Source organism: Schistocerca cancellata, chromosome 2 (genome assembly GCF_023864275.1).
Source record: "Schistocerca cancellata isolate TAMUIC-IGC-003103 chromosome 2, iqSchCanc2.1, whole genome shotgun sequence".
NCBI classification, from domain to species: Eukaryota; Metazoa; Arthropoda; class Insecta; order Orthoptera; family Acrididae; genus Schistocerca; species Schistocerca cancellata.
The window spans coordinates 886,399,903-886,544,081 of record NC_064627.1 but is presented as its reverse complement, the minus strand read 5'-3'; positions in this window follow the sequence as shown (position 1 = coordinate 886,544,081).

Below are 144,179 nucleotides of genomic sequence, written 5' to 3'. Positions count from 1 at the left end.
GTTATGAAGTTTGTAGAAAGTTATAAGTCGAATTTTGTTAAGCGTTTAATGTCTTTGTATTAAGTGCTACAGTTGATGTTTAGTAGCACCTTAACTAGATTTTCTTACAGATGGAAACGAGAGATTATTCGTGTAGCACTTGGTTTTCACAATGGTCTTGGCTGCTAATGACTCCGCAGACTTCATTCAGCGGTATAGCTGCATTACCAAGCAGTATTTTATGGCTGTCTTTTGCCTTATGTACAACTGAATCAGTGTTTTCGTTCAGTATCTTATTACCAAGCATTATACTCCCAGTAAATTATATCAAGTAACAGACCATAATTATGGCTCATTAACCCTGTAGTCTGAAGCTACTTAACTCCTACGTTTAATACAGTGTGAAACGATGCATACAGGTAGTTTCAAAAATACGTATACAGACTTTGAGGAGAAGCTCCTTACACCACAACCATAAAAAATATTAGTAAACATGGGGTCTAAACTTTATACCTTAAGAATTATGAGAACTTTTATCTTCGTTACTACGAAACAAGTCTGTTCTACTGTAAGCGCTTTGGTTTCCATACTTTGAGAGGAGGAAATATGGACGAAAACAAGAAAAAATCTGTCCAGTAAACATGGGCTCTGAAATGCATACCTTAAGTGCTATGAACACTTCTTCAGTACAAGACATGTGTTTTACAGGAGGGAAGATGAGCAAGTGCTCAGAGCTCTTAAGGCATGCTTTATGGATCCTTGTTTGTTGGACATCCTTTTTTCTTCTACCATTTCCCAAAATACGGAACTCAAAGAGCTTGCAGTATAAGAGATGTGTTTCACAGTATCGAACAAGACCATTAGCTGATGGCTCTTAAGGCATGCAATTGAAGGCCATGTTTAGTAGTCCCTTTATTCTTGTTTTTGTGTAAGAAACTGATCCTCATAGTGTGTAAACGTATTTGTGAGGCACCCTATACTTGCTATAGTACTTATTTATAGTAAAACAGAAAACTGGAGCAAAAGAATAAACTAATAATCATTATAAATACAATAATGCTTGAATCCAATTGTTTCCCCGATGCGACATGTGTACAAGCGCTGACATACCAGTATTACAGTATTACAACAAGTTCAAGTCAAACACTCCATTTATACCATTGCTTCCCTGTTGGTACGTCTCTACCAGCTAGCTGACTGCATTACTTTCATTGGTGTGAAGCTACAGATGACCTTGAAGCTACGACTCACAGCTCAAGTTTCGGGTCGCTCTGGCATTATTCGGACAGCCAAGTTACAGCATAAATACGAGTTACTGTATTCCAGTGATCAGTAAATTCAACTAGTATGTGTAGATTTTGAACCGACTGCTATTACACACATATTCAAATGATGAAATTGCTGACATCTAGTTCGTGTATGGGTGTGCTAAAGGCGATGCAGTAAAGGAAGCACAATATTACCATAAAGCCCATCCTAAGAAAAGACAGCTAGACAGCCGAGTGTTCACAAAATGTATGAGCGCCTGCGCGAGACCGATACGTTTCAGGACAATATTCTACGTCGAGGTAGACCAAGAACTGAGCCGACATCACAAATTATAGTCCAAGAACAGGGTCGACACTACGAATTATGGGTGCATTATAACAAGTGTCTTCCCCCCATGAACAATGGACCTTGCCGTTGGTGGGGAGGCTTGCGTGCCTCAACGATACAGATAGCCGTACCGTACCGAACGTACAGAAATTTTAAGAAAATGTACCATGTATGCATCTGAACAACACATCCACAGGCTAGGTAATTAATTGTTATCATCAAAATGACTGAAACTTATAGCACAAAAAGTCATTAAATATGTTGGGGAGAAGCAAGTGTAGGTGCAACTACAACGGAGGGGTATATGTTGAGAGGTCAGACAAACGTGTGGTTCCTGAAGAGGGACAGCAGCCTTTTCAGTAGTTGCAGGGGCAACAGTCTGGATGATTGACTGATCTGGCCTTGTAACACTAAGCAAAACGGCCTTGCTGTGCTGGTACTGTGAACGGCTGAAAGCAAGGGGAAACTACAGTCGTAATTTTTCCCGAGGGCATGCAGCTTTACTGTATGGTGAAATCATGATGGCGTCCTCTTGGATAAAATATTCCGGAGGTAAAATAGTCCCCCATTCGGATCTCCGGGCGGGAACTACTCAAGACGTCGTTATCAGGAGAAAGAAAACTGAGGTTCTACGGATTGGAGCGTGGAATGTCAGATTCCTTATTCGGGCAGGTAGGTTAGAAAATTTAAAAAGGGAAATGGGTAGGTTAAAGTTAGATATAGTGGTAATTAGTGAAGTTCGGTGGCAGGAGGAACAAGACTTCTGGTCAGGTGACTACAGGGTTATAAATATAAAATCAAATAGGGGCAAAGCAGGAGTAGGTTTAATAATGAATAAAAAATAGGAGTGCGAGTAAGCTCCTACAAACAGCATAGTGAACGTATTATAGTGGCCAAGATAGACACGACGCCCACGCCTACTACAGTAGTACAAGTTTATATGGCAACTAGCTCTGCAGATGACGAAGAAATTGATGAAATGTATGATGAAATAAAAGAAATTATTCAGGTAGTGAAGGGAGACGAAAATTTAATAGTCATGGATGACTGGAATTCGAGAGTAGGAAAAGGGAGAGAAGGAGACGTAGTAGGTGAATATGGATTGGGGATAAGAAATGAAAGAGGAAGCCGCCTTGTAGAGTTTTGCACAGAGCATAACTTAATCATAGCTAACACTTGGTTCAATAATCATAAAAGAAGGTTGTATACGTGGAAGAATCCTGGAGATACTGAAACGTATCAGATAGATTACATAATGGTAAGACAGAGATTTGGGAACCAGGTTTTAAATTGTAAGACATTTCCAGGGGCAGATGTGGACTCTGACCACAATCTATTGGTTATGAACTGTAGATTAAAACTGAAGAAATTGCAAAAAGGTGGGAATTTTAGGAGATGCGACATGGATAAACTGACCAAACCAGAGGTAGTACTGAGTTTCAGGGGGAGCATAAGGGAGCAATTGACAGGAATTGGGGAAACAAATACAGTAGAAGACGATTGGGTAGCTCTGAAGGATGAAGTAGTGAAGGCAGCAGAGGATCAAGTAGGTAAGAAGACGAGGGCTAGAAAACATCCTTGGGTAACAGAAGAAATATTGAATTTAATTGATGAAAGGAGGAAATATAAAAATGCAGTAAATGCTGCAGGCAAAAGGGAATACAAACGTCTCAAAAATGAGATCGACAGGAAGTGCAAATGGCTAAGCAGGAATGGCTAGAGGATAAATCTAAGGATGTAGAGGCTTATCTCACTAGGGGTAAGATAGATACAGCCTACAGGAAAATTAAAGAGACCTTTGGAGAAAAGAGAGCCACTTGTATGAATATGAAGAGCTCAGATGGAAACCCAGTTCTAAGCAAAGAAGGAAAAGCAGAAAGGTGGAAGAAGTATATAGAGGGTCTGAGGGTCTATACAAGGGCGATGTACTTGAGGACAATTTTATGGAAATGGAGAGGATGTAGATGAAGATGAAATGGGAGATAGGATACAGCGTGAAGAGTTAGGCAGAGCACTGAAAGACCTGAGTCGAAACAAGGTCCCTGGAGTAGACAACATTCCATTAGAACTACTGACGGCCTTGGAAGAGCCAGTCCTGACAAAACTCTACCATCTGGTGAGTAAGATGTATGAGACAGGCGAAATACCATCAGACTTCAAGAAGAATATAATAATTCCAATCCCAAAGAAAGCAGGTGTTGACAGATTGAAAATTACCGAACTATCAGTTTAATAAGTCACAGCTGCAAAATATTAACGCGAATTATTTGCAGACGAATGGAAAAACTGGTAGAAGCCGACCTCGGGGAAGATCAGTTTGGTTTCCGTAGAAATGTTGGAACACGTGAGGCAATACTGACCCTACGACTTATCTTAGAAGCTAGATTAAGGAAAGGCAAACCTACGTTTCTAGCATTTGTAGACTTAGAGGAAGCTTTTGACACCGTTGACTGGAATGCTCTCTTTCAAATTCTAGAGGTGGCAGGGGTAAAATACAGGGATCGAAAGGCTATTTACAATTTATACAGAAACCAGATGGCAGTTATAAGAGTCGAGGGGCACGAAAAGGGAAGCAGTGGTTGGGAATGGAGTGAGACAGGGTTGTAGCCTCTCCCCGATGTTATTCAATCTGTATATTGAGCAAGCAGTAAAGGAAACAAAAGAAAAATTTGGAGTAGGTATTAAAATCCAGGGAGAAGAAATAAAAATTTTGAGATTTGCCGATAACATTGTAATTCTGTCAGAGACAGCAAAGGAAGAGCAGTTGAACGGAATGGATAGTATCCTGAAAGGAGGATATAAGATGAACATCAACAAAATCAAAACAAGGATAATGGATTGTAGACGAATTAAGTCGGGTGATGCTGAGGGAATTAGATTAGGAAATGAGACACTTGAAGTAGTAAAGGAGTTTTGCTATTTGAGGAGCAAAATAATTGATGGTGGTAGAAGTAGAGACGATATATAATGCAGACTGGCAATGGCATGGAAAGCGTTTCTGAAGAAGAGAAATTTGTTAACATCGAGTATAGATTTAAGTGTCAGAAAGTCGTTTCTGAAAGTATTTGTATGGAGTGTAGCCATGTATGGAAGTGAAACATGGACAATAAATAGTTTATACAAGAAGAGAATAGAAGCTTTCGAAATGTGGTGCTACAGAAGAATGCTGAAGATTTGATTGGTAGATCACATAACTAATGAGGAAGTATTGAATAGGATTGGGGAGAAGAGAAGTTTGTGGCACAACTTGACTAGAAGAAGGGATCGGCTGGTAGGACATGTCCTGAGGCATCAAGGGATCACAAATTTAGCATTGGAGGGCAGCGTGGAGGGTAAGAATCGTAGAGGGAGTCCAAGAGATGAATACACTAAGCATATTCAGAAGGATGTAGGTTGCAGTAGGTACTGGGAGATGAAGGAGCTTGCACAGGGTAGAGTAGCATGGAGAGCTGCATCAAACCAGTCTCAGGACTGAAGACCACAACAACAACAACATAACATGTGTGCTCAAACCCGCGCGCAAGTGCGTGGAGCGTTACTGCAGCTGAATGTGTTTTTTCTTCCACAACTTCGCAGATATAATATGAGGAACAGTTGTACCCATATTGTGTGTAAAGGGTGTGGGACATGGCCGTAAGTTTTCCAGCCCGTGTTCCTTTCTCCCAATGTACACTATGTAATCAAAAGTATCCGGACACCTGGCTGAAAATGACTTAAGGTTCGAGGAGCTCTCCATTGGTATTGCTGGAATTCAATATGGTGTTGGCCCACCCTTAGTCTTGATGACAGCTTCCCCTCTCGAGAGCATACGTTCAACCAGATGCTGGAAGGTTTCTTGGGGAATGGCAGCGCATTCTTCACTGAGTGCTGCACTGAGAAGAGGTATCGATGTCGGTCGGTAAGGTCTGGCACTACGTCGGCGTTCCAAAACATCCCGGAGATGTTCTATAGGATTCAGATCAGGACTCTGTGCAGAAGAGTTCATCACAGGGATGTTACTGTCGTGTAACCACTCCGCCAAAGGCCGTGCATTATCAACAGGTGCCCGATCGTGTTGAAAGATATAATCGCCATCCCCGAATGGCTATTAAGTAGTGGGTAGAAAGGAGGTGCTTAAAACATCACTGTGGGACAGTGCCGTGGTAGAGCCACGCGAAGCAACAAGGGGTGCAAGCCCCCTCCATGAAAAACACGACCACACCATAATACCACCACCTCCGAATTTTATTGTTCGAATTATGCACGCTGACAGATGACTTTCGCAGGGCATTCGCCATACCCCACACCCTGCCATCGGATCGCCACGTTGTGTACCTTGAATCGTCACTCCACACAACGTTTTTCCACTGTTGAATCGTCCAGTGTTTACGCTCCATACACCAAGCGAGGCGTCGTTTGGCATTTAGCGGCGTGATGTGTGGTTTATTAGCAGCCGCTCGACCATGCTGCCGAAGTTTTCTCACCTCCCGCTTAATTGTCACAGTACCTGCAGTGTATCCTGATGCAGTTTGGAGTTCCTGTGCGATGGTCTGGATAGATGTCTGTCTATTACGTTTTACGACCCTCTTCAACTGTGGGCGGTCTCTGTCAGTCAACAGACGAGGTTCGCCTATAAGCTTTCGTGCTGTACGTGTCTCTTTACGTTTCCACTTCACTATCACATCGGAAACAATGGGCGTAGGGATATTTAGGAGTGTGGAAATCTCGCGTACATACGTATGACCCAACTGACACACAATCGCCTGACCACGTTCGAAGTCCGTGAGTTCCGCGGAGTGCCCCATTCTGCTCTCTCGCGATGTCTAATGACTACTGAGGTCACTGATATGGAGTAACTGGCAGTAGGTGGCAGCACAACGCACCTAATATGAAAACTGTTTTTGGGGATTTCCAGATCCTTTTGATCACATAGCGTTTCATTACACAGTGAGGGGAACAATCCACAGATCCCCCTGCATGTGTTGTCTGCAGACTAAGCGTATTTTACCCGAGGTGTGATTATGAACTTACACTTTGAGCTTACGAGAACTCAGACGCTACCATTGCAATAGCAAGTCAGCGGAGGAATTATGTTAACGTTTCACAATGTGTAATTACTGATCGGTTAATAGGGCCACATTTTCTGTGTAGCAGGCTTATTCGCCGTGTTGTGTGTGTCATCATTTCCTGCCACGCAAGCTAACCAACTATTTGGAGGATGTTCGTCATTATGACAGGATACGTCTGTGGCAAATGTATGACGGTGCACCGGTAAACTTTCTTGTAGCTGTTCCGAAATATATCGCACGAATCTTAGACAACAGGTGCATCGATTGCAGTTCGACAATACCATGGTCTTCCAACAGATTTTTTTGGATGGGGATATTTGAAACCTGCGGTGTATTTTAGAGCTGTTAACAGCGTTGAGAAATCCGCGAGAGCTTTGCGGATTGTTGTCAGTACATTCGGAACGCTTATGGTGTTTTTGAGTGTGTTTGGGCATTGATGAGGAAGCGTGCTGAAGTTTGCCTACACGTGAACACACGTCGTGTGGAAAACTTTTGCGTTTGCGCTCAAGCGCATGGTTGCAGATTGGATCCTCTGGGAAACTTTTAAAAAGGTATTCATGTACTCAGCTGTAATCCGTCGTTTCGAGGAACTTAATCGTCTCCTTAGGTACATTTATTAGAATTATTTTCTTCTTTCACTGTCCTCTATCATTTCCTTTTCATTTGTTGCTGTAATAGTGAAACACTTTTATCTACATTTGGAACTATATTTCGTAACACAATTAAAAAATCATTTCCTCCAAACGCCGTAATTCTCTCCTGTAGATAAGTAGAAGTTTTGCAATTCAGTTCGAAGATGCTTTACAACCATTTCTGTAATGACGCAAAAGTGTGGCTCACTACGTCACGTTCGTGCTCAACGACACTCCAAATATCGAGCAACACACGTGACAAAACGCCTGAGCTCAGAAGTACAGGTGAGCTGTTAGGTTGGTTAGTGATGACACGTTTGTCGCCAAAATTATGCCCAACGCCACTGTGGTTTGTCACGTGATGGGAAGGGAGTCGCAGCCTGTCTCCCTCACCCACAGTTCACCAGTTATTTTGACGCCACTGCGTTGAGGTCAGAACCACAACTCGCAGCGTTGAAACCACTCGATTTTCTTATGGGTGGCCGAGTAAAACATTGAAAACGAATCACCGCTCAGAATCGCCTCGAAAATGCCTTAGTGGGCGGCCTAAATTGTGTCAATGGAACCACCCCCTTGATTGCGGCGTTGTTTCCCACACATTTCGCGGTCGGAAACGACAGTTCTCAATGAGATGAGCCACAGGACGACGTTTTTGACAACCCTCCGACGATTCAACGCTACTCTGAGGACATCATGCCACAGCAACCTCACTGAGTGTGATCTCACCCGTTTAGAGTGCAGTGTGACCGCGGGTTTTGCTCTGGCGTGCATACTGGAACCACTAGGGGCGGCTCAAAACCATTCGACGAAATTTATACTCGAATCGAACGAGCAAATGGTACTTATGCTTTTTCAGCCCTCCTGCCTTGCACCACTCTGATGCATGATCACGAAGGGGTGCGACATTGACATATGCGTTGATAAAATGGCAAAGGTTCCCTCTAAGACACCACAACTCGGCAACACTCTCAGCGTGACGGGCACCCATTTAGACACCCTTAGTTGCGCTAAGTCGATGAACTACCGGGTTCTGCTCGCATGAGGAAACTATGGGGTGTCCCACTGTGTTACATGTTGACGCTGGCGTTAAGTAGAACTCCAGTGAAATGTTGTGCAAGTGTAACGTAATTAAACCACCTAACATCTCACATGAATTTATGAGCTGTGGCCTTTCTTTTTCATGTGTCGACACCTTGCCGTTTGCAGTGTCGCCGAGGCCGAGGGTGACGTCTGAGGGCGCCACCCTCTTGCTCCGTTACATCGGAATGTCGTATGCACCTTAGAGCCAAGTTTCTAACTTGTACGTCGCAGTGGCAGACAGCTACAGAATTTCGAAAAAGTGATCTTTTGATTGTGCTACGCAGTGTAGATGCGGGCGTTTACTTCATGCTGATGTTTTGTCCAGATCCAACTGGAAGTAAACGCTTGTCGTAAGTCTGATTATGGGCTTCCAAAACTGAATGGTAAACTTCGACGTACGTCTTTAGATTATGTCCGTAAAGGAGGAGTATACTGATACGACACTTACGAATGTAAGTTTTGCAAAAAGTTAAAAGAATTAATTTTTTACTGTGGGACTTACGTCTACACGGACACCTGATTCGCAGTCGTGGAGATAGTCCATAGACCTCGAAATTGCATTGTGCTGTCAGACATCTGAACCATGTTTAACAAAGTTTCTAGGTGGATTTGTAAAGTTGCAGCATTAATACTCCGTTCCAGCGGAATGTGTGTGTTTTAAAAGTTCCTGGCAGACTCAAACTGTGTGTAAAACCGAAGTTTCGGAAGCGTGGGAGAGGTAAAAGCGGAGGTAGAGCTGTGGTGGGCAGATATGACTCCGGCCTGGATAATTCACTCGGTAAGAGCATTTCTGACAAAAGCATGCTTCTGGAGTGGAGTCTTGGTCCGGCACACCATTTTAATTTGGCAGGAATTTTCAGTAACAGATCTTATCTATTTAAAAATGTACTATATACAGAAATATCTTTAGCTTATCAGTGGTGAGTGCTCTGCTCCTGGTAGATGATGTCAATGTGCTAACCATGAGGTGCTAGAAGTAAACCAGTAAAGTGGTTCATGAGTCATGCTCGGATATCTCGGTTGGTAGGTGCTTTAATATACTTCTTCATGAATCTTCCCCATTGTACCAGACTCTGTGTGTGTGTATGCTGTATATTTACATGTGTACGATTGCTGACGTTATGAACATGTGTTCCAGCCTGTTCTCTGTGGGTCGTGCCTAGGTAGATCAGTCTGAAAGTATTCTGGTCGGGGCCGAGGTCCGGTACACAGTTTCCGTACCTCTCTGCATCAAGCTAGAGATAAATAAAAATTGTAGATCCCTTCGCACAGTTCTGATCAAGATTTTAGGGAGATCCCTTGGTCATCAGGCAAACTCTGTACCTCGAAATCCCATTCTGTTCTATGCCAAGCCTATTGGAACACTTTCTGAGAAGAACGATGTTCTGTGGCACGGGCAAAATGATAGTGGCGAGATAATATTTCATTCACCTTAAGATAAGCAACCCAATATACATAAATTGCCGTAAGTCCTTAGATCTAAGTTGGGTTGCCTCTCTTAAGATGTATGAGATACTTTTCACACATGTATTACTTTGATGAAAGGATTTAGATGAATGTACATAGACAATGCTGCTAGTTTTATTGTTGATTTTTAGTTTGATCCGACGGCAGTCACGTTACTCTCCCATCTTCAATGGAGCCCTCATACGAATTCCACACATGTTATCTGGATATTCTACTTCTACATTTAATTACAGAACACCATGGACATAAAAAAAAAATTGCCGGCCGAAGTGGCCGTGCGGTTAAAGGCGCTGCAGTCTGGAACCGCAAGGCCGCTACGGTGGCAGGTTCGAATCCTGCCTCGGGCATGGATCTTTGTGATGTCCTTAGGTTAGTTAGGTTTAACTAGTTCTAAGTTCTAGGGGACTAATGACCTCAGCAGTTGAGTCCCATAGTGCTCAGAGCCATTTGAACCATTTTTGAACATAAAAAATTGGAACTAAAAATTTCGATTTTAGCCACCCCGAACAAATGTGACGAGTAGGGAATTAACGATGTAAATAAAGTGTGATATTGAGATTCATAATAGCACACAGTCCTCTACACAGTGGGTGATTCATGCTGGTATCTTACAATCGTTAACTACACAATGAAATGCACTGAGGTGATAAACGTGATGGGATACTTGCCCATATCATGTCCGACCTTCTGGCGTAGTGCAGAAAATCGACGATTCAAGAAGTCATAGAATGTTCCCTGCAGAATATTGAGCCATACTGCCTCTACGGTCATCCATAATTGCGAAAGTATTGCAAGCGCTAGAATTTGTGCCTATCCATCACGTACCACAAATGTTCCATGGCATTCGCGTCTGGCCATCTGGGCGGTAAGATCATTCGCACGAATTATCCAGAATCTTCTTCAAACCAGTCGCGAACAGTTGTGGCCCAGTGACATGGCGAAATGCCACCATCAAAATTCCATCGTTGTTTGGGAATATGAATTCCATGAAGGCTGCAAATGGCCTCCAAGTAGCCGAACATAATCCTTTCCAGTCAATGGTCAGTTCAGTTGGATCAGAGGACGCAGTCGATCCCATGTAACAATAACCCACACCATTATGGAGACACCTCCAGCTTACACAGTGCTTCGCTGAACTCTTGGGCGTGGGCCACGATTTCGTAGGATCTGCACCACGCTCGAACCAACTGAAATCGGGACTCATCTGACCAGGCCACGGTTTCACTGTTGCCTAGAGTCCAGCCGATATAATATGAGCTCAGGATATGGGTTGCAGGCGACGTCGTGCTCTAAGCAAAGCCACTCGCTTCTATCGTTTGCTGCCGTAGCATATTAACGCCAGATTTCACCGCTCTGTCGTAACGGATACGTTCGTCGTACATCCCACATTGATTTCTACAGTTATTTCAATCACAGTTGCTTGTCTGTTAGCACTGACAACTCCACGTAAACGCCGCTGCTCTCTGTCGTTAAAGTAAATGCCGTCGGCCTTGCGTTGTCCGTGGTGAGTGGTTGTGCGTGAAATCTGGTATTCTCGGCACAGACTATGGATCTCGGAATATTGAGTTCCGTAACGATTTTCGAAATGGAATATCCGATGCGTCTAGATCCAACTACCGTTCCGTGTTCAAAGTCGTAATTCCCGTCGTGCCGCCATAATCACTTTGGAAATCGCCTGAGTACAAATGACAGCTTCGGCATTCCACTGCTTTTGTTTACATTGGATACGCATTGCGACCGTCATCTGTATATGTGCATATCACTATCCCTGACTTTTGTCACCACACTGTACTCGCCTCCTTAGACGGAAACACTTGACGAAGAACCTTATTTTACTGTCATGTTTTGTAGGTAAAAGTTAGAGATGTCCCCTTTAGTGGTACACTTCTTATCTACAAGACATAGTACATAAACTGTATATCGGAGATTCTAAACTACAGTAGCAGACAGGTAGACAGTGCAGAGTGCGAAGCCACTTCGCCAACATGTGTTGTCTCGGAACGAGAACGGATTGGCCTAATGCATAGATGAGTAGCTACGCGCAACGGAAACTCAGTGGTTTCCCTGCAAGTCTGCGGCCACAACGGGTGGCGCTGTGCGAAACATGGACGGCGGCGCTGTACCGCGGGCAAAGTAGCTGTCCACTGCAAACAGTTGTCGCTAAGCGACATTTGAGCGCCGTTTGTGTTGGCGAATATCGCGGTAGCTTGCTGGACAGCGAGACATTCAAACACAGCTCCGACACGAACGCAGTGGACGCTTTGTCCTTGGAACTCGCCGTGGCTGGGGTGGAGTCGGGGTCCGGCACATATGGCGGCAATGGAAATTGCCTCCACAAAGCGGCAGTGTCAGAATGGGAAGCCGGAAATGTCAAGTTGCTTTACTGCTCTCCGTATACAGAGATGATGTGGCAAACATTACAGCTAAGAGGACTCCATTGCAGGTCCCCGTGTAATTAAGTAGGTTACTCAAAGTGAAACGTTATACGATACCTCGGTTTCTGGTCGTAATTTCTATTAAATTTTCAGGTAATTGAGCAGTTCCAAAATTAACTGGAACATAGTTCATGGGAAGATATTACCTTTCGAAAGAATTCCTTTGCTCTCGTCCATTGTCAGGATACATCTGTGAATTCGTTGTTCACGTACGTTCACAATTTTCTAGTTTGCCCTCCATCTCCTTCGGCAGACACCGTGATATCTGTATTTTCGATACAATATCTCCGAGATTCGTCTCATAATTGAAGACTCCTTCCAAATTGTATTTTGCTTTTTCCTCTATATTTACTTTCTTAAATTAGGACTTGTGTATTTAGTATTCTGTAAGTTGTTGATCCTGTACAATTTTCACTGCAATTTTGACAACCTGTACTCACGTGTTTTTATTATTTTAGTTACTTTTTAACCAACACTCATAACCAAATGTTTAAATGATAACATTTTCCCACAACGGATAATATTTCTGGAGTAAAATGCCTCTTCATTTACATTCTACGACGGTGCCTACTCTTGACAGCTTTCTCGAATCCTAACATACAAATTCAACAAATTTTACGAAACAACACTTACTTATAAACAAGCATTCGAAAATCGAATTGTTTTGAATCCAATTAGTAGTATACTCGTAGGAGATAACCCTAATAGGCAATAAATGTGACTACTGTCCGCAGCTCGTGGCCGTGCGGTAGCGTTCTCGCTTCCCGCGCCCGGGTTCCCGGGTTATATTCCCGGCGGGATCAGGGATTTTCTCTGCCTCGTGATGACTGGGTGTTGTGTGATGTCCTTAGGTTAGTTAGGTTTAAGTAGTTCTAAGTTCTAGGGGACTGATGACCATAGATGTCAAGTCCCATAGTGCTCAGAGCCATTTGAACCATTTTTGTTTACTTTCGCCGGCCGAAGTGGCCGTGCGGTTCTAGGCGCAGCAATCCAAAACCGCGAGACCGCTACGGTCGCAGGTTCGAATCCTGCCTCGGGTATGGATGTGTGTGATGTGCTTAGGTTAGTTAGGTTTAACTAGTTCTAAGTTCTAGGGGACTAATGACCTCAGAAGTTGAGTCCCATAGTGTTCAGTGCCATTGTTTTGTTTACTTTTATAAGGGTAAATAGAAAACATCAATAAGCAGTAGGCATACAATAGAGAAATTAATCACGTAATACTTTTTTCCTCTTGACATTATCGTGCCCAGTAGACCAACACATAAAACATATGTTCCTTGCAGTGAATATTACGACTGATTCCGCGGTGTAAAAATTCTTGAAAATATCAGGAAGTGCAACCAAGCAAAGATTCCAGCCCTTAATGTGATATGCCCTGAGCCTAAAAATTAAAAGGAGTGAAATCAATATTAGAGATTATTAATCTCTACATAGTACCACAGTAGGAGAGTAACTACTTTCTGGGCACAAATAGACTATCGACCTTCGGGTTGACAACTTAGAGGGGCATGGGCAGGGGTATAGGAAGACGTTGTAGGTCACACCCGTGGACTACTTAGATGCAGGGGCGATATATATTAGCGACAGGAAACTGATTCACAAGCTCGTCAGGAAAAATTCTGCCTCGCCGTCAAAAAATTTCATCTCATATGCGCGCACAAGGGATTTCCATTTCAAACATACGCAACTGAAAAAAAAAACACACACACACACACACACGGTCCGCCGCTCGTGGTCTCGCGGTAGCGTTCTCGCTTCCCGAGCACGGGGTCCCGGGTTCGATTCCCGGCGGGGTCAGGGATTTTCACCTGCCTCGAGATGACTGGGTGTTTGTGTTGTCCTCATCATTTCATCATCATCCAGGAAAGTGGCGAAATTGGACTGAGCAAAGATTGGGTAATTGTACGGGCGCTGATAACCACGCAGTTGAGCGCCCCACAAACCAAACATCATCATCACACACACACACGCACGCACGCACGCACTCGCGCCTTTCACCTCCGAATCACATATCAGTATTTTACTGGATATTAAAATAAAGCAGCCAGTTAGTGTGTAGTGTGACGATGCTGTGGTTTGTTGGCAGCACCATCGATAATTTTCCATTGCAGTGTGCATGGACAGTAACTTCCTACAAGTTTCGTAATGTTAATGAAAAGGAAAGGTTTAATAAATTTTGTATGACTATATGATGCAGTAAAAGTGTGTTATTACTTACGCTTCATGCTACGAACTTGAAATGTGGCAGTGGCACGAACACTCGTTCTGTCAAGACGCAGCCATCGTTATTGTGCAACACTAGCGTCAACTACTGTAAACGATTTGAAGCTGTGAGCGTAACTTTGCTGGTTTGCTTAGCGATTTCTGTTTACGTGTGTATACGAAATGTTGTATGGGGAGCTCATCTGTTACAATCTCCGAGTTAGTCTAGGATTATATGAATGTTTAATTAGATGGGCCATTGACTGGAGTGTTAAATTTGTCTTTGAACTGTTCTGCTCCGAATATGCTGGCGCTATTTAATGTGCACTGGTGTTTCTATTTCTTGTTCTCTAGCATTAACTCATTCGCCGTCTGTTGTAAGTTTTGAGCAACGTTGAATCAGCTTTTAAACTTTCAAATTAATGTTCCTTAAACATTGTTTTGGATGGGTTTTAATCTTGAGGGTATTCAGCGCCAGTCTTTTCTGTAAATATTAAGCCAAAATTACCTGCCACATGGATAAGCTCATATCTATTATTCTTTAGTTTCAAAAGAGCATTCAATGTCTGTTGGTTAATCTGCTATTCTTCATCACAAGTGCCTTATACACCTATATTAGCAATTTTAGTACAGTATTTGAAACTTCTGCTCATAATTAAAAGGTTATGGTCCTGTTCACTTAACTTAGAGTTAAGTAATTGCCTAGTAAACATTACGTTCCTTTAAGGGACTCGTTAAGCTTCGAAAGACCTGAAGGCCTTGTTGCCGGAGTTCTTGACTTTAGTGTCGTAATGAGTATGCTGTCTGTTAACAGCTTGGCTTTTGAGCTGTGACATTGTAATTGTGGCGTCATTTCAAAGGGAGTTTTCCACAGAAGACAACTGAAGCAAATCGTGCTACGCTGCGTTAACAGCCGGCCGGAGTGGCCGTGCGGTTCTAGGCGCTACAGTCTGGAACCGAGCGACCGCTGCGGTCGCCGGTTCGAATCCTGCCTCGGGCATGGATGTTTGTGATGTCTTTAGGTCAGTTATGTTTAATTAGTTCTAAGTTCTAGGCGACTAATGACGTCAGAAGTTAAGTCTCATAGTTCTCAGAGCCATTTGAACCAACCTGCGTTAACAGTGCTCCAAAAAGAAAGAAAACAGTACTTTGAATTGTAAGACTAAATGATGTGATCAGGACATATTCATCTTTGGCCACGGCTAGTTGGAAGCAATTGAAGTATTGCTTTGATGCTCGAAACGTGGCGATATTATCAGTATGTGTAAAAGTTATCCACATTCAAAAATTGAATAAAAATGTTCTGATGATTTCAATTCTAACGGAACCAAAGGGGATTCATGAATCATTGGCCAATGTGAATGTTGTTTTTTTCGGATCAGGTGAAGTTGTCTTAGCTGAAGTGACATTTAATATAAATTTCGCAATAGCTGATACGAATAGTAGCATCTCTGACTTATTGGAGTTACGCTACCAACTTCGAGGTGCTTTTATTTCACAATACGTGGGTAAACGTATCAAAAAGAGTGCTTTTCCGGGGATACACAAACTTTATTTGAATTCTGAACCGAAGAAAGGTGAAGTCACCTGTGAGAAAGAATTAAGTGACAGCTCCGAAGTAGAAACACAGAGATTATCTTTGCGAGAAAACTAATATCGTTGGACAAAAGATGTGATATTAACGCTGAGTATCGTCGTGCCTAAGAAAGGATTTAGGTAAAATAATATCTTCAAAGAATGATAAATTGTTATGATTGATTGTACAGGTTTTGTTGGGAATGTATGTCCTGAGATGTTTACGGGCAATTTCCAACTGTATATTGATGAACCACCCAAGAACCATGGACTTGCCGTTAGTGGGCAGCAATAAAGATACCGATAGCCGTACCATAGGTCCAACCACAACGGAGAGGTATCTGTTGAAAGGCCAGACAGACGTGCGGCTCCTGAAGAGGGGCAACAGCCTTTTCAGTAGTTTCAGAGCCAACAGTCAGGATGATTGATTGATAAGGCATGTAACGTCGATCAGAATGGCCTTGTTGTGCTGGTACTGCGAATGGCTGAAAGCAAGAGTAAAATTCAGTCGTAATTTTTTGCGAGGGCGTACAGCTCCACTGTATGGCTAAATTATGATGGCATCATCTTGAGTAAAATATCATGGAGGTAAAATAGTCCCCCTTTTCGGCTCTCCGGGCAGGGATTACGCAGGACGACGTTGTTATCAGAGGAATCAAAACGGGTGTTCTACGCAGTGGAGAACTGAATGTCAGATTTCTTAATCGAGAAGAAACGTTAGAAAATTTAAAATGGTAAGTGAATAGGTTAAACTTAGGTACAGTAGGTATTATTGAAGTTCTGTGACAGGAACACCAGGACCAGATGTGGACTCTGACCACAATTTATTGGCAATGAACTGTAGATCAAAACTGAAGAAACTGCAAAAAATCAGGAATTTAACGAGATGGGACCTGGATAAACTGAAATAACCAAAGGCAAAGGAACCACAGGTTGTAGAGACTTCCAGAGGGACATTAGGGAGCATTTGACTAGAACATGGGAAAGGAATAGAGTAGAAGTAAAAGCGATAGCTTTGAGAGACGAAATAGTGAACACAGCAAAGGATATAGTAGGTAAAAAGACGAGGGCTAGCAGAAATCCTTGGGTAACACAAGATATATTGAATTTAATCGATGAAAGGAGGAAATATAAAAATGCAATAAATGAAGCAGGCGAAATAAAAATGGTTCAAATGGCTCTAAGCACAATGGGACTTAACACAATCTTAACATCTGTGAGTTTCTATGGCAAAAAAAAAACAAGATGGTGTTAAGACAATCAGAATTTAGAAAACGGAACTGCTATTAATGCACAAAAGCTTAAGCCCTTGACGATCGAACACCAAAACAGAATCTGCAGCTTAACTATTTATCTTTGAAACTACACAGTGGTGTGCGCCTGTTGTATGAGTTGAACAGAACACCAGAAACATCTTGTAATCGAAAGACTAGCCCACCCTGATACAATGTATAAAGACCTGTTGGTCAATGTACGTGACACAGACATGACAGGACGCCATCAAGGGGCAGCAGCAGTAAAACGAGCAAGAAAGATCAAGAAACCAGTTTGAAGAGGGAAGGAGAGAATACAACAAAGAGAAATTATAATACTAATAGTATTGGGAAGTAAGAATGGACATCTAGCGCCTGTTTTACTGCCGAGAAGTGATATTTGTGCGTTGAATAAAGGGTGGTTTTTAATACTTAGACAACAGAAGCCTTATACGATATTCACTGTTGGTGGAATACACATTATTGATATCACTGGAAACAGGGGAAAACCAGTGAGAGGGGAACCGTGCGAACAATTCATGTAGAAGCTCATGCATTTACACATACTTCCTCAGTAATAACGAACATGACTGTGCAACTATTAGTAGGAGTAAACTGAATAAGTGAACAACAAGTCATATTACTTTTTGAAAATGGAAATTTGTGCTTACATGTCAGAGTAACTTAGCTGTGCTACTGTTTGTGAATCACAGTGTAGAGGAAAATTTTGTGAGTAAAAATTTAAAGAAATACATGAGTTTTAAGAAAAGCAGAATGTACAGTAGGAAATGGTAAAACGGCCTTCCAGGAAATGGTAAAGACGAAAAGTCTGTTGATCACTGAAAAAGTATATGCTAATAATGATGAAAAGGAGGAATTATCAAAATTATTAAATCAATACAATTCGATATTCTTTGATAAACCTGCACTTAGAAACGGTTATGAGTTTAAGGGACAAATAAAATCGATAAAACATTTTTCAGAAATCTGTCCCACCCTTTGGGAGATAACTAAAACGGTTAATCAAGGTGTAATTTAAGGATCAATAAGGGCAGACAATAGTCCTTCACTGATCAGTAGGGAACCATGTGGGAATGTTCTCTATGCATGCATCACAAATCAGGTAATGGAAACTGAGTGAGATAGGCCCGTATCTATTCAAGAGATACTGGTAAGACTAAGGAGGATTCTGTACATCAAATGTAGAGATTTAACCTGTCTACTGGCAAGTGCAGTTACGCCTTTGTTCCTCACCAGTCATGGTTTTCCTTTTTGAAGGACAGTCTTTTCAATTTAAGGTATTCCCTTTTAGTTTGAAATTTTCTGGGAATGTGTTTATGAGTGTGCTCGACCAAGCCTTGTGGACAGAATTGATCACAGATTAATGAAATGATTTTACTATGTTGCGACCTCTGTCAAACTCTAAAAGACGTAGTATGAAAATTTTATACTATCAAAATTATAGTCTCATTAATTAAGTCGACCTTTGAAACAAATGTAGTAAAATATTTAAGACACCAGATTAACACAGAATGAATACAAACCCAGTTCTAACAAATTAGAAGCCATCACCCAGTGCCCTAATCTGTTTTTTAGGAATGGTGGCTTTTATAGGAAGTACTTGAGCTGATTAAACATTGTACATCCGAAATTTTTGAATTTACTAAATGAAAACCAAAATGGCTGTGGTTAGAAAAGGAAACAAATGTATTTCAAGCTATAAAACAAGCACCTTAAATGCTAAACTGTTGAACCACCCAGAAATGGATGAAATACACCACATCCCCATGTGGAAAACCAGTTAAATTTTTTAGGCAAATTTTGAAGATACACATAGGAGGCATAGAAGTACAGCTTTTGCGTATTGCACGCTAAACTGAAATGAATTTAATTACTCTGTAGCAGAGAAGGATACTACAGCAGTTGTTCGAGGACATGGGTAGTGCAATACAGTGTATGAAGACCTACATGCGAATGTAATAGCCACCATCTCTGCAATTTTTGAAAGTATCTGAAGAATCGTAATTTTGTGCCATGTTCAGAATCGTTATAATTTAACAAAATACGTAATATTTTGCATTTACATGGTGAGGTATGGAAGACATTTGTTATAATTTTTTATGCATATCTATAACAGAAAAAAATGGAATGATTTGTTACAATTCTGTTGTAAAATGGCGAAGTTTGGGTAGAATTATTATGTAGTGTCCACTGTAGAATATCATAAGTTGTCATTACCAGTGGATGATGACAAATATTTTGCACTGAAATCTAAATTTAACACATGAGCAGGGGGTTGGTATTGTATCTGGATGCTAAACGTGAAAGCAGTGAATGTGGGTAACTGAATGCATAGCAATCCTCATTTCGTTCATATATCTACGTGTACTACTACTACTGTTCAGTATCCCGTTTCATGTCGTTTGCATTGTCTGACAATGTATGTCAGTCCTTGTCAAATGCAAATTAACCTGAAATTTAGATCAGTGGTTCCATGTGTGTTTTGTGCTGTTATAGAACAAATTCATTAAGTATATCAATAAATAATACAGACACTTTTCTTTATTTCTTTAAAAGTGATACAGTGAAGAAGTTATTATCCACTGCAGCTTTATCTATAACCACGGTCAGCAGTTAAGCCCAGTGTATTTTGATAAATATAAGGGGTCATCAAAAATCTTCCGTTCAAGGGCCATAGAGTAAAGAAAAGGTAAGCCAATCAGGCAAAATCTGTGCCAACATTGGGGCAATCACTGCACAGATGAACCAGGTTGAAGATATTCTTCCAGTGAAACACTGTGTCCCGCTGCATGGAGTAGTCCGTAACTGCCTGCTGCGCATCCTCATACAATAGGAATTACCAACCCTTCAGGGCCTTTTGTAAGGCGCCAAAGGCTTAATAATCCCAAGGAGATAGACGAAAATAAGGTAGGTGTCTCCCATTTCAATTGCTGTAACTTACGCGTGACGACATTTGCGACATGGCGAGGTGTGTTACATCAAGGAGCAGAATTCTTCAGCGGTGGTTTTTGATACATATGGTACCCTGCACACATGCTTCATTCTCTGTAGGGCATCTACCACCTTTTGTCATTCGGCAGCCAAGAAAATAATAACATCACGGTGATCCTAATTGGATGCATTTGGTAATAACGTCAGCATAGGTTAAATTTTCGCTTTTACCACACGTACATCGAACAAAAACGAATGCCACACTAATCCTTTGCTAATGTATTTGTGTTGTATACCAGCATAGGAGCCACGCTACATCGCACATAAGCTGTAGCAACACCAGTAAACGAATATTTTGTAATAGCCTCTTATAATACAGGCATGAGGCATGGAAAAATCTAATTTTAGCCAGCACTGGGCGCTGTACGAAGTTTGGTACAACGACTCAACAATGTCTATTGAAAAGTGCTGCCTAACAACAAAGCCTATTGACAAGTGCAGCCTAAGCTGTAAGTTAGATCAGTAGCATTGGTACGTGAAACACGTGAATCTTTTTGTACTGTTACAGAACAGTTAAGTTGTAACAATTATGTTATATGTGTTTTGCTCACGAAATCTTTGTTTTTGCATATATAATACAAACAATATCATTTAGGATCAGACTGAATTTTCTTTTACGATTAGAGACCATTAGTTATACTTACATATTACGATAAGCGGTTAGCTTGTCTTTAGTAATCGAAATCTGTTTGTATGTCATAAATAATTTTCTTTGGTAAAAAGATTTTATTTTCCTGCAATATAAATTTTCTCTATTTGTAGATGGTTGCCTCTCATTGTCTCAGACTGCTTTGTGTTTACGCTTCATATCTGGTGCAGTACAAAGTTATATTTGGTATTACGAAAATATGCTATACATGTGAGACAGCGCATTAAACACCACGTCAAATCGTACCATTTTTAGAATGGTTTATTGTGCTGAGGTGTTGGAAAATATAATGCTGGTGTGCAGTCATGCTGCCATAGTTGTGTCTTCGATACAAAGTAATAAAAATACCTGTACTTATTGAACAGTCACTAACATTGTTTATATATTCTTGATGTATAATTTTCTTCTAGCCTGAGATAACCCTTGGTCATTTCGTTTTGTAACATCAGCATTTAGCCAAAGATGAAGTGTAATCCATTACTAAAACGTGTTTTCTTAGCACATAACACGTGTTTTGTACTGCTACAGAGTAATTTATATGTGAAAAAGGCACATAAAGTGTAATCTATTACTGCAACGTGTTATTTTAGCAGAACACATGTGTGCTGCATTGTCATTCTGTAACATAGACGTGAAAAAAGCATTTTTGTACTTGAGAGTCTGTAATCTTCTTTTAGTGGGCAAATGTGAGCTGCAAAATAATAGTACTTATATATATATATATATATATATATATATATATATATATATATATAGTTTTAGCAATCACTACGCCTTGCACCATGTGTGGGGGAAGATTGAACTCTGTTATTTGAGGAGTTCAACTTAACCTAAAAATTATATCAGCAGTAGTATGACGAGTATTTGATAAACAATACAGACATTTTAGACATAGAAATATTTAACTGGTGCGTAGACGATGTATCATAAAAAAGATTGATCTATGTTTTGTTGACAACCGCAAATTAACCATTAATTTATGTCAACAGTAATTCGTTATGGCAAAGAACAAGTTTAGGTCTTACAATAGATGCACAAACTTCATAAATATTTTTCTGTACATGAGTATTTAATATTAAAATAGTGACACAGAGTTACCGTAAGTTACGCCCTTTACATACTTTTAATGAATAACCGAGTATTTTTGTACAAGATGAAGAATTCAGTAGGTCCACATAGTTTTAAAACTTGCTGAGATGGTGGCTATGTATGGATTCTAGGTTGCTCTCCTTCTTACCACCTATTGATCCAATATCGTATTCGTGTTAAAAACATCATTTCATAATCTTAAAATATTGTTAGACATTAGGATACAGCTTTGCGTGAAACGTTTCCATTAATATTAACATTAAAAAAATTTTTCTGCTCAAAAATAGCTTGTTATCATGAAATTCTACCTCACCATAAAAATGACCAATCATATCTTGCTTTGGAGGTACAATGACTTCTGCAGATGAACATTTTTAGTTCGTGGGTCATTTTTAGTCATTCCTGTTAAATTACGAAACAAAACGATCTCCATCTGTTTGTAAGCTATAATATGATTACTGTTACGCTGACTGTGAATCTCATATCGCTTATATTGTAAATTAGTGCAGAATTTCTCCTATGTAAATTATGTTGAAATGGCGCGATAATATATATATTCAGTGCATAATTTTTGTCACAGTTGTGGTGAATTAACATGTTCGTCACAGAAACACAACCTGTCATGTCCAGGACAAGTCGTTGGCCCCGCGTTCATGTTGCGATACTGTTTCAGTTATACTATGAGGATGGCTGCAAAAAATCAGCAATCACTTGCTTTTGCTGGCCGTGGGTTTCGTGCAACCCTATAACTCATACAGATAACTGCTATTTCTGCTTGTTCCTACCTATCAAGGCAAGATTTGCGATGAAGGGAAGAGGGACAGTTCAGCAACTGTATCTCCTTTCTCCCATTCGACCTACTTCAAACGAAGATAGTGTCAACTTCCTACTCCACCCCAAATCTGTGTTTCAAACATAAAATGAAGACAGTGCGGTAGAAGAGGGACACAAAGAGCCTTTCACGCTCCAGGAGTATTATTTCAACGAAAAAGATAATAATCCGCAAAGTGAAGGAGAATCGACATATCACATTCGAAATCTTAATTTGTCGAAGGATAAGTCAGAAATTCTAGTAACATGGAACATTTGAATGTGAATCGTGTTTCATCTTATTGGAAGCTATTCACAGAATCCTCGAAAATTAGTTTGTACGCAGAATTACTTTAAAACACATCCAATTTCTTTCTATTCCTAATGATCAATCAGGTCTTTTGAAGGAGACTTATGTCAAAATGTCTTCCTCTAAAGTTCTTACAGTCGGCGGCTCCATCTAGTACCATGGCAAATCACACTTAATTGTCTGGCACAGGGTTCATTGAACCATTGTCATAATAACTCTATATTATTCCAATCTAGAACAGCGAGCGGGAAAGACAGACACCTATACTTTTCCCGTTGTTTTATTACGACCACCGTTTGTCCCTATGTAGGTCGGTGTCAGCAAAATAGTTTCTCATTCTGAGGAGAAAGGTGGTCATTGAAATTTCGTGATAAGATTCTGCTGCAAGGAAAAAACGCTTTTGTTTTAACGATGTCCCCACGAAATCCTGTATCATGTCAGTGACACTCTCTTACCTATTTTTCTACAGTACAAAACATGCTGCTCTTCTTTAAACTTTCTTTATGAACTCCGTTAATCCTGTCTGGTAAGGATCCTACACGATGGAACAGTGCTCCAAAAGAGGATGGACAAGCGTAGTGTAGACAGTCTCTTTCTTACATCAGTAGCATCTTCTAAGTGTTCTCCGAATACACCGCAGTCTTTGGTTCGCCTTCCCTACAACATTTTCTACGTGTTTTTCTCAATTTATGTTGTTCGTAACAGTAATTTCTAGGTATTCAGTTGTATTTATGGCCTTTATATTTGACTGATTCATCGTGCAACCGAAGTTTGACAGATACCTTTTAGCACTCATGTGGATGACCTCACAATTTTCATTATTTAGGGTCATCTACCAATTTCGCTCTATACAGATATATTTTCTACATCGTTTTTAATTTGTTACGATCTTCTGATGACTTTACTGGACGATAAACGACAGCATCATCTGCAAACAGCCTAAGACGTCTGCTCCAATTATCTCCTAAATCGTTTACATAGATAAGGAACCACAGAAGGGCTATAACACTACCTTGTGGAACGCCAGAAATCATTACTGTTCCGTCAATTACTACGGATTGTGATCTCTCTGTCAGGAAACCACGAATAAAGTCACATAACTGAGACAATATTCCCTAAGCATGCAAATTGATTACAAACAGTTTGTGAGGTACAGTGTCAAAAGCCTTTTGTAAAATTACAAGTACAGAATCAATTTGAAATCCACTGTCAACAGCACTTAACACTTTTGCGAGAAAAGAACTAGTTGTGTTTCACAAGAACGATGTTTTCTAAATCCGCGTTAACTATGTCTCAATAGACCGTTCTCTTCGAGGTAATTCATAATATTCGAACACAATTTTTGTTCCAAAATGCTGCTGCAAATCGACATTAATGACATGGGCCTGTACTTTAGTGGATTACTTCTACTGCCTTTCTTGTATATTGATGTGGTCTGTGAAACTTTTTAGCCTTTGGGTACGGATCTTTCTTTGAGCGAGCGGTTGTACATGAGTGTTAAGTATGGAGCTGTTGCATCGGCATAGTCTGAAACGAACCTAATTAGTATGCAGTGTGGGCAGGAAGACTTGTTTTTATGAAGTGATTTAAGTTGCTTCACTACTCCCGGGATATCTAAGTTCTTCAAATTTGCAGCTGTTCTTGATTCGAATTCTGTAATATTTATTTCGTCTTCTTTGGTGAAAGAATTTCGGAAAACTGTGTTTAATAACTCTGCTTCTGCAGCACTGTCATAGATAGCATTTCCGTTGCTCTCGCTCAGAGGAGCAATTGACTACGTATTGCCGCTAGCATATTTTACTTACAACCAGAATCTCCTTGGATTTTTGAGTCTAAGTTTCGTTGTGCGAACAATTAAAAGCGTCTCACATTGCAGTGCTTGCTAAATTTGGAGCTTCTGTAAAATATCGCCAATCTCGAAAAGTTTGCGTTCGTTTAAATTTGATATGCTTTCTTCGTTGTTTCTGCAACTGTCCTCTGATCCATTTTGTGTACCAAGAAAGATCACCTCCGTTGGCTGTTAATTTATTTGGCATAAAATCTCCCAATTGCTGTAGATTATGTATTTTTTTAAATTCAAACGACATCTATTCTACACTTAGTGGTACATTGTTAATATGGAAGGAGTGGAGATTGTGTATCAGGAAGGCCTCAAGTGCTTTTTTATCTGCTTTTATGAATCTGTGTATTTTTAGAATAGACAAGACTAGCAGTCTCTAGCACTTCTGGCAGTCGTTCGAACCCAGAAAAAATCTCTTCTGATCCACAACGACACACATCATTGCTACCGACGTGAGCCACCACCTGCGGATGGCTGCACCATGTGCTCTTCATCGCATCTGGAAGGACCCATTCCACATCTGGAATGACTGCAACCGGTATGCACACGTAGAGCACATGGCCTTTCTTTCCCTTCTAGGCAGCTCGGATCTTGTAAGCTGAGAGGTTTCCTCTGAAACAGGACAAGGAACTGCATCTGACTGAAGGACAGTGTCAGCCACAGACAGCACCTGGAACCTGTTCGTCAAACCAACAACGAAGGCCTTATGTGCAGCCCTCTTGGAAGTCTTTCACCACCTCCCACGCCCTGAAGGGACCTCCCACGGGTGAGAGGCCTATCTTAGTGCGAGAAGTAACTGGACTGGCCGCCGGTGTCGAACAATGGCGGACTCAGACGTGCTGGACGTCCGTTGGATCCCGGCGGCCGGACCACGACAATGATGCTCAACCACTGGAGCTTCAATATGTTAACCGAAGACATCATAGCCTGGAGCTGAGAGCGAAGTTTCACCAACTCGGCTCGCATCCGCACACAGAAATCACAACCCCTACGCATACTAAACCCCATGAAGAACTACATTACACAGGCAAACGGAAGACTATGTACATGCGCTATTGGACTCTACTGTAGACACTGACGAAAACGCGAGAACTGTGTCTAATAAATTAGATTAATACGCAGACATTGAAAAACTGAACTACCAAATCTCTCAGGTGAGACTAAATAATTCACTCCTAATCAAAATATCCAGGGGTGTGCTGCCGGTCTATAGTGTCCAACGGGTACAATATTTCGGCAATCATACATGTCGCCATCATCAGGTGAACTGACGGACTGAACTCCTGTGAACGTGCCGGCACGGAGATCCGTACGCTGTGGCTGCTCAGAGAAAACTGGGTTCGGTCGCGGCGGCGGCCGATTTAAATACCCTCCGCCCGCGGCGCGCTCCCTCCGCCGTCCGCGCCCCGCGCCACGGTCAAGCGGTGGAACAGATTGCGACAGCGTCTGAGATGACGTCGGTGTGATGGCTCTGTCCGCCGTGGTCGTCACAACTATACGTTTGCTCGATTTACTCTTGATTAACCCAATCGCTGGTTCCCAAGCCTTGCTAAGATTATAGCCACAGTCACGGTTTATGAGGTCGTCATTGGTGCGAATTTCTATGGCCTCTCTAACAACGCTGTCCCAGTATCTCGACGTCTGTACCAGAATCCTCGTGCTGTCATACTCCATGGCGTGATTTTCCGACAAACAATGTTCAGCGACCGTCGACTTGCTCGGATACATCAGTCGAGTGTGCCTCTGGTGTTCACGGCATCGATCCTCGACAGTACGCATCGTCTGACCAATATACGACTTGCCACATTGACACGGAATCTGGTACACGCCGGCCTTCCTCAAACCGAGGTCATCTTTGGCGCTCCCCACCAGTGCACGAGTTTTATATGGAGGACAAAACACAGTTCCGACCTGGTGTTTCTTCAGAATGCGGGCGATTTTCCCCGAGAGTGCGCCTGTGTATGGAATAAATGCAGTGCCTACCTCCTCCCTCGTGACTTCATCCATCTCAACAGGTTGTGCTGCAGTGGTTGGGCGGAGAGCACGTTGAATCTGCCACTCTGAGTACCCATTTTTCGAAATACAGTTCTCAGGTGTTCCAATTCCTGGGGTAGACTCTCTGCGTCAGAGATAGTGCGAGCCCTATGTACTAGAGTTTTAAGTATTATTATCAAATACGCCGGGAGAAACTCAAGAATCACAATTCACTACTGATTAGGAATTTTGAATAAGTAACAAAACCGATTTACTTTTCTGAGTCTATTCAGTATTAAATTAACACGCAGAAACTCAAGAAACTAAACACCCAAGGCGCACAGATGAAGATTTGCAGTTCGTTCCCGGTTAGGGAGTCGTAAAATGTCACGAAATCGGTTACATTCCTGTTGTTGCTTGTGCATCAGCTGGCTGCTGCTGCCTGACTGGCTATCATCCTGTCCCATGTTCTTGCTAGTATTTTCTGTATAATCCTTTCATAGACGATTCTGCATAGAAAGTCGGCCTAATTTTCAACACTCTTTTATAGCACCACATCTCAGATTCTTCTATTCTCATCTGTTCCCGTTTTTCCACAGTCACCATTCCACTGTTACACGATGCTGTGCCCCTAACGTACATTCTCAGAAACTTCTTCCTCTAATTAAGGTCTATATTTGATTGTAGTATGTAAAACGAACGTGAATAAAACTGAAAACAGCTGTGATATAATGATTTCTACACGACCGGGTTTACGGCGTTAAAGCAGCATCTTCAGCTGCTTAGTACTGTCACAGAGATTAGCGCACGGAGACGCCTCCAGTACAGTGTTTGTGACACTACTAATCACCTGAATATGCTGCTTTGCCGTTGCGAAATCTGTCGTAAAATCATCACTTAACAGCTGTTTGTGGTTTAATTCAACCTCAGTTTGCCATGAATTTCGAAGGCTGTGGTTGCTTATACTACAAAGTTGTATGTGCTCCTGATAGATTTATCTTGGCCGGAGTGCCGTTTATGCCAGTGCTGGTCTGAGTCGTGAGTTAGTTTGCTGTCTAGGTAGCAGATTTCCTAAACATCATCTGGTTCGTGATCCCAGTTGTGATGTTAAAATTCTCGCTGTTCTCATTTCTACTGTTTCTAATTCCTTCCGCCTTTCTTCGATTTGCTCTCAGATCATATCGTGGACCATTAGACTGTTCATTCCATTCGGCAGATCCTGTAATACTTCTTCACTTTCACTGAGGGTAACACTGTTATCAGCGAATCTTATTACTGGTATTCATTTCACCTTGAATTTAAATCCGACTCTTGTACCTTAATTTTATTTCCTTCTTCGATGAATAGAATGAACAGTGGGGGTGAAGGAATATATCCCAGTCTTACACTTCTTTTAAAACGAGCACTTTGTTGGTGGTCTTCCACTCTTGCTGTTCCCTTTTGCTGTTGTATACGGAACATATCACCAGTCTTTTCCGTTGGTTACACCTATTTCTATCATATTCCAATATAAGACATTGCCGACGTTTTTCTCCAGGTCGACAAATCTTATGAACGAGTCTTGTAATTTTTTTCTTGCTTCCATTATCAAAGGCAAATTCATAACTGCCTTTCTGTTGCCTTTACTTTTCAATAGCCAAACTGATCGTCATCATTTTCTATTCTCCTGTTGTTAGTGTTGCTGGCAACTAGGATGCACTAGCTGACAATCTGATTGTGCAACAATTATCGCAGTTGTCGGCTTTTGCTGTCTTCGGAATTGTGTGTATGATGTTTTTATGAAAATCAGACAGTATATAGTCAGACTCATAGATTCCACATACCATCGCGAATAATTGCTTTGTTCCCAGTTCCCGCAGTTAATTTAGAAATTATGGTGAAATATTATATAACCTGTTCCCTCTCACTTGTTCTTGTGAATTCCCATGCCCTTAATTTCTCCGAAGGCTGTTTCGACTTTTCTATATGCTTACTCAGGCCATAGGACCATATTTATTTTTTATTTACTCACATTTTTCAGGCAAACATTGCGCCCTCAGGCCCCTTCCTATTTATTTAATTTCTATTTATTTCCGTGTTAACGAATGAATGTATGTTAATGAAGTGGTTTAGAAAATTCACTTGCACTTGGTCGGGAAACAACGACAATTTTTAACGTTGTTTTTTAATTGAGTGTGATACTAATGCACTACACTTACAAGAGAATGACAGTTTGAGTTACAAGACGATATTAGTTGTAACTGACGTTACCGTATCGATGACTGACAGTCGTTGAATTCAACACCAAACAAAACAGAAATTAAATACACTCCTGGAAATTGAAATAAGAACACCGTGAATTCATTGTCCCAGGAAGGGGAAACTTTATTGACACATTCCTGGGGTCAGATACATCACATGATCACACTGACAGAACCACAGGCACATAGACACAGGCAACAGAGCATGCACAATGTCAGCACTAGTACAGTGTATATCCACCTTTCGCAGCAACGCAGGCTGCTATTCTCCCATGGAGACGATCGTAGAGATGCTGGATGTAGTCCTGTGGAACGGCTTGCCATGCCATTTCCACCTGGCGCCTCTGTTGGACCAGCGTTCGTGCTGGACGTGCAGACCGCGTGAGACGACGCTTCATCCAGTCCCAAACATGCTCAATGGGGGACAGATCCGGAGATCTTGCTGGCCAGGGTAGTTGACTTACACCTTCTAGAGCACGTTGGGTGGCACGGGATACATGCGGACGTGCATTGTCCTGTTGGAACAGCAAGTTCCCTTGCCGGTCTAGGAATAGTAGAACGATGGGTTCGATGACGGTTCGGATGTACCGTGCACTATTCAGTGTCCCCTCGACGATCACCAGTGGTGTACGGCCAGTGTAGGAGATCGCTCCCCACACCATGATGCCGGGTGTTGGCCCTGTGTGCCTCGGTCGTATGCAGTCCTGATTGTGGCGCTCACCTGCACGGCGCCAAACACGCATACGACCATCATTGGCACCAAGGGAGAAGCGACTCTCATCGCTGAAGACGACACGTCTCCATTCGTCCCTCCATTCACGCCTGTCGCGACACCACTGGAGGCGGGCTGCACGATGTTGGGGCGTGAGCGGAAGACGGCCTAACGGTGTGCGGGACCGTAGCCCAGCTTCATGGAGACGGTTGCGAATGGTCCTCCCCGATACCCCAGGAGCAACAGTGTCCCTAATTTGCTGGGAAGTGGCGGTGCGGTCCCCTACGGCACTTCGTAGGAACCTACGGTCTTGGCGTGCATCCGTGCGTCGCTGCGGTCCGGTCCCAGGTCGACGGGCACGTGCACCTTCCGCCGACCACTGGCGACAACATCGATGTACTGTGGAGACCTCACGCCCCACGTGTTGAGCAATTCGGCGGTACGTCCACCCGGCCTCCCGCATGCCCACTATACGCCCTCGCTCAAAGTCCGTCAACTGCACATACGGTTCACATCCACGCTGTCGCGGCATGCTACCAGTGTTAAAGGCTGCGATGGAGCTCCGTATGCCACGGCAAACTGGCTGACACTGACGGCGGCGGTGCACAAATGCTGCGCAGCTAGCGCCATTCGACGGCCAACACCGCGGTTCCTGGTGTGTCCGCTGTGCCGTGCGTGTGATCATTGCTTGTACAGCCCTCTCGCAGTGTCCGGAGCAAGTATGGTGGGTCTGACACACCGGTGTCAATGTGTTCTTTTTTCCATTTCCAGGAGTGTAAGTCCAATATTCAAAACTTTAAAAGTCTTGTTTTTCCCACGCTCACTGATACGAAAGAAATGTAAAATTAATTATATCGCCTTTTTACGTAATGTAACTATAAAAAAGAATAGAGACTAGTCTAACGACCAAAGAATGGTCAATATATGATAAAGTAGCAGAGCAATGAATAAGCAGGTCAATCTACAAATACCCGAGAATCTCACTCATCGGAAAACGGATTGTATTTGTATCTCTATCTATGGCATAGCACAACGTAATACATCAAGTTTGAGTCCATTTAAAAAGATTCTTCTGTAAAAAACCTGGGAAGAAATTTCGAGCGTCAATTTCAGTTACTTAAATCCGAAATAACACATATTACTTAGAATCTTTCGCAACAAACACCAGAACAACATACAACAAGAAAACCCTCGTAAATAAATTCGTAGGTAATTAATAAAATGGCTATAATTATGAAACAGCTAAATAACGTCGCATTTGGAAATGAGAATGTCATAATATGACGCCTTATTGAATGTAAACACATTTTACTTGGTTGACATTTGTCAAAATCAAATCTTCCGGTGGTAGCGTTCCTTGTACCAAGCGTGAGCCAGCAGCTTTGCTATGATTGGTCGGCGCCCGAAGTCTAACGGCTGCCGGCGTAATTTACGCTGGATAACGTATACCATAACACACACGTAAATGCTCCACACATATCCTATGAAAACACGCCCTCCAAACGAACAGGTAAAAGCAAATGCAATAACAGCTACAGTAAAATAAAGGATAAAGACAGAGATAGGAAATAGCAATAATTACTGTACATGGTAATCAACAATGTCAAAACTAACTGAAATATGCTTCAATAAAATTACGTTTATTTCTAAGGAAAGCATGTATGAAGGAAAGTTGGTTTCCAAAAGAGAAAGTGATTACATTTAAAGCTTTGAGTCTTTACAGGGTGAGTGCGGGTGGCGTTGCAGTTTATATTTTTCTAACCGATGTGTCGATAGGTCTATGGCAGTTTGCTGTTGCTGACGGTGTAATTAATGCGGCTTCATCAGTCTTGGAATTGACACGGAAACATCATCCAGCTACGAATCCGTTTGTCCAGGCGGTTATTTAATTCTTCGTCGCATTTATTACCTTATAGGCCGGTAGGACGTAGTTGTTTATAACTCCACGTCGGTATGTGTGTGATTATAGTGTTCATTACACACACGTTTCTGTTTCTAATGTCCCGTACACAATTTCAGGACCGCATAAAATGCGATTCCACTGCATACTTTCAGATCGACTTTGCTGTCCAACTGCAACTATCGATATCCCTATCGCATCACAGTTCACACAAAAGTGCAACAAGATGTACACACAGACAAAATGAATCAGAAGAAAACAATTAAGAGAAAGAAAACAATATCTCCCGTAAGTAGCAATATCTTGCAAACCTGTTTGGAATATTTTGTTTCTTAACGTTTCAAAGTTCCGTTAGAAATCATACATCATTCAGCAAGGAGTTCTAAAACATGTAATTGAGAGTAGGTTGCCCTTTAGTCGAGCCACCGTTTCTCAAGTATATTTTCTCAACAACTGCAATCTAGGCCCTCTGAAACATGCTTATATTAATGTGACATTTGTCTCCCGCCACATTTTTTACGCTTCAAAATTGACTGTGTCTTAGGATGTGGCCAATCAATAGATACGCTCGTCTAATCAAGTTGTGTCACATACCGTTTACTCTCGAGTTCGTGTAAATACTGCATAAGTTAATCGATCTAATCGTCTGTTCCTGAGAATTCTCCTGTAGCATAATATTTCAAAAAACTCACAAGAAAATATCAAACGTAGATAACCTATTATTTCTTATTCATTTGATTATGAACTGCTACTTCTATGGTTGTTGGAATGCAGGGTGAGCATACTGGATTTTAATTATTTCCTATTCGAAACATCTTGCGGGAGGACATTTCAATACATTTCCAAAATATACCGTTGGGAGTAATATACAGACAAGATAATCATCTATTGTGCAGTAAAGAGAAGAACCCTCAAGGAAGTGATTATTTTTTGTGTAACACTGGTAGCTATAACGTAAAATTTATTATTCCTTGTGAGTGATGATGTTTTGACACACAATAATGAAAAGGTATGGTTAAAAATATTGTTCTAATGTATAATAAAGAAATAATTGGAGAATACCGAGAATCTCATTCATCGAACGACGAATTACATCTGTATCTCTATCCTTGCCATGCCACACACTCACATGCACCCTTCATAAAACATTAATTCATTTGTACGTGTTCTTCTTCTAGGTATATTACCGTACTTCCAGTAAACGAATCCATTTAAGTTAAGAGTCCAATGAGAATTCATAAGTTGGAAATTTCATGGACCACTTTACAGCTTGCAAATATGCTCGCTTCTTGTCATACAAAACACGAATCTCGACAAATGAAATAATTTTGACTGTAGACCTGTCACTATGTGAAAACGATACATTCTTTAGTACGTCGAAGGTAAAAAACAAGTTTAATCGCACACTTAGGTACTCCATTGACGAAGTACGTGGCAACGAATCGTTTATAATCTAGAAAAGTAGTGCTGCGGAACCGAGCTGGTCGTAAGAATTAGGAGTACAATACTTCTGAGAATGCTTTGATAGAAAAGATAGTGATTGCTTCACTGAAGCAATAGTGAAAACTCGCAAATACCGTACTCATCCACCTACATAGTAGGGTAAAATTTCAAAAAAGTGGTTCTTAACCAGAAAAGGAAAAAAAATTCCCGCTTCCTAGTTGTGTGATAACGCTACTTCACGGAATAACGTAAGGAGGTTTCGATTTTCACTTCCAGTATAATAGGGTTAGAGTTTTCGCAGAGATAGCAAACAGACAACTGCAGTATCGGTTCGGAAACGTACCCTGTACGAGGGCAGGAATTGATGCTTCTGAATCAGCATTCATGCCGGCAGAGAATGTTGGACCGTTATTTCCCCGCTGTCGGGCCATCACGAAGACTGCTATTGAAGGGCGAACTGAATTCCAAGTGCAAGCGGAATGTCAAGGGCCGAACTGAAGGAGAAGATGCAGTTTGTCTGTGGTGAGCATGGTCATCTTTTGTAACTTTTGTCACATTTGCAATTTATTAGATAGTTCTAGGGGAAAAATATTCAAGAGTCCTCGTATTGTCTCAATTTTATTTGTCAAGGCAGTCTACAGGGTGATTATTGTGAATGCCTAGAAAACCCCGAAGCGACGTAGATGAGGCTGAGACATGTAATTTTATATAAGATGCATGCGACCGGAAATGTCAAGAAATACCTCAAAAGCGGAAGACAAATGCTGAGCATTGTACGTCACCAGAGTACATACCTCGGCTCACGTGCAGCGGTTGAGCTTATCGGTCTGTCGCACCTAAGTGCAATACAACGAAAACCTACAGTATTGCGTCACAAGTAAATAAGTATAAGCTTCCATATTATTTCGTTACTAGTAAATGACCTATGTTTTCTGCACTACATAAAGTATGTAAACAAAAAAAAGAAGAGACAAAAGAAATACAAAATAAAAATGGCTATTGCTTGGTGACTGTATGGACAATAATTTTGTAACTTCGTTTACAACAAATTGCATTTGGAAAAATGTTCGAAATTTTCAACGTTTTCTTGAATGCAAGCATTACATAGACCTATGAGCCCTTAACCCACGCGCTCGTAAATATCCCCGTATTTTGGATTTCCGCTGCACGTGCGGCGACATATATTATTTGGTGACGTTGCGTGTTACATGTTCTACGTTTCTTATCCACTTTCCCATAAGAATCAGTCAGTATAATGATGGAGATGCTACCCCTTCACGGGTATATTCTTGATTAGTCTTTCCCAGTTCTTAATAATTGTTTGAGGTACAGTAAGAGGAGCATCAGTACACTGCACTCTTCTTTCTGTTTACGGCAGTGTTGAGGATGTGTTAGATGACTATCAGTTTGCTGTTAGGAAAGGTAAAGGTACGAGAGAGTCAATTTTGACGTTGCGGTTGATAATGGAAGGCAGACTAAAGAAAAATGAAGTCACGTTCATACGATATGTCCACCTGGGAGAAAAGTTCGACAGTGTAAAATGGTGCAAGATGTTCGAAATTGTAAGGAAAATAGTGTCAGCTATAGGGAGAGGCAGGCAATACACAATATGTGCACGGGCCAAGGGGGAATAATAAAAGTGGACGACCGAGAATGAAGTGCTCGGATTAGGAACGTTCAATCTCTACGTCCAAGAATGAATGATGGAAATAAAAGATAAGTTCAGGAATGGAATTAAAATTCAAGGTGGAAGGATATCAATGATACGATTCGCTGATGACATTTCTATCCTGTGGGAAAGGAGGAAGAATTACGTGGCCTGCTGAATGCTATGGTCTCATGACTACAGAATATAGACTGAGAGTAAAGCGAACAAAGACGAAAGCAATGAGAAGTAGCAGAAATGAGAACAGCGAGAAACTTTGCATCAGGACTGATGGTCACGAAGTCGATGGAATTCTGCTGCCTAGCCAGTAAAATAACCGATGACGAAGGGAGCATGGAGGACGTCAAAAGCACACTATCACTGGAAAAAAGGGCATCCTGGCCGAGAGAAGTCTACTAGCATCAAACATTGGCTTTAATTTGAGGAAGACGTTTCTGAGAATGTACGTTTGGAGCACCGCATTGTATGGTAGTGAAAGATGGACAATGGAAAAACCGAAACAGGACAGAATTTGAGCACATGAGATGTGGTGCTACAGACGAATGTTGAAAATTAGGTGAACTGATAAGGTTAGGAATGAGGAGGCTCTGCACAAAATCGGAGAGGAAAGTTATATTTGGAAAACACTGACAAGTAGAAGGGACAGGATGATAGGAAATCCGTTAAGACATCAGGGAATGACATCCATGGAAACAGAGAGAGCTGTCGACTAAGACAGAGATCGGAATACGTCCAGCAAATAATTTAGGACGTAGGATGCAAGTGGTACTTCGAGATGAAGAGGCTGGCGCAGGAGAGGAATTCGTGGCGGGCCGTATCAGACCACCCAGAAGACTGATGACACACAAAAAAACCGCAGTCAACTAATTCGCTATCTCCCGTATTTGCATTACACTTATTTTAAGTGAAAACGATCTTGTCTGAACCGCAGGTTGCTGGAATAAGTCTGAAAGGAAACTAACGTATGACAACGGCCTGCTACGTCGTAACTTAATAAAGAATGAGAGACATCAACAAGTCAATAAACACAATACTTAAACTGCTTCATACAGATAGCTGGTCAGAACTTCAGTGTAAGCAAATAAACTTTCGTCGATGATAAATTTGACTTGCCGATGAAGGGATGGGGAATCCCGATCAACCGGATGAACAACGTGTAAAAGTTATAAGTCACTGTCAAATACATATTGTTTATTGTCGCTACTGCTTTCGAATTTTCAGTTATTGATAATACTTTACAGTAAACGTAGGGATTTCAGAACGTAAATTACACTTATGTTACCATGCTAGGACCATTGTGCAACATGAGAGTAGCATTGTTAGAAGAGACTACATAATACATGTTGCTTTCAGACATGTTCTGCTGCGGTGCACACAACATGTGCATCACGGTGTACTACTGAAAGGCCGCGCCAACGGGAAACCTACTTCAAAGTCGAAGTACACAGGGCAGTTCGATTCTTGTGTCCAAGGCATCTAAGTTTCACATAGTTTCACCGTGAAATTCTGGTGGTATATGAACTAAATGCAACATTGCTTCCAGCCGTAGTGAAATGGTGCCAGTAATATAAACAAGCCCGTTTAGATGTGGTTGATGCTGATCGGGAAGTTCAGATCTGGTACCATGCGATTTCAGTCTTTTCGGTAAGCCGAAATTACATGTGGGAGTAAGGAGATCTTACGAAGATGAAGACGGTCACACAGGTTTATCGAGCGGCTCTGCGGCCAGAGAGCAAATTTCTATCGTTAAGGAATTGAACAACCTGTGAAGTGTTCCAGCCGTAGTTCACAGAGACTTACTGACTATGGTGAAAACTTGTGTCACGTATCTGTATCACTCTTAAGTGTAGTGAAGCAGTCAAAAGACGTTACTGTATGTGCCATAATAATGCGCTCTTTACTTATTGACGTATTCACTTACAAAGGCACACTTGTCAACACGGCACCAGCAAATTAATAAATCACCTAATTACACTTCGTAAGTTAAGTCATAGCATAATGCTTCTTGATCGATCGCTGCACCAGAATGCAGTGGGAGTGAGCATCTGCTGTAGGATCCTACAACAGAACTACATGGTGCTAACCAGAGAAAATCCTTATGTAGCAACACGGTTCTGCATGAGCTAATACAGTTTGATATCTAAGAGTCATTACAAAACCAAGCTGACGTAAAATAAAATACAAGTTGTCCCACTGAAACCTCCCTGATTTCAAAGACACAGGACAAAATCATACAGCAGGTACGGCAATGAAAAATGGGCGACATTGAAGAGCATGTCAAAGAATATATTTATTTATCATCAGTACACCTCTGCATATGAACCATGTGCATGTAACACGAAGAATATCGAGTCTATATTCATTTTCTTCCTGATTTCTTTGTAACAATTCCTCTGTTATCGTTGCAATCACAGTAGTGATACGATGTAGCAACGTAGGAATATCGTCCACTTTGGTCGCAAACACGCGGTCCTTCACGAATCCCCCACATGAAGAAATCAAGCGGCGTAATGTCGGATGAACGTGGCGGTCAGGCAATGGGTCCTCCGCGTCAGACCTACGTTTGGGAAATTTCCTATCCAGGAACTTGCGAACAGCCGTTGACTAATAAGGCGGAGCTCCATGTTGTGGAAAAATTATGTTGGATTGCAAGTCTTGTATCTGAGGGTACACAAATTGATCAAACATGTCCAGATACACTGACCCATTGACTACTTATTTCGCAAAGAAGAACTGTCGTGCATTAGCCCGCACCAGACGTTTAGTTTATGGCTACCACGAACATGTTCAATGGCAACGTCCGGATTTTACGAACCCCAAATCCGAACATTATGCCTATGACCCATTACAGATAGGCGAAATTTTGCCTCATCGGAGAATAAACATCTTTCCAGGAAGCTGGCATCCGTATCAATGCACTGCAGCACATACGCAGCAAATTGTAGTCGCCGTTGTTTGTCGTTCGGCGTCAGATGTAGGAGAATTTGCACTTTGTAAGCACACATACGATGATACTGTTGAACTACACGATGCAATGTTGATCGAGGTACACCAAGTTACCTAGATGCTTCACAATTGACTTACGTGTGGTTCTGAGAAACATTTGTCTCATGTCCTCAACTGTCTCTTCTGAAACTCCGTAACGTGCATCGCCAGAATATTTCAGAACACTTCCTGTTACCAGAAACTTCCTACACCATTCCTTAACTGTTTCCACATCAGGTGGATCACATTCATACACACGACGATAATTTATTTGTACAGTAATAGGAGATTTTCTTTCTGCTTACGCACGCTGCTGTGGAGTCGCCATTTTCACTTCATGCGACCATGCTGCGTTCTGGCGGCGATAATTGGCGCTTCTGATGCGGGAATATAAATTCTTTGAGATGCTCTACAATGTGGTGCATTTTTCATTGTCGTATCTACTGTGGTTTTTCTCTCCTGGGTACTTGAAATGAGAGAGGTTTCAGCGGGACACAATAATGTTTTCCACTCTTGGAGAGCTATCAAGACATATTACAAATGTTCTGAGATTTATTAAATAATTAAGTAAGGTCACTCAATGCATGGTGGTCTGAAGCCAATGGCGTGTAACCAGGTGACGTGGTTTCTAAGACTGTCAGGTTGTGGAAGAACGCAGCTATCAACAACCGATGTTTGCGTCGATTAATCCCAGCTGTCGATAGATTCATGGCGGCGCAGGTGCAACAGCGTTTCTAAAGCGTAGCACCGTCACCGGTGTCTTTTAATACTAGGGTTGTCCAGGTGGAAACCACAGGGAAAATCATATAAAGCTTTACTAGTACGCCCGTCGATCGTATCGCGTCGCTCTTTCCAGTTTTGAGTGAACAGTGAGCACGTCAAGACGCGTAGCGGATAGCGTCTCCTGCCAAGTATGAGGGCCTGGTTAGAGATTTCGCCTGTGTGATGCAGCCCACATAACACATCTGTCGAGGAGTTCCTTCTTCATGCCAGATCTCGGCCGCACACTGCAGGGGCAATGAAGACGCTCCTGCAGCGTTTCCAATGAGAAGTGTTTGATCACCCACAATACAGTCCTTAATTGGCTCCCCCTGAGTCTCATCTCTGCTCACAACAACCGCTGGCTATGAAGCCAAAATTATTTCACAGACAACGAGCTGCATACCAGTGCAGATAACAGGCCGAAAGCACAGGCGGCTGCTTTCTATGACGAGGATATCGGAAAGTTGATTCAACACTACGACAAAAGTCAAAGTCGGAGCGGCGACTATGTAGAGAAGTAGGTGGAAGGTATACCTAACTGTAGCAAATAAAACGTTTCTGATTTTCACTGTGGTTTCCATTTCACAACCGATGAGACCTTACTTTCTGGACAACCCTCGTATTATAGGGAAGGCAGCAGTGTTATCGTAGACTACGTTGGCGTGAGTTGCTACGCGACCACTTTTGCGTTGAGCTACAGGACGTTGCTGGGCAACGAGAATTTATGAAGTGTTGGCATGAAGAGAGGATAATATACAGGGTGACGCGGAAGACCGTAAGCATTTGAAAATAATATACAGGGTGATCTGGAAGACCGTAAACATTTGATAATGCGCTGTTTCGCGGAGGCAGAGGCGTAAAACTAGGCACGCATGCCTGAAATAAGATGAGATTTTACTGAAACCCAAACCCATGCAAAACCTGGTCAACAGATGGCACTGGACAGCAACACGTCACTGACGCCGCGTGAGAATCGTGTTTAAAATGCCAGCGTGATGGGTTCGAGGTACGCCGACACGTTGCGGAAATCGCGTCATCACTTGCCTGACTGATAAAGACGTGCTATAAGGCACGACTTCCATGCAGGTTAGCGTTCCCTCCCATGTTGCTACACGTCTGAAATATATCTTGCGCACATCGATTGATGAGGATCACGTGTTTGGCCGCCACTTCCGTGGTGAGAGTAGTCCCCGCTCCTCAGACCGGAACCCGTGTAGTTATTGACTGTGGGGTTACGAGAAGCAGCAAACCTTGCCGCGATCTTCAGACCTCAATAGGGATGCTAACATCCGACGCAGTTTCTGCCCATACCTACTGATATGTTGTATAGTGCTGCTCCAAACATCGTCTGTCGACTAAAGGTATTGTTGATGAATGACGGCTGACATATTGAGTATTTGTTACAGAGAACATCGTCCTCGTTGAACATCAATTGTTATGCTAGTTATTGCTTTTGTATCGTATGACGCGTCATCTGTTGGTCATTTTGTGCACTTCGTTTCGTTTTCAATAAAATCCCATGTTACTTCAAGCGCGTGTGTCAAATTTTAACTCTCTACGTACATTACTCAGTGTAAACAGACTTATGAGTCACTCTGTACATTAATAGTAATGAATATTACTCGTATACGATAATTATGCAATATGGTATTTATTGAAACAGATAAACAAGATCAAATACTAATATGATTTTCTCGTAGGCTATCAGCGTATGATCTGACGTTCACACTTGTATGTAAACTTTTTATGTTAATTAATTTTGTATAAGATCCCTCTACGTTGCCCTTGTTTTCCTTAGCCCCTGAAGACAGGATTTCCATCCTGAAACCCAAGTCGAGCGTATGATTTCGTCCAAATAAAGGAATTGTCAAGTACAACTGGAACGGATTTATTCGTCAAGAAAAATTAACAACGATCATTGGTTTGAAGTTTTTTACAAATAGATGGCGCTTGCTCATGTAAAAGTGAAACGTCCCCTTTGAAAAATTTATACACGACTGTGCTTAAACTGACACATAATATTTTTTTTTTAGCGCTACGCAATCTGACTTTCAAAAATCCCTACAAAAGAATGGCCTTGACTAACATTGATCTATACCTTTCACAAATCACTTACCTCACCAAAAATCTCCGTTACTCAAACTACTGCAATACAGCGAGAGCCACAACTGCCAGCTAAATAACAGATTCAAACTACGGAAGGCACTAACTACTGATAGGCATAGTTAGCAAATGAAAGATTTTAATAGAGAGCAAACAATGTATTTACCTTAATATTCATCAAAAGTCATAATATATACAGCAGCTCATGACATCCATTTTTACAAATTTCAAAACTCCGCCATCTCTCTCTCCACATCCACCACTGCTGGCGGCTCACCTCCAACTGCGCAACGCTACGCGCTGTTCACATCCAGCTGCCGCTGCCCAACACTACAATGGCAGACAACAATGCATACTAGCCACAGACTGCACACAGCACAGCCAGTGATTTTCATACAGAGCGCTACGTAACGTTGCCAATAAGAAAACATAAACAGCCTACTTACAAAAGTAGTAAGTCGCGAAAATCTTTACGTAAGTGTTGTTATGCTCCGCGACACACCACCTCCTTCTGCATAGGGCCCAGACACACTATAATTGTGTTGACGAAAGGAGATCCTTGACAACTGGCAGCACTGTTCCATACCTCAGTTTCGAAACACAAATGGCCTCTGGCGAAAGCAACAGTCGTCTTCAGAGCCATAACGAACACCGAAAGGCATACAAGATCTAGTTTCGGCATTTGTTGAGATGGACGCGTCCGGCAGCCACACCACACTCCCTGGAGTTGCGAAGTGTATTCTGTCTCCGACTTTATTGTAGCTGCATCTTCGAAATATAAAATTTTGCTTCTCCTTCTGTATTCTCCTGACATGGATCCCACGACCTTCTCTTTCTTTGGCTCAGTAAATCTCTTCCTGGAAAGCGTTTCTAGAATTAGGACGAGATGGGTTTCGAGATGAAACGTTATCTGAACCGCAAAAATGCAGAATTTTAAAACCAAGGGCATTGACAAATCGCTCGTTGTTGGCAAAAATGTGTCCCATTGCAGGTTGAAGTGATGTACAATATGTAAGGGTTAAATCATAAATTTTGGTGGTGATAATTACAATTTTAAAACTATACTTCATACGTGGAAATTAATACTCATTTGGATATTTGTTCTCCACACACATATCATTTCTGACTAAAATGAGCATCATACTTTTCGTTACATACATTACGTTAGTATGCCTGTATCATATAGATCAGAAAATACTGAAAAGTGAGAATTATCGCCACATCCACCTCATGGAAACGTATTTACGTACTTTCTAACAAATTCCTTGCAGCCAACTCTTAATCCTATCACGTGACAGTAGTACTATTGGCAACTATGGCAAGCGACTCTCTATTCACATAATATTTTCAATTTCGCAACTACTTTTCTCATACAAAATTAACAGTGTCCACTTTCTGGAAAATTATGAACCTGTATTTGTGTTTATCCAAACCTCATTTACCAAGGTTCTACAACCCTAAGTAGTGCTATATTCCTATATTTACCTTATTTCAATTTAAGGGTATAATTTCCGTAAATTTGCAGTTCATGCAGACTGCGATGTTGCTGCCGTTCATTTTTGTGCATGTTACCTGTCACCATTAAATAAATTAATATTTTGTGCTTATATATATTTCAGCCACAAATCTGTGATTAATGAAGCATGCCATTTGCAGCACCTGCCTTTGGTCTTAATAGCGTAATCGGAGAAATATGGCTATGTTTTAGAGTCTCGTAGAAAAGTACATTGAAACCTATACTCACTGTAGGTTTCTTGGTCCTGTTCAGAGCTTTGAGATGTTTTTTGGGCTTATTTCTGTGTCTTATTACTCCTTTTGTATTTTGGCGATATGTACTGGAACGAAGTGTCACCTAAAAACGTGTATGGTACAAAAAAAAACAAAGTATTTGTTTGTTGAATAATTGCTTAAACAAAATTTAAATGATGGTCTACAGTAAGCAGAATCATAAAATCAGGTTTTTTGTCCAGTTACACACGTAATACCTACTCCTTCCTGCCAGTGATGTAATGTTCTTTGATTCAGTGCCTTGTAGACATAAGAACTGAGCATAGCAATGTCTTTTTCGTCCATTCACGAGACACGCAAAAAGATACATCCAGTGTGAACTGATCACATACGCACCTTTCCTGTTGGAACCAGAATATACAGACAATACGCGAAGTATGACTGCTAGTCTTATTGGTATAGATATACCTTTTTACGATATCCGTAATATAATTACGGCATATGCATCCATTAGAGAGGAAAGAAAAAGAAATTCCTAAATTAGAATACCACGAAAGACATTTATAATATTTCGTTCAAAGAAATATAATCCCATTTCCCCTCCATCATTAATCTACTTTAAACGTCCCACAATTGTTACGAGTGTACTTTATTTGTGAAATATTTGCTGATGCACGAGAGATCTGTTGAAAATTAAATAACATGCTAATCTACATATTAAATTTCGGGGCAATGTCGGCCGTTACTATGCGAGCAATTAATATTTTAATGCATTTTACAACGTTTATTGAAGAGCTGTGGTTATTAAATCGTGAACCCAACATATCACGCGTGCTTGTGCAACACTGCGCGTGTTTACGCTCTTCTGTCCAATGTGTACGCTGCTGTCATGATCATTCGCTGGCCGCACAACCATAAATTAGACTTGACATTTCTGTTTTACCTACATAGGCTGAAATATGACAGCCCGCTGTTTCATAATTCGTTGGTGAACTCCAACGACCGACAACAAAGTTTTGTGTGGACCACCGGTAAATATTATATTGATCGCTGTTTTGGGAGACTGATGAAACTACAGCCTAAGTCTTTATATTTTAACTACTTATAAGTCATTTTTTGTAAATCCGTTATCAGTTCTAATTTTTTTGTGTTCAGCTACTTCTCAAACTAAGATTACAAACATTTCAACCAGTTGAGAGTTTGGGAAAGATATAACGAATATTTCAGAAGAATATCAGTCAATGTGAGCTTCACTAATTTAATAAGTTATTTATAGCCAAGTATGCCGGTTTATAGAACGTTAGCAGACCCGCTTTTATCATAGACCCGTACATGTATGGGCAATTGTCAATTTATTCTGAGCCACCAGTCATCTTTTGCTCTACGTTTTACTACCTAGACTGTAAGTAAAGACATCCTATCTCTGTTTACTTTTTATGTAATGTGTATTTCTTGTGAATATCATTCTGAAGGCAAAAAAGAGACAGTTTACTTAAGGCACCACTATGAAAGATGTGCCAATAACACTCACAGTCAAAAGATGTACTTTAACACTGTGTAACCTTTCCCTTCCTAATCGGCCTACCAAACTGCGAAATAACTGACCGCATATTCCTAATAAAATTTGACAGTGTGTCTGTCCATCGTCACCGAAGGAAAATAACACCGATTACTTGGAAGACTGTGTATGACACTCTTCTCAAGGAAGAATCTATTCAGAACCTAATCGAAATACTGATGATAATTTGGAAATTGGTGGAACATACTGCAATCGCTCATGATCCACAAAGGGGATAAAATGGTGCCACGTAATATTTACTACAAAAATTACGGATAATACAAAGAAAACACTAATTGGCTAAAAAGGGGATAATTAAAAGGTCGCTAGCCCGCTAGGACAATGTGTCACCAGAATCTAAAGGAAAATAACGGCGAAGAAATTCAAACAAATAATCGCTGGCGTGGCAACAGAAGGTTGTCACGCTTTTCCACAACACATCATTAACGAGAAGATAAATGAATCAGAAAGCAGTGAGTTTGTAGTTGCTTGTTCTGAGATGCTAAATTTTGAAAGTAATTTAAATGAAGTTACTGGTTAAATAAATGACTGGCTTAATTAAAACTTTGTTATGTAACAAAATGATTTTTACTAACCTTAGTGTAACGTAATGCAAAATTTAGTAACGAGCAACGAATTTACTTTTGATTATTGAAAGACTGTATAGAATTTACTTTAAGCAAATGAGCAACTGATATTACTTTTAAAATAACAATAAATACATACCAAGCCAGCAGAAAGAAGTCATTCGCTAAGTTAAATATAGAATAAATGAAATTGCGCACTCTTAATTTGTGCTGCAGCTTCAGTTATTAGTTTTGCCAGTGATATTTTACGTTAATTTAAGGGACTAAAGTTAATACACAAAGTTACAAATTAGTTAAGCCACTGTTATACACAACAAGAATGAACAGTTACTGAGGCAGAAAATTTAGACTGAAACTGGTCATTAGCAAACAAACATATTGGGCAGTAAATAGTTAATCAGTTTTCATATATATACGATACCAGTTGATTGCGTGGAAAGAAAAAGGAAGAAGTTGACAGTCTTAAATTACTGGGATGGCAACTTGATAATAAATTCAGTTGGAAGGCGCACACCACACAACTGCAGAAACGCCTTAACAAATCTGTATTTCCAATTCGAGTGTTAGCTGACATAGGCGACATAAAAATGAAAAAGCTTGCAGGCAGCCAGTCCAACATTACACGAAAGGATTTTGTCGAGTTGTAACACCGAAAATGCAGATACAATACCTTCTGCACTAACCAAAAATTTTCGCCTTTTAATATCCGTTGATAACTTGTACTGTACTTCTGATTCTGAATCTGTAAGCTTTGTTACAGAAGCTATATTTAATACGTAATCGATGTAACAGTGTATTTATTTCTGACTATGTATAATCGATTGCAATTGTAATGAAAATATAGTAAATTGCTGGGTAATAGCCAAGGGGCCTTCATTCAAACGTATCGATAGCAACGACGAAATTGCAGTAGCTGAGCGGTTGTTTATCTTCGCGCATGGAGAGTCAACGTCGCGTTGCGTGCAGAGAGGAAGCGGGGCCGCTTGAGTCATGAAAGAGTGCGGACGTGTTTGTTGGGTGCTCCCGCAGACCCTGGGGTGCAGCTATGATCGTGCCATCGTAGACGCGCCTAATTGGTTAACTCACGGGTATTGAGAACACGTAGGAGTGTACAGGCGCAGAAAGCTGCAGTTGTATCTATTGCCTGTCCCATAATTACATGTTTCGTTTCTGACCTCTACAGTTTTTCCAGTAATCATACCCTTAATTTTCGTTCGTTGTAATGTAAATGCTGGAAAAACAGTTAATTCCTGACATTTATTGAAAGATGCTTTGATGATAACCGGCGTAATAATAATTACATTTGACGAGGGCCTCCTGTCGGGTAGACTGCTCGCCTGGTGCAAGTTTTTCGATTTGACGTCACTCCGGCGACTTGCGCGTCGATGGGGATGAAATAATGATGATTAGGACAACACAACACCCAGTCCTTGAGCGGAGAAAATCTCCGACCCAACCAGGAATCGAACCCGGGCCTTTAGGATTCACAGTCTGTCACGCTGACCACTCAGCTACTGGGGCGGACGTAACCGGAGTAGTACTACCTGAGTCCAATACGCCTGATAAAGACACACGACCAACATAAACTAACGCTAGAGCATGAATTAAGATGTTCTGATTTTCCACCTCCTCTTATAACAAGGTATCATTAATATTATCAAACTGAACAAAATTTATTCGTCTATCCTTTAATCCACGTCAAAAAATGTTTTTCCTAAAAATGTGTCACTAAAATCCACTACCATATCATTAGATATGTTTTCTACTGCTTGTGGATGTACATCTGTTACACATTTAGTGTCACCATCTGACAAAGGCAAATAATTAGTTATCAACTCAAAAACACTGATTTCCCTTAACTCTAGTGCTTGGTCCTCAACAGTCTGTACGTTTACAGGACTGTGGCCGGTTACATCTAACGTTCCTTAATTCGATTACCAGTAGTCTCACGCTGTTCATTTTGTTCAATGGTGATTTCACAATGTATTTTTATAGTATTATTCGTTTGCCGCATGTGTCTTATTTATTACAAGTTTCAGCTCCTACTGTACATCTTGCCTAACCTGTTTAGATTTGTTATTTAAGTCTGCCCGAAGCTCTTCTCTAAATTTTTTATTAATCTGTTCCAGATTGCTGGCCAGTTTTCTGTCACATTCTTCTAATTTTCTATTCCATTTTCTGACACATTCTTCAAATTTTCTGATGCGTTATCTATTGCTGTTCATTACACTTTAATCTGTGATATAAGAATATTATTGTATTCTTTAATGGTTTTAACTCTGATAATAGTATGTGTAAAAGATAATTGTCCTCATCTTTGGCGCTAATGCCAGAAGGAGTAGAGACTAGCTCAGTTTGGTCGACAGTTGTGGACGCAAAACCTGATATCTAATTCCAAAATCTGATTGTTGTGTAAAATTGCATCTTACAGGCTCAGTTCCCAGAGCAGAATCCCAAGATGGACTTTCTTGTTCCATGTTTGATACCGGAAACTTACCCTGATCAACCCTGTCAGTCAGTGTCCTATCGGTCTCAGTTAAATCAATATTGTGAGAGGATCCCTGTTCAATTAATGAATTTATAGTAAAAAAACTAACAAAAAGGAAAACTCTCAAAGACATAAGGTCAGTACTACACAGGTAACTACTAAAAACCACTTCCTATAAATGCTAACGTAAACAGAAAAATATTTAATTTACCACACATCGAATTCACTCTTTAAAGCAAGCTCAATTTTTGATAGCATCACTGTACAGTAAATATCTGTACTTCAGTAGAGGACCAAATTAGCATGTACTACGAAAACACCGTGTGTTTGAGCATATATAAGTTCAAGGTTCAGTAGACAAGAGTACTTTTAACTGGGAGTATATCATTAGCAATAACAAAGATCAGTGACAAAATCATTTAATCTAGGAGCGAATATGAAACTATAAATGCGTAAAACGAAACAATATCCGTTACACTACGATCTGCAAAATACTTCTCACAAATCGATATTCAAAGTTGCAGAAAATATACAAAACTCTCCTTCTCCTCAAAGAACCTCCATAAAATTCTTATTGTTCACTGGCAAGAAATAAGCAATAGTAACCGCGTTGCTGGAGTGGTATACAGTGTGTCATCACCTCAATTATTACGTCACAAATCTTGAAAGTAACTGCAAAATCAAAGTCTATAATTAAATTTTAATATGTATATCGCTGAAAAAAATTTTATCTAACGGCACAAAATCAGCAGACTGGCATATCCTGGCAGAAAAGGCCGATAGGTTAAAGTTTAATGTTAAACTTGTGAACTCGTGTTTGTATGTGTCTGGTTGGTATCCGAAAAATGTATAAAACTTATTTTGATATTGAAATACGGTAATTTCACTGCAGGGTGACAGAAACGTGTTAAAATTAAACTTTGAACGGAGATATGTGAAGAATACGCTACACGATGTGAAACGATCACTAGCAGTTATATAAACAAAATTGCCTGTGAGAAAGCAATCGTTTTCAGTGGAACTTGCATACGCTATCTGAGTGCAAAACAAATAACTCATGTAAAAATCATGGCCCTCAAAATAGCTAATCTGTATGTTTAGTCTTGCTAACAATCACGGTATCAGAACTGTTTTCTAACAACACAGCAAACGAACATAAAATTTAACGCATCGGACTTTTTGATAATACTGCTTGAAAACACATAAGACAGCACTTTACTGAAAGCGTTTACTGACATTAAGCTTTTGAACAGATGCTTCCATTTTCACAAATACGTTCTGACAATCACTGTGCCTTACAATGGACATGAAACTTGGTGGAAATTAAAATCAATGGCTTTATTTACTCAATCGTGTCTTAGCTACATCTGTAATTAATTAATTGGCTATATATACTAGGTTATGGATAAAAATAAATAATAGTTATACATTCATATATAAGTCGTCGTTACTGTGTATAGCGAGACTTATATCTCTCTGCAGTGTTCGGCACACTTCACTGTAGCGTCATTGATCAACCTCAGGTCTTGGAAAGTGCATGGGGCCGGATGGACAGGGCAGCAGGTGTGTGATCGTTTGTTTTCCTCCACATAGGGAGGGCTCTTTTTCGGCATATCCCTATTTGAACATATTACGCTTTGGTCACTCCATCGGCTTACCTGTGCGCAAGGAATCCTAGTCTGTTCTGCAGTCTGTTACTATTACGTTACTATTACGATTATGATGAAACTACCAAAAATTTAATTTCATCTACCGTACCTGCGCTGTGCAGTGCAAGACCATATTTTATAACTTACATAAAAATACTTCTGCAGCACACAGCTCGTGATGTGCAATGCGAGTATACAAACACATTCTGTAGAGGTAATGAATAAAAAATGAGGACCTAAACTTAACGAGCGATAAATGAGAATGAAAGCTCCAAGTATAACTATGATTCATTAAGTCACAACAACAATACACCCTTTAACAATGTTTTCACAAATAGACAAATCAGCAAAATATTTCTTAATAATTTTCCTGTGTACAATCACTTTATTTGACACTTGTATGATTTACAAGACAAAACCATATGTTTCATTATAACGTTTCTACTTCAAACTTCAGTCATACGCAATGTTCTAACAAGAAACTGCAGAGTTACAAATATTAAAAAAAAAACTGGGTTACCTTAACACTTTAGTTCATAATTCTTTCTTTAATATTTGCTCAACAACTTCAGTATTCCTCAAAAACATATTATTACATAATCCCTTTTAAAGAATGCTGCCTCCACTACACGGCGGGCCACCTTCCATACTTTTCAAATCGAGAGCACTGCCAGACTGATTAACACAAACTGCCTGCTACTCTCTGACTTATCTTTGGTCTCAAAACACAGACTTACAAAGAATACGATTATATCGATGCTACAGGTGTTGAGAGCATTTATCAGATTCGCCAATTCATTCACAATTATGGCCAAAACTTCTTGAAAGCCGACACGGCAAATAGGACACTCCCCTTTCATATTCAGCCTGAATGCCGTATCAAATTAATCGCAGTACTTCTTCGTCACTCTGTTCAATGGGCGAGGCAGTATTAATACTGAAATATACACTAAAGTTGACGATTTTCAAGCACCACATAATTCTCAAGGTCGTCTGCGGCTTATGGCAACAGCAGAAACCGTCTTATTTATGTTGGCTGCTCTGCGCCAGGTGACACGTCTGTTTTTCTGCGCTCTGGTAAGGGTAAGTTCTTTAGATTGTAATGACAGTTACATACAAATTCTCGATACATATGTGTACTAGTTCGTCTTTTAAGCTTACTGTTAAAGCTGTCACCTTCATTTACACATTAGTCCAGAGAACGTGAAAAAATCGTAAGGTGCGGTAGTAGTTGCATATTTGATTACGGTTTGGTGCAATTAACTGAGAGAACCAAGCTTCATTGTTCTGTTTCTCCTTCCAAAAGTCTTATTTGAGCTTGTTCAGTTATTATTAACTTCATATTTCTAGAATGTAGCTAAAATTTTAATTTGTTCGATTTAGAGTCTTTCACACTAGTCGGTAGTTCACGTTCTGTTTACGTAATTAAAGTTCCATTCTGGTGTGATTAAGATAATCAGCGGGTACTGCAACTGAGGGAGTGCAAAGTCCTCGTTGTAGACAGCACTAAATAGCTTTCTACGTTACGTCATACACCTAAAACGCCAACCTGTATGCATCATTTTGCTGCGCAGAAGTAACGAAAGTTCTGTACTGTAAAGCGCGTTAACTGATTACATTCCATTTTTAAGCGTGTAATCTTAGTCGCAAGGCGTGATAAGTGTGGCTGACGCTGTACGATAGTCAGAGAGGGAGTGGTATGTGTAGAATTCCACTGGGAGGCAGGATTCGTACCTGCGATCGTATAGTCGCACGGTTCCGGACTGTAGCGCCTAGAACCGCTCGGCCACCGAAGCCGGCGGCTGGGCTTCTCGCAGATAATACACAGGGCATACCATCACACATGAAGATGTAATAAATAGGCCAGGATTTCTTGAATATAAACCACTAACCCTCACAATAGGAACTGCACATAAGTTAAAATGGTTCAAATGGCTCTGAGGACTGTGGGACTTAACTACTGTGGTCATCAGTCCCCTAGAACTTAGAACTACTTAAACCGAACTAACCTAAGGACATCACACACATCCGTGCCCGAGGCAGGATTCGAACCTGCGACCGTAGCGGTGACGCGGGTCCAGACTGAAGCGCCTAGAACCGCACGGCCACACCGGCCGGCTGCACGTAAGTACTTTCGCCACCCGAGCTATGATATGCAGTTCTGAAGAAAAGGAGATTGTTACAACGGCACTCCATTCCACGCAGCAAGAAAACACTCGCCATGGGATACCTAGCGGACACAATGAGACACCCGCAACCACTGCGTATGACACCGGCAAAAGTACTCCTTGCCCAATTTAAACGATGACCTTTTGGAAAGCCTTACTACGGGAACACGGCGGGAGATCCCAGATAAAAGGTCCGGAGAAACCCAAATCAAAACATTGGTACCTCATTATAGCCATCTGTGTTAAGAATCGCATGAGTTAAAAAGCTATTTAACTCTGTAATACGCAGCAGAAGTTAAACCCTTCGCTACAAAAGAAACGAGGTGTGTGGTGGACCACAAAAAATCTAGTGTGTGGAGTTATAACAAGTACAAACGCCCTGATTGCGCGTGGCCACCAGCTTTGATACAGGCAAATTGCATATGGAGTATTTGGCTCTTCTCCAGCTGAAAATCATTGAGTGTTTGTGTTAGGGGACTCGCGCTGTGCTGGGGCAATTGCGAGACGCATTATGTGAAAACTTTTTCACAAGCTCACCTTAACTCGTGAGGAGTTAAACTTCAAAGTCTCATAGTACAGAGAATCGCATCCAACACTGACAGTTAAAGCTTGCGAGCAATTTCAGGGTAACGATGTACGCGCTATTCCAGCAAAATTGCGTGTTCTATGCCATTTAACTTAGCTGGGGAATAACTAGCAATCTCGGCTTCTCCGAAGACGTACGAAATGTATCCGACTCTGGTTTAACACTAGAGAGAGATTTAGAATAGTTCACAGCTTGCGCGAAGAGCTTCCAGTGCCGCCTTCTACGCAAGGTAAACAAACGCGCGGTCGCCCTACGCCAGCAAGTGATGTTCATTTGACACTCAGAACTAAGTCGTCTCTGCCTCTCCTACTTTTTTGTACATTTAACCATGACATGTAGTTAAACATATTCACAGTTGTTGGGCCTAAATGAAGCAGAAACACGAGATGTCAGATCTAACAAAAAGGACTGATCAGCAACTGTAGAGTTATGAATTGTTTTAATTGTGTAGTTCTTTTTGATTGCTCTTTACCACCCCCATTCAATTTTGGGTATTTTCATTGTGCATTTTTGCGTAATCGATATCTCTGGCCCAAATTGTATTTAATTTGTTTGTATTTTTATCGACCCCCAGACATGGCCATCAACCATCTTACCATTAAAGAACCTTATAATAGGAGTTTCGCTGCACAGTTGTGAAAAGTTATTATCAGTATTTTACTATCCTGTATATAATTTTGCTAACATTGCTATGTTATGAAGTCATACTTACGGTGTAAATAAACCTTAATAACGAAGATATATGATTTTCATGTTTTTGCTAACATATAGTTCCGCATGAACCCGTGCACTAATTTCTGGTAGCTACAACGTTACCTTTACCGTCCCGCTCTTTTGAAGTATGCATGTGTGACATGCTATTTTCCTACCTTGCCGGCCATTGGTTCAACACCTAATTCCTAAAACACTCACAGAGCGTCCTTGCGCAACTGTGGTAGGAAGATAGATCAGAAGCAGTTTCACACATGTTACAACCGCTAACAGTATAAACTTGAAGTTTGGGGACGGTGTGGATCTCATACTATAGACATCGTTTACGACAGGATGGTTCGAAATTACACTCCTAAGGAGATGAAAAAGAAGATGAAAGGCTTTTTGAAAGTATGTCGCTGTTTGGGAATTTTAAAGCTAGAACTACAAAACCTCGTATTTGGTTTCTCAGTCAGGAGATAAAAAAGTGGTTCATCATTTTTGAAAATTCAACATCTAATGGGGTAAAATAGTAGGTGAAAGTTTTTTGTAATTAATAATTACTAAGAAAATACTACAGTGTTATTAAAGCAACATCTATAACAAATGATATTTGACTTCTCAGTTAGAAATTAAAAAATACGTGTTTCAGTGTTTCTGGAAATTCAACCCCTAAGGGAGTGACATTGGGGACGAAAAGTCTTTAAAATATTTCGTTAGATTAAAAAACTTTAAAGATGAACTTATGAATGGCAGTATTTCACTTTTGGGTTAGAGATAAAGAAGTATGTGTTCCATAACAACACAAAAGACATGATTAACAAAAACCTTGGACTCCAGCTACCAGAAGCGCCTTGAGGTCAAAAAAGACGATTGTTTAAATAGCGTGAAAAGCTTATATGTTGCAGTTTGTGATCAACATAAAAATTCAATTAAATAAAAGCAAAAGCCGGCCGGATTGGCCGAGCGGTTAAAGGCGCTACAGTCTGGAACCGCACGACCGCTACGGTCGCAGGTTCGAATCCTGCCTCGGGCATGGATGTGTGTGATGTCCTTAGGTTGGTTAGGTTTAAGTAGTTCTAAGATCTAGGGGACTTATGACCACAGCAGTTGTGTCCCATAGTGCTCAGAGCCAAATAAAAGCAAAACAAAACAGTCTCTGCGGGCCACGCAGTCTACGCGAACGAAGCAGTGGGCTCTAAGCCAGTTAATTAACAATTATGCTGTGACCGGCACCTCACCGTTTAATTTGCCCTATGTTGAGCACAGCACAGATCAATCTGAATTTCCTGGTAATGTAGACGAGAGTGGCCACTGGTCGATATACAGCGTGTCAGTTTCAATTTGAGGCCACGAAATATCTCGTAAAAGGCGCCCCATACTAAAAAACATGTTCCAGTTTGGAAAGTTAATATGTGAAGGGGACATCTGTCTGTGCTGCAGCTGGCTACCTCCTAACAACCCCGCCTGCGTTGGCGGTGTCAACTTTATATTTACAAATGGCAGCCTTCCATTTTTATTGCATGCACTGAGTCAACGCCACAAAAAATACGTACAGTTTGCTAGATGCCGCTGTAATCGACAAAAATCGAGTGTGCCTATTTTCGCAACTAAGAACTGAAGCATTTTATTGTACATTCCATTCACAGTATAAATGTGAACCTTCATATTCTGACTGTTCACACTGATTTTCATTACGTCAGTGTTGCAAAAGTGATTGTGTCGCATCTATAATGTGGCAAATAAAGAACTTGTACGGTAGCGTATATTTCTGTTACTCACAGTTTTAATTTTGATGAGTCCCCAAACCGTTGGAAAGTTTGGTTTAGTTGGCCGGCCTGGAGACCCGCCATCAGGGTGACTGATTTAGATGCGTGTTTCCACCCAACCGTCTTAAGTCCCTTGCTGGCCGCTACGTGGCTCATGGCGAAATGCAAACCACAACCATTGTAATAAAACGTGAATGTAGTGTTAGTGACACTCGTATCTGCGGCCGATAGTATCTAAATCAGGCATTTCAATGGTGAGGAGCAAGGGACCATACTGAAACCAAGCACCGCAGTGGTCAGAGTCAAGAGGACTCACACATATCAGGCATCCGAATGGTGAGAGACAAGGGAACTCACTGTAATCAGCCACCCCAATGGCGAGATACAAGGGGATTCTCTGAAATCAAGTACCCAGTTGTGAGAAAGGCAAGGGGACTCACCGAAATCAAGCACCCGAGAGGTGCAAGGGAAGAGGACTCACCGAAATTAAGCACCCCAGTGCTACAAGGCAAGGGAACTCACTGAATCACGCTACACGCAGGGGTGACCAGAGCGGAATTGACTAATGGAGCAGAATGGTTTCGGTGGTAAAATTACGCTAGAGAACCTAGATTGCGGCAAGACCGAAAAGTGCTTACCAAACTAATGTCTGCTATAAGGTTGCAACTATCGTCACTCGCCAGTATTGTAGTCTGCTAACAAAAGTGAGGAATTTAGTTTTGGATTACATCTTACCGGACGGTTTCCAACAAACGTAAGTTTGTCATAGTGTTTCCTCCACAATCAATATTTAATCCACCTAAATCAAAATGTTCTCAACTATCTTTTCGTACAACTCAGTCGGATAAGAAATTAATTACTGTGGCTAATGAATATCTTTTCAATAAATATTAGTTTGGGGCGGAGTGGTCTTCTGATACAGTGCGTTCCGCATCTGCCTATTATTCCTCATTTGACCAATTCTACCGCACATTTTATTTTCCTCGTCTGCAGATGGAAAGTCATTATGTGAAACGGAGAGAGTAAACTGGTTCACGAAGAACATGGAACAAGCTGTTGAATCGATAATTAGTAAAACGATGACTCACGAAGAACCATCGAAACAATTTTTTCTGTCATTGACAACTTTCGAAAGATACGTAAAGCAGGGAAAAAGTCTAACTCTTTCGACAACAGAGAAAACTATCGGAATATGTGAATACGTTTTCAATAAAGTGGAAGAACGAGATATTATTAAATATATTAAGGATCTGCAAAAGCGACATTTTGCTATGACAATGAAAGGACAGACCAGAGTATTGTGTCAGCTCTCAGAACAAACAGATGCCCGCATAAATGTGTGTACCAGCAGCCGCCGAGCCGAAAGTACGCGCAGCAGAGCAGCAGCAGCACTTGTGTGATAAATTGTAAATTAATTTTGTCTTTGTTTTTTGTTAACGTGTTTCTGCAAAGAAGTGAACTGTACGTGTGTGTTTTACTGTGGTTATGGAATTAATCGTAATTTCAGTTTTTGCGTAAGGCTCGTGAATATCCTTGTGTAGGGCGGCTTCCTAGTGTAAATTTTCCGTGTAGAGAAATTTATTTCTGTTTAATAGTTTGCTGTCTCTGAGTTCAGTGAAAAATCTGCACACCAACTTTTAGTGTTATTTCATTCTCCCATGGTATATTTTCCAACTCAGTAACGCCTTTTGAGACCTTATATCTATATTATACGCAGTACCATGTGGGCAGGTAATGTGCTTGTTGTGAGCAGACGCAAGGAGAGTTGGCTGCTGTCCGTAAACAGCTGGAAGCTGCGTTGGCTACCGTCGAGAAGCTTCTAGCTAATGCTCGAAGTTGAGGTGATGTCGAGGCGCCAGTGACGACACCTGCGACACCCTTGATGTCACAGGAATCCCATGGTGGCCCGGACGTCACTGCGGCTTCGGATACGCAACATCTGACCGGTTTGTCCTCACTCCAGAGTGCGTGGCAGATAGTGGTGGGTTCACGTGTCACTGGGCGGAAGGAGAAAGAGAGAGCAGGTCGTGCGGATGGTTCCCTAGGTACTAGCAACAGGTACGAGGTGCTTTCCAGTGTTGAAGATAACTCTGAGCCAGCGCGGGATGCCTCTCCTGTTGGACCACTGGTCGATTTCCCTGCCCAATCAGGACAAGTACGGAGGGTGGGTATGCTAGTCATTGGAAGCTCCAATGCTATGCGTGTGATGGAGCCCCTAAGGGAGGTAGCCGGCAAGGCAAGAAAGAATTGCAGTGTGCATTCAGTATGTTTGCTGGGGGGTCTCATCCGTGATGTGGAGGAGGCCCTGCCGGCCGCTATCGAGCGCACTGGGTGCAACCAGCTACATGTAGTGGCAGATGTCGGTACGAATGACGCCTGCCGCTTGGATTCTGAGGCCATCCTTGGCTCATTTCGGCGACTAGCTGATTTGTTGAAAGCAACTAGTATCGTACCTATAGTCGATCGCGGTCCTCTGGTTTGGAGCAGAGTGGAAGGTCTAAACCAGAGGCTCAGACAGCTCTGCGACGTTATCGGGTGCGAATTTCTCAACCTTCTCTATCGCGTGCAGAATTATAGGGTTCCCCTTAGTAGGGCAGGCGTGCACTACACGCAGGAAACGGCTACTAGGGTAGCGGAGTAAGTGTGGCGTGCACATGGAGCATTTTTAGGTTAGAAGGCCCCTCCCTTGGGATCAAACATGATTTGACTGTTAAATGGGCCTCAGCGACCTCAGAGAAGCTTGGTCGTCGTAGATTAGAGATAGAAAAGATTAATATGATTCTAGTAAATTGCAGGAGCATCCAAGGAAAGATCCCACAATTAGTATCGCTTATTGAAGGTTATAATGCACAGATAGTATTGCGAACAGAAAGCTAGTGGATGTTGTCAATGACAACGCAATCCTAAGTTGAGACTGGAATATTTATCGTAAGGATATGTTGTATTGTATTGTACTGTATGTTAACCGGGGACCTTGAAACGACGGAGAGGCTCCGTCCCCGCCGCAGCCGCAGTGGTCCACAACCCCACGTCGACTACCGCAGTCCACTTCACCCCTCCGTCGCCCCACACCGAACCCAGGGTTATTTTGCCGTTCGGCCCTGAGTGGACTCCCCAGGGAACGTCTCACACCAGACTAGTGTAACCCCTATGTTTGCCTGGTAGAGTAATGATGGAGTACGCGTACGTGGAGAACTCGTTTGCGCAGCAATCGCCGGCATAGTGTAACTAAGGCGGAATAAGGGGAACCAGCCCGCACCGGCGAGGCAGATGGAAAGCCGCCTAAAAACCATCCACAGGCTGGCCGGTTCACCGGACCTCGACACAAATCCGCCGGACGGATTCGTGCCGGGGACCAGGCGCTCCTTCCCTCCCGGAAAGCCGTGCGTTGGACCGCACGGCCAACCGGGCGGGCTAAGGATAGGTTAGTCGTCAATGGTGGCGGCGTGTTTATTGCAGTAAAAATTCGACAAAATCTAGCAATGTTATCACGGATTCCGGATGTGAATTAATCTGGGCGAAACTGAGTATCAGAGAACGGCTAAAAATGACGATCGGATGCTTTTACAGGCCACCTGGGTCAGGATCTGTGGTTATAGAGCGCTTCAGACAGGGCTCGCAGAATATCATTAGTAATTTTCCTTATCATGCCGTTGTAATATGGGGCGACTTCAACTTTCCAGGTATAGATTGGGATTGTTATGCCATCAAATCTGGTACCAGAGATGGGGAAACGTGTAGCATTGTTATGGATGTCTTGTCCGAAAATTACCTTGAGCATATAGACCTGAACTTATCGAATCAGTAGAGGAAGGTATCTTGATCATAAGGCTGTGACAGCATCTATGACGTCGGGTCCTACAAGGAATGTTAAGAAACGTATGAGGATATATTTGCTCAGCGAAGGTGACTGGATACAAATTACAGAATATCTCGGCAGTCAGCATCAAATATTCGGTGATGTGGACGAAGATGTGGAGAACAAATGGAAAAAATTCAAAGGCGTCTTTCAATATGCCCTAGACAAGTATGTTCCGAATAAGGGTTTAAGAGATGGGAAAGATCCACCATGGTTTAATACTCATGTTAGAAAACGCTATGTAAACAAAGAGCAATTCATCTCACATTCAAGAGAAGTAAATGTCTAGCTGACAAACAAAAGATGAACGAAGCGAAAATGAGCGTAATTGGAGCAATGAGAGAAACGTTCAATGAGTTTGAAAGGTGAGTATAAACACTAAGAGATTTTGGTCGTATGTAAAATCAGTAAGTGAGTCAAAATTTTACATTCATTCTCTAGGCGAACACATAGGCAACAAAACGGAAGATAACAGAGACAAGGCCAAAATACTCATTTCAACCTTCCGAAGTTGTTTAACTACGGAAGATCGTTAACACTGTCCCTCCTTTCAATCGTCGCGCGAAAGTCTAAATGGCAGATATTGAGATAACCGATCGAGGAATTGAAAACCAGCTACAGTCGCTTAGTGGTGGAAAGGCTTAAGTACCAGATGAGATACCTACAAGATTCTATAAAGATTATGCGAAAGAACCTGTTCCCCTTCTAGCAGTAATTTATCGTAGATCACTTGAGTAACGAAAGGTACCTAACGACTGGAAAAATGCGCAGGTCATTTCCGTTTTTAACAAAGGCCGTAAGACAAATCCACACAATTATAGAACTATATACACTCCTGGAAATGGAAAAAAGAACACATTGACACCGGTGTGTCAGACCCACCATACTTGCTCCGGACACTGCGAGAGGGCTGTACAAGCAATGATCACACGCACGGCACAGCGGACACACCAGGAACCGCGGTGTTGGCCGTCGAATGGCGCTAGCTGCGCAGCATTTGTGCACCGCCGCCGTCAGTGTCAGCCAGTTTGCTGTGGCATACGGAGCTCCATCGCAGTCATTAACACTGGTAGCATGCCGCGACAGCGTGGACGTGAACCGTATGTGCAGTTGACGGACTTTGAGCGAGGGCGTATAGTGGGCATGCGGGAGGCCGGGTGGACGTACCGCCGAATTGCTCAACACGTGGGGCGTGAGGTCTCCACAGTACATCGATGTTGTCGCCAGTGGTCGGCGGAAGGTGCACGTGCCCGTCGACCTGGGACCGGACCGCAGCGACGAACGGATTCACGCCAAGACCGTAGGATCCTACGCAGTGCCGTAGGGGACCGCACCGCCACTTCCCAGCAAATTAGGGACACTGTTGCTCCTGGGGTATCGGCGAGGACCATTCGCAACCGTCTCCATGAAGCTGGGCTACGGTCCCGCACACCGTTAGGCCGTCTTCCGCTCACGCCCCAACATCGTGCAGCCCGCCTCCAGTGGTGTCGCGACAGGCGTGAATGGAGGGACGAATGGAGACGTGTCGTCTTCAGCGATGAGAGTCGCTTCTGCCTTGGTGCCAATGATGGTCATATGCGTGTTTGGCGCCGTGCAGGTGAGCGCCACAATCAGGACTGCATACGACCGAGGCACACAGGGCCAACACCCGGCATCATGGTGTGGGGAGCGATCTCCTACACTGGCCGTACACCACTGGTGATCGTCGAGGAGACACTGAATAGTGCACGGTACATCCAAACCGTCATCGAACCCATCGTTCTACCATTCCTAGACCGGCAAGGGAACTTGCTGTTCCAACAGGACAATGCACGTCCGCATGTATCCCGTGCCACCCAACGTGCTCTAGAAGGTGTAAGTCAACTACCCTGGCCAGCAAGATCTCCGGATCTGTCCCCCATTGAGCATGTTTGGGACTGGATGAAGCGTCGTCTCACGCGGTCAGCACGTCCAGCACGAACGCTGGTCCAACTGAGGCGCCAGGTGGAAATGGCATGGCAAGCCGTTCCACAGGACTACATCCAGCATCTCTACGATCGTCTCCATGGGAGAATAGCAGCCTGCATTGCTGCGAAAGGTGGATATACACTGTACTAGTGCCGACATTGTGCATGCTCTGTTGCCTGTGTCTATGTGCCTGTGGTTCTGTCAGTGTGATCATGTGATGTATCTGACCCCAGGAATGTGTCAATAAAGTTTCCCCTTCCTGGGACAATGAATTCACGGTGTTCTTATTTCAATTTCCAGGAGTGTAGTTGACGCCAATCTGTTGCATAATTATGGAATATGTTTTATGCTGCAGAATTATGACGTTCTTGGAAAATGAACAGCTCCTCTATAAAAATCAAAATGGATTCCACAAACACAGATCCTGCGAAACTCAGCTCTCTCTGTTCCTCCATGAGATCTACTGCGCAATGGACTATGGCGCTCAGGCTAGTGCCGCGTTTCTTGATTTCAGTAAGGCGTTTGACACCGTGAAAAAATTACACGTTTACGGAGTATCGGAGCAGACCTGCAATTGGATTCAAGGCTTTTTTCCAGATAGAAATCAACACGCTACGCTTAACGGAACTAAATCGACAGATGTAAAGGTAATATCCGGAGTAAAACAGGTAAGTGTGATAGGACTGTTGCTCTCTACAATATATATATAAATGATGTAGTAGAAAGCGTCGGATGCTCTCGAAGGCTATTCGCAGATGATGCAATTGTTTACACCAAAGTAGCAATGCCAGAAGATAGAAAGAATTTGCAGAAAGACCTGCAGAGAATTGATGAATTGTGCAGACTCTGGCAGTTGACCCTGAACGTAAATAAATGTAACCTATTACGCATACATAGTAAAAGAAATCCACTACTGTACAGCTGTACCACTGATGACAAACAGCAGTCTGCCGCAAAATATCTAGGCGTAACTATCCAGAGTGACCTTAAGTAGAATGACCATATAAAACAGATAGTGGAAAAAGCAGACACAAGACTCAGATTCATCTGAAGAATCCACGAAACAACTGGCTTATAAGGCGCTTGTTCGCCCGATTCTTGACTATTGTTCATCTATGTGGGATCCCAATCACGTAGGACTGATAAAGGAGATAGAGAAGATCCAACGAAGAGCGGCGCATTTCGTCACGGGTTCGTTTAGCTGGTGAGAGAGCGTTACGGAGACGCTAAACAAACTCCACTGGCAGACGTTACAAGAGAGAAGTTGTGAATCACGGAAAGATTTACTATAAAAATTTTGGGACAATACTTTTCAGGAGGAGTCAAACAACATATTGCTTTCGCCCCACATACATCCCGCGTATTGACCACGAGGAGAAAATTCGAGAAATTAGAGACAATACAGGGGCTTACCGACAATCATTCTTCCAATGCACTCTTCGCGAGTGCAAAAGGGATGGAGGGATCGGACAGTGGTACCGAAACTACCCTCCGCCACATACCATTAGGTGGCTTGCGGAGTATGATGTAGATGTAGATAAATTCAAAAACGAAACGGAAACTGCTGAGGTAGATTGGGACCTTCGATTTATGGCTCACCATCCTGACTTAAGTTTCTGGAAAGCAGAAGCTACTTCTGCGGCGTATGATATGGAATTCAGTAAAGTAGCAGCAGCAGTGTTTTGACTAACCGACTAATGTTATAGACGCAAAAAATAACTGGAGAAAGAATTTAAAGCTGTGGCGAGGCCAGTGTAACAGTTGTTTCGAAACAGCATTAAAAATTATTGCAAATAAAGGCCGCGTCATGTTGGAGTGCTCACATCTGTAGAAAGTGGAAATACAGTGACCGCCGAAATTTATTGTTCAGCGGACGGAAGATTCATGTCTCCGATATTGATCTATCCTAGGAAGAGGAAACAGCAGGAATTCAAATCTGCTTTGCTACTAGTAGAATAGTGGGCCGTATCACAAGAATGGGGATGGATGACCAGCAAAGTATTCTTACGCTGCTTCCACAATTTACGACTTTTCTAATGCAAAGGAGGAAAATCCTGTTCTGCAGGTCTTTGCTGGACATGTCACTCGTATGAAAAACTTGGAGGTAATTGAACCAGCTCGGACTAACAATGTTTTTTTTTTTTTTTTTACTATGCTTTCCGCCACATTGTCCTTATAAATTTCAAGTCCTGGATGTAGCTTTTATGTAACCCTTGAACTCATTTTACGAAGACAAAGTGAGAAGGTGGTTAAGATTGAACGAAAGAAAAGTGTCACTTTGTGGCAAATCTCATGATTGTTATGTTTATGCTGCGAACATGAGAATTTCAATGAAAGGATTTTGGTATTTGACTAACAAATTTAAAAGTCTTCTCAGGCGATGACTTTCTACTAGCTGCTGTTTTTCTTTTTAGGAAGTTTAATCTCGCGTTTTTTAAATGGAAATTCAATCAATCTGTAGCGCAGTTGTTGCTCATTTGCTTTGTTTTGAAAGCCACCATCCGGTGTTTTAGTAACCCAGTCATTCAGACTGCAGCTCTCCGCTGACGTACGCCTACAGAACGGCAGTTAAGTGTTTTAAGACTGATGTATTTTCCTCGTACTGTATTTATTAAATTTCTTGAGTGTTTTTCTGTTTAAGAGGTTTAATGTCGCGTTTTTGTAAATGTAAATTCGTTCACTGTATTGGCGGTAGTTGCTCTCCGAACAACCACCTTCGTAGATCATTAACGCGTCAGCGACTATTGGTGGTACATCAGGAGGGTAGCATATTGCATATTTAGGATTCTATCTGCTTTCATACTTTATTCTTCAGTTAGTCTCGCTACGATGGTTATGATGTGGGCATGCTGTGTGCAGATGAAGGAGCTGCTGGCCGCAGTTTGCGAACAGCTGAATGTGCATTTGGCTGTGGTCAGTCATCTTCAGGCAGCTTCCTTGGAGTATAGAATCTGACGAGTCGCACGGAACACCTCAGGTTCCCAAAGGCTCTGCTTCCGAGGCACCTCCTAGTGCAACCGTCGCGGTGGACCGTCCCTCACAGCATGGAGCGGTGTTAGGGGCGTGTGGTAAACGCGTCACTCGAGGAGGAGGGCCAATGTGTAGACTGGTCACCTGGCCTCGCCCGTTCACCCTGTGAGTGGTCAGGTGACCGCTTCTTCAGCAGGGTTTGAGCAGCCACACGTGAGAAGGTTTTACTGGTTATCAAATGGCTCAAATGGCTCTGAGTACTATGGGGCCCAACAACGGAGGTCATCAGTCCCCTAGAATTTAGAACTACTTAAAGCTAACTAACCTAATGACATCACACACATCCATGCCCATGGCAGGATTCGAACCTGCGACCGTAGCAGGCACGCGGTTCCTGACTGAAGCGCCTAGAACTGATCGGCGACCGCGGCCGGCCTTTACTGGTTATCAGGAACTCCTACGTTAGGAGGGTGATGGAGACACTTTGGCAGATAGCTCTCGAGGTTGGAAAGAAAGCCAACGTGCTCTCGTTATGTCTGCCAGGAAGCCTCATCCGAGAAATGGAGGCGACTTTGCCTGCGGCTGTCGAGCATGCGGAGTGCAGTCGTTTGCAAGTTGTGGCTCACGTCAGCACCAACGACGCCTGTAGCATAGATTCTGAGGCCATCCAAAGTTCATACAAGCGTTTGACGGAGGTGATGAAGACTGCTGGCCTCGCACGTTGGGTGCAAGCAGAGCTACAATTAGCAGAGCCGCGATTTGTAGCTTTGTTCCCAGAGTTGATCGAGGTCCTTTGGTTTGGAGCGCAGTGGAGGGTCTCAGTCAAAGGATTCGACAACTCTGTGACGGTGTTGACTGCGGATTTCTAAACCCGAGTTGTTGCGTGGGGATTTTTAGGACTCCACTTGATAAGTCAGGGATGCACTACACAATGGAAGCGGCTGCTCGGGTAGCAGTGTACTTGTGGAGAGCACATTAGGGCTTTTTGTGCTATATGGTAGTTTGAGGTGAGAAATCAGATGGCATTTTGAACAAAGACATTTTCACTGTCAAAATTTTGTCAATAAACTGTCAACTTATTCATAACGAAATTCCCGAATTTACTGCCCTCCAGGAAAGGTCTCGCACTCAGATTATTCTTGTAACTGAGAACTGGCTGAATCCCGAGGTGGACAGCTCTGAGACGTTTAGCGAGTCATGGAACACATGTCGGAAAGACAGATTAGAGGCCTTGGGAGGGGGAGTGTCCATTGCAGTTGACAAAAATATTGTGCCTCGTGCGGTCAAAATTGAGTGTGACACTGAAGTTCACTGCACACGTGCAATAGGTCCGATTCCGCTGTGACAGTTCTAGGATAATTCAAAGAAAGTCTACGGTCATTAGCACGTAAATACCTAAATCATGCAATATTAATTGGTGGCGACTTTAACCTACCTATTACGGAGTGGGATGTCTATGGATTCACTGCAGGAGATACAGACAGTCATATGAAACACTTTTGAACACTTTTTCTGAAAGCTGTCTGCATCAGCTAGCTCAGCAACCCACACACTATCGTAATAACTTATATCTTGTAACTACAAACAGGCCGGACCTTTTCGATATTGTCAGTAAGAACCGAGGATTAGCAATCATGATGTCATTACAGCAACTATGATTACGAAAGTTAATAAATCTGTCAAGGAACCTAGGACAGTGTTTTTGATAGGGAGAACAGATAAGCAGTTGTTAGCATCTCACTTAGATAGTGAATTGACATCACATATGTTATGGCGTACAGTCAGCGCCGGCACGCCAGTCACGTTAAGGTCAACACACACGCCCATGCCCGAGGGAAGGCTCGAACGTCCGACGAGCGGCAGCCGCGCGAACGTGGGAGGCGCCTCTGACCGCACGGCTACCCGGCGCGGCAAAACTCACCAGTACCAGTTGTTTGAGTGTGTAGCAAACCGAGTATGCATGATTCCCAGACACAACTTAGTTCCAGTAGGATGGACACGAATTTTGGGGAACGTTTAAGCTGATTAAGAAATCGTGGGCTGCATAGTGATGAGCCTAGTAAGGATGTAAATCTCTACCATGGTTTAACGAAATTCGGAAGATGCTGAGGAAGTACAAATGACGACAAGTGATGAATAGTAGAGACTCGTGCGTCTATGAAAAGATCTACGCGCGAAGCGTACAACAACTACCAGCGTCACACTGTAGCAAAGGTCTCGCAGAGAACGGAGAAAACCGTGGTCCTATGAAAAATCAATAAGCGGGTTTAAGGCTTCCATTCAGTCCCTTGTTGATCATTCTGGTGTTACAGTTAAAGTTCAAGTTCAAGAAATCGTTCACAGAGTAGAAGCTTGCGAACCTACTGTCATTTTACCACCGCCTGTATGGACGACGAAGTAATTAGCATCCCTGGCGGAGAGAGGCAAGTGAAAGATTTGAAAAACAAATAAATCACCAGGTCCGGATGGAATTCCAATTCGCTTTTACAACGAGTGCTCTACGGGATTGGCCCTTCACATAGGTTGCATTTAATGTGAATCGCTCTCCCAGCACAATGCCCCAAGTGACTTGAAAAAAGGGCAGCTGACTATATAATATAAGAAGGGTAAAAGAACGGACCCGAAAAGTTAGAGATCAATATCCCTTACTGTGATTTGGTGCAGAATCAATGAACACATTCTGTTTACGAATATATTAAACTTTGTTGAGACTGGGAAGCACGGTTTTAGAAAGCATCTCTAGGACGAAACTCATATTCCCTTTTTCTCACACGGTATACTCTGAACTACGGAAGGCAGATTCCATATTTCTAGGTTTCCGGAAAGCAGTTAACACTGTACCCCACTGCAGGCTGTTAAAGAAGTTTACAGGTACGTGAGTGGCTCGAAGACTTCTTAAGTAATAGAATACATTGTGTTGTTCTCGACGGCGAGCGTTCATCAGAGAGAAGGGTATCGTCAGGAGTGCCCCAGTGAAGTGTGATAGGACTGCTTCTGTTCTCTATAAATATAAATGGTTTGGTGGACAGAGTGGGCATCAATCTGCAGTTGTTTGCTCATGATGCCGTGGTATACGGTAAGGTGTCGAAGTTGAGTGACTGTAGTAGGATAATAGACGACTTATACGAAATTCCTAGTTGGTGTGATGAATGTCAACTAACTCTAAACTGAGAAAATGTAAGTTAATGTGCATGAGCAGAAATACCAAATCTGCAATGTTGGGATACAGTAATTACTTATGTCCTGCTTGACAAAGTCAAGTCGTTTAAACATCCTGGCGTAACGCTGGAAAGCGGTTTGAAATTTGGAACGAGAATGTGAGAACTGTGGTAGGGAAGGCGAACGTTCGACTTCGGTTTGTTGGGAGAATTTTAGGAGAGAGTGGTTCACCTGTAAGGGAGACCACATATAGGGCGCTGTTGTGATCCATTCTTGAGTACTGTGAAGTGTTTGAGATCCGTACCAGGTCGGATTAAGGAAGACGTCGAAGCAGTTCGGAGGCGGGGTACTAGATTTGTTACCGGTAGGTATGTTTCACAGAGATGCTTCGCGTACTCAGTTGGTAATCCTTGGAGGGATGGCGACTTTCTTTTTGGGGGACACTACTGTGAAAATGTAGATAACCGGCATTTCCAGCTGACAGCCAAACGATTCTACTGCGGCCAACATATATTGCGCTAAAGGATCAAAAAGATACGATAATTTAGGGCTCTTACGGAGGCATATAGATGGTCCTTTTTTATTCGCCCTATTTACGAGTTGAACAAAAAAGGAAATGGCTAGTAATAGCACATGATACCCGCCGCCACGTGCCGTACCATGGCTTGCGGAGCGTCTATGTACTATCTAGATGTAGATGTAGATACTGGCTCCTCAGACCTACCTTCTGACCTCATAGAAGCTGATTGCAGTGAATGATTACGAACTAGTAAGCCGGAACATAGACCTAGGAGAAAGGCTTCCAAAGCTAGATATAATCCGGCCTGTTTTTCATAGATCTTACATCAGCTTACGACACAGTATGCTTAGAGGGGACTACCGCATGAGCTAACTAGAATCATTAAATGCAAACAGTCTTACTCCTTACTTAGAAACACGCTAACAGCCAGGAGGGCCAAGGTTTCAGTTCATGGCGTGAACTGAAAGAATATGGTTCTGAATAATAGCCTGCCACAAAGTTCGATTCTAGCACCCGTTCTTTTTAATGTCTGTATTGCCGACAAGCCAGACACAAAATAACTACATTTTCGTACGCTGACGACCTAACTATCGGATATCAAAGTAAAAATTTTAACGACCTCTACAAAATATTGAATGCAGCCCAGGAAGTACTGAACACCGGCTACACCAAGTAGCACCTACACCCAAACCCTGACAAAACGACAGGAACCATAATGCACATTAACAGTAGAGACTCAGATAGAAAACTACAACTTTCTATGAATGGCCGAAGCATTACGCATGAGGATAAGTTAAAATACTTGTGAGCGAAATTAGATCGCACTCTATCGTATAACACACCTAGAAGACACATAGAAACTAAAATCCCGTAATGCTAGCCTGTCCAAATCATGAGAAACGGCGTGGGGTTGTGGATCGTGCACATTGAGGACTTCAGCACTAGCCCTTGTCTACAGCATGGATTAACATTGTTCACCAGTCTCGATAAGAACTGCCCACGTATCCAAAGTGGCTGCCTAACTGAAGGAGGCAATGTGGATTATCCCTGGAACGCTCCGGGCCTCCCCATGTGACTGGTTCCCCATCCCAGCAACCATAGAGCACCCTCAAATTACGTGATCACAGATAGTCGCAAGATCATACAGAAAAATCCTAGAAAACCTAAAACTCCCTATACTCCATGATCTAGCACATGTAAACTGACTTAAATCCAGGTCACCTTTATGGAAAAACGCCCAGTAATTTCAAGGCTTCAACTGGAAGACACCTTGGAAAGATTTGCTGTAGGTCGACATAAGAACTGAAACTTGGTGGACGACTCCAACAAGAAGAGTGATGGATTCGACCTCCCGAGGGAAATGTGGACAACTTTGAACCATGTCAGGATAAGTATTGGTAGCTGTAAGCAACTGATCAACGAATGGTGCCTTTCTTACAGCCCTGATTGTGAGTGCGGGGAAATCCAAGCAATGGACCATATACTTGTGTGCAAAGTTGATGACAAGGAGGATAATCTGAAGGACACAGAGAGCCTCTCCGACTCAGCCACTGAGTAGCTCAAGAACATATGTGAAAATGTATATTGAAGAATGTATGTAACGAATATTGTAATTCAGTGTTGATCTATTAGAATATTTTAGTTAATATACACTCCTGGAAATGGAAAAAAGAACACATTGACACCGGTGTGTCAGACCCACCATACTTGCTCCGGACACTGCGAGAGGGCTGTACAAGCAATGATCACAGGCACGGCACAGCGGACACACCAGGAACCGCGGTGTTGGCCGTCGAATGGCGCCAGCTGCGCAGCATTTGTGCACCGCCGCCGTCAGTGTCAGCCAGTTTGCCGTGGCATACGGAGCTCCATCGCAGTCTTTAACACTGGTAGAATGCCGCGACAGCGTGGACGTGAACCGTATGTGCAGTTGACGGATTTGGAGCGAGGGCATATAGTGGGCATGCGGGAGGCCGGGTGGACGTACCGCCGAATTGCTCAACACGTGGGGCGTGAGGTCTCCACAGTACATCGATGTTGTCGCCAGTGGTCGGCGGAAGGTGCACGTGCCCGTCGATCTGGGACCGGACCGCAGCGACGCACGGATGCACGCCAAGACCGTAGGATCCTACGCAGTGCCGTAGGGGACCGCACCGCCACTTCCCAGCAAATTAGGGACACTGTTGCTCCTGGGGTATCGGCGAGGACCATTCGCAACCGTCTCCATGCAGCTGGGCTACGGTCCCGCACACCGTTAGGCCGTCTTCCGCTCACGCCCCAACATCGTGCAGCCCGCCTCCAGTGGTGTCGCGACAGGCGTGAATGGAGGGACGAATGGAGACGTGTCGTCTTCAGCGATGAGAGTCGCTTCTGCCTTGGTGCCAATGATGGTCGTATGCGTGTTTGGCGCCGTGCAGGTGAGCGCCACAATCAGGACTGCATACGACCGAGGCACACAGGGCCAACACCCGGCATCATGGTGTGGGGAGCGATCTCCTACACTGGCCGTACACCACTGGTGATCGTCGAGGGGACACTGAATAGTGTACGGTACATCCAAACCGACATCGAACCCATCGTTCTACCATTCCTAGACCGGCAAGGGAACTTGCTGTTCCAACAGGACAATGCACGTCCGCATGTATCCCGTGCCACCCAACGTACTCTAGAAGGTGTAAGTCAACTTCCCTGGCCAGCAAGATCTCCGGATCTGTCCCCCATTGAGCATGTTTGGGACTGGATGAAGCGTCGTCTCACGCGGTCTGCACGTCCAGCACGAACGCTGGTCCAACTGAGGCGCCAGGTGGAAATGGCATGGCAAGCCGTTCCACAGGACTACATCCAGCATCTCTACGATCGTCTCCATGGGAGAATAGCAGCCTGCATTGCTGCGAAAGGTGGATATACACTGTACTAGTGCCGACATTGTGCATGCTCTGTTGCCTGTGTCTATGTGCCTGTGGTTCTGTCAGTGTGATCATGTGATGTATCTGACCCCAGGAATGTGTCAATAAAGTTTCCCCTTCCTGGGACAATGAATTCACGGTGTTCTTATTTCAATTTCCAGGAGTGTATTATGTGATTAATGCCTTCGTAAATGCCGAACGAGTAAATAAATAAATGAACAAGCCGGAAAAAGGTTACATCAGAATTGCACCACGGCAGTAACGAGTGACAAGAAGGAGAGGTAAAACCGCTATTCGCACATAACCTCCCTGACAGAATGAGCTAACAAGAAGCGGTTAAGATTCACTTGAAGCTAAAGAAGCTGCAGAAAGTACCGCGAAGATCAGGCTTCTAGCTCGAGAAGACAAGAAGAAAGTGAAAGGAAATGGGAAAGGTCTTCATCAAGGAAGAGGAAGAAAGAAGAAAAATAAATTGCCTACACTTAAATTAAAACGTCCCAAGACGACGAAGATTCCTAGTGTATATACTGCAAGGAGCTATATTCCACTTCAGTTGAGGGTTCGACTGCATGTCCGAAGTGCAAGCAGTAGGCTCATAGCTCGTGCGCTCGGGAAGATAGCGAGGAATAAGAAGTACAGCTCAGTTATAAATGTATCATCGTAGAAATTATAGAGAAACGTTGCGCCGTTTCCTATTTAATTAGCAGACAAATCACAGAATCAGATAGTTCAGTGCACAGATTTAAGCAGCCTGCCGGATACGTTGTCGCCAAACGTTTTTTACGTTTGGTTTCCTAAAACCGAACAAGAGAGCGATACAAAAATGGGACATGCGACAGTAACAAGGATCGAACCCGCCTGAGCAGTCTTGTGCGCTATCGTCTATGACTCCATGCTATGAGAACTGACTCACAAACAAAATAGCTATGACACCCCAGACTAACGAAGATTTTCGGGAGGATCCTTGGTTATCTGGAGAATGTTTAACTGCAAAAGCTGCCCTCCTCCCCCTCAGGTATCCTCTACCCCACTTACTGTTCAGGACATATTTAATTGAAAGGGATGAAGCTCCACAGAAACCCACCCTGCTGCCACGGCCGGCCAACGAAACAAATAAAAAACTGACAATTCAAGTGGCTAATCAAGTTAAAAGACAACATTTTTTGAAGTAATAAGAAACTAATTGTTTCCTTTCAATACTAAGATTTGAGGATGCATTAACTATTGTGTTCTGTTAATCACTGATCACTGTTGTGTTTGGCGTAGAATGTTATTTGTGATTCCAATTTTGCCTTCTAAGGAGTGTGAGAAAAAAGGGAATAAAAATCGGGCGATACAGTTAAATTGATCTCCTAGGCTGAAAACGGCTACACATAACCAAGGCAGAACCTGAAGAAACATGAAACAGAGATAAATATGGAAAGAAATTTGAGTGTAGAAAGGCAAATGACGACCATTTTCGTCTCCGGCAGACGAAAGGTTGTCGTTTATGAGAAAGTGGAACGTAATCACTCTGCCAACACGTTATTTTACGTGCGAATACGTGTAACACGATGGTCGATTAAACTGCACTGAACACGTCATCGTTCAGTACCAGTATTTCCTGCGACATGTGGGAACCGTTTGGTACGTGATTGCGCTTGCAGTACCGCCGTGCTCAGATTGTATCCGGCGCAGCGCCGTGAAGACGAAGCCGTGACCATCTGCAGCTGGCTGGCGAGCCTCGCCTTAATTAAGTCACTGGGCGGAGCAGAATGTTGCGGCAGCCTGCGCGTTTCCTCTGAACTGCTTGGGAGTTGGCCGCTCCCTGCAGTCGCTACACGGCGTGAAATTCCGACGAGTCTCCTCAGCAGCATCTTCACACTTTTACAATTTTCTCTCTTTGGTTTCAGTGGGGCGGTGGGAATGGTAATCCGTTACAGGCCTTTTAATAGCTACACTACTGGCTATAAAAATTGCTACACCACGAAGATGACGTGCTACAGACGTGACATCTAACCGACAGGAAGAAGATGCTGTGACATGCAAATGATTTGCTTTGCAGATCATTCACACAAGGTTGGCGCGGCTGGCGACACCTACAACGTGCTTACATGAGGAAACCTTCCAACCGATTTCTCATACTCAAACAGCAGTTGACCGGTGTTGCCTGGTGAAACGTTGTTGTGATGCCCAGTGTGCGGAGAAGAAATGCGTACCATCACGTTTCTGACTTTGGTAAAAATCGGATTGTAGCCTATCGCCATTGCGGTTTATCGTATCGCGACATTGCTGCTCGCGTTGGTCGAGATCCAATGACTGTTCGCAGAATATGGAATCGGTGGGTTCAGGAGGGTAATACGGAACGCCGTGCTGGATCCCAACGGCCTCGTATCACTAGAAGTCTGATGACAGGCATCTTACCCGCATGGCTGTAACGGATCGTGCAGCCACGTCTCGATCCCTGAGTCAAAGGATGGGGACGTTTGCAAGACCACCATCAGTTCGACGACGTTTGCAGCAGCAGGGACTATCAGCTCAGAGATCGTGGGTGCGGTCACCCTTGACGCTGCATCACAGGCAGGACCGCCTACGATGGTGCACTCAACTACGAACCTGGGTGCACGAATGGCAAAACGTCATTTTTTCGGATGAATTCAGGTTCTGTTTACAGCATCATGATGGTCGCATCCGTGTTTGGCGACATCGCGGTGAACGCACATTGGAAGCGTGTATTCGTCATCGCCATACTGGCTTATCATCCGGCGTGATGGTTTGCGGTGCCATTGGTTACACGTCTCGGTCAGCTCTTGTTCGCACTGACGGCAGTGTGAACAGTGGACGTTACATTTCAGATGTGTTACGACCCGTGGCTCTACCCTTCATTCGATACCTTCGAAACCCTAAATTTCAGTAGGATAATGCACGACCGCATGTTGCAGGTCCTGTACGGGCCTTTCTGCGTACAGAAAATGTTTGACTGCTGCCCTGGCCAGCACATTCTCCAGATTTCTCACCAACTGAAATGTATAGTTAATGGTGATCGAGCAACTGACTCGTCACAATACGCTAGTCACTACTCTTGATGAAATGTGGTATCGTGTTGAAGCTGCATGGGCAGCTTCAGTACGTGGTGTAGCCTCCAAGGGCAGGAACGCAGGCGCTGACTGTGGCACCCAGCAGATCTTACACATGGTGAAAACTGTCCTGGAATACGTTATGCCACCTCTGCTCAACCTGTTCACATAGTGCAGTTGTTGGTTGACGAGTTGCACGACTGTCTTCTCATTCCTTCATATCACACACGTCTTCCGTTGGAGACAAGTCTAGAGGTCGTGCTGGCACAGAAATTACTGTATGTCTTGCAGAGTACGTTGTATCACGAGAAGTGTGTGGGCGAACACCATAATGTAGGAACAACACATCATCTTGCTTTTGCAAGAACGTCAAAAGAACGCGTCTAACAACATTCTGCAGGTACCAATCGCTGGTTAGCGTCCCCTCCAGAAACACTAAAGATGGACGGGAGTTTTAGCTTATCATGCCGTGGATCTGAGTTGATAGTGGTGCGATTTGGGCAAATGTACTCTGTGGGACAGCACTCACCAGGTTACTTAAGTGCAGGCAGAATCTGCTTTCATCGCTGAAGACCAAGTGGTGCTCTGACGGCTCCTATCTACCCTTGCTTGTTGTGGCAGGAGTGGAACATGGGCTACAAGTGTGCGTACCCGTAGTCCCAAGGCTATTAACCGGTTCGCAACGATTAGTGTTGTCAAGTCTTGGCTCACAGGCCCTCCTATCTGTACAGTGGTTGTTGTACTATCCTCCACCGCTGCCCTTACAATACGACGATTATGGTAGGCTTCTGTGTTGAGTGTACGTTCAGAACCTTGCCCATGAGTATGAGGTTGTTCACATGACCACTGATACCAACATCGATGCACAATTGATGCAGCACGTACAGCTTGTTGGCCCATTCTCATGAAGGACTACCCCGCCTCTCGGAAACCCGCAGTTCGACCCCTTTCGAACTCTCTCCGATGGCTGTGTGAAACACGAGGGACTATCTGTGGCATGGTTGTCTGCTTCCTTCACGCGTTTGCACCACAGTGAGACTTCTGGCTAGGAGCATTTTCTTTTAAGTGGTAGGCACATATGGTGCTCTAGTAGTTATGCCTCTACACAATCCGTTGGCGGATGATTCAAACCATTATCAGTACATCTACTATCACCAAGGTGGCACATATCTTCATTGGATTAAATTCAGCGTCGTCTTTCCAGGTAACCATTTCTCTCTGGCACTGTAAAATCACACGTATTCTCACTATACAGATATGTTAAAAGATATGTTCGCACTTGGTAATAGGATAATATGAATATTTCTTTATGAAGATAAGTCTTCAGTTGCATTTACACTTAATAAGGTAGGTTTGTGAGGCTCAAGGGACCAGACTACAATGGCAATCGGTCCTGCATTTACAACTTGTGCTGCATGGCTACTGCAGCTGCGTTTGTGATGTAAAAGCATTTTCGTACAACGGTCCATTTCTATGTCGGTTATACGTCTCTTAAATGTTTGAAGCTTTCTTCAGTGATAAATTCAATGCCAAAGTTACCCTGAACAGTTCATATGTATAAACACAGTCCAGTCACGTTAATGTTACCACGATCTTTGTTCGACGCCAACCACAACCACTCACAGAGGAAGCACTACCGATTAGGGTACATAATTCGTGTCAGGGGGACACGTATTACAGTAAAGTTGTTATCGTTTTGCGGAAATTGAGCGATTTATTTGACTTCCAAAACGGTATGACCACTGGTTTTCGGGCCAGGAATGGAAGCAACAGTTACGTTTGTATATCGTTCCCCTGCCGCCTTGCTTAAAATATAACACGCACGACAAAACGGCGCTATCCAAATCCGGCGCAAAGGCAACTGTGTTGCACCACGAGTAGTAGATGAAAGGGGTGAGCTACAGGAGCGACAATGTGAATATGGGTAAATAGACATTCAACCGTAGGGAAATTGACAGCCCAAATAAACCATAGGGCTACAGACAGTATTTCCTCAATGACTGTTCAGGGAGAATTAGGACACACAGGTCTCTACCCCAGGCGCCTTGTCGAATCCTCCATAATAACTGCTGTTCAGGCTGCTGTTCAGGCCTGAAATTGCACCGCAATACCGCAATTGGGTGTCCACTCAGTGGAAGCAGAAGTGTTTTCAGATGAATTGCGTTTTATGTTATATCGGCATGAAACGTCTGAACGAAACATACTGCAACAACCATCGGAAAGGCCCCAACTGGAAGAGGGAGCGGTATGGTCTGGGGAATGTTTTCGTCATTCTGAAAGGCTGAATGGTTCAACACCAGTTTGTATTTATCCTTTGGGACCATGCAGTTGGTTTATCCTCGACAGGATGACATTTACCAGCAGCACAACGCAACGTGTCACACAGCTGGTAGTCAACGGCTCGAAGAGCAACACAATGAGTTTACCGTACTAGCGTGGCCACCAAGCTTCCTTGATTTAAGCTGAATCGGATACGTGTGGGACCACCTCGATCAGGCTGTTTGCGTCATGGATCATCAATCGAGAAACCTAGCGCAGTTGGCCCCGACACCGAGGTCGGCATGGCTCAAGATCCCTGTCGGTACCTTCCAGGACCTCACTGTTGTCCTCCTGCACATCTCACTGTTGTCGGCACTTCTGAAGGTGGATATTTAGGCTTTTGACAGGTCAAATTTAATGTGCCTGGACACTGTAGGTACTGACTAAGAAGAAAAATGAAGGACACAGAAGGGGAGGAAGAAACAAAGTAAAACCTCACGAATTGAGAGGGTATGTGATTTCACTTCAGTGATTTAAATATCGTGCCAAATTTACCAAGAACTTGGCAGTGTGTAAACATGGTTCATGATGACACTGTGCTCTCACTGATCTGGATGCGTCCACTCATTCAGTTGAGGAGTATGTCTTAAAGCTGTTGCATCTTTTCTGAAGGCAAGATGGCCATCAGCTGTTGAAACTCGTCCTTGATACGCTGGCAACGGGATGGACTGGAGGGATGGAGTTGACGTCAGACCTGGTCCCACATATGTTCTATTGGGAACAGAACTGGTGATCTTGCTCACCACGAGAGTGCCTCAACAACAGACAGACGTGCTATGTTTGAACTAGTATTGTTCAAATGTTCAAATGACTGTGAGCACTATGGGACTTAACATCTAAGGTCATCAGTCCCCTAGAACGTAGAGGTACTTAAACCTATATAACCTAAGGGCATCACACACATCCATGCCCGAGGCTGGATTCGAACCTGCAACCGTAGCGGTCACGCGGTTCCAGACTGAAGCTCCTAGAACGGCTCGGCCACTGTGGCTGGCTGAACTAGTACTGTCATGGTGAAAAACGGCACCTCAATACTGTCGCATCAGAGGTAGCATGTGGTTCGCAGAATGTTCTTGACCTTTGTGCAGTCACAGTTCTCCCAGTAACTACCAGCCGTGACCTGACGTCATACGCGATTGGCTCTACACCAAAACGTCAGGAATATAACGCTCAGCCTCTCCAAAAAATTGAAAGTATGGTAGCCCGCCGCAAGCTTCCACCATACCCGTCGGCAATGGTCATCCGGAATAGTACAAAACATGATTCATCGCTGAACCCAACGTCACGCCATATGCCAGTCAACAAAGGCCTGTCACGGCACCAGTCTAACTGCTGCTGTTTGTGTTGTGCTGTTAACGGCATTCTACGCCTGGGGCACCTGGTCCAACTGCTCTTAGTCTCCTACCAACGATGCGATATGACACAGAATTTTTCAAGTAGTACATTGTTTATTCTCTGATGGCTAATGTGAAGGAGGGGCTGCGAAATAATTGGAGCAAAATATAGTGATCCATTCTTGTGGTGGTCATACGTGGTCCACCAGATCTTGACGACGAGGTGCATGTCTTCACGTTCCAAGGCACTACACCATCTGGTCACTATCACACACAAACGCTGCAAAGTTATCGATATTCCACGACTGGAGTATCCCGCCTCTTGAACAACAGTCACGCCTCTTTCACGTCCTGTGAGGTCCTGATAACACAGTTTTATGCAAAGGAAGGAAGGGAGCTGAGAATTTAACATCACGTCATCAACGTGGCCACAGATGGAGGAAAAGCTTGCGTTACAAAAGGACGGAGAGGAAATCGCCCGTGCGCCTTTCAAAGTAATCATCCTGGTGTTCGCCTTGAGTGGTTTAGCGAAATCAAAGAAAACCAAATCGTGTTCGTTGGGCAGGAATTTGAACCATCGCCCTCCCGAATGCGAGTCCAGTAGGTTAACTGCTGGGACTGTGGTCGCTGTGATTCACACGAGTATGCACGACCTCGGTGTCTTTAACAGTGATCATCCAGTACCTGATGCTGTTCACGCCCCTTATATACCCTACATCTACATCTGCAGCATACCCCGTGAGCCTCCCCCTGCGGGTTCGGGGGTTAGAATAGGCCCGCGGTATTCCTGCCTGTCGTAAGAGGCGACTAAAAGGAGTCTCACATGTTTCGGCCTTATGTGAAGGTCCCCTCTCGGGTTTGACCTCCATCTTTCTAAATTATTCCGAAGAGCGAGCCAATTGGGGAAGGGCGCCTTACATGGTGCACTGTATCCGTCGTGCATTGAGACCTTTAGCCGGCCTTTTCGTCGTTGCAATGGTGTCCTGCTCGTTTTCCATCTCTTGGGCGAGGATACGTCCCTGGGTACGATTACCACGCTGCACTCTGCAGTGTTGCTTTTAACTGCAACGACGACCTTGGACTTTCTTGCTCCTAAGATCCAGCACGGTCGCCAGTCCGTTGTGGTGGGGCCGCCATGTACCCTGTTGGTTGTAGCCCCCTGACAACACAGGGATCGCTCTACTGATGCCTGCGCCGTTAACTCCCCACGTATGCCAAGGAGTAGATGCCTATCCTCCTGGAGTATCGGGACTCCCGGCAACGGCCATCCTGCCAGGTGGCCTTTGCTGTGGCTGAGTGGCGCCCGTGGGGTGGGCCCTTGGTCGGAGTAGGTGGCATCAGGGCGGATGACCCGCAATGAAGCGTGGTACATCATCTCTCGCTGGTGGCCAGCCGCCAGCAGTCTCTAAGCGTTCTCAGGCTCACTTTAACGCTCAGAAGTACGATCTGAAAACGTTCCCCTCCCTGGCCTCACCGTGGGAGGAACGTAAATCTCAGGATGGCAGTAGCAGCTATTCGCCCCGATTCTTAGTTTGTACGAGAGCTGAGGGGGAGTCTTTTCTCTCCACAAAGCCTCAGTTCTTCGTCGAGCATTTGGAGGACAAGTTTGGGGAGGTGGAGGGCTTGTCCAAAATGCGCTCTGGATCGGTCCTGATACAAACGGCATCTTCTGCCCAGTCACGATGGATACTTGTTTGTGACAGGTTGGGGGATGTTGCTGTTATGATCTCACCGCATAAGAGTTTAAATATGGTCCAGGGAGTTATTTACCACAATGACCTTCTTTTGCAGTCTGCTGACGAGCTGCGCGCCAACTTAGAGCGCAAAGGTGTACATTTCGTCCAGCGCGTTCATCGGGGTCCGAAGGAAAATCAGATAGCTACCGGTGCCTTCATCTTGGCCTTCGAGGGTGATACGTTACCAGAAAAGGTCAAGGTGATGGTCTACCGATGTGACGTTAGGCCCTATATTCCTCCCCTGATGCGGTGCTACAAGTGCTGGAAGTTAGGCCATATGTCTTCCCGCTGCACTTCCAGCCTCACATGTCGAGATTCCAGACGCCCATCTCATCCCGATACTCCATGTGCCCCGCCTCCCATCTGTGTCAACTGCGGGGAGCACCATTCACCTTGCTCGCCAGACTGCAGAATCTTCCATAAAGAACGCAAAATCATGGAATAAGAGGCCCTGGACCGACTGACTTATACTGAGGCCAAAAGGAAATACGACCGATTACATCCCGTGAGAATGACATCTTCCTACGCCGCTGCTACAACACCTGTGCTCGCCCCATCAGTTTCGCGACTTTCAGCCGGATCGATGAATGGTACAACTCCTCCTGCCCCCTTGCCAATGGGGGGTTCTACCCACCGGTTTGCTCCTGTGCCACCTACCTCAGGAGCAACACCATCCCCCCCATCAGGGATGTCCGTCCATGCTTCTAAGCCGGAGAAGTGTCCATCTTCTTCAGCTTCTCGCGCTCGCAAGGGGTCCCTTGGGTCCCTTCCTTCCCAGGTTTCCACCAGTGGGAAGGCTGACGACCGACAGTGGCGTAAGTGCCCAAAATCAGCTGGTCGAAGGGCTTCCCGATCCTCCTCAGTCCCGGAGACTGATTCGGTGAAGCCCTCCCAGCCAGTTAAACCCAAGGAGCAGCGTGAGAAATCCAAGAAGAAGAGCTCTAAGAACAAGGAACTCGCGGTGGTAGCCACCCCACCACAACCTTCCAGCTCTGCATCTGAGGACGAGGTGGAGCTTCTGGCGTCCGCTGAGGACCTCGATCTCGCCGATCCTTCAGACGGCATGGAAAGCACTGGCACAGGTGCTCAATCGGAGGCAGCAGGTGACCCAGCGGCGTAATCTGCCTTCCCAGTCCCGTCACGCCTTTCTCAGACATGGACAAAACCATCCTCCAGTGGAAATGCAGCGTTTTCTTCCAACATCTAGCTGAGCTCCGCCAACTTATCAGCCTTCACCCTTTCTTCTGCATTGCACTTCAGGAAACCTAGTTTCCAGCAATGTGAACTCCCGCACTCCGTGGCTATCGGGGTTATTATAAAAACCGGGTAGCTTATGAAAGGGTGTCTGGTGGCGTCTGCATCTATGTCCTTAACTCTTCCCGCAGCGAGTCTGTCCCTCTCCATACAGCTTTAGAGGCTGTCGCTGTTCGGGTGTGGACGCCACAGGCTGTTACATCTACATCTACATCTACATCTATACTCCGCGAGCCACCTTACGGTGTGTGGCGGAGGGTACTTATTGTACCACTATCTGATCCCCCCTTCCCTGTTCCATTCACGAATTGTGCGTGGGAAGAACGACTGCTTGTAAGTCTCCGTATTTGCTCTAATTTCTCGGATCTTTTCGTTGTGATCATTACGCGAGATATATGTGGGCGGTAGTAATATGTTGCCCATCTCTTCCCGGAATGTGCTCTCTCGTAATTTCGATAATAAACCTCTCCGTATTGCGTAACGCCTTTCTTGAAGTGTCCGCCACTGGAGCTTGTTCAGCATCTCCGTAACGCTCTCGCGCTGACTAAATGCCCCATGACGAATCGCGCTGCTTTTCGCTGGATCATGTCTATCTCTTCTATTAATCCAACCTGGTAAGGGTCCCATACTGATGAGCAATACTCAAGAATCGGACGAACAAGCGTTTTGTAAGCTACTTCTTTCGTCGATGAGTCACATTTTCTTAGAATTCTTCCCATGAATCTCAACCTGGCGCCTGCTTTTCCCACTATTTGTTTTATGTGATCATTCCACTTCAGATCGCTCCGGATAGTAACTCCTAAGTATTTTACGGTCGTTACCGCTTCCAATTATTTACCACCTATGGCATAATCGTACTAGAATGGATTTCTGCCCCTATGTATGCGCATTATATTACATTTATCTACGTTTAGGGAAAGCTGCCAGCTGTCGCACCATGCATTAATCCTCTGCAGGTCTTCCTGGAGTACGTACGAGTCTTCTGATGTTGCTACTTTCTTGTAGACAACCGTGTCATCTGCAAATAGCCTCACGGAGCTACCGATGTTGTCAACTAAGTCATTTATGTATATTGTAAACAATAAAGGTCCTATCACGCTTCCTTGCGGTACTCCCGAAATTACCTCTACATCTGCAGATTTTGAACCGTTAAGAATGACATGTTGTGTTCTTTCTTCTAGGAAATCCTGAATCCAATCACAAACCTGGTCCGATATTCCGTAAGCTCGTATTTTTTTCACTAAACGTAAGTGCGGAACCGTATCAAATGCCTTCCTGAAGTCCAGGAATACGGCATCAATCTGCTCGCCAGTGTCTACGGCACTGTGAATTTCTTGGGCAAATAGGGCGAGCTGAGTTTCACATGATCTCTGTTTGCGGAATCCATGTTGGTTATGACGAAGGAGATTTGTATTATCTAAGAACGTCATAATACGAGAACACAAAACATGTTCCATTATTCTACAACAGATTGACGTAAGCGAAATAGGCCTATAATTATTCGCATCTGATTTATGACCCTTCTTGAAAATGGGAACGACCTGCGCTTTCTTCCAGTCGCTAGGTACTTCACGTTCTTCCAGCGATCTACGATAAATTGCTGATAGAAAGGGGGCAAGTTCTTTAGCATAATCACTGTAGAATCTTAAGGGTATCTCGTCTGGTCCGGATGCTTTTCCGCTACTAAGTGATAGCAGTTGTTTTTCAATTCCGATATCGTTTATTTCAATATTTTCCATTTTGGCGTCCGTGCGACGGCTGAAGTCAGGGACCGTGTTACGATTTTCCGCAGTGAAACAGTTTCGGAACACTGAATTCAGTATTTCTGCCTTTCTTCGGTCGTCCTCTGTTTCGGTGCCATCGTGGTCAACGAGTGACTGAATAGGGGATTTAGATCCGCTTACCGATTTTACATATGACCAAAACTTTTTAGGGTTCTTGTTTAGATTCTTTGCCAATGTTTTATGTTCGAATTCGTTGAATGCTTCTCTCATTGCTCTCTTTACGCTCTTTTTCGCTTCGTTCAGCTTTTCCTTATCAGCTATGATTCGACTACTCTTAAACCTATGATGAAGCTTTCTTTGTTTCCGTAGTACCTTTCGTACATGATTGTTATACCACGGTGGATCTTTCCCCTCGCTTTGGACCTTAGTCGGTACGAACTTATCTAAGGCGTACTGGACGATGTTTCTGAATTTTTTCCATTTTTGTTCCACATCCTCTTCCTCAGAAATGAACGTTTGATGGTGGTCACTCAGATATTCTGCGATTTGTGCCCTATCACTCTTGTTAAGCAAATATATTTTCCTTCCTTTCTTGGCATTTCTTATTACACTTGTAGTCATTGATGCAACCACTGACTTATGATCACTGATACCCTCTTCTACATTCACGGAGTCGAAAAGTTCTGGTCTATTTGTTGCTATGAGGTCTAAAACGTTAGCTTCACGAGTTGGTTCTCTAACTATCTGCTCGAAGTAATTCTCGGACAAGGCAGTCAGGATAATGTCACAAGAGTCTCTGTCCCTCGCTCCAGTTCTGATTGTGTGACTGTCCCATTCTATACCTGGTAGATTGAAGTCTCCCCCTATTACAATAGTATGATCACGAAACTTCTTCACGACGTTCTGCAGGTTCTCTCTGAGGCGCTCAACTACTACGGTTGCTGATGCAGGTGGTCTATAGAAGCATCCGACTATCATATCTGACCCACCTTTGATACTTAGCTTAACCCAGATTATTTCACATTCGCATTCGCTAATAACTTCACTGGATATTATTGAATTCTTTACTGCTATAAATACTCCTCCACCATTGGCGTTTATCCTATCCTTGCGGTATATATTCCATTCTGTGTCTAGGATTTCGTTACTGTTCACTTCCGGTTTTAACCAACTTTCCGTTCCTAATACTATATGCGCACTATTTCCTTCAATAAGAGATACTAATTCAGGAACCTTGCCCTGGATATTCCTGCAGTTTACCAATATTACGTTAACTTTTCCTGTTTTTGGTCTCTGAGGACGGACGTTCTTTATCAACGATGATAATGTCCTCTCTGGTAAGCCGTCAAGTATTTTATCGTTTCGCCCAAGGGGGGGTCCCTCTAACCTAAAAAACCCCCGTGTGCACGCCACACGTACTCTGCTACCCTAGTAGCTGCTTCCGGTGTGTAGTGCACGCCTGACCTGTCTAGGGGGGCCCTACAGTTCTCCACCCAATAACGGAGGTCGATGAATTTGCAACCATTATAGTCGCAGAGTCGTCTGAGCCTCTGGTTTAGACCCTCCACACGGCTCCAAACCAGAGGACCGCGATCGACTCTGGGCACTATGCTGCAGATATTAAGCTCAGCTTGCACTCCGCGTGCGATGCTGGTTGTCTTCACCAAGTCAGCCAGCCGCCGGAAGGAACCAAGGATGGCCTCAGAACCCAAGCGGCAGGCGTCATTCGTTCCGACATGTGCTACTATCTGCAGCCGGTCACACCCAGTGCGTTCAATAGCTGCCGGAAGGGCCTCCTCCACATTACAGACGAGACCCCCCGGCAGGCACACCGAGTGCACACTGGCATTCTTCCCCGACCTACCCGCTATTTTCCTGAGGGGCTCCATAACCCGCCTAACGTTCGAGCTCCCTATAACTAATAGGCCCGCCCTCTGTGACTGTCGGGACCTTGCCGGAGAATTGGCCACTGGCCCAACAGGCGAGGCATCCTGTGGTGGCTCGGAAACGATGTCATCACCACTAGGAAGCACCCCGTACCTGTTGGAAAGGGGTAAGGCAGCTGCCACGCGGCCAGATCCCATCTTCGCCTTTCGGCCAGGCACGCGCGAGCCCACCACTGTCCGCCATTCACCCTGGAGTGATGGCTGACCGGTAAGATGCTCACTGCCGGAAGACGCAGCGACATCAGGGGTTCCATGTGATTCCAAGGCCACCGAAGTAGGCATAGGTCTCAACACAGTTGCCCCAACGCCACTACGAGCCGACGCCTGCGCCTCGAGCTCGATGAGCCTAACAGACAAAGCCTCCACCTGCCCCCGAAGAGTGGCCAATTCTCCTTGCGTCCGCTCACAACAACCACAGTCCCTACACATGACTATGTTTACCCTACCCTATACGGTGACAAATTCCCAAGATAATCTTCTGATGAGCTACTCTGATAATCAAGAAACACTCACTGAAATACGAGACGCGAAAACTACGCTAGGTTTTCCCAGAAAAACTATTTAAAAGCTAAGCGCAGCAAATAAGTACAAAAACGCTTTATACAAACAGTACTCGCTGCTGCTGGTGCTCTCGCTCTGGCTGTCACAAGACAACTGCTGATTCAAGTGACTAGTGGCTAACAGCCGCGAAACAAACAAAGACGGTTTAGGGCGCTTTCTGTTCTAAACGATCAAGAAAACACTAAGAAATCTAACACGAAAACTACGTAAAGTTTTATCAAGAACTGTTAGTTACTATGCAGAGCAGATAAACACAAATAGAATCCCTTCCTTAGTGGAAGGTCGTAAACAAAATGCAAAATAAACGCTTTATACAAACAGTACTCGCTGCTGCTGGTGCTCTGGCTGTCACAAGACTGTCTGCAGTCTTTACCTTCCACCAGAGGGTGATGTCGCACAGCATGTCCTGGCTGCGCTGATAGCCCAATTGCCGCCACCTTTATTGTTACTGGGCGACTTTAACGCCCATAACCCTCTGTGGGGTGGGTCTGTGGCAACAGGTCGAGGCGCCACTATTGAGTATTTATTGGCGCAGCTCGATCTCTCGATCTTAAATGATGGTGCCTCCACACACTTCAGTGTGGCGCATGGCACAAACTCCGCCATTGACCTATCGATCTGTAGCCCTAGCCTCTTACCGTCTGTCCAATGGGGTGTGCATGACGACCTGTGTGGTAGTGACCATTTTCCAATCTTTCTGTCACTGCCACGGCACCACTCTTCTGGGCGCCCCAGGAGATGGGCTATGAATAAGGCTGACTGGGACTGGTTTTCCTGCACTGCCGCTATTGAGCCTCTCTCTCGTGATGACATTGATGCAGTGGTTCAATCGGTCACCACCGGCATCGTTACTGCCGCCGAATCTGCCATTCCCCGTTCTTCTGGGTCCCCTCGGCGGAGGGCTGTGCCTTGGTGGTCGCCTGAGATCGCTGAAGCGATTAAAGATCGAGGGCGGGCGCTCCAGCGTCACAAGCGACATCCCTCTATAGACCACCTTATCGCCTTCAAACGGCTGCGTGTGCGGGCCCGCCTCCTTATACGCCAAGGCAAGAAGGAGTGCTGGGAGCGGTATGTGTCCACCATTGGCCTCCATGTCACTCCATTGCAGGTCTGAGCCAAGATTAGACTCGTCTACGGCTATCGGAGCCCTGCCAGCGTCCCTGCGCTCTCACTGAAGGAGCAGTTTGTACTGACTCCGACGTCATTGCAAACCGCTTAGCAGAGCATTTTGCTATGAGTTCCGCTTCTGCGAATTACCCCCAGGCCTTCCGCTCCATTAAAGAGCGGATGGAACGTCGGAGCCTTTCGTTTTGCACCCACCACCCAGAATCCTATAATGCTCCATTCAGTGAGTGGGAATTTCGCAGTGCCCTAGCCGCTTGCCCTGATACCGCTCCTGGGCCGGATGACATCCACTGTCAGATGCTGAAACACCTTTCAGTGGACTGCCAGCGACCCCTCCTAGACCTTTACAACCGTCTTTGGGTCGAGGGGGAGTTTCCGTCGCAGTGGCGGGAAAGCATTGTCATTCCCGTTTTGCAACCAGGAAAGAACCCTCTGGAGGTGGACAGCTACCGTCCCATTAACCTCACCAACGTTCTTGGCAAGTTGCTTGAACGGATGGTGAGCCGGCACTTGAATTGGGTACTGGGGCCTTCTGGCTCCGTCTCAAGGTGGGTTCCGTAAAGGCCGCTCCGTCACTGACAATCTGGTGAGCCTGGAGTCGGCCATCCGTACTGCCTTTGCCCGCCGTCAGCACCTGGTCGCTGTCTTTTTCGACATGCGGAAGGCGTACGATACAACATGGCGTTATCACATCCTTTCTACACTTCATGGATGGGGTCTTCGGGGCCCTCTGCTGATCTTTATCCGCAATTTCCTGTCGTATCGTACCTTTCGCGTGCAAGTCGCAGCCTCATATACTTCCTCCCACGTCCAGGAGAACGGCGTGCCACAGGGTTCAGTTTTAAGTGTCTGCCTGTTTTTAATAGCCATTAACGGGCTCGTTGTGGCCGTGGGAAATTCCGTCTCCGCTTCCCTGTATGCTGACGACTTCTACCTTTACTACAACTTTACTGGCATTGCAGCTGTTGAACGTCAGCTACAGGGCGCTATCCGCAAGGCACAGTCTTGGGCTGTAGCGCATGGTTTTCAGTTTTCGGCTCCCAAGACCCACGTCATGCATTTCTGCTGGCGCCGAACAGTTCATCCTGAGCCACAGCTTTATCTTGCCGATGAACTCCTTGCTGTGGTGGAGATCCACAGGGTTTTGGGTGTAGTTTTCGATGTCCGGCTGACTTGTCTGCCTCATATTCGGCACCTTAAACAGGCGTGTTGGCGGCATCTCAATGCTCTGCCATGCTTGAGCCACACCCGCTGGGGCGCCGACTGATTTACCCTATTACAGCTCTACCAGGCGTTAATCCAGTCTCGTCTGGATTATGGGAGCCTGGCTTATGGCTCAGCATCCCCATCTGCGTTGCGGGTGCTGGACCCCATTCTCCACAGCGGGATATGCCTTGCCACTGGTGCTTTCCGTACCAGCCCTGTAGACAGCATACTAGTGGAGGCAGGTGTCCCTCCACTGCGGTTACAACGCCAACAATTAATGGCTGCTTATGCTGCCCATGTTTTTAGCTTGCCCAGGCATCCAAATTACCGTGTCCTGTTCCCGCAGTCAGTTGTCCATCTGCCAGAACGTCGGCCCTGGTCGGGTTGTCCGATCACTGTCCGCGTCAAAGAGCTTCTCTCCGGGATTAGGGTTTTCACTGTTCCACCTCCTTTCCAGGCCCCTTTGTGTACACCCCCATGGTGTGTTCCTCGCCCTTGCCTTCGGCTCGACTTGGCACAGGGCCCAAAGGACTCAGTCCTCCAGAGGCCTTCCGCCGCCGCTTTTATTCCGTCCTGGCCACGTATCAGGGCTCTGGCATTGTTTACACTGACGGTTCGATGGTTGCTGGTAATGTCGGGTATGCGCTAAATCTAGGGGACCATTCTGAACAACGTTCCTTGCCGGATGGCTGCATCGTTTACACTGCTGAGCTGGTTGCCATCTTTCGTGCCCTAGAGTATATCCGCTCTTGCTCAGGTGAGTCCTTCATTATCTGTAGCGATTCCCTGAGCGGTTTACGAGCTCTCGACCAGTGTTTTCCTCGTTCTCGTCTGGTGATGTCTATCCATGAGTCCCTGCATACTCTTGTGCGTTGCAGCCGCTCTGTGGTCTTTGTGTGGACCCCCGGTCATGTCGGTATCCCGGGCAATGAACATGTTGACCGCCTGGCGAAAGAGGCCACGAGACAACCGTCTCTGGATGTTGGCCTCCCAGAGAATGATTTGCGGGCAGTCCTCCGCTGAAAAGTTTTTGCCCTTTGGGACGCTGAATGGCGCGATCGGATCACGCTGATAACCTCCATGCCATTATGGAGACGACGACTGTGTGGCGGTCCTCCATGCGAGCCAACTGCAGGGACTCAGTCGTCCTTTGTTGGCTCCGCATTGGCCACTCCCGGCTGACACACAGTTATTTACTGCGCCGGGAGGACCCTCCTGTATGTCGCTGTGGGGCGGCTTTAACAGTGGCCCACATTTTGTTGGCCTGCCCCCTTTTAGCTGTGGTCAGGCTGACATTTGCGCTGCCTGATACGCTCCCTGCCCTTTTATCTGATGACCCTGTTATGGCTGACTTAGTTTTATGTTTTATTCGGGCAGGGGGTTTTTATTCTTTAATCTGAGTGTTTCTGTTTTATTTTATTGTTTTGTTTAGATTCTGGCCTTTGGCCTAAGGTTTTAAACTACAGGGTGTTTCAAAAATGACCGGTATATTTGAAATGGCAATAAAAACTAAACGAGCAGCGATAGAAATACACCGTTTGTTGCAATATGCTTGGGACAACAGTACATTTTCAGGCAGACAAACTTTCGAAATTACAGTAGTTACAATTTTCAACAACAGATGGCGCTGCAAGTGTTGTGAAAGATATAGAAGACAATGCAGTCTGTGGGTGCGCCATTCTGTACGTCGTCTTTGTGCTGTAAGTGTGTGCTGTTCACAATGTGCACGTGTGCTGTAGACAACATGGTTTATTCCTTAGAACAGAGGATTTTTCTGGTGTTGGAACTCCACCGCCTAGAACACAGAGTGGTTGCAACAAGACGAAGTTTTCAACGGAGGTTTAATGTAACCAAAGGACCGAAAAGCGATACAGTAAAGGATCTGTTTGAAAAATTTCAACCGACTGGGAACGTGACGGATGAACGTGCTGGAAAGGTAGGGCGACCGCGTATGGCAACCACAGAGGGCAATGCACAGCTAGTGCAGCAGGTGATCCAACAGCGGCCTCGGGTTTCCATTCGCCATGTTGCAGCTGCGGTCGAAATGACGCCAATGTCCACGTATCGTCTCATGCGCCAGAGTTTACACCTCTATCCATACAAAATTCAAACGCGGCAACCCCTATGCGCCGCTGCCATTGCTGCACGAGAGACATTTGCTAACGATATAGTGCACAGGATTGATGACGGCGATATGCATGTGGGCAGCATTTGGTTTACTGACGAAGCTTATTTTTACCTGGACGGCTTCGTCAATAAACAGGACTGGCGCATATGGGGAACTGAAAAGCCCCATGTTGCAGTCCCATCGTCCCTGCATCCTCAAAAAGTACTGGTCTGGGCCGCCATTTCTTCCAAAGGAATCATTGGCCCATTTTTCAGATCCGAAACGATTACTGCATCACGCTATCTGGACATTCTTCGTGAATTTGTGGCGGTACAAACTGCCTTAGACGACACTGCGAACACCTCATGGTTTATGCAAGATGGTGCCCGGCCACATCGCACGGCCGACGTCTTTAATTTCCTGAATGAATATTTCGATGATCGTGTGATTGCTTTGGGCTATCCGAAACATACAGGAGGCGGCGTGGCTTGGCCTCCCTATTCGCCAGACATGAACCCCTGTGACTTGTTTCTGTGGGGACACTTGAAAGACCAGGTGTACCGCCAGAATCCAAAAACAATTGAACAGCTGAAGCAGTACATCTCATCTGCATGTGAAGCCATTCCGCCAGACATGTTGTCAAAGGTTTCGGGTAATTTCATTCAGAGACTACGCCATATTATTGCTACGTATGGTGGATATGTGGAACATATCGTACTATATAGTTTCCCAGACCGCAGCGCCATCTGTTGTTGAAAATTGTAACTACTGTAATTTCGAAAGTTTGTCTGCCTGAAAATGTACTGTTGTCCCAAGCATATTGCAACAAACGGTGTATTTCTATCGCTGCTCGTTTAGTTTTTATTGCCGTTTCAAATATACCGGTCATTTTTGAAACACCCTGTAAGTTTTTAATGTGTTTTCGGTGGTTGGCTTTTCCTGTTTTTGTTCCTATGGTCGGCCACCCACCGTCACACTCTGTGTGATTTTATTTCGTTTTGTCTGGTCCTTGTCTATGTTTCTTTTGTTCTGTGTTGTCTGTCTCCTATTCTGTTGAACATTTTTTATTCTCTGTGGGTATTTTTAGTATTTTGGAACAAGGGACCGATGACCTCTGCAGTTTGGTCCCTTTAATCTTTAAACCAACCAACCAACCCCGTGAGCCACCTGCCGGTGTGTGGCGGAGGGCACTTCTGATACTATTAACTGATCTCACCTTCACTGTTCCATTCGCGAATGGCAAGTGGGAAGGATTTTTGATAATTATCTGTATTAGCTCCACTTTCTACAGTTTCCTCGTTGTGGCCGTTTCGAGAGACGTATGTGGGAGGAAGTAATATGTGGTACGACTTTTCCCGTTAAGTGCTCTCTCGATATTTCAATAGTAACCCTATTAGTACGCACAGTACATTTCTTGTAGCGTCTGCTACTGGAGTCTTTATAATGCTCTCTCGCGGACTCTGCGGTCCATCATGAAAAGCGCCGCTCTTCGTTGTGTCGTCTCTACCTGTTTTGTCAGTTCTACCTTAAAAGGGTCCCCGATTGAAGAACAATATTCAATAATCAGTCGAACAAGCGTCCTGTAAGCCACTTCTTTGTCTTATGGATTATATGTTCATCCCTGGTAACAACATTAAACACCGACATATCTTATCCACTCACTAGTTATTTAAATACTGCCAATGCTTTGCACGTGTACAAAAGTACATTGACATCCGGACAAGGTATCTGGTTGTTTCATTATTTTTATCAGGTAGTGTGTATAACTAGCCAATTTACTCACTTCCAGTAACCCTTCAAGGTACATTTTTGTTCTTTCGACCTACGACGGCGATACTGTTGCCCTCGGTGGAAATGCAACCCTTTAGCCTTTAACTAGACTTATTGGTGTATACAGAAACCAAAAAGAGAGATGTTACTCGAAGTACAGCTTGAAGCTTCGACCGTGTATGGGGTCTCACTTTATGGCAAGAACCATAGGAAGCTTTCACCCGATTAGCGTATAGCGCATCAAAATCGTTCGAGACTTCAACTGAAGTAATGGGATGGGCAACATTGGCTATCTGCATCGCAATGTCGCACGGGATAATCAACGAGACCGATAAGTACCACCGGCCACAGCTACCTGGGAAAGAAAAGAAGAAGAAGAAAAAGAGAACTGGAATTACGTGCTCCTTGTGTCTTCTCAGAAATACGCTATCGCCTGCACACGATAACAGTGCCCCTAAGAGCCATTATATACAATAATAGAAACTCTTACCACCGTGGGGCCCTACGAAGATCCCCAAGGCACTTGAAATAGAATCTGGTTCAGTTGAGTCAGTGTTTTTTTCTGTGGCGTTTGCTGCATTTTTCTGACATGCTTGTCGTAGAATTGAGATGGCCAAGTGCCATCGTGGGTTCAGCAGACACGTGAGACAATCTTGATTTTGACGAATACAGTATACGGATGTCGGAAGTCATCCATCGTTATCGAAGGTAATGTGAGGTCATGGTCTTCCTACTCATTGTCGTCCCTTGCAAACAATACTATCACGACTCGTTATTCTCCTGAAAATCTCCTTCCAAAAAGCCAGCATCATCGAGCTGAAATGTTAAGTGGATTCTGCTGACATTACACAAATTGGAAGTACTTGGACCCGATTGAAACGTCATTCGTCGTTGCAATATCCTTTCTCAAACGTAATCATGACCTAAGGAGGGCCGCCATCGAACAGTGAAACAGGATTAAGAGAAAGCGTCTCTATCACCCGCAGACGGCTTCAGAAGGGAATGTACACCTGATAAAAAGCATCTGGACACTTGTTAGTGTAGATTAGTGTGGGGTTTATCCTCCATTCGTCTTTATGACCTGTTGAACTGTGCTGGAGACCCTTTCAGTGAAGGGTTCGAATGGCTGGATCCACTGCAGCCCATTCTTCCTCAAGAGCTAAAATCAAAGAATTTAATAATGTTGGATTCTGAGATCCGGGGGTATTACATACGTTCAGGTCGGATATCGGGAAGGCCTGTCCGATACCTCAACAGATGCACTGTCATGCCAATAAAAACAGTCAACGTTTCCGAACTCTTCTTCTTCTTCCTTACATGTTCACATGCTTCCGTATTTACTGTTTTATTAAGCACAGTAAGGGAATCACATCTATAAAAACACACCCATATCATAATACCACAACACCCCTTCTTCCAACCATAACTGTTGGTACTACACGTGATAGCAGGTAATGTTCACCTGTCATTTACCAAATCTAAGCCCTTTCCCTCGGATTGCCACAAGATATAGTGTGGTTCATCGGTCAAAATTACTAGTGCCATTCATTCACTGCCCAGGTGCGTCACTCTTTACACTACCTCAAGCGTCACTTAGCATCTGCTACACAAAAATGTCGCTTAGGAGTCGCTGCTCAAACGTTGTACCCCATTCATTTTCAATCCCTACGCACGGTCACAGGAGGTGAAACAGGGTAGTAATCTATCCCCTATGTTATTCGATCTATATACTGATCAAGAAGTAAAGAAAACAAAAGAAAAATTTGGAGTAGGAATTAAAATCAATGGAGAAGAAATAAAAACTTTAACGTTTGCCGATGACATTGTAATTTTGTCAGAGACAGCAAAGGACCTGGAGGAGCAGTTGAACGGAATCCACAGTATCTTGAAAGGAGGATATAACATGAACTTTAACAAAAGCGAAACGAGGATAATGGAATGCAGTCGAAATAAATCAGGTGATCCTGAGGGAATTAGATTAGAAAATGAGCCACTTAAAGTAGTAAAGGAGTTTCGCTATTTGAGAAGCGAAATAACTGATGATGGTCAAAGTAAAGAGGATGTAAAATGTATATTGGCTATGGCAAGAAAATCGTTTATGAAAAAGGGAAATTTGTTAACATCGAGTATAGACTTACTTGTCAGGATGTCTTTTCTGAAAGTATTTGTATGGAGTGTGACCATGTATGGAAGTAAAACATGGACGATAAATAGTATAGTCAACAAGAGAATAGAAGATTTCTGAATGTGGTGCTATAGGAGAATGCTGAAGAGTAGATGGGTAGATCACGTGACTAATGAGGAGGTACTGAATAGAACTGGGAGAAGAGGAATTTGTGGGACAACTTGACTAGGACACATTCTGAGGCATCAAGGGATCACCAATTTAGTATCGGAGGGAAGCGTGGAAGGTAAAAATCGTAGAGGGGGACAAATAGATGAATACACTAAGCAGATTCAGTATGATATAGGTAGCAGTAGTTACTCGGAGATGAGGCTTGCACATCGAGGGCTCCATCAAACAAGTCTCTGGACGGAATACCACAACACCCATAACAACATAAGTTACTTTGCCACCTGGAATACTGCTAGAACTCAGGAGCTTTAGAGTGATTAGAGTTGGTAAACTACCGTAGCCTGCCGCCTACACCTTAAATAAGCTTTCCGAGAAGGCTTGACCAGACCGCGCGGCTATTTCTAATTGCCAGTAAACCTATAGCTACAAAGAATTGCGTAAGTCTTATTATTTACATGTTGTCATTTACCGCTTGCTTGAAGTATGTCAAGGATTTGTATATATGAAAAACGACATGTTTCACGATGGAGTGTAAGCTAAATTGCTGATCTCCAGGCAACTGGATGGTGAAATCAGTCCAAAGTTCGAAATAAAGGCAAGTGCTAGTAAAGCAAGCGGTATACAATACTGGGCTTGAGCGTGTGTTTGTGTGGGCGAGTGTGTATTTGCGCATGTAAGTGTGTGTGTGTGTGTGTGTGTTTTGTGTGAGCGTGTGCAGTTAAAATTTGATGAATTAGAGAGAGAGAGAGAGAGAGAGAGAGAGATCACATGGGTAGAGACCGAATAATGTAGAATGGAGTATCATATGGCGAGAATGTCCTCAGGTATTGTTCTGGGCATCATCGCATTTAGTGGCGGTTTCGCCATAAGGCCAGTAGCAAGGAGCACGTCGGTATCGCGCTGATGTGTCACCGCCAAAAGACAGTACGGTGTGCCATGTTTCGGGGAAATCCATCACCATCGGACCCAAATACCTTGGGCACCACAATGATTGATGACTAAGACCAGCTGGTAAAAATTTATTTTGCTACACAAGCAGTTTCAGATTTTATACTGAAGCGGTTTTTAGTGGTATATTGTGCTGTGGTGAACCAAAGTCATATCAGTCCTATATGTCAGGGCCTTGCCATATTTAAATAAGGAATTTCAACAAAGTGAATTTTCACAGACGCAAGAAGCGCCTAATAAAATCAGTACTGTATCTAGAGCGGAAGAAGCATTGGTATGGCTAATGCTTTCTCGATTTTTAATGAAAACATTCAGAGAAGAAAAAAATACGTGTTTCAGAATTTTTGTGGAAATTTAAGCAATAAGGCGGTGAACTATTAGGTGAAAGCTTTTTTGAAAGTAATTAATTATTAAGGAAATACCAAAGGATTTTTATGGTACATCTATGACAGTTGGTATGTGACTTTCCGCTCAGAAGAAAAAGATATGTGTTACAGTGTTTCTGGAAATTCAACCCCTAATGGAGTCCAGGAGAGGATGAAAATTTTGAAGAAAATATTTCGTAACATTAGAAAAATTTTAAAGCTAAATTTATGAAAATTGTAGTTTCACGTCTCAGTTAAATATAAAGAAACAATTGCTAAGGGATTAAAGTTGCTAGGGAAATATCTCCACAAACACGCCAAAGACAAACAAAAATTCTTGACTCCAGCTACCAGAATCGCTTTTTGTTCAGAAGTACCTTCCGAAAATCCCGTGCTTATATGGCCTCAATTAGCGTGAAAAACTTAGAAGTTTGTGAACAACATAAAAATTCGATTACATGAAAACAAAAGAATCTTTGCAGGCCACGCCGTCTACACAAGCGAAGCAGCGGATGGTAAGGTAGTTGTACTGTACAAGAGGTAAAACAACAATATCAGTTTTCCACGAAATGTTACAAAACGACCATAAGTGCTCACATGGATGTTCCACACAAATGCACGAGTGCCAAAACTCACCTAGGACCGCGTTAGCGAGAGCGCAGTTAATGCCAGTAACCTAGCCTTACTGCCGCTAGGTGCGCCAGCTGCAGCTGTTATTACACAGTTTGCTGTCGCTGTTTATCTTTGTCAGACATTACGGGAGCCCATATACAAAATCAGCGTTAAGCGCAGTGACGCAATAAGTTCCTGCATACGCATGTGAGTGTAATGACTTTCGAATGTGCCGCTATTTGCAGAGATCGTAAACGGCCACAGTTGTATTACTTTTTATGAGTCCTAACAGTGTTTATCATGCCGTGCGCACCGCCTACGTCGGAAAGTCTGGATATTTGCCGGCACTAAATACGGGATTTCCGCGCCTATTACGGAGAATCGTTACAGTAGCCAAAATCAGCTCCCCAAATGACTTCGATCGTTTTCCCTCTTTCCTCACACAGTTTCACGTACAGCATATCACCTGTGGAAGAATGCTCGCTGGTACCTCTAATCCACTCTTCCTCTTTTCTGTTTTTCAGCAGTTGCTGCTCACAAAGTCTACTGAAATGAGAAATTGAATTTGGTTTTACTTTGTGCCTTCTGTGGTACGAGACTTCGATCAATTGCACATGTATCACACGAGAGCACACACACACACAAACACACACACACACACACACACACACACATACACACAAACAAGCGCGCGCCCGCACGCGCGAACGCTCAGTTACGCTAATACTAGTATGAGACAAACTACCACATCCTGAAATGTTATAAACTGATCTTCAATGAAATGGAACTGTATGCTTCCAGAGACCTTTTCAAGTCTCAAGCATCTATGAGATACTTATGCAGACTTAAGCGACGAATGAATATTTGTACCAAAGCTGGGATTCTAACCCGATTCTCCTGCTCACTATGCAAATTCGCTAACCGCTACGCAACCCTAGGGTAGTGCGTTAGCACCACGCACGGACTACCCTACCATGCCTCATTCCTCGACACAAATTCCCACTCACGACTCGTGCCACTTGTTAATCCCACTAAATTCGAACAGTACTGCAGAGGATCCCCAATCGTATTGAAATAGCATCTCAGCGTCCAAAGAATCAAGGGATCCTGCCTAGTTGCTTTAGTCAAAGTAAACCAAATTGTTCCACAGACCGTTTCCAGTATCAAACATCTATGATGATGCACATATGCAGACTGAAGCAACAAATTAAGTTTTATACCAAGTCCAGGATTTGAATGTGGGTCTCCCACTCACTAGGCATATGCGCTATCCACTACGTCATCGTGGCACTACGGCTTTTAAGGGAAATACCAAGTAGACTGAGGCATGAATGAGAATTTGGATTGAGGGGGGAGGTGTGTCCGTGCAATTGTCAAATGCCACTGTGCCAGGGTGTCGTAGTGGTTAGTGCAACTGCCTAGTGAGCGGGAGACATTGGTTCGAATCTCGATCTTGGTATGAATTTTCATGTCTCGATCTATAATGGTTATCGTGGGTGACTCGTATCTTCCACAATGAGAATGAGACGTAATGGGATTGTGTATAACTGTTTCTAAGGAACTGCTGGATCTTTTGTATATTTTCTGATCTTTCTTTGGGCGGACATTGGCGACATTTGCTTGTAAATGAAGTAAATTAAAACAAATATCAATGAGAATTCTTCGGCAGCAACGTGAATGGCTTCGAACAGTTTAGGATCTGTTGTTTAGGAAACGTACACAAAAGTTGCTTTATTATCATATTCACACTATCACAACAGCGTTGCAAGAGATGTTGTCATAGTAGGTGGCACAAATTAAGAATTCAGTCTTGGGCAGAAAAAGAGAGATCTCGTCATCATACACAAAGCAAGTACCATTTTCCGTAGCTATAGTTTCTAAATTCCCTTAATAGCTAAATACTTTCAAAAAGCCTATCGTCCACTGTTTCACCGCCTTAGGAATGGAATTTCTGACAAGCCCTTCTCAAACGATGTCTACATTATAAGAATCGCACATTCTCCAACCTTCAAATTTATATCCTTTGCCGTTTGGGCCTAACGATGATGAATTAGTGACTCAGTCTGACCCTCTTTCACCCCGTTAAGGGCTGAAATTCCAAAAGAGTAACATGCGTTTTCTTTTCTAGCAGGGAGACAATTACACATTTTGATTGATTTAGTTGCAAAGGTGCTTGCACAATGAAATATTTCCATACAAATTCACCCCATCCCCCGGCCCCGTTTCACCCCCACTGGGGTTGAATTTCACAAAACAATGTAACAAGTATTTTTTTATTTCCAAGTGAGAAGCCAAATTTAAATTTTCATTGACTTAGGTTTAAAAATGCTATCAGAGTAAAATATTTTCATATGAAGTCTCATCCCGCTTCCCACCACCTTAGCGGTTCAGTTTCCAAAAACCCTGAAACACGTTGTTTTTTATTTGTAACTGAGATGTCAAATACAATTGTTCATACATGTAGCCTTAAAGTGCTTTAGTAGTTTTTTTTAATAATAATGTATTATCAAAAAAAGGTTTAACCCACTATTTTACCCCCCTTAGGGTTAGATTTCAGAAAATTTCTGAAATACGTGTTTCTTTCTTTCTGACCGAGAAACGAAATACCAAGTGTTGTAGGTCTAGCTTCAAAACTGCCTTAAGAATGCCTTTTTTTTAAAAAAAAATCTTCACCTCTGTTTCACACACTTGTGGTTGAAATTTCCAAAAATACCTTCTTTAAAGAATTTGGGCTCGGCGGTGATGAGTCAGTCAGTCAATCAGTCGAGAAATTGCTGTTGAAGAGTGTCTCCAGAGTACACATTTCGCCCTTCATCTGGAAATAATATCTTTACAGTTCTATAGTCCTAACATTTGTAAGCCGTAGCAATTAGCGCTGAAATCTTTAAATAAAGTTTCACTACCTGGAAGACCGATAAATGACATAGTTTTCGGGATATACAGTGTTGAACTGGCAGCTATGATTTCATGTTAACGGATCAATGGCTTCATAACAATTCTAAATGGAAAGATGACTATTGTATGCTTTCTAGACGAAATAAGCAGATACTGTAGAACGTTCACAATATTGTGCTTTTCATTTATAGCTTCTGTTCCTTACAACCTTACAACTAGCGCAAATTTGTCGAGGGTCTGAAGCATTTACGTGAAAAAATGTACAAATGACAGAGGTTAATAAACTTAGTGCGCTGACGAGTTACGACACGGTCGCAGCAAATGCCTTTATACCCTTATTCGAATTACGGACCACTTCGGTTCAGTTAAATTCAATTCAATTTATTGGCATGAATTTAAGACCTGTTATCTGGAAATTCTAAACAGCTAATACGTATTCAGTTCCCATGGTAATATATAATGCTTCACATTATGTATACAGAACAAATTATTTTAATAGCAATGCTTCATATAATGTATACAGAACAAATTATTTCAGTAGCAACTATTATTAACGTAATTGTGGAAGTAAAATATCCTGCTGTGCATACACTCAAATAAAAATGACACGATGGAAAGCAATTTAATTACAATTCTAAGTATATAACGTGCAGATGATTCTGGCTTCGGAAGAGTGCGAGGTTTGCCAACTACATCTATATCTACATACAGACGTATCGTAAGGAACAACAATCTGATACCATAGGTGATTAGTTTCGATTACTGACAACCATCATCAAAACCCGAGCACAAACGCCGTTCTGCCATCTTTAACCGACGAATATGTGGTGGAGTCAGTAGAGTCAACACGTCTATTTAAGCAATTGCATTTTTTATGTGCAATGACCAATCATTGTTGGCTAATTAATTTCAGCCAGTACAATACTTACATACGTCGACTGGATGTCGCAGAAAAACAATGTACCCAGGTGTTAAACACTGTCAGCTTTGATCAAATCCAATTACCTGCTATTGATGTAAGGTATTAATGATCGTAAATTATTATTTAGTTGTTTCTGCCGAAATCAACTTAAATATTTCCCTTTGTATGAAGAATACTAGTTGTATGCTTTCGGGTTCCCACCGAATTGTTGATTCTATTTTGCTATACGATATTCCAAAGACCGACCCAAACACATTCTTCAGGTGCTGCTTTATTATGCCTGCTAGCTACGATACGCCAGACTGTGAAGTTTTCTACGTATTGTTCTGCTATGCATACTTCGATATTCATTTTTTCCGTGAAACTGTGTCCTTTCAGCTTTCTCCAGCTCAGATGGATGAGATACATACAATTAACAAGAAGTTAATAATATGCGGAGCAGCACCGACATTACTCTACAGTTTTGTTGGATGCCAGGAAACAAGTGCACATGATTCCACAGCTCGCAGCGCTTAAAGAAGATGACTGGTTCAGTCGCCGAAATATACAGGGCTAACAAATGATTGAAGCGATTTCATAAATTCTCTGTAGCTCTATTCATTGACATATGGTCACGACACACTACAGATACGTAGGAAACTCATAAAGTTTTGTTCGGCTGAAGCCGCACTTCAGGTTTCTGCTGCCAGAGCGCTCTAGAGCGCAGTGCGACAAAACGGCGACAGGAGCCTAGAAAGCGTATGTCGTGCTTAAATGCACTCACATCAGTCAGTCATAACAGTGCAACGACACTTCAGGACGAAGTTCAACAAAGACCCACCAACTGCTAACTCCATTCGGCGATGGTATGCGCAGTTTAAGGCTTCTGGATGCGTCTGTAAGGGGAAATCAACGGGTCGGCCTGTAGTGAGCGAAGAAACGGTTGAGCTCGTGCTGGCAAGTTTCACGCGTAGCCCGCGGAAGTCGACGAATAAAGCAAGCAGGGAGCTAAACGTACCACAGCCGACGGTTTGAAAAATCTTACGGAAAAGGCTAAAGCAGAATGCCAGTTTGGCATTTCTTAAACAGGAGATTGGAAAACCGATGGATCGGTCGTGGTGGAGATCATGATCAGCAATTCATATCATGGCCTCCACGCTCTCCCGACTTAACCCCATGCGATTTCTTTCTGTGGGGTTATGTGAAAGGTTCAGTGTTTAAACCTCCTCTACCAAGAACGTGCCAGAACTGCGAGCTCGCATCAACGATGCTTTCGAACTCATTGAGGGGGAAATGCTGCGCCGAGTGTGAGAGGAACTTGATTATCGGCTTGATGTCTGCCGAATCACTAAAGGGGCACATATCGAACATTTGTGAATGCCTAAAAAAACTTTTTGAGTTTTTGTATGTGTGTGCTGAGCATTGTGAAAATATCTCCAATAATAAAGTTATTGTAGAGCTGTGAAATCGCTTCAATCATTTGTAATAACCCTGTATAACCGAAAAGTAGAATTAACAGCTCGGCCTGACGCTTAGATGCACACCATTAGTTAAGCATCCAGAGAAATGTCGGAGATATCATGGCTGGTAAAAAGTTTACAATATCTGATACGATGAGATCGACTGTGATTCATTGACACTGTACGGTACCTAGCGGTAGGAAGTTGTACTCACAATTATTGTTACATTATCCAACGGCTGGTGGCAAACTGGCTGCAGCGCGATTTTTTTCCAAACATTAGAAATGAATCCCAATGGCCAAAAGTCTAAACTGATGTAAAGGTCTACTGCAAGTATGTACCATGTAACTAAGGAACATATGTGTTCCTTTCAGCCAAATGAATGAGTCTGAGAGTAGCCAAATTGTGGCCATTCGAGTGGTAGGAGGGTCCTTTTAGAGAATTTCCACGTAATTAATGTAGCAATTCCAGCAATAGTGGACTGGTGACCATTCTCACACCGAAAGAGAATATTCTGATGTCAACACAGCTCGGTAACTGGCCAAATTCGTGGTACTATAAGGGCAACAGAGGAATAGTGTATAGTTTCCACAGCACAGATGAGAGAAAATGTGTTCCACAAAATGCAAACTATCACGGCCAGAAATATCATGTATATGTAAATGTCATGGACTGAGATTGACAATATTATCGTTCTTCCTGCTGGAAAGGTAAATGCAGTAGTAGTAATGAATGTGGCCAACAATCATAATAATAATAACGACGTATTAGGTTCGCAAAAATATCAGATGTTTTATTAGGTTCCCACTGGCAAATTTATTAAAACTCTTGCACAGAATTCATAAAGGTAGCGATCCACTGAGACCTTTGGTAAATGCCATTCATATAATCTTCTATTCAGCTGCCAAAATCTTGTCAACTCTATTAGAACCACATGTTTAATAATCAGATTCTTACAAGAAGAATTTGTCATATTTTGAAGTAAATTAAATGTCATAGGTGTCCAGCCGGAGGACACATTAGTTGAAACTTCTGAACACACTAGTTATTTTTGATGTGATATTGCTGTTTACCATAGTTCTACTTAAGGAGGTGTTGCTACAGCTGAATCGCACATTTCTTGCTGATGTTATACAACTGTTTAAATATTGTCTCAGGACCACATACTTCAAGTGCAGTAATGCATTCTACAAACAGATGCACGGTGTGGCTATGGGAAACTCCTTAACCCCAATTGTAGCAAATATTTGTATGGAAATTTCGATGAACACTCTTTGGAAACCGCAAAATAGAAAACGGATATATGGTTCCATTATGTGGATGATATGTTTCCACTGTGCAGATATGCCAGAGAGGAACTCGGATATCTTCATGAACCTCTCAAGGTCATTAATCCAAATATATAATTCTCTATGGAAGAGGACAGGAGATTACCTTTCCTGGGTGTAACAATCTTCATCATCATCATCATCATCATCATCATCATTTAAGACTGATTATGCCTTTCAGCGTTCAGTCTGGAGCATAGCCCCCCTTATACAGTTCCTCCATGATCCCCTATTCAGTGCTAACATTGGTGCCTCTTCTGATGTTAAACCTATTACTTCAAAATCATTCTTAACCGAATCCAGGTACCTTCTTCTCGGTCTGCCCCGACTCCTCCTACCCTCTACTGCTGAATCCATAAGTCTCTTGGGTAACCTTGCTTCTCCCATGCGTGTAACATGACCCCACCATCTAAGCCTGTTCGCTCTGACTGCTACATCTATAGAGTTCATTCCCAGTTTTTCTTTTATTTCCTCATTGTGGACACCCTCCTGCCATTTTCCCCATCTACTAGTACCTGCAATCATCCTAGCTACTTTCATATCCGTAACCTCAACCTTGTTGATAAGGTAACCTGAATCCACCCAGCTTTCGCTCCCATACAACAAAGTTGGTCGAAAGATTGAACGGTGCACAGATAACTTAGTCTTGGTACTGACTTCCTTCTTGCAGAAGAGAGTAGATCGTAGCTGAGCGCTCACTGCATTAGCTTTGCTACACCTAGCTTCCAGTTCTTTCACTATGTTGCCATCCTGTGAGAATATGCATCCTAAGTACTTGAAACCGTCCACCTGTTCTAACTTTGTTCCTCCTATTTGGCACTCAATCCGTTTATATTTCTTTCCCACTGACATTACTTTCGTTTTGGAGATGCTAATCTTCATACCATAGTCCTTACATTTCTGATCTAGCTCTGAAATATTACTTTGCAAACTTTCAATCGAATCTGCCATCACAACTAAGTCATCCGCATATGCAAGACTGCTTATTTTGTGTTCACATATCTTAATCTCACCCAGCCAGTCTATTGTTTTCAACATATGATCCATAAATAATATGAACAACAGTGGAGACAGGTTGCAGCCTTGTCTTACCCCTGAAACTACTCTGAACCGTGAACTCAATATACCGTCAACTCAAACTGCTGCCTGACTATCCATGTAAAGACCTTTAATTGCTTGCAAAAGTTTGCCTCATATTCCATAATCTTGTAGAACAGACAATAACTTCCTCCTAGGAACCCAGTCATACGCCTTTTGTAGATCTATAAAGCATAGATACAATTCCCTGTTCCACTCATAACAATTCTCCATTATTTGCCGTAAGCTAAAGATCTGGTCCTGCCAACCTCTAAGAGGCCTAAACCCACACTGATTTTCATCCAATTGGTCCTCAACTAATACTCGCACTTTCCTTTCAACAATACCTGAGAAGATTTTACCCACAACGCTGATTAAAGAGATACCTCTGTAGTTGTTACAATCTTTTCTGTTTCCATGTTTAAAGATTGGTGTGATTACTACTTTTGTCCAGTCTGATGGAACAATCTTTATGAAGTAGAATGGTACCTTGACCAACATGGCATTTGGAAGCTTACACGTATGTGTCGACTGCGTGAGGTGGTACAGTGGTCAGCACACTGGACTCACAATCGGGAGGATGACGCTTCAAACCTATGTCCGGCCATCCTGATTTAGGTTTTCCGTGATTTCCCCAATTCGCTTCAGGCAAATGCCAGAATGGTTCCTTTGAAAGGGCATGGCCGACTTCCTTCCCCATCCTTTTGTAATTCGATGGGACCGATGGCATAACCGTTTGATGCTCTCCCCCAAATCAACCAACCAAAATAGTTCGTCACATACAAAAGGCATCCTCGTTATCTTTTACGTCTATGAACTCTTGAAAATAGTAACGTCCCCACTATAACCTCTTTCCACTGACTGCAACATCGTGTGAAATCGTTAAAGGGAAGTGGCCCCTGAAACTACACAGGTGTGCAATGAAAATTTATAACATTATTTCGACACGACAGTCCAGGGAATGGAACCTACCAATCCCAAGTAATTATTTCTCAAACAGGAAGTGCTAGTGTCAGTGATCTCTTAGGGGATGTATGAAGAGGGTTTAGTGCACATGGAGAAGAATCGAAATTGAATTATGTTCCAAATTTTTGCTAGCTTATAGGCTCTCGTTTCTTAATTTGCTCATTTTGTACCAAAAACGGAACAAACTTGTTCATATAGTTATTTAAGGTTGTGTGGTTATCCAAAAAGTATCATCAGCCGATAAGGATTTTTAAACAGAAGTAATAACACAGGCCAACGGAAAATTGTTTTTAATTTTTTTTTTTTACTTTTATAGCTGATCTATATAGATTTTTTATGAGTTGAATCGAAATCAAGCCTTAGTTTTTTTGTATCACCCATAGTTTTCGAGCAATATGTTTTTCATTATACAGCAAAAATCCTATGCTATACAGTAAATCAATGAAACACTTTATTACAACATAAGCATGGTTTCTATTTACAGTAAGCTGCTTGAAACAATTATGTGTGTTAATAGAGGTTCACTTGTCAGCTGGAATTGGTTTGTATTTTCCTTCTCTTACTTCTTTGAAGCTACTTGTGTAGCTTTTTCTACGATGAGTCACTTGCTGAACTTCTCGCTGAAGTTAGCATCAGTAGTCCCCCATCATGTCGGTGTCCCAGCGACCTTGGTAGCGTTATTCCATCACTTTAATGTCCTGGTGAAAACGCTCCCCATGCTTCTCACTAACATCTCCCATATTGTCCGGGAAGAAATCAAGGTGATTGTTCAAAAAGTGAACTTCCAGGCTCCTAAAGTTTTAAACTTCTTTAACATTTTAGCTATAATAGAAACATATTATGGGTCTTATTCATGTCCTAAGAACTTTGTAACGACTTGATTGACTGATGCCCTTGCTTCTTTTTCATTTAAGGTCATTGTGGATTCAGAGGTAACATTAAACATCAATTTTCTAATGTCAGATTCGACAAAGACGCCTTCTTTTAGTTTAGCTTCTGAAAGGTGTGGAAACTTCTGGAAGAGATACTTAAATCATGGTCCATCTTTCGGCAAAGCCTTTATAAACTGTTTCATTAGTCCTAACTAGAGATGGTAGGAGTACGTTTTTCGGATCTACAAGGCTTTTGCGTAGAATTTTCTTCTCTCCAGGTCTTAAAGACTCCCTCACAGGCCAGTTGTTTCTGCACCCGTGTTGATCCCTAGCCCTACTGTCTTATTCACACAAGAAAGACGGAAATTAGGTAAAGCCACCTTGCTCACCAAGGAGCAGTCACGTTACTTTTAGATGGCCACATATCATCCAACCATGAGCAGAATATCCTATTTCATCTAGCACTATTTCTAGGTTTTCATAGCTTTCTTTCATATGTACAGAACTTCCAACAAGTATAGAGGCATACATACTACCAATGTGAAATAAAACAGCCTTTGAACTAGTTTTGGATGAATCAATAAACAGCCTCCAGTCTTCCTTTTTGTATTCAATACCAAACACATTCAACAGACTGAGCATTACACTAAATCATCTTCTTGTTTTGTATACACCAAGCTGGTGTATACAAACAGGAAATCAAACATCGTTGCTCTGATGCTGGTGTTAGCTGACAGTGTATGTAGTGTTACGTTGTGAGATAATGCATGTATAATGTGTCTCATTTATGGAGTGACGTAATGGAATGTAGATTAGTAGTGTATCGCTAAGCTTTTATAATTTTATGTAACATTGTTGTACAACAGCGATCCTTAATGTCATAAAATTATTTAAAAACAGAAGAAGTGAAAATGCTATATTACATACAGAAGTCAATTATGTAAGAATCCACTCTAAAACGATGCATCATTACCTGATATGGAGTCATCAGTCACTGTAATTGATGCTGATGGCTAAGCAGCTATGCGTTACATATGGTTAGAGAGAGGGCACTCCAGAGCCTAAGGCATCCCAGTCAGACAATGTGGAATGACTTACATACAGTTTTGAGCCTTCATTTTTAAACATTCATCTTTTAAATTAAGTAATAAAGAAACGAGCTTATAATCATATATGGTTAGTAATATATGTTACAGCCAGCTTCATAAAATGTATTAAAATTTAGTGTAATTCGTTACTGCGGTTCAGAGCGTCGTCTGTATGAAAGAATTAGCACTATAATATCGCTTATTCTGTAGCTAGTGCTATTTATTCGTACCAAAACCAAATGTATGGCGTATTAATATGAAATTTTTACATATTAACCTATTTGTGTTAGTAGTCACTTATTTAAAGTTTTAAAAAACATTAAAAAAACAAAATGCAACGTTTTGTATCCACTTTCGAACAGTGATGTTTTGCAGACTATCCACAATAACATAATGTGGCTAAACTGGTGCGACTTCTGTGAACAACGCTCCTTTTATCTTTGGTGAGTGATATCGACCTCCAGAGTTATACAAGCGTCAGATGCATCTTTCACAACTGACAGACATACCAACCTGGATGTCTCCATTGAAATGGCGTCGTAATACGTTATTACAGACACCAAGAGAGGGCACACATATACAACTATATTTTTTTTTTTATTTTAGTGTTTCTTAAGATTTTAATAACAGACTAATAATACAAATAAGTGAATATGTGTAACTTTCGTATTGATACGCCACACATTTCGTTTCTTCATTAGTTAAATTTAAAAGAAAAATATTTAAAAACGAAGACTCAAAACGATGTGTAAATCGTTCTCCATTGGCCGACAACAATGCCTTAGGCTCTACAGCGCCCTGTCTCTGTCCTATATAACTTGCATCTCTTTACCGGTCATCATCAGTTATAGAGACTGAGGCCTCCACGGCGAGTCAGGAGCCTTCGCCGTCATCCAGATGGGTAATGATGCATCGTTTTAAAGTAGACTTTTACATCATTGACTACTCTATGTAAAATAGCACTTTCGCTTTTGTTATTACAGTGCAAATTCTGATGATGGAACGTAATTATAAGGTTGAAACCGCTCAGAAGTTGACATCGGCTGCGATCAAGACTTGTTTTTAAATAATTTTACTAACCTTCTACATTATTAAGTACCTTCTTTGCAAAACACTGTTGCAAGCTAGGGATAAACCGCATGAGGTAGAACGTTTTTAAACAGACTGGCCTTGTATCTAGCAGGATGAAAGATCCAACTTTCATTTAGTCACCAGGATTTAGGATTTTAGTGGTTCCCATACATTACTTAGGCAAATTCTGGAATGGTACCTGATATGACGTCAAGCGCGATTACTTGTCTCATCCTTGTCAAGGTTAGTTTGTAAGTCATATACGAATTATAATATTATTCATGTTCTTAAATTTTAGTACCATGACACCTACCCTCTCCTTGTGATAATATGAATGAAGCTACTACTGCAAGGGAACTTAAATAAGTTTTACATTACTATGGCAGGCCAAAAACATTTCTCGAATGCTGCACTACACTTCAAAGCGACACAGCTACTTGACACTTTTTCACAACGTAATCTCCACGTCCTTATAAACAACGGACAATGATAGAAATACTTAGTCACGGAGCCATTCGAGAACCTCTGACTAATTGTCCTCAATGCTCTAAAATCTCTATTTTCTCAAGGTTTCATCCACGATTGCTTAAACATCGTCGTCTGTGGTCAATGTCAATGGCCATCGTTCCCCGTCACCCACATCTGTGCGGACTTGCTGAAATTTCTGGTACCATTTCACCACGGTTGGCCGAGAAGTTGGTTTTGGGCTAGAATTTCACTTTCAGTATGTGTCTAATGTAGAGGTTTGGCGCACAGCAACCGTACTGCGCCCCGCACTTTAACGCCGGAGTATCTTTCCTGCCGCCACGCATCTCACTCTCACGCCGTTATGCACCTGTTACCGTACCACAGCAGAAATGAGCTTGCAGGAAATTTGGAACACGTACACTCTTCTAAAAACGTGATACTCCTGTAGCTCAACGGCCTTCACATGTAACTTACTTCTTGAAGTCCTTGCCTGTCACTACTACCGCTACAGCTACAGCTATAGTTACTACTACTTAGCGACTTGTTGGGTATCCCTCTGTACTTAAAGCGACCAAGTACGTCTAAGTCTCTATCTACAGGTAAAAATTCTTCCAGTTAATCTAACTCCTTTCGAAAAATTGTTCACTCTAAATTCCTTCGCCTTTCCATGCAACACCTTCGGCGGCATTCAAGTTTGCATGTTTGTAGTTTCCTTTCTTTCTCTTTTAGAGTAGCAGCTGCATCCTACGTCCCCAATAATTTATTGGATGTATTCGAATATCTGCCTTCCTCTATAATTTCTCCACGGCACAATGGCACCTAGTACCATGAAAGATATTCCCTATTGACATATATCCTACCATCAGTGTTTTCGATATGTTACTTCCTTCGCTGAATCCGAGAAAACCCTCCACATCCCTTACCTTATCAGTCACCCTAACATTTTTCTGTACCAGCATAGCTCAAACGATTCGATTCCTGTTACGGTTTTGCTACAATCCGTGATTCACTACCATACAATGCTGTACTCCAAACGTACATTATCAGAAATTTCTTCCTGAATTAAGGTCTACTTTTGACAGTAGTAGTTTCGTTTTGAGCAGAAAAGCTCTCTTTGCCTCCACTAATCCGTTTATTATGTTCTTGCTTTATCCGTCATGGGCCATTCTGATTCCAAAGTAGCAGCATCCTTTAACTTCGTCTGCTTCGTGATCACCAGTTTTGATGTTGAGTATCTCGTTACTGTCGTTTCTACTACTTTCATTACTTTATTTTTTCTCCCAGTTACCCTTAAGACACCAGACACTTCGTTCCATTCAACAGTCCTTCTAATTCATCTTCACCATAACCTGAGTGTTCCGATATCACTGGTATACTTCCACTGTGAATTTTAATCCCCCTGTTGAAACTTTCTTATATTTTCGTCATAGCTTCTTCGAAGTGTAGACTAAATAGTAGGTGTGAGAAACTGGAAGACCCGGAACAATGTTTTGGAATTAGAACCATGTCCTAGCTGGTTTTAATTCCAGCACATAGTTATAGCTCCTCCAGTCTTGTTTTTCCCTCTTCGTTTTTCCAAACACTGTATATTACGCGTTTCAAGTTTTCAATACTCAATACCTAGCTGGGTGTCCCATTGGTTGGGACACTAGACTAGCGTTCAGGAGGACGAAGCTTCAAAACCATTTCCGACTATGTAGATTAGGTTTTCCGTGATACCCCTAAATCACTCCAGACAATGCCGGAATGGTTGCTTTGAAAATGCGCAGCCATTTCTTCTCTATATTTCAAACCATCCCAGCTGTAGCTATACCTCTAGTGAACTCCATGATGACGGAACGTTAAACAATAGTTGTCTTTCGTTCCTACAGAACTGAATAGCAGGACCCATTGTTGATGGCACAAAGATGTTGAAATATGATTGGACATTTCTTATTAAAAGTCGTTTGATAGTTACTCACAATTTTGTCTGCAAACTCGCATGCTGCCACAGCTGCAAAATATAATTTGGTTTATTTCGTGTACTAGTTTCCTAGGTAGGTCGTATTTATACCGACAAATTAAAGAAATGTGCGAGATGCATTTTTGACTGTCAGCTGCTTTTCTGTTCAAAACCCAAATATAGACCGACTTCAGTCACAGGCCATCTTCACGGATTAGTGTTAAAACAGTTCAATCCACAGCATCGCATCTGCCATCACATAAATAACGGCCACGTCTCATATGTAGAGCATGCCATAAATTCCAGTGTAACATACAGACCTTTGAAAGTCAACCATACCAATAACACCCTTAGACAGAGCACTGCTGCTACTACGAGTTTCCATATACTTTTTCAAGTCTGAAGCACCCATGTCTTACATCCCGGCCTTGCTAAAAATTTTCATTCGTCGTTTCAGTCTTAATATATACATTAGTCTATGTTTAGTATTGTGGTTAGTAGAATTTTGTGACTGAAATGATATGCGTGGGATCGCTGAACCATACGGATAGTCATTCAGATTTTTTCTGGTTGTATATATATCTGAGGATGTGCCTACAGGCCACAAAACCGGTCGTGTCCCATTAAAGATGATCATATGGGTGTACTGGGTGATCTTACTGTAAGAATCGCATTTTTTTAGTACAAAATTTCCTCAACGGTAGAGAAAAACAAATAGAGGTTAACATGTAACATTTTCGCCAGTGCTCTATACGACACTGAACAATAGTGATAAACCTGATATACACCTGATAAAACGCTAGTTGAAATGTAATCAAAATTTTACAATGGTGATCGTCATCCAAACGTTCATGGGTATGCAAACAAGCAAAAGAAAATGCTGAAATAATGCATACGGCCGATTCGTCAAACAATCTTTAAACGAATTTCACGGAACCAGTATACAAGGTCACGGACTGACTGTGATGCAGAATGAGATGCTTTGTGGTGTCAACACAACATACCACATAAGTCTAATTTACTCCACTTAACTGTGATCGATTGCAGGCAATAAAACGCTGCATGCTATCACGTGAATTTGAAAAACAAACGGTACCAGCGCAAAAGCAGTTCAGAGTTTTCCAATACCAAGTTCGTTGGATCCAGAACATTTATTACAGCTTTGATTTGTTGCGTGGCCAATAACTAGCAATCATTCCAGTCGTGTTACCATTAACGCTACATGTTACTATGGTTTAGAACTCGAAAGAGCTATTACGAAACACATCGCTCACTTGGAATTCCGAAATTTCATTTATTCGTTCTGGCGCGTTGAGCAAAATGAGAGAAAAGGATAATTTCGGGTTACATTCTTCGCTGTGATACGAACTATTTTCTTTATACTCGCATGTTCACTGCCTGACAAAAAATGAAACACTCAGAAGCATAGTCGGATATCAATGTAGCTTCGTACACATCAGCGGCAGGTATGAAAATGAATAGACACAGTGATTACTGTTGTTCCTGTTGTGCTACACGAAACGTTAGGAGTGGTAAGTGGCTCGGGACTGCAGGGCGTAAATAGTTGTAACTTCCATAGCATTTATTTACGATACATCCAAGCTGATCTGAACGCATCAGCTTAAGTAAGAAAGTAAGAAAATACTACTGCTACTCATCGCCAACAAACAAAGAGGCATGGTTTATCGCGTATATTGAACATGAACTTGAACAGGTCATGTTAGCTGAAATAAATGATGCAACAGTAATAAAGCGGAAGAACAATGTCAATCAAGGCTACAACTAATTAAACATGCAAGCTGCAAAAAGAACAATAGCAAACAAGGTTGCTAGCACAAGACAAAAAAAAAAAGAGAAATGGTGGGAATCATTCAAAAGCATAGTTCTTCAAATAAAACATAAATGAAAGAAATAGTCAATTTAACCAGAACACAAAAAGGCTACACAACTTAAATTAACTTAAGGGATAGTATTCATTTTGTTTAACACTTCCTTTCAAGAAGATCTGCGCGTAATCGGCGAGAAAATTGACATGTGGTAAACTCTAAAAGGACAAGATCACAGGGTATGTGATATCAGGCAGTAACATGTATGTTGCTAGAAGCAGAAACACCGAAGAGAGACTATAGGGGAAAGAGTGATGTTGAGATTTACCCAAGAAATAAATTATCACATCGAGTGCTCTACTACATCATACTATTGAGAAGACTGATGACCCACAAAAAATGTCCCTATGATTCTGCGGTCTAGGGGTAGAGCCTTTGATGCACAATAAAAAAGTTCTCGGTCCTCGGTTCGAAACACGCCACCTATTAAATTTTGATTAATAATCAACATTGGCGGACGAAGACTTCCGGCATAAGAAATCACCCTCATTCTGCCAACGGCCTTGTCAAAGAGGACAGAGGAGCGGACAAAGGTTCAGGGCACTCTCTTGTCTTTGGGGTGGGAAACTGCCCCTAAAGGCCGAAAAATCAGTAATGATGAACAGCATGTGGACGCAATGGGTAATGGAAACCACTGCATTGAAGACACATAACTTGTATCCACACGACATGTGCCCTGTAACTGAAAAAAAAATGACATGATGATCTCTACATTGCAAAAGATTCCAGAATATGCCTCCATTCGATATCCAGCAGGGGACTGCCAATGAGGAGGTGACTATGAGAAAAAGATTCAATAATCAACGAAAGGATAACGTTCTACGAGTCTGTGCGTGGAATGTCAGAAGCTTGAATCTGGTAGGGAAGCTAGAAAATCTGAGCAGGGAAATGTCAGAGCTCAGTCTAGACATCCGTTAAGTGAAATGGAAAGAAGACAAGGCTTTTGGTCAGATGAATATAGGGTGATATCAACAGCAGCACAAAATAATGTGAGTAGGCTTCGTTATGCACAGGGAGGTAGGGCAGAGAGTGTGTTACTGTGAGCAGTTCTGTGATAGGGTTATTCTCTCAGGAATCGACAGCAAACCAAAAACCGACAAAGAAAGTTCAGGTATATATGCCGACATCGAAAGATGAAGATGAAGAGATAGAGAAAGTATTTGAGGATATTGAAAGGGGACTAAAATACGCAAAGGGAGATGAAAATCTAATAGTCATTGGGGTGTTGGAATGCAGTTGCAGGGAAAGTAGTAGAAGAAAATGTTACAGGAGAATACTGGCTTGGAACAAGGAATGAGAGAGGAGGAAACTAATTGAATTTTCTAATAAAAGTATAGGGAATACTCCTTTCAAGAAACACAGGACAATTAGATATACTTTGAAAAGGCCGGGTGACACGGGAAGATTTTAATTAGATTTCATCATAGTCAGAAAGTGATTCAGAAATCATCTTCTGGATTGTGAGGCGTATCCAGGAGCAGATATATACTCAGATCAAAATGTGGTAGTGATGAGCAGTAGGCTGAACTTTAAGAGATTAACCAGGAAGAAACAATAAGCAAAGAATTGGGACACGAAATACTAAGGAATGACGAGATACGCCTATAGTTCTCTAAGGCTTTAGATAGAGCAATAAAAAATAGACCAGTAGGCAGTACAGTTGAAGAGGAATGGACATATCTATAAAGGGGAATCACAGACACTGGAACGAATAGCATAGGTACCATGCAGGTAAATGTAAAGAAACGATGGGTAACAGAAGAAATACTTCAGCTGATCGAAGAAAGAAGGCCTCTATTTTGGGTGGGGGGGGGGGGGGTTTGTCTGATGTAATAACAGGAGCCGATTTACAAGAGATTTGGGATCTAGTATTAGAATCAGAATTTAAGAGAGCTTTGGTGGGCCTAAGATCAAATACGGTACAAGGGATGGATAACATTCCATCAGAATTTCTAAAATCACTACGGGAAGTGGCAATAAAACGACTATTCACGTTGGTGTGTATAATATATGAGTCTGGATATATACCGTCTGACTTTCGTAGAAATATCATCCACACAGTTCTGAAGACTGCAAGAGCTAACAAGCAAGAATATTATCGCAACATGAGCTTAGCAGCTCATCCATCCATCCAAGAATAATATACAGAAGAATAAAAAAGAAACTTGCGAATGTGTTAGACGACGATTAATTTGACTTCAGGAAAGGTAAAGGCACCAGAGAGATAATTCTGATGTTGTGGTTGATAATGGAATCAAGACCAATGACAAATGAAAACTCGTTCATAGGATTTGTAAACCTAGAAAAAGCGTTCAACAGTGTAAAATGGAGCAAGATATTCGAAATCCTGATAAAAATATGGTTTAGCAATAGGGAGAGATGGGTAATATACAGAATGTGCATGAACCAAGAGGGAATAATAAGAGTGGACCATCAAGAATGAAATGCTCGTATTAAAAAGTTTATAAGACAGGGCTGTAGCCTCCCGCCCCTACATTTCAATCCGTACATCGAAGAAGCAATCATGGAAATAAAAGAAAGGTCTAGGAGTGGAATTAAAATTCAGGATGAAAGGGTATCAATGATACGATTCGCTAACGACGTTGCTATCCTGAGTGAAAGTGAAGAAGAAGTACATGATCTTCTGAATGTAATGGACAGTCTAATGAGTACTCAATATGGACTGAGGGTGAATCAAAGAAAACGCAAGTAATGAGAAGTGCATAAATGAGAACAGCGAGAAACTTAACATCAGTATTGATGGTCACGAAGTAGATGTAGTTACGAATTCTGCTACCTAGGCAGCAAAATAACCAATGACGGACGGAGCAAGGAGGACATCAAAAACAGATTAGCACTGACTAAAAGTGCATACCTGGCCAAGACATATCTACTAGTATCAAACGTAGACCTTAATTTGAGATAGAAATTTCTGAGGACATACGTTTGGAGCACAGCATTGTATAGTAGTGAAACACAGACTTTGCGAAAACCGGAAGAGAAGAGAGTCGATGCATTTTAAACATGGTGCTACAGACGAGTGTTGAAAATTAGGTGCACTGACAAGGTATGGAATGAGGTGGTTCTGCGCGGAATCGGAGAGCAGAGAAATATGTGGCCGCGCTGCTGCTACGGTCGCAGGTTCAAATCCTGCCTCGGGCATGGGTGTGTGTGATGTCTTTAGGTTAGATAGGTGTAAGTAGTTCTACGACTTCTGGACTGATGACCTCAGATGTTAAGTCACATAATTCTTAGAGCCATTTGAACCATTTTTGAAGAAATATGTGGAAAGTACTGACAAGGAGAAGAGCCAGGATGATATCTGTTAAGACATTAGAAACTGACTTTCATGGTACTAGAGGGGGTTGTAGAGGGCAAAAACGTAGCGGGAGACATACCCTGGATAACTGAGGACGTAGGTTGCAAGTGATACTCTGAGGAGATAATTTCATGGAGGGCCGCATCAAACCTGTAACAAGACTGATGACTCAAAAAAGAAAAATGATCCTGTGTTTAAAATTCGGTGAAACACTTTTTTCAGTTGGTGAGGATGTTGTTTGACGTACATTATTATTTCTCAACGGTTGAAGCTAATAACTGCGGGAAAGTACCATGTCTTCCGTACTCTGAATGGTATAAGAAGATTACAGCTGACTGATTTCCTTGTTCATGATTCACTATTCTTATTTTATTGCCAACACAACCAGAAAACGATAAACGCGTAATAGCTGCTGCTGGTGACAATTAAGAACACTGTTTCTAAAGAAAAGTTCTCTTAATGTCGGGAATATCACCGATAACACTCACTAAAACATGTATCACAGCACAATAAATTTCTTGAACATTAAAGCCTTAACATTCAGGCAGATTCTTGCCGGCTCTTAGTTAATCTATGCTATAATACAAAAACTTATGTAGAATACATGCCTTGTCTAAAGCAGTTCCCAGCTCCATACGCCTCGAAAGAACCATGGTCTGCATGAGTTTAGTGATACAAAAATATGTTACAGATAAATACTTGCATCTATATCTCTGGCCCTGAAAAACAAGCTAAAGATCAATGGATCTTTAACTTGAAATTCTTCAGGTGGTTCTGTCTCCGTGTAAGTGACATCGTGCGCCTTACCTGGCTGCCGACATTACGAATACGTTGCTGCACCATTGGTGGTTATAACGTGTTGTACCAGTAAGCCAGGATGACGTGTTGCCTTCTATCTAGCATTAACAGGGTGCAGATTAGAGCAGACGTGGTGACTGCCTGACGGTAGACACCCGGCGCATGACAGCCTTGCGGAAAGCGATACACGTGCACCCAAAATAAAGCAACTAAGTCAGGAGTGTACATTAGACTCCAAATACGTGCAAATTTAGAAGGAGTGAGTAGAAGATCGAGAAATCAGTAGTACATAAATCTTTGATCTCTGGAGTGTAAAAGGAGGCTTCTGTGGTAGTAGAAATTACTAACATTTCTTCCTCCAATGAGCTATATATCCCTCAGCGACTAGGAAGGAAGAAGAGCCAACTGAGGAACACTTTGGTTTGTGCTTATTACTGAAGGATATGGACAATCTTGTTAGGGATGGTGGTAGCATAAATTATATTCCAATATAAATTTTTTTTAAACAGACCTTCAGTTTATTAAGTCACTTCCTCGTTGTTCCTCCTCACTTACTACACTCCTGGAAATTGAAATAAGAACACCGTTAATTCATTGTTCCAGGAAGGGGAAACTTTATTGACACATTCCTGGGGTCAGATACATCACATGATCACACTGACAGAACCACAGGCACATAGACACAGGCAACAGAGCATGCACAATGCCGGCACTAGTACAGTGTATATCCACCTTTCGCAGCAATGCAGGCTGCTATTCCCCCATGGAGACGATCGTAGAGATGCTGGATATAGTCCTGTGGAACGGCTTGCGATGCCATTTCCACCTGGCGCCTCAGTTGGACCAGCGTTCGTGCTGGACGTGCAGACCGCGTGAGACGACGCTTCATCCAGTCCCAAACATGCTCAATGGGGGACAGATCCGGAGATCTTGCTGGCCAGGGTAGTTGACTTACACCTTCTACAGCACGTTGGGTGGCACGGGATACATGCGGACGTGCATTGTCCTGTTGGAACAGCAAGTTCCCTTGCCGGTCTAGGAATGGTAGAACGATGGGTTCGATGACGGTTTGGATGTACCGTGCACTATTCAGTGTCCCCTCGACGATCACCAGTGGTGTACGGCCAGTGTAGGAGATCGCTCCCCACACCATGATGCCGGGTGTTGGCCCTGTGTGCCTCGGTCGTATGCAGTCCTGATTGTGGCGCTCACCTGCACGGCGCCAAACACGCATACGACCATCATTGGCACCAAGGCAGAAGCGACTCTCATCGCTGAAGACGACACGTCTCCATTCGTCCCTCCATTCACGCCTGTCGCGACACCACTGGAGGCGGGCTGCACGATGTTGGGGCGTGAGCGGAAGACGGCCTAACGGTGTGCGGGACCGTAGCCCAGCTTCATGGAGACGGTTGCGAATGGTCCTCGCCGATACCCCAGGAGCAACAGTGTCCCTAATTTGATGGGAAGTGGCGGTGCGGTCCCCTACGGCACTGCGTAGGATCCTACGGTCTTGGCGTGCATCCGTGCGTCGCTGCGGTCCGGTCCCAGGTCGACGGGCACGTGCACCTTCCGCCGACCACTGGCGACAACATCGATGTACTGTGGAGACCTCACGCCCCACGTGTTGAGCAATTCGGCCTCCCGCATCCCCACTATACGCCCTCGCTCAAAGTCCGTCAACTGCACATACGGTTCACGTCCACGCTGTCGCGGCATGCTACCAGTGTTAAAGACTGCGATGGAGCTCCGTAAGCCACGGCAAACTGGCTGACACTGACGGCGGCGGTGCACAAATGCTGCGCAGCTAGCGCCATTCGACGGCCAACACCGCGGTTCCTGGTGTGTCCGCTGTGCCGTGCGTGTGATCATTGCTTGTACAGCCCTCTCGCAGTGTCCGGAGCAAGTATGGTGGGTCTGACACACCGGTGTCAATGTGTTCTTTTTTCCATTTCCAGGAGTGTAGCTTCAGGTAAGTATTTATCTTGTTTGTACCTCTCTTGATAACAGGGGAAATAATTTTGAAGTCATCGTCAGTACAATAATCAATGTGATAGAGACCATTTTCTACTTGTGTCGATGGCCCATTAGGAATCTCTCTGTACATTGTAAAATCTCATTTATCTAATACATAAACTGATGTGGAGACAGGGTTCGGAAGGTAAACTTGCTTCCTGGTGTTCATGTCTACAGCAGGTGTAGCACAGATGTTGCTGCTATGTGGAAGACCCACCTGGTCTGTAGTTGCACTAGCAGGTCCGAAAGGCACTAAGTCACGTCGTCGGGTCTCTAGATCTCAAATTTGGCTGTTACCAAGAAGGGCCTTGCGGACGTGAGCTGTCTCTCATGTTGCACCAGCAGATCGCAGCATGCATGGTACTACTTTACTGAATCATCAGTTCTCCGATTCCACTGCAGCTTCACGTGCATTCACGGCAGGTGCAGATCGACAACAGTCATGTAGGCATCTTAGGTTTTTATATTGAGGTGTAGGAAACACAACTGTGCAGAATGGAAATACGTCCTTTCCTGAACCCACACGTGCAGTTCAGCCGATATCATTCTGGGACCATTGTGGCCTAAATGCAGCACCTAAGAGGCTAGAATACCAACATTTGGTGAGTGGGTTCTTGCTACGATACAGCAATTGGAAGAGCTAAGTGAAGCAGGGTACTTTTACTCTGATGACAATGAAACCAATGTGGTGATGGATCTAACCATTGACATGAAAAGAATGATCGATGGGCAGCACACACTCAATGGTTCTCCAAATGTATTCTGATTTGTGTAAAGCGCACCGACTTTGTGGATATTGTATGTCGAACGAGAAACGAAATAATTACAGCAAAACTATGTGTTAAATGCTAAACTTGAATTACATATTCTGAAAATAGCGGTGTCACTTGAACAGAATGTAGTTACGGGTACTCATCTGCGTACAATATGCTTCCAGGAGAAGGTAGGTGCAATTTTTCATCCATGTGGACACATTACTATCTGTGGACATCCCCATTCCCTCGTTTGTCCCATGTTGGCAGCCTACAGCATTAGAGTATTAATTCAACATTATTGAGACAGGTTCTGAAAATAGGGTATTTTCTGCCTTTGCAGCATGGTAAACTGTATTTTTTTTTCTCCAACTTCACGTACGCAGCTCATAAGCGAAATTCATGATGTATTGCTTACTTTCAGGATGATTCAAATAATGTTATAGGGACATGAGGCATGGCACGTCGGGCATACATTAAGGATCAAAAATCTCATGGGAAACTGGGGTCCCAGATGTCCTGAGGAGACGCTGATACGAGCTACGATCATCAGAGTTTTTTGCTATACAAACATGGATAGAAGGTACGGAGATCGTCGCCATTCACGCCGCAGATGCGTTGGGAGTTTTACGGCTACCTACACGTCTACACGTACCACGAAATGGCTGGGAGGCATTTTATTTATGAGGCGGCCAACTTCAATGGACGAAATGTTGTGCATTGTATCGTGCGAAATACCCCGATAAGAAGGTGTCATGCGACATGTTATTCGCCACATTGCATTACCGATTGTGCGAAACTGGCTCGTTCCGTGTGCAGAAGCCGGATGCTGGTCACCAACGAACAACGTGGACTTCTGCTCAACAAGAAAGCATTCTCGAACAGGTGCAATGTATGCCGGCAACTTGCTTTTATTAAGTGATTTAATTTGCTTGACTATTTCGAGGATATCTACTTCTAAGTTGCTGATTTTGTCAGCGGTTCCTGATTCAAATTTTGGCGTATTTACTTCGTCTCCATTGGTGAAGGAACTTGAGACGGCTGTGTTTAGTAACTGCGATTTAGCAGTCCTGTCATCGATAATATTCCTTACTGCCAAAAATTGTATGTTAGTGAAATCCTCGCCTGGTTGTGCAGTAAACCATAGTGGTATACAAATCCTTTTTTCTTAAATGTTTTTGAGATGAATAAACTGTGATTATATCTACTGCCAAACACATACACACACACACACACAGCCAATGGGGGAAGCGATATACACTACCAGAGCTGAAATCCGATATCAAAGTTAGTCATATCAACTAATCTACTCTCAAAGAGCATGTGATAAATATTAGGAACGCTTGAATTAAACCGCTAAACCATTCCATACTTTTGGACTGTGTGCTACCACGTCATGGGAAGATGCTGTTGTATGAAGTGATGCTGGTTTGCATATGCTGCAGTAAGCAACGTATGGTTATTACCAACCTAATGCGCTATTGATGAGTTGATATAGTCTCAATGGAATGAAATGCAATCTGTGTTGTGCATCTAACTGGATTTGGTAGATAACTAACTGTGTTGGCTGGTGGATACAATACAAATTATTATTACAGCTGGAAAATCTAGCATGCGTCTCTACATGAAAAATGAGGTGTGGTTAATGCTGAGCAACTGCAAGTTGTAGAACACTTTCAGGCTTGTTTTCGTGATAATCTTTAAAACAGAGATAAAATCACAAGAAAAGGCAATAGTCTTTCGACATAAAGATTCAGAAGCACCATTTTTATGTTTCTCTGACATGTTTTTATACGTTCCATATAAACATACTGTACATACAAATTTTTAGAACTCTACTGGCTTCAAAACACCCAAACATAACACTAAATTGCACGTATGTATGTAAGTACATGCTGTAAAATAGAATTGGGAGATGACAACACAAACACACATACACACACACACACACACACACACACACACACACACACACACGTGTGTGTGTGTGTGTGTGTGTGCAGCAGCCAGTCGTTGTTTCCATTCTAGCTTTATTAGAGCAGATCCAGATTTCGGCAAGTAACTAGCCATTCATTTCAGAGTTGTCTAAGCCTGTTGTTCAGGCTCTCGGCACAATTCATTGGAGGCTACTCAAGACTAGGGCATGTATAACAACAATGGAATACTGCACTTACAAAGACTAGCTACTCGCTACTAGCAAAAATCTGTGCCTGCTCTAATGAAGCTAGAATGGAAAATCAACTGAATGCTCCTCCTTACCAATTTGAAAGTTATTACAGTGTGTTTAAATGCAAAACTGGCGGCTGTCTGCTGTGCACTGTGGGAAAGCTATATGCTGCCTCATGTTGTCTCCTCTGCTCCCAGAACGACGAGAGAAGCATAATTCGTTTACACAGATGTGCGGACGGCAGGTGGGTGTGCAACGGACTGGTGGCTGAGGCATTGCTCAGCTGTGTCCCTGAGATACATGGTGACACTCATAGCGAGCATATCGGTGGCAGTTGCCATCACTATTGTAAGGAGTTTGTCAAAACTCTCCCGTTACAATGGTTAAATATTACACTGAGCATCGAAAACGATATAGCCAACTTAACGCTATTCTTTCCATTGGGTATGATTCTACTATTCTCTATGGAAACTAATAAGAACTCAGAAAGAGTAAAATTTCAGTAATGTTGGTCGAAAGTTCGGAGACAGATGTGTCAAACTGCCCTCTCGTCGGTGAAGGCAGATTCTACCACACTCAAGGCGTGATTTCATTTATAGTGCCAGAAGAGATTTAGATGACTTACCTACGCTTGAAGATGGAATTCAAGGTAAAAATCGCAGGCATTGCGTAAAGCGCAATTGCAGGGTTAGGCTCATGATTGTTAGTCCGAGTTTGTAATAATCCCATGTTTTGCTTTTCAGTTAAAGATGCCTCCTTTCCCTCCAAATAATAATTATTATTCTCCACGGCTAATTCATAAATATGCAGTGGTTATAAAATTTTAATGTAACTTTGAAATTGAAATAATTTGTTAATCTGGCACTCAGCCATTATCGATACTTATAACGTCAGTGTCAAGCATTTCGCCATTCTTGATACTTATCAAACTATTATTGGTCATGAAGATTGCTTAAGTTTTTAAATAAACTTAATTTATGAATTCCCTTGTTATGAGCTACGTAGTAGTTAACAGGACCCAAACAAAGTCCTTATGAAAATCATTCTTAGTAACAATAAGCAGCTGCTACTCCATGCTGCTGTGAATTGCTGTAAGCCACTTTAAAAAGAAAGCAGTCATCTAAAGAGGTGAGTGCAAAACATACGGCTAAAACAGAAACACTGACACACCAAAACATGTCATGCACTCTTATCCAGTAAATTCCGTTGCACAAGCCAGAATCTGTATCACTTGTAAATTCTTATTTAAATATGTAATGATATAGCTTAGAAATTCATTGTTACCGGTTCATTTATTCCTGCAGTTTTTCATGTTTAAATACGCAGTCAGATAGCTTATACAAATGTTAGTTTTAAGTTATTCATGTAACGATCTGTTGAGGGCTTAAGTGACAGTAAACCTACCACTCATACCACACGCACACAGTGTTATGCAGGTTAGATTCCGATTACTGATAGCTCAGGTTGCTTAGCGATTCCATTTTCACAGACGAACATAGGCTTTATCTGTTGTAGGTACGTTACACTATTAAAATCATTCCACTCTCTAGCTTGCGAGTCAAGCAGAGGTGACGTAGGAAAGGGAGCATTGGTGGCAGTGGCAACAGTCTGTGTTGCCACTTACGGAGGGGACTGCGAGTGAAGCAGTCTAACATTTTGTTTCTTTCAAATAAACATGTAATTGTTCCTGTCCTATCCCAGTGGTGGTGGTAACAGTACAACTTGTCTAGACACTGGGATGTGGAAATTGTTTGAATGTGAAGACATGGGTTATTAGTGTGATTTATGTATGCATCTCCACAATGTAATTTTAGCGATGTCTAGTGTGACCTGTAGTAATTTTTTTAATGTATACATACCTGTAGCAACGTTCCTACATAAACAGAGTTGATTTTTTTTTATTTCCTACTGATTTTACACGTCCTCTGTAATACCAGTGGCTAACTTGCTTTGAGAACGAAATTTTGAATGTAACAGCCATGTATTATAAATTACACTAATTAAGATAAAGTGGTTGTATTGTGTCATAAGTTATAGCCATTAATATCTACATCTACAAGTACATCTAGTTCTATATGCATACTCCACAAACCACCATATGGTGCGTGGTGGGTGGTAAGGGCAGAGTAGGGGCACCCATGTTTTGATAATGGTTTTCATATTGGGTGATACATTATTTAATTCACACAAGCTGACCGTCTTGGGCCACAGCCATTACTATAATAAACTAGATGAAGAGCGCAATTTGTTGCTAGGAGAGAAGAGAGGCATCGGGAGGGGACAGAGGAGGGCAGGACAGAAATAAGGCTGGCAGTTGTATAAAAGTCAGCAATCACTGGTTCAGAAAGCACTCTGATCCCTTGATGTTTATAGCTTTCTTTAGTTTACAAATGTGACTGATACTATTTTAATAAACAGTTCCTAATATGTACAGCGGTGAAACCTTTTCCCTTTTGAAAATTCTTATTTGACCTCTTGTTTAATTAATAGATAGTATTAGCGTTGTCGATGAGACGCACAACGCTCAACCCAACAGCCAATCAGTCTATAGCATACTTCCACATATTCCACACCAGCTAAATGCAGGAGCTCACCGAACCGTAGGGCCGTGTGCTAACCCACATGTGGCAGCTATCCTTAGCTGAAACCCATTATCAGTATTTTTCTCTCGTGTCAGATGCTTGATTTTGATACCGAGGAAATAATAATTGATCCAAGAGCCAGAACTATTATGTCCTATGTATTCTGGAACGGACATATTTTGTACACCGTGGGACAGTAGGCGTTAGAAACAGGTCATTATCTTGTCTGTATAGTGCATTTCTATCTCCATAGTGTGACTACGGGAAAAAATGTTCCCATTAATAAGGTAAAGCCACCATACATACAACGGCCGATTCAAAGTAACGTGAAAGAACTACTTTGCTTTATGGTGCACAGTTAAATGCTTTAGCAACCAGTCAACAATAATACACAAAGGCATTAGTGGTATTAGTATTTGAGGCTATATCGATTTACTGCCATGGGTTGCACCTTCTTTGGTACTTGAAGCAAACGACCACGTATGCTGTAAGTTCAAGAGGCCTGTTGCCTCACGGTACTAGAAATCAACTCGTCCAGGTAAGTATCCCGAATTCCATCTTCTCCAATGACATCACCATTTCATTCCAGAATCATGTTTACATTCCATTCCTGTCATTAAAATAATTTCGATAAAACATTCCCAAAAAATGGCTCTGAGCACTATGGGACTTAAAATCTGAGGTCATCAGTCATCTAGAACTTAAAACTACTTAAAGCTAACCAACATAAGGACATCACACACATCCACGCCCGAGGCAGAATTCGAACCTGTGACCGTATCAGTCACACGGTTCCGGACCGAAGCACCTAGAACCGCTTGGCCGCCGCGGCTGGCTAAGACATTTGCAAACTACTTTACATTGGAAAATAACAGAAACTTTACATCTGATCTATATCGTATACAAGAGAAAAATGAAAATTAGGTTTTTCGGCTTAATCAGCGATATCAGGAATTAGGTTTTCCTACAGACGGATTAGTACAAAACAGCTAACAGCTATCGAAGAGCAACAATGAAACCTAACCGCAGAACGTATGCCACTAGCTGCCTCGGGAGCAATGCACAGATTCATTTTCATGTTTCCTAGAACTTATGCTACCCTTTTACAATATGCCGGGCATAAAGAACTGTATTTTTAGTCAAAAACTTATATTGTTGGACAAATATTGTAATTAGCAGAAAGCAAAATTCGTTGTAACTTGAGACTGAAATGTACTGGTGAGGCGGTTAGAAATTGTGCATGTCACTTTATGAAAACTCAATAGTATTATAGCACCACGACTTTCAAAAAATCGCTAATTTATTTCGTTGCAAGAGAATACACACCGATGTTATGTTGATTTTACTCACATTAATGCAAGTTTCAGAATCTGTATGAAAGTAACTAATAGATAAACGATTCCAAAGAAGGAGTGGTCCACATTACCATATTTACGATTTATAAACAACGCAAGTTATTTCAATAGTATAAGAATCTTGTTTCCACCAAGGAAATTGTTCTGAAACAACGTGTAATAAGTAACGGTGCTGTAAAAATTTTCAGATCAGTTTCGCAGACAAGTGACTAGTGATGTTGCAAAACAAAAGTCTGTTAAATCACTTCCACACATATTAATTTTAATTACGGTTACCCGATACTGCTTCAAGCGAAATGTCCGTGGTCCTTTGTGCTTCTTAAGTAAAAGCCAGCACAGTTGACAGAGAAGGCAATTTCTTCACATCGCAATTCTTCGGTTTGATATATATATGTATATTCCAGAGGATCCCATTTTGTTGAAAGCGAAAGTTCTCTACTCTAAGTTTACATTCTCATTACGGCGAAGAAGCGATACCGTCAATATCAGACAAAAAAAGTTCCACTCGCCTCTAGAGTCATCTGCAAACAGTCACGTATTCGTGAACTTTTGTTAAACCTTCTTTCATCAGTTAGAGTGCTATTGATTACTCTTATGAGATGGGAAGAGCGGTCACTAAACTTTTGCCTAACTGCTTCGCAGCTTCTATGTCATGTGACGATTGAGATTGAGGTTACATTTCGTCATGTTTCAAAAAGAACGCTCCTTAGGAGGTAAAAACAGAGACGGCGTTTTTGATATCATGATATCATAGTGCCACAGTCATACCGCAATAGCGAAACATGAAACTGAGTGATTGATGGTTATATAGGCACTATTTTTGAATAACCTGCTTGATGTTGACATTGCAAGTAATTCATTTCTTGCTATGTGACCACGTCAGGCTTTCATATAGAAAAAAATTTCGGCCACTCGCTACGGCGACAACATGGTTACATACCCAGAAAATATTTTTGAATATTAGTATTGTGTATTATCAGTGCTACCAGTGGAACCGAACGAGTTGGCAGGCACAACGGTTATGAAAATCGAATCGCAGTAGTGATCCAGATGTTAGAATTTACGGTTTCCCTAAAGCACGTACTTGTAGCATGAATACAAATGTGGATCTTTGAAAAGCAAACGAGGTTCTTTCACCGTCTCTACCATATCTGTAAAGCATCACTAATATTGTTTGTTTCTTCGTCTATTGTATGAGTAATTCCTACCCATCCACTTACCCTCGGTTTTAGTCAATAAAAATGAAAATTACTCCTCATAATAATGTATGCCATGATGTGCATATGTGGTGCCCTTCGTTAGTGCTGAAAGCAGAGAAAAAATATCTTGTCGGCGTAAAGATAACATGAATTTTAGCTAACTGTCATTGTCAATGAATTTCACCAACAACCATGTAGCTTAAGATGTTATTTTCTTTTCTTTTGGAGGCTACCAGTTTTAACATTCCACTATCCCATCTTCAGGCCTCTTGTGCATCACTCCAAATAAACTAAAATGTGTATGGTGTTAATTGTCTATATAATTAGTTTTCATTGTGAGTTTCTTTTACACTTTATCATACCTAAATGTGTGAAAACTAATCTTACATTTTAGAACAAGCTCTTTCTCGCCAAAAACATTAGAACGCTGAATTTATCGAAGAACGTATCAGGCAAATGTAGTGAAAAAACTCTTCCCATCTCATGAGGGAAGTGCAATGAAATGACGGCTTTTTACGATGTCTGACGATTTACGTAGTCATGTGGTCGACCTGTTCATTAACAGAATGTCTTTGCAGTAGAGTCACAACTTTTGCAACATAACTGAGTTCATCTATTTCAACTTTGGTTGTGCGGCACCTGAGCATATGGTATATTTACTGGCATGCTAGCTTGGTTGAATAATGTGTTATTTTAGAAACATGTACAGTATTGCATACAGATGGTAAATTGTGTATGGAGACATTGTTTACTTAAACTCTTAGAGAAGAAAGGTAAGAAACGTCAAACAAGTAAAAATATTCTGAAAATAATTGTTGGTTTACGACTCACTACCCATACTGTAGCACAAAATATTGTAGTCGTGCCAAGTAGTTTGTGTGGGAGTCAATATAAAATTTAAAATAAATCACGAACTATTTCTCTGGTCTCTGAAGCAGATGACTGATTACTGTACAATCTTTTTTTTTTCTCTTTTTGTGGGTACAGAACATAAGCATTCGAGATGCTATACAGCTTAACTAGCAGTCCACTAGCACCACAAACCGAAGCATCCCCTGCCAAAAGGCAAATGTTAGTGAATTCATATCTTACGTCTTTCGTTGATTGTAACTGTAGGACGTGAAAGACTGTCACTATCTGATACTTTAAATAATAAGTGCATAAGAGACAATGACCACGATTTCCAGTGCCTTGAAACACTTATCAATATGTGAAATCTAACCCATAATTGAACAGATTTATATTTTGTAGTTACAAATAACGTCCTAACAGCGCAACGGAATTATTAAGGTGGGGCAGTGGTTAAGACACGCTGATCTAAAACTGAAACCATAATCGTTACAATGGACCTCATGCAGCTGCTCGGTATCTGTGTGCCGTATAGATGTGCCTATTTGCAACAGGCTGCCAACGCTGTGGTAACTTTCAGATTCCGCGACCATAGAAATCAGTTTCTTTTAAGACGAAGAACTCGTCGAGCCATGTTTGGAGCACATTTTTATCCGGAAAGGAGTTTCCTTGAAGATTGGTTGATAGATAACAGAAAAGATGAAAATCTGAGGGCTCAAGATCAGGTGAATAAGGTGGATGCGGAGTGACTTCTGAACTGATTTCCTGTGTAGCGTTTTCAGTCAGTCTAGCAAAATGCGGCCAGGCGTTATCGTGAGGTAGCAGGAATTCACGAAGCCTTTCTGGTCGTCGTTGTTGGACTGCGTCTGTTAGACGTCTCAGTTGTTGACAATAAACGCCAGCATTTATTGTAACTCCTCTGGGATGTCTCACTATACAGGTATGTACATGTTTTGTCGATGCACGCAAGTCATTCTATTGGGAGTTACTGCTTTTTTTGGGCTCAAACATGCCTTCATTTTTCTTAATTTAATATTGAAACGAGTATACTGGGGCGCCCTTGTATGTGGCACCAGAATAAGATAATAATATTAATAAATAAAAAATGGAACTAGTATACTATAAACGATGAATATCACTGATAGACTCGATGATGCGAGTCGCTGAATGTGCGCGACCGCAGAGCCAAAGACTCTGGTCTGAAATGATTGTAGTACTTGAGTAAGAAAGCATTGGGAGCACAGTTGCAGGTAACTGTCTGTGAGGGAAAGTCGATGGAGAAAGCGGTTTTTGTGGTGCGCTGAGTGAAGCCACTAAGTGTTACATTAATTACGTATGTCAGTATTGCTGAACATGGAAGTAGAACTCTTCGTGCCACCAAGTTAAAGATGTTAAATAATAATGGTTTCTGCTTCAGCCAGCGCGTTAGTATATTTGAGCTGGCTGATAATTTGTAATTGTTGACTAACCCAGAGGATGTGCGTAAACCGTTTTGATAGAAAGGCCAGTTAGATATATCTCTTTGTAAGATTTCTAAGATTTTTTAACAGAGCTATATTTAATTTGTTAATTTGCATCTATGTTGGATTAGAGAAGTTAGGTAATACTTCCTGTTTCAATCGCATTGTTTGTGAATTAATTGTGAGTAATGTAACTTATGTTGTCAGATGATACTGAAAAGACAAACCTAACTTGCAATATAATTTTGCTAAAAAATTGAGTGTTAGTAATTCACCATAATCAGTACCGCCTCGGTGTCCAGTCATATTTTTTAAAGACGTTGGATCTTCTTAAATGTTCTCGTTTATCAGCCAAATGACTTTTACGTGCATTTCAAATATTATTGCCAGCATTGCACACCTCTGAGTCTGTGGTTAGCATATTTATATTTTTTAAGAGACCAGAATATATCGCGTTCAACCGTTGCTGCTTCAGAGGTAAGACAATTTAATTGTTGGCAGTTTTGAAGAGGACCGGATGATTCAGTGCCTAAGGGGCTTTGCGTTTTCAGAAGCATCTTACAACTGAAGTTACATTACTCACAACTGATTCAGAAACAATGAGATTTAAACAGCATGTATTATCTTTCATAAATCCAATTATCAAATTAAAAATAGCTCTGTTAACAAGTCTTAGAAACCTTACAAAGTGAAATATCTAACTAGTGCTTTTATAAAAACGGTTTACGTGCATTCTGGGGTTACTCAATAATTACAAATAATCAGCCAACTCATCTACATTAACGGGCTGGCAGAAACAGAAACCGTAATTATTTAACATCTTTACCCTGGTTGCATGAAGACTTCAGCTTCAATGTTCAACAATATTGTCATACCTAAATGAATCTAACATTTGGTGACTTCAAACTTCCTACTCCATCCTTTTTCCCTCACAGACAGCTACCTACAACAGTGCACCCAGACCTTTCTTACTCCAGGACTATAATAATCTCATGTCAGAGATCTTTGACTCTGCGGTCGCGCACAGTCAGCGATCCGTATTATGGAGCTATCAGAGACATTCGTCGTTTATATTATACAAGTTTCATTTTAATTTATAAATATTATTATCTTATTCTGGTGCCACATACAAGTGCGCCCCAGTATACTCCTTTCACAACCCTACAGCGGAGTTTAACAAACTTGACACATATTTGGGAGTACCTTGTACATCAAATGTTTGGTAAATTTATCTATGTGTATACCATTATTACACTAGAAAGAACTGCTAGTGCTAAGGTGCACTAGTATAAATCATAATCTGGTTATGAGTAAATTGTCTTGTAAACATGGTTGCTGACAAATAAATCACGTAAAGCTGGTTCAGTATACAATCCTAATGGTCATGATAGTAATATAGGATTGGGCAAGGGAAAGGACGAGTCACAGCTGAAGCCTATGAGCATGTTGAAGTGACTGCATCATAAAGTCAATTTCTTTTTCTTTAGAGCAGGTTCAACAACTTACAAGGGAACCTCCCCATCGCAGCCCCCTCAGATTTAGTTATAAGTTCGCACAGTGGACAGGCCTTGAAAAACTAAACACAGATCAATCGAGAAAACAGGAACAGGTTGTGTGGAACTACGAAAAAAAAGCAAAATATACAAACCGATTAGTCCATGCACAGGACAGGCAACATCAAGGCCAATGTGAGCTCAGGAGCGCCGTGGTCCCGTGGTTTGCGTGAGCAACTGCGGAACGAGAGATTTTTGGTTCAAGTCTTCCCTCGAGTGAAAAGTTTAGTTTTTTATTTTCAGACAATTATTATCTGTCCGTCTGAGCCGATCACTTTTTTTGGGAGTGATTAACACATCCACAAGAAAACCTAAATCGGGCAAGGTAGAAGAATCTTTTTACCCATTCGCCAAGTATACAAGTTAGGTGGGTCGACAACATATTCCTGTCATGTGACGCACATGCCGTCACCAGTGTCGAATAGAATACATCAGACGTGTTTTCCTGTGGAGGAATCGGTTGACCTATAACCTTGCGATCAAACGTTTTCGGTTCCCATTGGAGAGGTGCGTCCTTTCGTCTACTAATCGCACGGTTTTGCGGTGCGGTCACAAAACACAGACACTAAACTTATTACAGTGAACAGAGACGTCAATGAACGAACGAACAAATCATAATTTTGCGAAAATAAAAAAAAGAAAGTTTTCAGTCGAGGGAAGACTTTTTTTTAGAGTAATAGCAGACACTCTATCCATTTTTTTTACATGGCAGACGCACTATTCATGTTTTTTTTTTAAGCGGTCGTGCGGTTCGAGACGGTAGCGCCTTTAACCGCTTTTTTTCCCAACTATGCTGACCGTTTTTTTTATTAGTCCCCCCTTTTTTCTCCAGGATCCCCGGCTTAATAAACAATCGCGTAAACAACTCCTTTTTTGTGGCGCATTAGCGCTCTTTTTTCACTTTTTTATATTTTTTTGTATTTTTAATTTTTTGTGTTATTTTTTAATTTTTTTTCTCTGCCAACCTTTTTTTAGATAGATGGAAAAAGGTGTCTTTCAGTTACGATAAACAAAATTAGAATGTACATCCGTAACAACAACAGAACAAGAGTTCCTTCTAAACTATGAAATAGAACGTGAAACCAATAGTGCGATGATAGATAATAAAGAAAGAAAAATGTAACCAAATCCCGCACGCCATTCCATGTGCATGGCCCATCTGCGTACAGATTCCATGTTCCAAATTGGTACAACATTTCGTAGCGTGTGGAGCTCCATGAAGGCGGTCATCCTCTGCCTGGTACTCCCCAACTGTGAGGGGGGTTATCGAAGACACTGCGCAAATAGTTGGCAAATAGTTGTCGGTATAGGGGTGTACACTCAAGTGTGCTATGACTGTCCTGGAGAAATTGCCAGTAATCAAGCACCATCTTCTCATCATCTAGGAAGAGGTAGTATATGGAGATGCCTTTAAACCATGTGAGAGCGTGAGTCTTCGCAGGTGGGAAATAAGTATCCTCTGGACAAAGGAGGAGCCGTGGCTCAATTGTGCGAGGCGCGATACGTAGGTAGCAGGCGAGGATCTTCTGCACTAGCAGCCATACCTCTAACGCCGATCCACATGTTAAACGGTGTTCGTCAGTATCCACGAGGTGGCAATGTGGGCAAAGGAGGGAATCCGCCATCCCAATAGCGTGCAGCCTTTGTCGCGTTACAACCTTCCCGTTCACCACCTGGTACCACGCGGCTCGTACCCGCGTGGGGAGAAACGACTTCTGGACCGCTCTCCACACTGCAGGCCATAGTGTCGTAAGGCTCTTCCTCTCAATCACATTGCGAGAGATGGACCTTAGCAGCAGTCTGTAAAAGTCTGTCGCCTTGGGAGTGCGAGTGTTGGGAAGGTCTGGGTGCACGTAACTATACTCAAGAATAAATGCCGAGAGGTGACAGAGTGAGGGTATATTGTGCGCAACCGTGACAGGTGGCAGAAGAGACGCCGGCAGCAATTCCTCTAACAGACGACCCGTAAGGGAAGCATCTTTGTGGGTCCACAATTTCATCATTGTGCACAAGTATAATGCTGTAGCCCTCGCTCGTACATTGATAAGTCCCAGTCCGCCATCAAGCGGAGGGAGGGTGAGTGTTTCGTAGCGGACTTTGAATAGGTGTCCGGCGGTAAGGTAATATCCAAACGCTGCTTGCAGTCTGTGTGCCATCGCTGTCGATATCGGTAGGACCTGGGCCATGTGGATCATCTTAGTTGCCACGTGAAGGTTGAGGTATTCCACACGCTGTAGGAGGTCCATCCGTCGAAGTAAGTTCCGGCGAACTACTGTGCGTATTGCCTGTAGTAATCGTGCATAGTTCATGGCAGCCGTGCGGCGCACATCCTGTGTAAATGTTATGCCCAAGAACCGGATCTTGTTAACTAGTGGGAGTGGGGCTAAAGCGTCCTCCTGTAGACCTCTCCCAATGGGCATCGCTGCCGACTTGGCCACATTCATGAGGCTGCCCGCTGCCAAACCATAGCGATTGATCCATTGTATCACCGAGCGTACCTCGTCACCAGATCGGACCAGTATTAGAAGGTCATCAGCATATATCCTGCAGTGAAAGGTGTGATCCCTCAATGACATGCCCGAGAGCCTGTTTTTCAACCCTCCGACAAGTGGTTCGAGTGCTATAGCGTAAAGGATCATGGAGAGAGGGCATCCTTGGCGAACTGACCGTCGGATCGGAAAGGGACCCGCAATCCGTCTATTCACCAGTACACGGGATGCAGCTCCATGGAAAAGGCGCTGAAAGATGTCGATAAAGTCAGGCGGGAAGCCCATGCGGGCCATAACGGACAGAAGGAACTTGTGGTGAACTCTGTCGAAGGCGTGGTCGAAATCAATGGAGATCAGAGCAGCTCGAAGGCGACAGGATGTGGCGATGGCTATTAAATCCCTGCATTCACTGGTTGGCGTTTGCATGTTGGTCACTCCGCCCTGTGTCGTTTGCTCCATTGAGAGGAGTAGGGGCAGAACCTTCTTTATGCGGCTGGCGAGTAGTCGGTCGAAGATTTTATAGTCCGAGTTGAGCATTGTAATTGGCCTGTAGTCCTCGACCGTCCGACCTCAGGAAGGCTTGTGTAGCGGTATATGGAGACTTTCCACGAATGCAGGTGGTACGTGGGAACCAGGGGTCATCAGTTCTTGGTACATGATGATCCACCGGGGCATCATGAGATCGCGGAAAGTACGATAAAACTCGAGCGGCAGTCCGTCTGGCCCGGGAGATTTGTTGAGTGCTCCCTTATTAAGTGCGTCCTCGATGTCGTCTCGTGTAATCCCACCTAACAGCGTCGCCGCTGCTGCATTGTCGAGGGTGTGCGACACGTGCTGCTTCCTCGTCCTCTGTATTCACCTCGTCGTAAAACCGGCGATAGTGATCTGCGAAGGCTGCTGTAACCGCCGCCTGAGTCATTACGACCCTACCACCTGGCAATACGAGGTCCGTGATCAGCTGCTGTCGGCGACGGCGGCTGTCGAGCACGATGTGATGCATAGACGGGTTTTCTCCTTCCAATCGGTCTTGACGTCGCGATCGCACTACGACCCCCTCCAAACGTTTCCTCGTAAGAGACAATATTTTCCCTTTAATTCGGCGGCTTTCCATTTGTCGGTTTGGAGATGGTGGTTGGCTGTCGAGTTCGCGAAGCATCGTGTAATAAAAGTCCAATGTGTGACGATGCCAAGCTGCGATATCTTTTCCGAATTGTGTTAGCACACGCCGAAAAGCTGGTTTTGCACAGTCCACCCACCATGCTAGAGTCGATGGGTATCGGGGAAGACGACGTTCGCAATCCAGCCATGTGTTGGCGATAATCTGACGGCATTCCGGGGCTTGAAGATGTGCCACATTCAGCTTCCAGGGTCCTCGGCTGCGCCATATCCGCTGCTGTTGTAGAGTGAGTGTGCATATAAAAGCGCTATGATCGGAGAAGGCAAGCGGCCAACGTTCGGCGTCCAATACTCCCGGTGCTAGAGCTCGTGAGACATAAATGCGGTCTAGGCGACTGGCGGAGTGACTAGTAAGGTATGTAGGCCCGGGACGTTCACCGTGCACTGTCTCCCACGTGTCGGTGAGAAGCAGATCTCGAACCAGGAGCCGAAGTTCTTGACAAGTCGAGAAATGTGGGACTTGGTCTTTGGGGTGGAGCACACAGTTAAAATCGCCGCCGAAGATATATTGCTCGAAGCGGCTGATAAAGAGGGGGGCGATATCCTCCGAGTAGAACAGCGATCGTTCGTGGCGTTGGTCAGTTCCTAATGGAGCGTAAATGTTAATGATGCGCGTGCCCAGTGCTGGTGATCGCCAGCCCCCTTCCTGACGGAAGGTAAGTCACTTCTTCGATGGCAATTCCGTCGCGCACTAGTATTGCCGTACCGCTGCCATCCCGGTCCGCCGGTGACACATATGTCACATAACCGTAGAAAAGGGGGAGGGCCGCTATATATACTTCTTGCAACAGGGCAATGTCAACATCCGAAGAACGAAGCATCTCACGCAGCAACTGGATCTTCACTGCCGTTCGTATCGTGTTGAGGTTAAGCGTGGCGATACGAGAAGCTTGTTGCCGAACCGCAGGTGTTAAGTTATCCATTAAGACTGGAATTACCGATGACGCTTCTGGCTGTATTGACACCTCCGCATCCCCCCAAACCTCACCGGCAGTCCTTTCTAGAGAGCCGGCGCCAATGCCGTGGGCCCTGTTGGCGTAACTTGCATGGTTCCGTTGTCGTCGTGGTCATCCGCCCACGTCGGGGAACTGAAAGCAAGATCGGCCGCCCTAGCTTCCTCAGGGCACGGCACGGGCGCTTGCAATCCAGAAGGTGGTGGGCAGCATCTGTCCTGCATCTCGGCATCCGATTTTGCCACTGTAGATATATATGGTTTGTCCTCAGTTTCGTTCGGTGGTGCCACACTGCAGCAAATGGCGGCTGCCTCTGTGGTAGCGTCGTCATCGAAAGCGGAATCGTCATCCTCTGGAGGCTGTGTCGCATCCCGTTCGGAAGTTGCTCTACGCCTCCGCTTCCGGCGCTTCGGAGAGCGTTGCTTCCTGGTGTGTTCTTCTGTGTCAGACGATGGCAAAGATTCACGACGTTCCGGCACAAAGGCAGCCGTAGGCACAATAAGCGAGTCTACGGCCATGCTATCGTCATGTATGTTGTTATCCGTCGACGGGGGCGGCGGCATCGGAGTTGAATCCGTAGCTTGTGGAACGGGTGTGTCATCATCGCCCTGTATTGGAGCATGGAGCCGCGACCCAACAGTGGATGTCGGCTGTCGTGGTGAAGTGGTAGCTGTCGTGAGGGCTGCTGCATAAGTCACAGGAAGCAGCGTCGGCTGCGATGACGGGTCCGCTTCAGCCGGCGGCAGTTGAGTGATTCGACGTTGCATACATTCTGATCTGAGGTGTCCCTCCTTCCCACAACCAGAGCAGGTCTTCGGTTGCCCATTGTAGATGACGATGGCACGGCAGCCACCGATATTCAGATATGAAGGTACATGTCTTTTAAGTTCTATTCGGACCTGGTGGACGCCGTTCAGCACAGGATATGTCTGGAATTGCGTCCATTTTTCCGCAATATGATCATGGACCGTGCCGTGGGGGCGCAGCGCTGTCACGACGTCCTCCGCCGGTAGTTCGAAAGGAAGTTCGAAAATTCTGATCGTGCGAAGTCCCATGCCAGAATAATCGACGTGCACAGTCCCCACATTGCCATCAGCATGGCAGAAACGGAGGCCCTGTTTCGCGTCCCGAAGGATCCGTTCACATGTTGCGTCGTTGATGATCTTGACATATACGATACTACTCACAATGGACAAGTGAATGCCGAGAATGTCGGTCGCCGGGATTTTAACTTCTTCTCGTAGAAATCGTTCGACTTCGAGTGCTTTGGGCCGTGCAAATTCGTTGCGGAATGTAAATTTGAGCGTCGATTTTCTGTATTGGTGCGCCATAGTGATCTATAAGCTGAGTACGGCACGAGCGAAACGGCCGAGTACTATGTAAACAACACGAGCGCTCGCTCCGCGGCAGGAACACAAACAGCGCGTCCTCACCGCAGCACAGCCAAAGGCCAACTGACGTGAACCGAGGACCTCTCGTTCCGCAGGTGCTCACGCTGGCCACGGGACCACGGGGCTTCTGAGTTCACATCAGCCTTGATGTTGAATATCTTGCACATGGACTACTCAGTTTGTATATTTTGCTTATTTTTTTCATAGTTCCACACAACTTCTTCCAGTTTTCTCGATTGATCTGTGTTCAGTTTTTCAAGATCTATCCACTGTGCCAACTTATAACTAAATCTGAGCGGGGTGCGATTGGGAGGTTCCCCTGTTAGTACTGACCAATGTGTATTTCATTCAGTGTACCAAAACATCTGAACTGGATATTATTTTTTCAGTGATGTGCAGAGATACAAGAGGTTCTCGGCAAGAGATTTCCAACAGCCGTAGTTGGTGATTACCGTAATATTGGTAACGTGATGACCAGCATAATCACTACTCTTCATAGTAGAGATCCTTCTGAGATCCAAACAACATATATAGTCACGAATGTTGAAGTATGAATACCAGTAGTAAATTGCACCTATACCATGAAGAGAGGTAGGAGACTGGATAATGGAAGGTGCAAAAAGTAGCAAAGGTAAGGTAGTGGAACTTGACCATTTCTACTTACCTCAACATCGAGTTTATCTACCTGATCAGAAAAAGCTAAGTATTCTAATGAAATTACAGAATGGATGAAGCAACAGTGCTTTACATCGGAGTGAAAAGGCAAAAGTGAAAGTGAACTCTGAATAAGACAACATCAATAAGTGTGCCATGAGATTTCCAATTAGACATGGAATAACCTAACATTTATACTGTGGCTCTCAGTGGCCTTGTATGTGCAGTCTTAAGAAAACCTAACAGTATCAAATCCTCAATAATCAAGAATCGTGAAAACAAGGTACCAATATAATTTTTATAAGCATGGGAATTGCATTAGGTAAAAAAATTATTATGTACACTCATTTTGTAGATCAGAATAAGCATATATGAAAGTTGGTAATATAGTAAGCACATCTGTACAAAATTTGGGAATCAGCATAGTTCCTGAAAAATACCAAAATAATTTATACAAAGCTGAACGGCGAAAAAATAGCAGTAGTGTAATGTCTTCAGAATGCAATATGTCGAACTGAAAAAATTATTTACGCAGTCAAGATTGGTGTATATCTGTATTGGTGCATAACGTACCTGGTTACATAAATTTTGTAGAATAAGTGACGTAAAATTTTCTTTTCAAATGATTGCTGCTGAAAAAAATTGTGCGTATAATTTCGTTCATAATCACAGCCGTATTCTTATCTTATTGGTTTTTCAGTAATTTCTCATTATCGCTACACGATCGAAACTGAAATTCTGTGCATATCATTCAGGTGTTGCATAGCTACAAAAGATGTAAGAGATGGAAAAATTCAGTGTCTCAATGTCAAAATCATGTGTAACGCCGCAGTTTTGGAATGCAAAATCATGTAAAATGTAAATTATGTGATGGCAGACTCTGCTATGTTGTATTTACAAAGTGAAATTTAATTTATCCAGCTCTGTTTGGCTTGGCATAATATTTTTGAGATGAACGTAGTAGTGCCTGGTTTTGGAAATCGACGTTTTTAAATAAATCTGCCTGACAGTTAGCTGCTGCTGGTATTGAACCCTGATTATGTTACTGCTGATTGATGTGTTACTGATGACTTGGCGACTGATTTCGTAGAATCTGTGCACTTCTGTTAAATCAGATGGACATTGCTTGAAATATGCGGAGATGAGTTTTGGTTTGGTCGGCGTTGCGCTAGATTGCTTTGAACTAAGCTGTGGCCTGCGTTGTGCAGCCAGGCGGTACTGTTGACCGCGCCGCTGCTGGTTTCAAGGACAGCATGGAGCTTAGGTGCTGCAGATATCATACTTTGTCTGCAAATGGTTCAAATGGCTCTGAGCACTGTAGGACTTAATATCGATGGTCATCAGTCCCCTAGAACTTAGAACCACTTAAAACTAACTAACCTAAGGACAGCACACAACACCCAGTCATCACGAGGCAGAGAAAATCCCTGACCCCGCCGGGAATCGAACCCGGGAAACCAGGGCGCGGGAAGCGAGAACGCTACCGCACGGCATACTTTGTCTGCACATGGCCTCTATGCTTTCAATTGGCTGTACTACCGATTGAACTTGACTTTGAATAGTGTTTAACACTAGAGGACTCTCAGTGTTATTAGAGCTGTTTTCGGTTTGTATAGGATAACTGTGCGGGGTCGGTATATCGGAATCTGTAAGCTTTTGCTCTGCATTGAATAAACTGTGAACTGAATACAAAATAGTTTCTTCCCGTTGCGTAGCCTGTTGTGAAATTAATTTGGAACTGTTTTTGGCAATGTCCTGACGGGCTGTCTCGTTAGATAGAACTGATTGAGCGTAGATAACAAAAACCTGTTCACACTAAATGACATCTGCATGTATACTGGTCTTCTGCACATGCTTAGCCGGCCAGTGTGGCCACGCGGTTAAAGGCGCTTCAGTCTGGAACCGCGCGACCGCTACGGTCGCAGGTTCGAATCCTGCCTCGGGCATGGATGTGTGTGATGTTCTTAGGTTAGTTAGGTTTAAGTAGTTCTAAGTTCTAGGGGACTGATGACCTGAGAAGTTAAGTCCCATAGTGCTCAGAGCCATTTGAACCATTTTTTTTGCACATGCTTACTTCGAAGCTTGCTATCATGGCTTAGGCTTTTTTGGACTTGTGCTGAAAGTATTACTCTGAGCGGTTTCACAAATTTTATCTGAAATATTCCAAATTTTGCTTGACAGTGTCAGGTCAACTGTGCCAGAAGATAATTTTTTTTGAGAGCTGCTGTCAATTGTAGTACTCTAACATAATCGGAGAGAATACGCAGCTCGCTTGAATTATAACTGTTGTGACCATCATTCTTATGGGTTATGACATCATATTGGGCTGGCTTATTGTCGATCATAAAACTCTGTTTGTTGAAAATAACATCCGCACCCGTGCTGGAATTCTGAATGCGACTTCCACGAAGTTGACGTGTTTTATTAATTGTAGTAATGTGCATCGTCCTCTTGTAGCTGTTAATTTTGGGTTCTGACTGTAGTTTGTCATGATTATACGTTGCTGCTTTGAAAGAGATAAACAGAATGCTGATATACTGTGTGGTTTCACGGGAGTCCGTAGCAATAGTAGATCGAACAGAAGAGTTGTTAGAAAAATTTTGTTTCTCGGTATGGAGTGCTAAGTATGTCAGTGGGCTGTGAGGGGTGTACGTAGTTTGCATTTGCCCAGTATTAGTTGCACAGTCCAAAGATTCAGTGTAAGGGAAATTGCCTTTTCCTAAAAAAAATTTTGCGTTGTGGCGCAGTGACAATGTAAAATTTCTGGTACGCATCACGGAAGGAAACAAACTCCGTTCTGTCTTGAGACAAAATGTAGCGCCTGATGTTTGATTGTTGGCATAATTAATCTGAGGGAAATAAAAGTTATTTATTGTGGTATGATTTTCTTGTATGAGTCTGGTCTGCAAATCGATAGGTGGGGAATAGCATTTATCAGCACAAAGGCTGACTGAAACAGAACTGTTTGCACACGATGAAGCGGAAAGCTGTAGTGTGAACGGAAGGTTTTCACAACAAAAGGCGCCCTTGTGTGTACCAGTTCTGGGTTGACAGAAAACTATTTTACTGTTAGTGTCATCATGCTTGATAACTTCACTATAAACTGTTTCTTACTGCATGGGTGGCTCAATAGAGCGGTCATGAGCGTCACTCCTGACGGAACTGTCATTGGTATCAATGAAGTGTAATGAAATTTCTGACGTGGGGAATTTAGCTTTGTTATCAGATTTTGTAGGCACAATTGGTTCATTAATGTTTGCAGAAATTATCAAACTGCTGTTTCTGACGGTAGCATTGGAGGAAAAACTGACAATTTCATGCTGATTAATAGAGGTGATGGTTAATTTGTCGGTAAAATATTGCTCGGTATTGTCGATGTAATTTTCAGTAGAATGTGGGTTTGCGACGTGGCAACGTCTGTAACGGAATCCATACAAGCGTCAACATGAACTTTAATACATGCATCTAACAGAGTGTCTTGTTGATCTGTTCCTGCATTAAACGATTGGATTTCATCTGAAAGTATTTTATAGGTTTCACTAAACTGATGGCTTAAAGCATTAATATCTACCAACATCTACCTCAGCGTTTCCGCTATGCCGGTATCGACAGTTTGAGCAGATGAGAAATTAGGACATACTGTCAGGAAACAGTACATTAGGGCAAAGGAACACACGTTTTCTGTGGCGCTTTGCGAAAGTTGCACCACAGAGTGGTTACTATCGTTTTCAACACTGTTGTCCATAATCGGAAAATCGTCTATTTCGGTATCTTTAATTGTGAGTTTACGCGCCGGAAACTTCATACTTTTGAGCGGCATCGTAATTCACATACAGTGTCAAAACCCAAAGACAAAAAATTTGAGCAATCAAATCAACGGAAAAAAAGTCAAACAATTATTATCTCTACAAAGTGGTTGAGAGAAAAGAATATATACACCTGACTATCTTAATATCAAAACTTTCACAAAGCGAATGACTGGCAGAGCTGTCGCCAAGTGTAACATTCTTTTAATTAATAAAGAGAAAATCTTACCATTAAGTTCAATGAATGTCTGAACTATGGAATGGGTACAGAACACAAATTGTCGTGTAGCGTGTTGTAACTGCAAGTGGTGTGTTTAGTATGTTTTATTGTCAGAAAAACTTTACAGAAATTGACTAGGCAGTGCAACTCCCAATACCAGTAAAGAAATACAGTCACTGCAAAATACATTCAGCCCCGTAGGCACTGAATCATCTGACCCTGTTCGAAACTGGAAACTTTGGTCCTTGTGCACATAGCAAATAAATTAAATTCTCTTACCTCTAAAGCAGCAACGGTGGAACGAGATATATTATGGTCTCTCGTAAAAAAAAATATAAATATTCTAACTACAGGCTCAGCAGTGTGCATTGCTGGCAATAATATTTGAAATGCACGTAAAATTTATGTGGCTGATAAACGAGAACATTTAAGAAAATCCATCTTCTTTAAAGGATATGACCTGGACTCGGAGGCGGTGCTGAGTATGGTGAATTACTAACACTCAGTTTTTTAAGAAAATGATATTGCAATTTAGGTTGTCTTTTCAAAAGCACCTGACAACTAAAGTTACATTACTTACAATTGATTCACAAACTATGCGACTTAAACAGTAAGTATTATCTAACTTCATTAATGCAGCATAAATGAAAATCATCAAATTAAATATAGCTCTGTTAACAAATCTTAGAAACATTACAATATGAAATATCTAACTAGCTCTTTTATCAAAACAGTTTACGTACATTGCGGGGTCACTCAACAATTACAAATTATCAGCCAACTCATCTACACTAACGCGCTGGCAAAACCATAATTGTTTAGTATCTTTACCTTGGTAGCATGAAGATTTCTGCTTCCATGTTCGACAATATTGACATATCTTAATTAACTAACACTTGCTGACTTCACACAGCACACCACAAAATCCTTTCCGTCACGGACAGCTACCTACAACTGCGCGACCAGCACCCTCTTACTCCAGTACTACAATAATTTCAGACCAGAGGTCTTTGGCTCTGCGGTCGCGCACAATCAGCGATCCGCATAACCGAGCCTATCAGACTTTCATTAATATTCTTATCGTATTCTGGAGCCACATGCAAGTGCATCCCAGTATACTCCTTTCAAGATAAATACACCATTTCGCGTCACCAGTAACGATACAAGACAGAAAAGGTAGGTGTCGTTCACGATACAACTAATGACCAGCAAGCAGAGATGCACATACGGCCACCCGTTGATTCTGGTGGTTTTGGTTTAGAGCATGCGGTAACCGTAGACTCGATTTCTTAACCTTCCTCACTGCATGCAAATATTGCAGTTCGTCACGTTTGCCAGTTATCGAGTACAACGAAGTGGATTTAACACGTTTAAGTGATCTTCATCAATCCCCGAATATCTTCCTGAACGTGGAGTATCACTAATATCAAAACCATCCTCCTTAAAATGATAACACCATTTTCATCTACATCTACATTTATACTCCGCAAGCCACCCAACGGTGTGTGGCGGAGGGCACTTTACGTGCCACTGTCATTACCTCCCTTTCCTGTTCCAGTCGTGTATGATTCGCGGGAAGAACGACTGCCGGAGAGCCTCCGTGCGCGCTCGATTCTCTCTAATTTTACATTCGTGATCACCTCGGGAGATATAAGTAGGTGGAAGCAATATATTCGATACCTCATCCAGAAACGCACCCTCTCGAAACCTGGACAGCAAGTTACACCGCGATGCCGAGTGCCTCTCTTGCAGAGAGTGCCACTTGAGTTTGCTGAACATCTCCGTAACACTATCACGCTTACCAAATAACCCTGTGACGAAACGCGCCGCTCTTCTTTGGATCTTCTCTATCTCCTCTGTCAACCCGACCTGGTACGGATCCCACACTGATGAGCAATACTCAAGTATAGGTCGAACGAGTGTTTTGTAAGCCACCTCCTTTGTTGATGGACTATTTTCTAAGGACTCTCCCAATGAATCTCAACCTGGCACCCGCCTTACCAACAATTAAATTTATATTATCATTCCACTTGAAATCGTTCCGTACGCATACTCCCAGATATTTTACAGAAATAACTGCTACCAGTACTTGTTCCGCTATCATATAATCATACAGTAAAAGATCCTTCTTTCTATGTATTCGCAATACATTACATTTGTCTATGTTAAGGGTCAGTTGCCGCTCCCTGCACCAAGTGCATATCCGCTGCAGATCTTTCTGCATTTCGCTGCAATTTTCTAATGCTGCAACTTCTGTCTATACGTCAGCACCATCCGCGAAAAGCCGCACGGAACTTCTGACACAATCTACTAGGTCATTTATATATATTGTGAAAAGCAATTCTCCCATAACACACCCCTGTGGCACGCCAGAGGTTACTTTAACGTCTGTAGACGTCTCTCCATTGAGAATAACACTCTTCAATCCAGCCACACAGCTGATCTGATATTCCGTAGGCTCTTACTTTGTTTATCAGGTGACAGTGCGGAACTGTATCGAACGCCTTCCGGAAGTCAAGGAAAATAGCATCTACCTGGGAGTCTGTATCTAATATTTTCTGGGTCTCGTGAACAAATAAAGCGAGTTGGGTCTCATATGATCGCTGTTTCCGGAATCCGTGTTGATTCCTACAGAGTAGATTCTGGATTTCCAGAAATGACATGATACGCGAGCAAAAACCTTGTTCCAAAATTCTGCAACAGATCGATGTCAGAGATATAGGCCTAAAGTTTTGCGTATCTGCTCGACGAGCCTTCTCGAAAACCTTCTGCTCCTCTAGAGACTTGCGGTAAACGGCTGTTAGAAGGGCGGCAAGTTCTTTCGCGTACTCTGTGTAGAATCGAATTGGTATCCCGTCAGGTCCAGTGGACTTTGTTGTTTCTTCCAGTGCTCTGTCCAGTGGCATTATCCCCATACATGGTGCAAATATTTCTACTGCGTCCGCTGCTGACACCACTCTATTGAACACAAACAGAAGACTACGTCGGCAGTTTTGTGATTTCTCCGCTTGGTTCTCCATTTTCTAGGGTCCACAGCTCCAAATGACAAAATGACAGTATGTAAACTCAGTAACAGTCGCTTACAATAAGAAACGGCAACCAGAATACGAACAAGCAAAACAAAAACACTGCGCACTTATGCACCAAATTAATAAATTTGAATTAAATGTGTTTGGGTAATGGGCAGCGTCATTGTAAAATACTAAAGCAACTGAATCTCCTACGTTTCTACCGACATGCTACTGTCCACTTCAGGACAACATTGTTCAGAGAATGACTGTATAATCTGCCGTATTACACTCAAGGGTCCTTCAACATTCTACATGCCTTTACAAGACTGTACACATTTTGAATACCAAGAAAAACCTTCCTATATTCGTGTTAACGCACATGATAATATTTAATGATATGAATAACTGTGAGATAATCAACTTACAAGACCGGATGACTAAATAGAAACTTTATATTAATTGCCAAGGGTTCTATCGGAAGTGTAAACTCCAGCAAAGAAGTCGAGCGAGAAGGCAAAGCTGTTGGTACACTGAACATGCTTTCGCTTCAAATTTCCGACCGGTCATCGAGCTTTAGGTTCCCCGCGGTTTCTCCAAATGCTCCAGACAAGTGTCACGATGGCTCCTTTGAAATGGGCATGACCGATTTACCTCCTCATCTTTTTGTAACAAGAGTTTGCCCTCTGATGACCGTGCTGTCGATGGAACATTGAAAATCATCCACTTTTCCTATCTCAAACTAAAAATTAGTATTTTCCGCGTTGAGCACGACTGTGAAGTATCTCGTGTAAATGAATATGATGTTCCACACTGCACAGTTACGGAAATGCAGCGTAAACATACGCCCATGTCAACGTAGCCCACAACAGTGTAGTTTCCAGAGGCTCGCTTTTTTATTACAATACAAAGCGTCTGTACAGATTGTAAACCAATCAACACAGACTCATGGCCCCAGGCGGAGCAAGAGAGATTGTTATTTCGTTCACTGACTACGTTGATCTGTCTGAATACGGCGCCAAACAGTATGGAAGTGAAACATGGACGATAAGTAGTTTAGACAAGAAGAGAATACAAGCTTTCGAAATGTGGTGCTACAGAAGAGTGGTGAAGATTAGATGGGTATATCACGTAACAAATGAGGAGGTATTGAATAGAATTGGGGAGAAGAGTAGTTTGTGGCACTACCTAACTAGAAGAAGGGATCGGTTGGTAGGACATGTTCTGAGGCATCAAGGGATCACCAATTTAGTACTGGAGGACAGTGTGGAGGGTAAAAAACGTAGAGGGAGGCCAAGATATGAATACACTAAGCAGATTCAGAAGGATGTAGGCTGCAGTAGGCACTGGGAGATGAAGAGGCTTGCACAGGATAGAGTAGCATGGAGAGTTGCATCAAACCAGTCTCAGGACTGAAGACCACAACAACAACAACAACCTCAAAGTTCAGGAGACTTGCTAAGAAAAATGAACAGCCTTCATGCAAAGGTAATTTACAGTAGCAGATGGGTAGATTATTACTTATTCTTTGAAAGAGGCATGAGCCGGTTGATGCTCCCATTGATCACACGATTTGATATGTGTCTGGAAGCAGATGAAGGGCCTATCAGTGTGCGTATTATTATATGATATGATACGTGTGTAACTGTAGAAGTTTTGCAGATATACTGAAACAAACAGTTAGATGACATGTACCCATTTGTTCTCTCTGGGATAGCCCACATGTAAGCATCACTTCACGAAGAAAATGTACCACCAGAGTATTATTCGGGAAGGTATGTGACAGTTCCTCTATTATACCATTCCTACCAACCCCCCCCCCCCCCCCCCCTAACGTGTCGAACAACGCAAGTCACCTGAGCTCACGCTGCACGGTCATATGTGGACTAAGATGTGCGCCCAAGTTTTGTACTTCTTTCTTTCGTCTATCAGTTAAAGTATTTAATCTTCCACCAAAGGTGCCTACTGGGTTAACAATATTCTACCTATGTCTGTCTATGAACCGTCTGTGAGTGCCCTATTTAGAGACAACCACTCCTCTTCAACAGGGCGGACCACTCTTAGGTTCCTTATTGCGGTATCCACAGTCTTATCGAAATTCAGTACTTCAGTATCCCACTCGGTCCCATATTAATTCTTTCGGATTTATCTTAAACTTCGGTGTACTCTTCTTCATTACTAAAGTGTGATGTGAGTCTATATACGCTCTTGGGTAGCCCTTACAAACCAACATCTGATTTCGGAATCTCTGCCTTGTTATGATGTAATCTAACTGAAATCTTCCTTATCTTTCGGCCTGATCCAAGTATATCTCATCCTCTTATCGTTATTGAGCAGAGAATTCGCTATTGCAGTCTGAAATTTATTGCAAAACTCAATTCGTCTTTCTCCTCTCTCGTTCCCACTGCCAAGTCCACATTACTCGTAAACCTTTCTTCTATTCGTTCCCCTAGAACCGCGTTCCAGTGCCTCGTGACCATTTGATTTCCATCTCCGATTAAAGCCAATCTGTCCTTTCACTGACCTCACATCATTTCCCTATCTATTCATCTGCTGCTTGCTACATTGCTGCTTGCCTGAACTATCCTTGTCGGTGTAAGTTGGCTGCCGAACCTAATGAGAACAATTCTGTCACAAAACTTTTCACAGTAGCTCACTCTCTGCCCTACCTTCCTATTCATAAATAATCGTACACCCGATATACCATTTTCTGCTGCTGTTGTAAGTACTCTATATTCGTCTGTCGAGAAATCCTAGTCTTCTTTCTATTTCA